Here is a 144179-nt window from a genome sequence, read left to right on the forward strand (position 1 = left end):
CTCTCGGCCTCGATTGCAGACCGGCCCTTTTCACCGGCCGTGGTCGAGTTCTCCGCCCTTTTTCCTCCGTTTTCCCTCCCCCACTCCACAGTCAACGCGGCCGACTTTCTGCTCGTGTCGCTGATTGGCTTACCCACCACCATGGTAGAAGGGATGATCACTGCCTGTCGCTGATGGAGGGCTTCGTGGTCAGAATTTTTCTTTTTAACCCGGGTTCTCGATGCCTCCCGTGCGATGGTGCTCAGCAGGATGATGAGGGCGGATGCCTCTTCTCGACGCCCGTTCTGAGGACGAAGCTGCCTTGGATGTAAAACTGCCGCAGGGTAAGATCGGACTCGTCGCCACTGTTAAGTCTGTGTGTCCCAGTTATGCTTATTATAAATCACTGGACACAGACCACAAGAATAACTTTTAACAGGTCTTTACTATTCGGAGGTCAGGGCTGAACTGCCCAGCAAATCCCTACACAACGTTTATATACCGGTGTGGTCACCACCGGTATTACAGTATACAGCAGCCAAGAGAAAGTAGTACATCTCTTAAGGTAGTTCTCTTAAGGTGGAACAGGTTACATACACCACAGTAACCTCTTACCCATGTCTGGGAAAGTGTGTGAAAGAACAGTGAAGCTCAAGGAAGTATACCCAAGAATGTCTTTTCAATGACTGTCAATTTGCCTGTGTTTAATGATAAGAATGTGTTTCACAGCCTGGCTACTGCCCGTAACATTGCAACCACACAGGGAGATTCTAATCAAACACCTCCAGACCCTGTGCTTCTGATGTACAGCCTGGAAAGGCAGAAATGACTGAAACCTAATTTTTCGTGCTAAATGATTTGATGGAGATTTGCTAGACTAATGCTCCTCTGCTTTGTTTTATGAAACAGGCCTGTACTGGAAATACAGAATTAAAAGCTGACCTGGGAAACTCTCCCACAGCTGAATGGGAAAATATGTTGGCTACTTGGCTGCTAAGATATTTTTATTTACTGTTTCCAATTACAAGGACACTCGAGCGTTATTTCAAGCCAAGGGCACCATCTGCTGAGGTAAGTACAATAAAGTTCATGTAAAGTCTGGGAAACAGAGGGGAGTTTTGGCTAGAGCTGTCACATAGTAGTAATAAGGAAGGGTATAATAGGGAGAGAGTCCACACCTAGGCGGGGACTAGGCAAAGTCGCAGAGACAAAGAGACATCGGCTCCAAGGATACATATCTACTATTCTGAAAAGGTGAGGTTGCCCCATAGCAGCATGCACACCTGCTGTTACGGTCAACGTTGCTGCAATACATGGAGCCAGTCCTAATTATGTGCATGCGTGTCTGATTCGAGAAGCCTGAACTAAAATTTAAAGACCAGATCTTTCTTGAATAGATGTGGTGTATTTGGATTTTCAGAAGGCCTTCGATAAGGACCCACACAAGAGGTTGGTGAACAAAATTAGGGCACATGGAATTGGGGGTAATATACTAGCATGGATTGAGAATTGGTTAACAGACAGAAAACAAAGAGTAGGGATAAAAGGGTCTTTTTCAGGGTGGCAGGCTGTGACTAGTGGGGTACCTCAAGGATCGGTGCTTGGGCCCCAGCTATTCACAATCTATATCAATGATTTGGATGAGGCGACTAAATGTAACATTTCCAAATTTGCTGATGATACAAAGCTAGGTGGCAGTGTCAGTTGTGAAGAGGATGTGAAGAAGCTTCAGGGGGATTTTGACAGGCTCAGTGAGTGGGCGAGAACATGGCAGATGGAATATAATGTGGATAAATGTGAAGTTATCCACTTTGGTAGAAAAAACAGAAAGGCAGAGTATTTCCTAAATGGTGAAAGATTGGGGAAAGCAGATGCTCAAAGAGACCTGGGTGTCCTTGTACATGAGTCACTGAAAGTGAATGTGCAGGTGCAGCAAGCCATTAGGAAGGCAAATGGTATGCTGGCCTTCATTACAAAGGAATTGAGTACAGGAGTAAAGAAGTCTTACTCCAATTATATAGGGCCTTGGTGAGACCACACCCAGAGTACTGTGTAGAATTTTGGTCTCCTTACCTAAGGAAGGAGATACTTGCCATAGAGGGAGTGCAACGAAGGTTCACAAGATTAATTCCTGGGATGGCAGGACTGTCTTATGAGAAAAGATTGAGTAAACTAGGCCTGTATTCTCTTGAATTCAGAAGAATGAGAGGGGATCTCATTGAAGCACACAAAATTATTACAGGGCTTGATAGGGTGGATGCTGGGAGAATGTTTCCCTTGGCTGGGGAGTCTAGAACCAGGGGCCACAGCCTCAGGATAAAGGGTAGGCCATTCAGGACTGAGATGAGAAGAAATGGTGAATCTTTGAAATTCTCTACCCCAGAGGGCTGTGGAGGCTCAGTCATTGGGTATATTCAAAACAGAAGTCGATAGATTTCTGACGAGTAAGGGCATCAAGGGATATGGTGATAGGGTGAATGGAGTTGAGGCAGGAGATCAGCCATGATCTCATTGAATGGCAGAGCAGGCTCGAAGGGCCGAATGGCCTACTCCTGCTCCTATTCTTATGTTATGAATAGCGGGGTTACATTTGCTACCTTCCAATCTGCTGGGACCTTTCCTGAATCTAGGGAATTTTGGAAGATCGCAACCAGGAATTTTGGAACTGCTTCATCACTGGCCCTGATTTAGACATATGCAAATATAAGTGAGGACTCAGTGGGCATTTGTGGGAAGGCTCAAAAAGCACGCGGGAACTCGAGAAAGGCTTTTTAATGGAAGAAATCAGGCAGAAATAGCATCTACCTGATTTTTTTGCCTGAAAAATGATCTTGTCCCATTTCTGCACCAGATATATGGCAAAAATGGCTAGGAAATTCACCTCTAAACTTTTTAGTTCACAGCTACCCTTACAAGAATGACTTGCATACAACAGCTTGAAAATCCTTCCTCCAACTTTAATAGAGTGCTATCAGCAGAGCTCTGTCAGCTGTCTGACCTCTCAAATGCAAGCCTTCACCTAATGCACTCAATTTGTTCTCTGCATGTGGGCAATGTTGGCAAGGCTACATTTATTGCAGAACTTGTGATGGCGCTCCCACAATGGTGTTAGGTAGGGAATTCTAAGGTATTGACCCAGCTACTCTCAAGAACTCTGGCAATGATGTCCTAGGACTGTGATGACTGGCCCCCAACAATCACAACCATCTTCCTTTGTGTTAGTTATGACTCCACACCACACCAGTCACTGAAGGCTTTTCAGTTGACAAATGCTATCCCCTCTCATTTAAATATATTTCAATGAGCTGACTCCAACAGAACTCACATTTATTTTGTTCTACCTTACCCTTGATGCATTGGGAATGCAAATGATCGGTTTTCAGCCCATCTACAACATTGCACCTTCTTAGCATACCTTAAAATGAGCTCCAGGAAGCAGTGGCATGTGCATCGTCAGGAGGCCCCAGATCCAGCTGGAAATGGCACCGCAGCCATTATGGGGTGGAAATCCATCATAAACAAGATCTGCCCCAATTTATATGCCTCACAAAGTAGAAATGCCATTCCAATCCTAACAATGTACTGGAAATGGTGAATAAAGTCAAGGCTCCTATTTCAAAACTCCATTTCTTCTGCAATTCCATCACTGATTGGTGATGGCTTCGTTCAGCAGATTTTGCTCAAAAGAACTGCCAAAAATTTTACAGATAATTTTAACTGGAATATTGTAAACATAATGCACATTTTATTATGCAGAATACAAAAATATTTGACTAAAAATATAATCAATGCCAGACAGGATAATTGCTGTAATCAAAAGACATGGGAGATAAGAAAGTTTAAGACACAAAATGACAGTTAAGTTAGTCAACCACAGTAAACCTCTCTACGAGAGAATGATAAAAGTATATATGAACTACAAAGTATGATAATCAAGGAACTTACTTGTCATAAAGGGGAAGAATAGTAAAAAGAACAGCCTGCCCATCTCCACATTGTAACATCGTCCCTATGAACTTATCCACAGGCAGTATTGGAGTTGAACTATAAAATGTTCCACAATCTGCTGATCCATTTTCCTGGATTGATGACAATGGTGTGGCATAAAGACCACAGCAAAGACAGGCTATACTCAAAAACAATTTTGTCTGGAAATGTTGGTGTTTGGTGAGGTATACAAAGAATAGCTCTCTGTATCTAATTTATTTTAGACAACTGTAAAATTGTATGCTGGTTTCAGATTTCTATATAAATCTCACAGCAGCCTAAGTTCAAAAATATAACAGCAGCTGAGCTCTGTACTCTGTTATCTGTTTATAACTATTTCTATCTGTGCCAGGATTATTTCGTATCAACAAAGCTGTAAAATTGACTAAAACCTCTTAAGGCTGAATAAAAGTGAGAAAAGGCATTAGACAACATTTCTTTACGCAGAGGGTTGTTGGAGCATAGAATGTTTTGCCACAGAGAGTAGTTGAGGCAGAGACCATTGCATCCTTTAAGCAAACAGCAGATAAATATTTAAAACAAAAGATACAAGGCTATCGGGAGAGCATGGGACAATGGTATTTGGTATTAATTTCGGATCGCTTTAGCAAACAGCCAGCACAAAAGGTTCCAGATAGCTGCTTTTTTCCCCTCTAAATGCCTATGGTTTTATTTGTATATATCTTAAGCTACTAACCTCTTTTACTGATAGAGAATCTGTTCTTTTGGATAAAGCAACTCTAATTGTAAGACAGAGGCAACACCCAGGTTTGTATTGTGAGTTATGCAATCATGGAACCTTTATTCGGTCTTCAGTGACCATTGTGCTTTGAACTCTGCTCAGGATGTGTGTGACACTGGCAAGGCTACATTCATTGCCCATCACCAAGTGCCCCGAGAAAGTGGCAGTGGGCCTTCTCTTTGAGCTGCTGCAGTACTGTTCTGTAGTGTTTGTTTTACAATTGAGTGGTCACTTAAGAGGGCATTAAGAGACAATCACATATTGTAGCACTGGAGTCACACGTAGGCCAGACTGGGTAGGGATTGTAGGTTCCTGTCCCAAAAGGACATTAGTGAAACAGCTGGGGTTTTAATGACACTGACAGCTTTGAAAGAACAAACTTGCATTTATTTAACACCTTGTACAATCGCAGGGCACTCCAAAGCGCTTTATAGCCAATTAAGTACTTTTTGAAATGTAGTCACATGTAGGGAAATATGGCAGCCAATTTGTGCATAAGGTCTCACAAACAGCAATGAGATAAATGACCAGATAACCTTTTGTAGTGTCCGTGTGTTGATAAAGACACTGAAGACAGGAGTTGGTTCATAGGTATTTACTAAGCAAAGTCTGGGGAGGGGTTCTAACGGATATACACAATATAAAGGCTTATATAGCCCGAGTGGCAATTACCGGCATTACAGCACACCTGGGGCTCTTAAAGGCACATACACTACAATTCCTCTCCTTTTAGCTAACCAGTACATCATATTTTAAGTAATTATTAATTACATGTTATAAGCAAAATAATATACATTGCTGTAGTTAATTAATTATAAGTCAGTCTCTCAGGAGGCTTCCTGACTCGGTCCGGATAACGCCTCGGGGGTGTAGTAGTTTCTGGTGGTGTAGTAGGTTCTTTTGGCAAGGCTGATTCGGTTTGAATGCCAGTGTCGGGTTCATCGGGTTCCAGTATCACCAGATCGGAGGTAGATATGGGTATCTCTACTTCATCGTTAGACGTATAGAGTTGTGGTGTAGGTTGTCCCTTTTCGGATGACTTTATGATTTGGTCAGCATGGCGCCTTATTATGCTTTCTCCGATGTCCACGGTATACATCAGTGGTCCTAGTCGTGTGCAGATAGTTCCAGGCTGCCATTTCTCGGTACGGTAGTCCCGGGCCAAAACTTGTTGACCTATCTGGAAGGTTCTAGTTGGCCTTTCATTCATGCCTTGAAACTGCCGGTTCTCCACGTCCCTTCTGATGTTGGGCTTGACCAAATCCAAATCAAATCAAATCAAATCAACTTTTATTGTCATTGTTAGTGCACAAGTGCAGTACAACGAAATGTAGGCTCGCGGCTCCCGAGAGTGTACAATTTGGATTGGACACTTAAACATTTCAACATACATTTGTACATATATATTAGCATAAATATGACCATAATAAAGTGCATCGGCAGATGTGCAGGCTTTAGTGTTTATTTGTGGAGTTCAGTAGGATGACAGCCCTGGGAAAGAAGCTGTTCCTAAATCTGGTCGTACGGGTGCGAATGCATCTGTAGCATCTTCCAGATGGTAGGAGGGCGAACAGACTGTGGCTGGGGTGGGTAGGGTCTTTGATGATGGACCGTGCCCTCCGTAGGCAGCGTTTCTGATATATATGTTCTATGGTCGGTAGCCGGGTGCCGGTAATGCGTTGGGCAGTTTTGACTACCCGCTGCAGGGCTTTCCGGTCATGGGAGCTACAGCTGCCGTACCATACCGTGATACAGTTTGTCAGGATGCTCTCTATAGTGCAGCGGTAGAAGTTAGAGAGGATCGGGGGTGACAGATTACATCCCTTCAGCCTCCTCAAGAAATATTGGCGCTGCTGGGCCTTCTTCACCAGAGAGGAGGTGTTGAGGGACCAGGAGAGGTCCTCCGTGATGTGGACTCCGAGGAACTTAAAGCTGGCTACCCTTTCCACCTCCGCCCCATTGATGTGGATGGGGGTGTGACTTCCGCCTTTGGACTTCCTGAAGTCCACGATTATTTCCTTTGTTTTCTTGGTGTTAAGGGCCAGGTTGTTGTCGGCGCACCACTTCACGAGATGCTGGACCTCCTCCCTGTAGGCTGACTCATCGTTGTTGGTGATCTGGCCTACTACTGTGGTGTCATCTGCAAACTTGATGATGGTGTTGGAACCATTAACAGCCACACAGTCATGGGTGAAGAGGGAGTAGAGGAGGGGGCTCAGCACACATCCTTGTGGGGCCCCCGTGTTCAGGGTCGGGGGGGGGGGGGGGAGGTGTGGTTGCCTAATTTGACAGACTGGGGTCTGTTTGTTAGGAAGTCTAGGGTCCAGTTGCAGAGGGAAGTGTTCAGGCCAAGAGTTTGGAGTTTGGTGGCCAGCTTGTTGGGGACGATAGTGTTGAATGCTGAGCTGTAGTCTATAAACAACATTCTGATGTAGGTCTCCTTACCATCTAGGTGGTTCAGTGCCGAGTGTAGAGCAGTAGTGATTGCATCCTCCGTTGATCTGTTTGCCCGATAGGCAAACTGGTGTTGGTCAAGGGAGGCAGGAACACTGGCTTTGATGTGGGCTAAGACCAGTCTCTCGAAACACTTCATTATGATGGGTGCGAGTGCGACAGGTCGATAGTCGTTCAGACACGTCACAGCCGCTTGTTTAGGCACAGGAATGATGGTGGCGGTCTTGAAGCATGTAGGGACTACTGCCTGGGCCAATGACAGGTTGAAGATGGCGGTGAAGACATCAGCCAGCTGATCAGCACATTCCTTGAGTACCCGTCCAGGGATGCTATCCGGTCCAGTAGCCTTTCGTGTGTTCACTCTGCGTAAAGCGCCCCTTACGTCGGAGGTCGACAGAGTGAGCACCTGGTCTTCCGGGGGTGGCAAGGCTTTGGTAGCTGGCTCCTTGTTGTCCCTGTCGAAGCGAGCGTAGAAGTTGTTAAGCTCCTCCGGAAGGGAGGCGTCGCTGACCGGGGGACTGGTGTTTTTGCCCTTGTAGTCAGTGATGGCCTGGATGCCTTGCCACATTCGCCAGGGGTCCGAGTTGTTGCGGAAGTGATCCTCTATCCGCAGTGTCTGTTTCCATTTGGCAGTCCTGATACCCTTTTTTAGGTTGGTCCTAGCTGCTCTGTAAGCCGCCGCGTCGCCAGATTTAAATGCTGCGTCGCGTGCTTTCAACAGTGAGCGGACCTCTCCGTTCATCCAGGGTTTCTGGTTGGGGTATCCAGCCGGCATCTTAGGTTTCTATTGAAGAACATCATGGCGGGAGTTTGGTTGGTAACCATATGTGTTGCATTCCTGTATGCGAATAAGAAGTTATCCACCTTGTGCTGAAGTTTTATGTCTTCATTACCCATGGCCTTTATGGCCTTCTTGAAGGTCTGGACAAACCTTTCAGCCAATCCATTGGTGGCGGGATGGTATGGGGCGGACGTGTAGTGCTTAACCCCATTGTTTTTTAAGAACTTTCTGAATTCTTCGGACACAAATTGCGGTCCATTATCAGAACAGATCTGTTCCGGCAGCCCATTCCTGGCAAATATGGTCCTTAATACTGTGATGGTTTTTTCCATGGTGGTGGAGGACACCTTTATTACCTCCGGCCACTTGGAGTGTGCATCAACCGCGATTAAGAACATTGAGTTCATAAATGGACCAGCAAAGTCAATGTGTACCCTTTGCCAGGGAGATGAGGGCCATTCCCATGGATGTAGAGGGGCTTGTGGTGGAGCGTTTTGGACCGTCTGGCATCCTAGGCAGCTCTTGGTCATTTCTTCGATGTCTCCATCGATACCTGGCCACCATACAAACGCCCTGGCTAGGTTCTTCATTTTCACTCCACCCAGATGCCCCTCGTGAAGCTCCTTTAGCACTTTATCCTGGAGTTTGGGTGGAATCACCACTCTGGATCCACACATCAAGGTTCCTCGGCACACTGACAGCTGTTCTCTTCTTTGCGAGAATGCTGGCAACAGTGGTTCGCCATGTGCTGGCCATCCCTTCACTGTTAAATCGTAGACCCGTGAAAGAGTCGGGTCATTTCTCGTTTCCCTTTCAATGGCAGAATTTGTTACTGGTAGACATTCCACTATGGTAGAGTGGAACATCTCCATTGGGTCTACTGTAGGTGCCTCTTCTACCGTTGGCAACGGTAGGCGCGACAAACCATCAGCATTCCCATGCTGTTTTGACCCTTTGTATTCTATGTTGTATTGGTGTGCCCCTAGAAAAAGGGACCACCTCTGTAGCCTTTGCGCTGTCATAATGGGAACACCCTTTTTAGGGTTGAATATGGAGATGAGGGGTTGATGGTCAGTCAACAAGGTAAATTTTTGTCCGTGTAGGTAATGGTTGAATTTCTTTACTCCCCATACCAGGCTGAGTGCTTCCCTGTCGATTTGGGCATAGTTACGCTCAGCTGAGTTCAATGAGCGTGACGCAAAAGCTATCGGCCGTTCCGAGCCATCAGGGAATTTATGCGATAATACTGCTCCTATGCCGTAAGGGGATGCATCGCACGCCAGTCTGATTGGCAGTGATGGGTTGTAATGAGCCAAAACTTCTTTGGATGTGATTAAGTCTTTGCATTTATGGAAGGCACGTTTGCAGTCTTCGTTCCATTTCCAAATTACTCCTGTTTGTAGCAGTTCATTAAGAGGGTGTAGAAGAGTTGATAAGTTCGGTAAAAATTTATGATAGTAATTTATTAATCCCAGGAACGACCTTAATTGTGAAACATTTTCAGGTGCTGGGGCTTTTATGACCGCTTCAATTTTTTCAGGTGACTTATGCAACCCTTCCTTATTTATTATGTGGCCACAATATATTTGATTTCGGAAAAATTCGCACATGGGGCGATTTGCTCGTAGGCCCCGTTCTCTCAGCCTAGTGAGCACCTGCTCTAAATTGGCAAGGTGCTTGTTGTCGTTTTCTCCTGTTACAAGGATGTCGTCTAGGTAGCATTGAGTCCCCAGAATCCCTTGGAGGACTTGCTCCATAGCTCTTTGCCAGATAGCTGGAGCGGATGCTACTCCGAAAACCAGTCGATTGTACTGGTACAGACATTTGTGTGTATTTATCGTGAGATATTTTTTAGAGGCCTCTTCAACCTCCATCTGTAGATATGCCTGTGCCAAGTCAATTTTGGTGAAACGTTTCCCTCCGGATAGTGAGGCGAAAATATCTTCTATCCTCGGAAGAGGATACTGTACCGTGTGAAGGACCGGGTTTACAGTCACCTTGAAGTCTCCACAGATGCGAATTTTTCTCTGTTCTTCAGATTTATCATTCTTCAATGCTTTCTTCATGACTGGAACGATGGGTGTTGCCCACTCGCTCCAATCTATTTTAGATAATACGCCTGCCTTTTCCAAATTCTCCAGCTCTGCCTCGACTGCTGGACGAATTGCGTATGGCACCGGTCTTGCCTTAAAAAACTTGGGAATTGCTGCATCTTCCACTTTTATTGAGGCGGTGATGCCTTTCAAGGTTCCTAGTTTCTCTTGAAACACTTCCTTGGCGTTGGCCAAGATGTCTTTTAATCGTTCAGGTATGACGTCATCATCATTTTTTTCCTTACTGGTCACCGTCAGTGCCTGAATGGAGTGCCAGTCTAAACGTATTTTTCTGATCCATTCACGTCCCAACAGCGGTGGACCACCATCTTGTAGAACGTATAAATACAACTTCTGTATTTCCTTGCCGTTGTATACAACAGGCACCCTTATTTTTCCTTTGGGGTATACTTTCTGCCCCGTATATGTTTTCAAGATAATGGATGTGTCTTTTAAAGGTATATGCGGAAATAGCCGCTCGTAATCCCGTTGATTTATGACGGTCAGAGCTGATCCTGTATCTAGCTCCATTTTAACTGGGGACCCTGCTATTGTGAGGGTAACCCAGATGGTCTGGTAATCTTCTTTGGCAATTACATTATGTAATTTGAGAGAGCTTAGTCTCTTGTTCCCGGAGTCGCTATCGCTCTTCTGGTCTTCGGAGCTACTGTCCGTCATCATTTGTGCCTTTCTGTGCTTTTCCTTATTGATTCTTTTCCTGTTAGTGGATTTTTTGTCTTCAGATCGACACACACGTGGAATGTGTCCCATCTTTCCGCATTGTCTGCATGCTTTGTCCTTGAACCAGCAGTCCCTCTGGTCATGGGTGGATCTGCCGCAGCGATAACATCTCTCGAAACCCCTGTCATTTCATGGGTGCCGAAGTCCTGTGACCTTTGCTGTATCTCTGCAGCTCCTATTGCACTGAAAGCCTTGTCCAGTGTTAAATTTTTCTCAGAAAATAGCTTTTTTTGTGTTTCTACACTTAGGGGATCGCAGACGAATTTGTCTCGCAGAGAGTCTGCCAGTCCTGCCTCGAATTGGCAGTGTAGGGTAGCAACAATCTCCTTAAAATTCTTGTCCATCGGTTCGGCTGGAGTGATTAAGTTTCGTAACAGCTTGTATGTCTTTGCGCCCATTAGATCCAGAAGTACTGAAGCTTTTTTCTCATCTTCTATTCCATTTGCGGTGCAATATACCTCCACTCTTTCCACATATGTGGTCCAATCCTCTATCTTGTTATCAAAAGCATCAATATTGCCAGAATTAGGCATCTTAGAAAAGATATGGCGCTTCCCGCGCTTTTCTTTCTTTTCTGTAGAAAAGATATGGTGCTTCCCGCGCTTTCCCGCCGCTGCTGCCGATGACAACGCTGTTTACTGCGGTTTCCGTTCTTTTTTTTTTAAATTTACTGTTGGAGACTCGTTCCCGCCGGAGTTTCTCTCCAGGTCTGAACGCTGACCTGCTTGCCGCGCCGGCCGTCTCCCGAGTGCTCCCTCCCAGTCCGTTATTGCTTGCCTCCGATTTCGCTGCCTGTCTCAGCTGTAGAGCCAGCCGCTGGAGCCCCAGCCTGACGCCCAGGAAGGATTAGCGCAGTACCTGCCACCAGCTTGGCCAGCTGGTGAAACCACAGCTTCTCTCACTTCCTTGAGTCTTCAGGACGCCCGAGGAATCGATGTCCTTGAGGTGCTGCCGAATTGCAGGTAAGTCTGTTTCCACTTCGTCGCCACTGTAGTGTCCGTGTGTTGATAAAGACACTGAAGACAGGAGTTGGTTCATAGGTATTTACTAAGCAAAGTCTGGGGAGGGGTTCTAACAGATATACACAATATACAGGCTTATATAGCCCGAGTGGCAATTACCGGCATTACAGCACACCTGGTGCTCTTAAAGGCACATACACTACACCTTTGATAATTTTTCCTGGTGCTAGCCCACAAATTACCAGATTGAGTTCAAATTTCACAACTCATCATGGTGGGATTTAAACTATATGCATATGCTTATGCCCTCTGAAACCATTGCTTTGCGGCCAGCTGGTTGGCCGAATAAAGTTCCATGATTGTTTCATTGTTGCCCCATGATTACTTTTAACATGTTTCTGCATGTTCCTTTCTCCCTGCAAGATTTGTAGGTCATTTATCCTCTTTCAGTTCTGATTTCTTGGTTATTCCAATTAAGAGTATGCCTGGTTTAGTTTGAATTTACTGATTCAAGATGTGTATCCATCTTGCATGCTCAAGATTATGCTTTTCAAAGGTGTTCTACTGAAGTGTTGAACAACATCCCCCAAACCCAATTTCTTTAAATTTAGCCCCTTTTAAAGTAATATAACTGGCTCCTGATCTTTGGTATATCTGAATTCATGTTGAACTTCAACAATCTGTGGTTAGTATCTCTGAAGAATGCCATGGCTTCCATTTCTCGCACAGATTCTGGGTCATTTACGAATACTAGGTCCACATGAGCACTGCTTCCCTGATGCTCTGTCATGAATTACATTCATCAAAACTACAACAAAAGCAAAATACTGCAGATGCTGGAAATCAGAAATAAAAATAGAAAATGCTGGAAACCCTCAGCCGGTCAGGCAGCATCCGTGGAGAGAGAAACCAAGTTAATGTTTCAGATCGATTACCTTTCCTCAGAACTGGAAGATGTCAGAGATTAACAGCTTTTAAGCAAGTACAGAGCCAGGTAAATGGGAGGGGGGGCAGGAAAAGAACAAAGTGATAGGTCCGGCCTCTATGTGGAAAAAGTCTAACTCAAATACTTGAGTTTCCCAATTTATATATTTGGGTTGATTAAGTCATCCATTATAATTTCCTGTTTTCTCACCCACCCTTTGTATCTCTTCGTGGAGCAAAATATTTTCCTTATGCTTATTGAGTGCTAGTTGAGGAAATCATGATTTTGTTTTTGTTTAAAGTGGGACACCCAATGGCCAAATGCTACATGCAAGATTGTCCAGCACACATTTTGTTGATCCTGCGATAATTCCGGTCAGTTTTGGTGTATATATGCCAATTTCTTGCAATGGATTTTGTTCACGAAACAACAAATCATAACTGATGCACCCTATCTAATTAGTAGCAAACAGAAATTAAAATCATTTTAAAAAACAAATTAAAAATGAGCAGTTAGCAATAGCTGACAGAAACTGAGCCAAATTGCTATTGGTTTGAACCACCATTTTGAACTTCTCTCCCAACATAAAAGTTTACAATAGGCTGACATATGTCCCTGGATTAGGTACTGGGTCCCTGGGCAAACAACCTCCCCGGAAGAGTCCCCGGTTCAGGAAACTCAACTCCCAATAGAGCCACATTCATTGATCCACTGATGGGCAGGAGTTGGATTTTAACTTTATTTTTGGATAAACTGGAAAAATTCAATGTTCGTTTTTTTAAAACATGAATGTACAAATACCCCAGGGGTAGCTTCTCGTCGCACTTGTGCCTGGTTTGAGCTCAGGAACGGATTCCAAGAGCCAGTTGAACAAAGGCAACGATGGTGGTCCCACCTTCCCATAATGCAGCGCAGTGGAGAAACAGCCCTATTGATAGTTTGGGCCGCACTGCAAGCTGGGCGGTTGAGTCACCTGACCCAGTGTTTCAGCCAATAGTGACTGGCCGGAGGGCGCAACCTTTAAAATGTGCGGGAGAAGCCGAAGACGCAGTGAGAGCTGGTGGGTGAGTGGATTTACTTTACCTCAGAGGACAGTATAGTCCATCGTGTTTTTTTTAATGAATAAGGCAAGCTCTAAATTCTCCCACAGGGAAGAGGTTTCTGAAACCTTCTGAGACAGAGGGTGTTTCACACCCTATGTGGAAAATCTCAGTCGGTTTGGAACAGATCTAAAATTTGAGAAATTAAAAGTTAGGGTATTCGGGGAGGAGTATAGATGGTACTATTGCCAGAACATGCGCAAGATTTGAGATTCGGTGTGAAGTGAAAATGGCATCGTCTCTACGCGTATTCCACTAGCAGAAGCAACAAAGTTGTTATGCTGGTTTTCTTGAAACACGTCCTGGCTACTTTGCTGTGCTTCCAGCCTGTCTGTACCTAGATTCAGTTTAGAAAATATCATTACCCTAATTTACTAGTAAAAAATCAATTGTAGCACAAGAACCCCCCAAACTAAATACAATGCTTATTTTGATTCTTGCCAGTTGCTTGTATGGAAACTTTTTCTCAGTGAGGCCGACTCCTTTCTCAATTTGGAATACTTACCTGAAACTTAAATTATTGGTTTTGCTAACTTTTTGTAAATGGCCCGATTTCTCCTGATTGGCTTCTCTCCATATCAACGGCAAAGCCCCTCCTTCATTTTGACTCCAGTGTGCAAATTTCATTGCCGTTTGTGGGGCCTTGCTGTGTGCAAATTAGCTGCCCCGTTTCCTACATTACAACAGTAACTACAGTTCAAAACTACTTCATTGACTGTTCTTTCTTCTCTCAAGTTCTTTCTTCTTTTCAAGGTTTGCAACTGACAATCCTTGCAGGAAGAAAACTCCAGAAATTTAGCACAGGTACATGCACCTCATACTGATTTGGCAACTAGTTACCCACTATTTTAAAGAGAAAAGTCAAGGCAATGGAGCAGTGTAGCAATTTGGGTAAAGGTAAGCAGCATGTGACAGGAAGGCACGGAGTTTAAAGGTAATCGTGCATCAGCAAATAAGATGAAACATCGAAAAATAGGAGTAGGCCATTCGGCCCTTCAAGCCTGCGCCGCCATTTAAGATGATCATGGCTGATCCTTTATCTCAATACCATATTCCCGCTCTCTCCCCATACCCCTTGATGCCTTTTGTTTCTAGAAATCTATCTCCTTCTTAAATATATTGGCCCAGAAATTCGGGTCTCCACGGGCGAGTACGCACAGGGTACTCACCCGTAGGCCCAATGGAAGTGCCAGTTTTGTGCATGCACTGCGCATGCGCGGGAAACCAGAACTTCCGTTCCCTTGAAAGAAGGGGTTCAGAGGTGGAAAGCGTGCGCCGGAGAGGCAGCGCGTGCGTATTAAACTTACGTGTTTTTTTTCCCCAGGTTTTTCCGGGAGGTTAAGTCTCCAGGAGTTACACATATAAAAAGCAGGTGCAAGGCCTGCTTTTAACAAGGTAAGTGGTGAATTAATTAAAATTAGAACATTTTTTCCACAGGTTTATTATTTTTAAATACTTTAAAGAAAGGGAAGTTTAATTTTAGCCCCGTTAGAAAATGTAATTAATTTTTTCAAAAATTTAAATTGTTTAACAGTTATTTTATATAATTTATAGTTATTTTAAAAATGTGATAAAAAAAAATTCTTTGAAGTTTTAGTGATGTTTTGGGGCTTAGTATTTATGGTTTTGATAGCTCTTCCTGTCAATTTTATGAATGGGCATTCCCTGCTACCATTGGCTCTCAATGGCCCACGTGATCCCAAGGGACGCATCGAACTAACTGCGCCCCTAGGATACGCAAGTACTGCGCGCCGGCAGTTGGAGGCGGCCCAGGATCGCAATCCCACACGGGCCCACAGCTCAACGGCCGGCATGCATCTGCCACTTACTGCCCACTCGCTTAACCTGTCTATACCCCTTTGCAGACTCTTTGCATCGTCCTCACATCTTACTTTTCCACCTAACTTTGTATCATCCGCAAACTTGGATACATTGCACTCTGTCCCTTCATCTAAGTCATTAATAATAGATTGTAAATAGCTGAGGCCCAAGTACTCGATCCTTGCAGCACCCCACTAGTTACAGCCTGCCAATCTGAATTGGCAAGGGTAGTCTGGAGGACAAGTTCATGGAATGTATTCAATAGTTTCCTAGAACAATAGAAAGACTTGCATTTATATAGCACCTTTCACGACCACCAGACGTCTCAAAGTGCTTTATGGCCAATGAAGTACTTTTGAAGTGGAGTCACTGGTGTAATGTGGGAAAAATGTCATGGAACCAACCAGGGAACAGGCTACTTTAGAACTTGTTGTGTGTAATCAGGCAGGGTTAATTAATAAACTTACAGTAAAGGATCCTCTAGGAAAAAGTGATCATATGATAAGAATGTCACTTTCAAATGCAATGTGAAATTCTAAGTCCAACACTAGAGTCTTAAACTTAAACAAAGCCAATTACATAGGTATGAGGGGCGAGTTGGCTAGGTTAGATTGGGAAATTAGATTAAAAGGTATGACAGTAGAAAAGCAGTGAATCATTTAAAGAAATATTCCAAAATTCTCAACGAATATACATTCCATTGAGAAATAAAAACTCCATGGGAAAAGTGAACCATCCGTGGCTAACTAAAGTTAAGGATAGTATTAAATTAAAAGAGGCTTATAATGTTGCAAAGAATAGTAGTAAGCCTGAGGATTAGGAGAGCTTTAGAAACCAGCAAAGGGATGACCAAAAAAATTGATAAAAAGGGAGAAAATAGAATGTGTAAATTAGCAAGAAATATAAAAAGAGATTGTAAGAGCTTCTACAAGTATATAAAAAGAGTAGCAAAAGTAAGCATTGGGTCCCTTAGAGGCTGAGACAGGAGAAATTATATTGGGGAACAAGGAAATGGCAGAGGCTTTAAACAAATATTTTGTATCTGTCTTCACAGTAGAAGACACAAAAAGCATACCAAAAATAGTGGGGAACCAAGGGGCTAAAGAGAGTGAGGAAACTTAAAGTAAGTAGTATCAGTAGAGAAAAAGTACTCGAGAAACTAATGGGACTAAAAGCCGACAAATCCCCTGGACCTGATGGCCTACATCCTAAGGTTCTAAAAGAGGTGGCTGTAGAGATAGTGGATGCATTGGTTGTGATCTTCCAAAATTCCCTAGATTCAGGAATGGTACCAGTAGGTTGCAAATGTAACCCCGCTATTCAAGAAAGGAGAAAACCAGGAACTACATGTCAGTTAGCCGGACATCAGCCATTGGGAAATTGCTGGAATCCATTAAGGAAGTGGTAATAGGGTACTTAGAAAATCATGACTAGGTAGAGTCAATATGGTTTTATGAAAGGTAAATAGCGTTTGACAAATAGTTTTTTTGAGGATGCAACTAGTAGGATAAAGGGGATGTAGTATATTTGGATTTCCAAAAGGCATTCGATAAGGTGTCACATAAAAGGTTAGAAATCACACAACACCAGGTTATAGTCCAACAGCTTTATTTGAAATCACAAGCTTTCGGAGCGCTGCTCCTTCGTAAGGTGAAGTGGAGAGATGCATAAAAACACAGCTTATATAGTCAGAGAATAATGTCAGATGTTTACAGGTAATCTTTCTAACTGCCATTTATCACACCTCGGCAGAGAGATAATCACAGCAATCAAAGGTGTAAATGTCATCGGCAGCAGCGGCGGGGAAGCGCGGGAATCGCCATATCTTTTCTGCAGAAAAGAAAGAAAAGCGCGGGAAGCGCCATTTTATTTCTAGGATGCCTAAGTCTGGCAATATTGATGCTTTTGATAACGAGATAGAGGATTGGACCACATATGTGGAAAGAGTGGAGGTATATTGCACCGCAAATGGAATAGAAGATGAAAAAAAAGCTTCAGTACTGCTAAATCTAACGGGCGCAAAGACATACGGGCTGTTACGAAATTTAATCACTCCAGCCAAACCAAAGGACAAGAATTTTAAAGAAATTGTTGATACCCCCAGGAGCACTTAAACCCAACACCGTTGCTGATAGCGGAACGATTCAAATTCTTCAAGCGGAATCAACACAAGAATGAAAGTAGCGCTGATTACCTCACCGAATTAAGAAAGCTATCAAAACACTGCCAATTCGGGGCAGGACTAGCAGATTATCTTCGAGACAAATTCATCTGCTGTTTCTTAAGTGAAGGAACACAGAAAAGGCTGCTTTCTGAAAAAGACTTAACACTGGACAAGGCTTTCAGTATGACTGTATCATACGAAGCAGCCGCAAGAGGAGCTGCAGAGATACAACAAAAGACACAGGACTTCGGCACCCATGAAATGACACAGGGTTTCGAGAGATGTTATCGCTGCGGCAGATCCATCCATGACCAGAGGGACTGCTGGTTCAAGGACAAAGCATGCAGGCAATGCGGAAAGATTGGACACATTGCACGGGTATGCCGATCTGGACAAAAAAAATCAAAAAAAAGTACAGAAAGGTACAAATGATGACGGACAGTAGCTCCGAAGACCAGAAGAGCGATAGCGACTCCGAAAACAAGAGACTAAGCTGTCTCAAATTACATAATGTAATTGCCAAAGACGATTACCAGACCATTTGGGTTACCCTCATGATAGCAGGGTCCCCAGTTAAAATGGAGCTAGATACAGGATCAGCTCTGACCGTCATAAATCAATGGGATTACGAGAGGCTATTTCCGCATATACCTTTAAAAGACACATCCATTATCTTGAAAACATATACGGGGCAGAAAGTATACCCCAAAGGAAAAATAAGGGTGCCTGTTGTATACAATGGCAAGGAAATACAAAAGTTGTATTTATACATTCTACAAGATGGTGGTCCACCGCTGTTGGGACGTGAATGGATCAGGAAAATACGTTTAGACTGGCACTCCATTCAGGCACTGACGGTGACCAGTAAGAAAAAAAACGATGACAACGTCATACCTGAACGATTAATCGAGTCTGTACCGGCTCTCTGCAGAGCAATCCAGTCAGTCCCATTCCCCCGCTCTATCCCCATAGTCCAGCAAGTTTATTTCCCTCAAGTGCCTATCCCGTCTCCCCTTGAAAATATTGAGTGTCTCCATTTCCACCGCTTCCGTCGGCAGCGAATTCCAGGTCATCACCACACTGTAATAAAGTTTTTCCTCACATCCCCCCTGTATCTCTTGCCCATCAACTAGTGGGAACAGCCTTTCCCCATCTAGCCTATCCAACCCCGTCATTATCTTGTACACCTCTATCAAATCACCCCTCAACCACCTTTGCTCTAATGAAAACAAATCCAGCTTCTCCAACCTGTCCTTGTACATGAAACTCTTGTTTAAACGGCACCTAAATATCCGGAATTCTCTATTAACCGGCAAAATTCATACTCCGAAAACACCACCTCAATAACCGGAAATGTTGCCGAGTCCGAGTCTCCCGTGGTGGCCGAGTTAGTCAGTGGGGGTAGTTCTCCAAACTGCCACTACTCAGCTTCTTGGCGCTGTCAGAAGTCCGAACACCTCAATAACAGGAGTCTGACTCTCCTGCGCTGCCGGTAGTCTCTTCCGATCTGCCATTTTTCTGTTTACTGTATAAGTTTTGTTTTACTGTTAAGTAACTAGAGTTATGGATTACCCTCAACTGGCAGTACTGTACTTAATCAAGCATCTTCCACCATCCATTTAACAACATTCTGTAGGTGAGTACCCAATTACTGTATACTGCACATTTCTTGATTTTTTAATTTCTGTTTGTTAAAAATAGCCTCGGTAGATAACCCTCTCCGTCATCCGGAATTTTTAATCAACCGGCACCATCCCTGTCCCGTCGGTGCCAGATACCAAAGAGTTTCCTGTAGCTAAGATTCCCCATCCCTCAAACCATTCTGGTAAATCTCTTCTGCAGCCTCTCAAGGGCCTTCACATCCTTCCTAAAGTGTGGTGACCAGAACTGGACGCAATACTCCAGTTGTGGCCTAACCAGCGCTTTATAAAGGTTCAGCATAACTTCTCTACTTTTGTACTCAATACCTCTATTTATGGATCCCATATGCTTTGCTAACCACTCTCTCAATATGTTCGGTCACCTTCAGGGACCTATGCACATTAACTCCCAGGTCCCTCTGTCCCTGCACACTCTTTAAAACTGTGCCATTAAGTGTATATTGCCTCTCCCTCTTCCTTCAGCCAAAATGCATCACCTCACACTTCTCTATATTAAATTCCATCTGCCACTTGTCTGCCCATTCTGCTGGCCTTTCTATGTCCTGTTGCAGTCGATTGGTATCATCACTGTTTGTCACACCCCCAAGTTTGGTGTCATCGGCAAATTTAGAAATTCTACTCTGTATTCCAACATCCAGGTCATTTATATATATCAAAAAAAGCAGTGGCCCCAGCACTGACCCTTGGGGAACACCACTGTCTAACATCCTCCAGTCTGAAAAACAGCCATTTACCACAACTCGCTGTTTTCTGTCCTTAAGCCAATTCCTTATCCAAGCTGCCACTGACCCATCTATTCCACGAGCCTTCCATGTGGTACTTTGTCAAACGCCTTCTGAAAATCCATGTAGACAACATCCATTGCATTCCCTTCATCAATCCTCTGTTACTTCATCAAAAAATTCAATTAGATTAGTCAAACACGATCTGCCTTTTACAAATCCGCGTTGGCTATCCTTAATTAGCTTAAACCTCTCCAAATGCCCGTTAATTTTTTTCTTGATTATTGTTTCTAAAGCTTTACCCACCACTGGTATTAAACTAACTGACCTGTAGTTACTAGGATTGTCCTTACACCCTTTCTTGAACAATGGTGTCACATTTGCCACTTTCCAATCCTCAGGCACCTACCCCGCATCTAGGGAAGATTGGAAAATTATGGCAAGCCTGTTAAGTCTGTGGGTTGTATTATAAATAATCACAGACTCCACTGTTAACAAAATAAAACACGTCTTTACTATTCAGAGGCTCGGGCGATTCTGCCCTAGTTAACGTATCACAACCCTTATATACTGGTGTGGTCACTATCGGTATTACAGTATACATGAGCCAACAAATAGTGCCACACCGAAAGTAGTGCTCTTAAAGGCGAACGATTACATTCTATAGTTCCCTTAAAGGTAAACGGTTACATACACAACACTCCTCCCTTTTTAGCTTATTACTTACAGAATCCCCTTTAAACATACAATCTTCAACTTCATATAACAGTTTACAGATATACTCTCGATGGAGTCAACGTCATATAACAGTTTACATGTTTAGTCTCTGGAGGTTTCCGGATCCTCTCTGGATAACGCCGAAGTGGTGTCGTCATTCCTAGCGGCCCAGTAGGGGTGCCTGGCAAAATCGATTCAGCTGGAACAACAGTGTCAGGTTCATCTGAATCCAATGTTACTAGATCAGCAGTAGGTGTTCTAGGTATTTCAGTTTCAACATTACTCGGGTCAGGTGGTGAAGTCGAGTGCTCATTTGTGGCGGAATCTATGAGCTGGTCAACATGGCGCCTTATTACATTGTCCCCAATGTTCACCGTGTACATCAACGGGCCTAGCCTTTTTTTAATAGTTCCAGGCTGCCATTTTTCTGTACGATAGTCCCGGGCCAAAACTTGTTGCCCCATCTTGAAAGACCTAGTTGCCCTGTCATTGATGTTCTGGAATTGCCGGTTCTCCACGTCCCTTCTGACATTGGGTTTAAGTAGATCCAGCCGGCATCTTAAGCGTCTGTTAAAAAACATCATTGCGGGAGTTTGATTTGTGACCGCATGTGTTGCATTTCGGTATGCCAACAAAAAACTGTCTACCTTATGTTGTAGACTTATGTCTTCATTACTCATGGCCTTTACGGCCTTCTTGAAGGTCTGGACGAACCTTTCAGCCAACCCATTGGAGGCGGGATGGTATGGGGCTGATGTGTAATGTTTAACCCCATTGCTCTTTAGGAATTTCTTGAATTCCTCGGACACAAATTGTGGTCCGTTATCGGAACAGATCTGTTCCGGCAGGCCATTCCGAGCAAACATGGTTCTTAACACTGTGATGGTTTTCTCCGTCGTGGTGGTGATTTTAATTACTTCCGGCCACTTGGAGTGGGCATCTACCGCTATCAGGAACATCGAGTCCATAAATGGACCAGCAAAGTCGATGTGTACTCTTTGCCAAGGAGATGAGGGCCACTCCCATGGGTGCAGAGGAGCCGGTGGTGGTGCGTTCTGAACCCTCTGACATCCTAGGCAATTCTTGGTGATCTCCTCTATGTTCCCGTCGATGCCTGGCCACCACACAAATGCTCTCGCTAAATTCTTCATCTTTACTCCACCCAGATGTCCTTCGTGCAGCTCCTTGAGTACTTTCTTTTGGAGTTTGGGCGGAATCACCACTCTCGACCCACACATTAGGGTTCCCCGGCACACCGACAGTTGTTCTTTCCTCTGTGAGAATGCCTGCAGTGTTGGTTCGCTCTGTGCTGGCCATCCCTTCACCGTTAAGTCATAGACTCGTGAAAGAGTCGGGTCATTCCTTGTCTCCTTCTCAATCATTGAGTTTGTTATCGGCAGACATTCCACAATGGACGAGTGGAACAACTCCACTGGGTCCCCTGTACTCGCTTCTTCTACTGTCGGCAATGGTAAGCGTGATAACCCATCGGCATTTCCGTGTTTTGTTGACCTTTTGTACTCAATGTCATACTGGTGTGCCCCAAGTAAGACTGACCATCTTTGTAGCCTTTGTGCTGTCATGTTGGACACGGCCTTGTTCGGGTTAAATATGGACACCAACGGCTGGTGGTCTGTCAGCAATGTGAACCTCTTACATTGCAAGTAATGGTTGAATTTCTTCACGCCCCACACAAGACTGAGGGCCTCCCTGTCTATCTGGGCGTAATTTCGCTCCGCGGTTGTCAAAGATCGGGACGCGAAAGCCACTGGCCTTTCCGAGCCATTTGGAAGCCTGTGCGAAAGTACTGCTCCAATTCCGTACGGTGAAGCATCACACGCCAGCCGAAGGGGTAATGCTGGGTTGAAATGAGCCAACACTTCCTCGGAGGTAATCAACTCCTTGCTTCTGCGAAAAGCCTTTTTGCACTCCTCACTCCACTTCCATGGTGTCTCCTTTCGCAACAGCTCATTCAGTGGATGCAGCACCGTGGACAAATTTGGTAGGAACTTGTGGTAGTAATTGATCAACCCCAAGAATGATCTTAACTGACACGTTCCCTGGAGCGGGAGCCTTCACGACCGCTTCTATCTTCTCCGGTGATTTATGTAGTCCCTCGCGGTCAATGATATGACCGCAGTATGAGATTCGTTTTTGGAAAAACTCACACTTATTGCGGTTAACCCTAAGGCCATACTCCTTTAACCTGGTGAGTACCAGTTTCAAATTCGTGAGGTGTTCCTCTTCATCCATTCCCGTGATTAGGATATCATCCAAATAGCACTGCGTGCTTGGAATTCCTTGTAACACCTGTTCCATGGCCCTCTGCCAAATTGCTGGTGCCGAAGCCACTCCAAAGACCAGTCTGTTATAACGGTACAAACCTCTGTGGGTATTGATAGTTAGGTATTGGCGTGACTCTTCCTCAACCTCCATCTGCAAATATGCCTGAGCTAGGTCTATCTTCGTGAAGTGTTTTCCTCCAGCCAACGAAGCGAAAATATCTTCAATCCTTGGCAGCGGGTATTGCACCGAATGAAGCACTGGGTTCACTGTGATCTTGAAATCCCCGCAGATACGGACCTTCCCCGGTCCCCCTGGCTTACTACTTGGTGAGGATTTCATGACGGGTACAATGGGCGTGGCCCACTCACTGTAGTCTACTTTTGACAGAACCCCTGATCGTTCAAGTTCTTCTAGTTCTGCCTCCACTGCTGGTCGTATTGCATACGGTACCGACCTGGCCTTACAAAACTTTGGGCTTGCATGTTCTGCAATCTTAACCCTTGCTTTAATACCTCGCAGCTTACCCAGCCCTTGTTGGAATACTACTTTCGCTTCATCTAATATTCGGGACAACCGTTCAGATTTGACGTCCTCTTTCTCGTGCTCCACCGACATGGCATTTAGCTCATGCCAATCCATCTTTATTTTTCGGATCCACTCCCGTCCTAGAAGTGGTGGACCTCCCTCAGGCAGTACATACAGATCCAGACGGCGGTAATTTTTGTCTTTGTATCGCACATTAACTCCTGCCTTCCCAATAGGGAATACTTTGTGTCCCGTGTATGTCTGTAGTACTAATTCTGTATTCCGTAGTGGAATATGTTTGAAAAACTTTTTATAGTCATGCTTATTCATGACCGTCAATGCCGATCCCGTGTCTACTTCCATTTTGACTTTGGCCTTTTCAATCCGCAGCGTCATCCAAATGGTTTGTCTGTCAGCTTCGTTGTTCACGTTGTGAATTTTTAGACTGTCCAGTCCCTTGTATTTGAAGTGTGAGTCGGACTTTTGTTCCCTTGGACTCTTCTTGTACCCTTTTTTTGCGGACTCCCTCTTGTTGTCCGTCATTCTTGACCGGCATACTTTTGCTATGTGCCCGATCCTGCCACATTTCCTACATTCTTGGTTCTTAAACCAGCACTGATTCTGGTCGTGCGTTGTCTTTCCACAACGGTAGCATTTGGAAGTGCTTGCAGTAATTTGATCCTTCAGCACTGCTACGATCTCTTCGAAGGTCTGGTCCACTGGTTTAACTGGTGCTATTAGATGTTTCAAGAGCCCGTATGTTTTTGCTCCCATCGAATTTAACAAAGTTATTGCCTTGGCGTATATGGCTACACAATATATTCCTATGCGTTCCCCATACGTGGCCCTGTCTTCTATTTCAGCATTAAAATCATTAATATTTCCTCGCTTAGGCATCTTCTTCTCTTTCCGAGAACAGCACAAGTATTTCTTTACTTATTATTAATTTTCTTCTCTTCTTGAGAACACCACAAGTATTGCTTTACTTATTTCTTGTTTCTGAAAATTCTAATTAATTTTCTAAGATGGCGGTTTCCCGCTTCTGCCTTCTTCCCCAGCGGTTTTCCCGCGAAAAATGGCGGCTTTCCCGCGCTTCTCGCTCTCCCCGCCCACTTCAATGGCGGTTTTCCCGCGCTTGACGGTCTTCACCCGTCCCCCGACGCTGTCTTTCAGCCCGAGTGCGGCCCTTATCAGCGGATGCGATCGATGGCCCGGCTGCGCCTCGCACTTGAAAGCGGCCCCCGGCCTCTGGCTCACCCGCTCGCGCGGCTCTTGCTCGCTCCCTCCCGGGCTCTGGCTTACCCGCTCGCGCGTTTCACCGCGGCTCTTATCAGGGATTGCGATCGCCCTTATCTCCCGATCGGTGGCCCTGTCTTTGCAGCCAACGCTGCGGCTTACCCACGAGGTTATGGAGGCTTCAGGGTCCTAATGCCTGTCGCTTCCAGCCTGTCGGTTCCAGACTGGTGAGGATTGAAACCTCTCTTCAACGTCCTGTCTTCGGACGAAGCCGCCGTGGAACAACTGCCGCAGGGTTCGAATCCTGACTCGTCGCCAATGTTAAGTCTGTGGGTTGTATTATAAATAATCACAGACTCCACTGTTAACAAAATAAAACACGTCTTTACTATTCAGAGGCTCGGGCGATTCTGCCCTAGTTAACGTATCACAACCCTTATATACTGGTGTGGTCACTATCGGTATTACAGTATACATGAGCCAACAAATAGTGCCACACCGAAAGTAGTGCTCTTAAAGGCGAACGGTTACATTCTATAGTTCCCTTAAAGGTAAACGGTTACATACACAACAAAGCCCTTCTGCTATCTCCTCCCCCAATTCCCTTAGCAATCTGGGATGCAAGCCATCTGGACCAGGCGACTTATCCACTCTAAGCATACCCAGCCTTTCTAGTACATCCTGTCTATCAATTTTCACCCCTTCCATTGCTTCTACCTTTTCCACTTCTACCAATATTTTGTCAGCATCCACCGATATAAAGTACTCATCGAGTATTCCAGCCTTGCCCTGTGCCTCTAAGCATATATCACCTTCTTTGTCTCCAATAGGCCCCACCCCGCCTCTTACTACCCGCTTACTGTTTACATGCCAGATGATGATTTTTAGGTTCCCTTTTATGTTAACCGCCATTCTACTCTCATATTCTCTCTTTGCCAATCTTATTTTCATCTTCACTTGCCCTCTCAACTTACTATATTTGGTCTAGTTCTCCCTTGAAGAATTCACCTGACATTCATCATACACCCTCTTTTTGTTTCATCATCTTCTCTATCTCCCTCGTCATCCAAGGAGCCCTTGCTTTGGTTCCCTTATCCTTCCCTCTTGTTGGAATGTACCTAGCCTGTACTTGGAACATCTTCTCCTTAAAGATCATCCATTGTTCCATTACAGTTGTTCCCATCGGTCCTTCTGTGCCGTTATGACTCTGACTCTAAAAGACATCTTGGCCAACGCCAAAGAAGTGTTTCAAGAGAAACTAGGAACCTTGAAAGGCATCACCGCCTCAATAAAAGTGGAAGATGCAGCAATTCCCAAGTTTTTTAAGGCAAGACCGGTGCCATACGCAATTCGTCCAGCAGTCGAGGCAGAGCTGGAGAATTTGGAAAAGGCAGGCGTATTATCCAAAATAGATTGGAGCGAGTGGGCAACACCCATCGTTCCAGTCATGAAGAAAGCATTAAATAATGATAAATCTGAAGAACAGAAAAATTCGCATCTGTGGAGACTTCAAGGTGACTGTAAACCCGGTCCTTCACACGGTACAGTATCCTCTTCCGAGGATAGAAGATATTTTCGCCTCACTATCCGGAGGGAAACGTTTCACCAAAATTGACTTGGCACAGGCATATCTACAGATAGAGGTTGAAGAGGCCTCTAAAAAATCTCACGATAAATACACACAAAGGTCTGTACCAGTACAATCGACTGGTTTTCGGAGTAGCATCCGCTCCAGCTATCTGGCAAAGAGCTATGGAGCAAGTCCTCCAAGGGATTCCGGGGACTCAATGCTACCTAGATGACATCCTTGTAACAGGAGAAAACGACAACGAGCACCTTGCCAATTTGGAGCAGGTGCTCACTAGGCTGAGAGAATGGGGCCTACGAGCAAATCAGCCCAAGTGCGAATTTTTCCAAAATCAAATATCATATTGTGGCCACATAATTAATAAGGAAGGGTTGCATAAGTCACCTGAAAAAATTGAAGCGGTCATGAAAGCCCCAGCACCTGAAAATGTTTCACAATTAAGGTCGTTCCTGGGATTAATAAATTACTATCATAAATTTTTACCAAACTTATCAGCTCTTCTACACCCTCTTAATGAACTGCTACAAACAGGAGTAATTTGGAAATGGAGCGAAGACTGTAAACTTGCCTTCCATAAATGCAAAGACTTAATCACGTCCTAAGAAGTTTTGGCTCATTACAACCCATCACTGCCAATCAGACTGGTGTGCGATGCATCCCCTTACGGCGTAGGAGCAGTATTATCGCATAGATTCCCTGATGGCTCGGAATGGCCGATAGCTTTTGCGTCACGCTCATTGAACGCAGCTGAGCGTAACTATGCCCAAATCGACAGGGAAGCACTCAGCCTGGTATGGGGAGTGAAGAAATTCAACCATTACCTACACGGACAAAAATTTACCTTGTTGACTGACCATCAACCCCTCATCTCCATATTCAACCCTAAAAAGGGTGTTCCCATTATGACAGCGCAAAGGCTACAGAGGTGGTCCCTTTTTCTAGGGGCACACCAATACAACATAGAATACAAAGGATCAAAACAGCATGGGAATGCTGACGGGTTATCGCGCCTACCGTTGCCAACGGTAGAAGAAGCACCTACCGTAGACCCAGTGGAGATTTTCCACTCTACCATAGTGGAATGTCTACCAGTAACAAATTCTGCCATTGAAAGGGAAGCTAGAAATGACCCGACTCTCTCACGAGTCTACGATTTAACAGTGAAGGGATGGCCAGCACATGGCGAACCACTGTTGCCAGCATTCGCGCAAAGAAGGGAACAGCTGTCAGTGTGCCGAGGAACCTTGATGTGTGGATCCAGAGTGGTGGTTCCACCCAAACTCCAGGATAAAGTGCTAAAAGGAGCTTCACGAGAGGCATCTGGGTGGAGTGAAAATGAAGAACCTAGCCAGGGTGTTTGTATGGTGGCCAGGTATCGATGGAGACATCGAAGAAATGATCAAGAGCTGCCTAGGATGCCAGAAGGTCCAAAACGCTCCCCCACAAGCCCCTCTACATCCATGGGAGTGGCCCTCATCTCCCTGGCAAAGGGTACACATCGACTTTGCTGGTCCATTTATGGACTCAATGTTCTTAATCGCGGTTGATGCACACTCCAAGTGGCCGGAGGTAATAAAAGATGTCCTCCACCACCACGGAAAAAACCATCACAGTATTCAGGATCATATTTGCCAGGAATGGGCTGCCGGAACAGATCTGTTCTGATAATGGACCGCAATTTGTGTCCGAAGAATTCAGGAAGTTCTTAAAAAACAATGGGGTTAAGCACTACACGTCCGCCCCATACCATCCCGCCACCAATGGATTGGCTGAAAGGTTTATCCAGACCTTCAAGAAGGCCATGGGTAATGAAGACATAAAACTTCAGCACAAGCTGGATAACCTCTTGTTCGCATACAGGAATGCAACACACATGGTTACAAACCAAACTCCCGCCATGATGTTCTTCAATAGAAGCCTAAGATGGCGGCTGGATTTGATCAAGCCCAACATCAGAAGGGACGTGGAGAACCGGCAATTTCAAGGCATGAATGAAAGGCCAACTAGAACCTTCCAGATAGGTCAACAAGTTTTGGCCCGGGACTACCGTACCGAGAAATGGCAGCCTGGAACTATCTGCACACGACTAGGACCGCTGATGTATACCGTGGACATCGGAGAAAGCATAATAAGGCGCCATGCTGACCAAATCATAGAGTCATCCGAAAAGGGACAACCTACACCACAACTCTATACGCCTAATGATGAAGTAGAGATACCCATATCTACCTCCGATCTGGTGATACTGGAACCCGATGAACCCGACACTGGCATTCAAGCCGAATCAGCCTTGCCAAAAGAACCTACTACACCACCAGAAACTACGACACCACCGAGGCGTTATCCGGACCGAGTCAGGAAGCCTCCAGAGAGACTGACTTATAATTAATTAACTGCAGCAATGTGTAGATTATTTTTCTTGTAACATGTAATTAATAATTACTTAAAATATTATGTACTGGTTAGCTAAAAGGGGAGGAATTGTAGTGTATGTGCCTTTAAGAGCCCCATGTGTACTGTAATGCCGGTAATGGCCACTCGGGCTATATAAGCCTGTATATTGTGTTTATCAGTTAGTTCCCCTCCAGACTTTGTTTAGTAAACACCTATGAAACCAACTCCTGTCTTCAGTGTCTCTATCAACACACAGACACAACAGTGTCCAAACAGGTCAGTCAGGAAAACATTACATCAAAGAGCAATGAGGTGGGGTCACAAGGGGTCAAATGTTGCAGATGCTGGGGTCTGTATGAAAAACAAAAAAAAAGACAAAAAAACATTTTTTTTGCTGGAAATCACAGCAGGTCCGGCCGCATCTGTGTGGAGAGAACAAGCCAACGACGACTCGAGTCTGGATGACCCTATGTCAGGTGGGGTTACATGTAGCGTGACATGAACCCAAGATCCCGGTTCAGGCCGTCCTCATGGGTGCGGAACTTGGCTACCAGTTTCTGCTCGATGATTTTGCGTTGTGTGTCTCGAAGGCCGCCTTGGAGAATGCTTACCCGAAGATTGGAGGCTGAATGTCCTTGACTGCTGAAGTGTTCCCCGACTGGGAGGGAACACTCCTGCCTGGCGATTGTTGCGCGGTGTCCGTTCATCCGTTGTCGCAGTGTCTGCATGGTCTCGCCGATGTACCATGCTCCGGGGCATCCTTTCCTGCAACGTATGAGGTAGACAACGTTGGCCGAGTCACATGAGTATGTACCATGTACCTGGTGGGTGGTGTCCTCACGTGTGATGATGGTATCTGTGTTGATGATCTGGCATGTCTTGGGAGGTTGCTGTGGCAGGGTTGTGTGGTGTCGTGGTCGCTGCTCTCCTGAAAGCTGGGTAATTTGCTGCGAACGATGGTCTGTTTGAGGTTAGGCGGCTGTTTGAAGGCGAGTAGTGGAGGTGTGGGGATGGCCTTAGCGAGGTGTTCGTCATCATCGATGACATGTTGAAGGCTGCGAAGAACATGGCATAGTTTCTCCACTCCGGGGAAGTACTGGACGATGAAGGGTACTCTGCTGGTTGTGTCCCGTGTTTGTCTTCTGAGGAGGTCTATGCGATTTTTCGCTGTGGCCCGTCGGAACTGTCGATCGATGAGTCGAGCGTCATATCCCGTTCTTACGAGGGCATCTTTCAGCGTCTGTAGGTGTCCATCGCGTTCCTCCTCGTCTGAGCAGATCCTGTGTATTCGCAGGGCTTGTCCATAGGGGATGGCTTCTTTAACGTGGTTAGGATGGAAGCTGGAGAAGTGGAGCATTGTGAGGTTGTCCGTGGGCTTGCGGTAGAGTGAAGTACTGAGGTGTCTGTCTTTGATGGAGATTCGTGTGTCCAAGAATGAAACCGATTCCGAGGAGTAGTCCAGACACTGCGACAACGGATGAACGGACACCGCGCAACATTCGCCAGGCAGGAGTGTTCCCTCCCAGTTGGGGAACACTTCAGCAGTCAAGGACATTCAGCCTCCGATCTTCGGGTAAGCATTCTCCAAGGCGGCCTTCGAGACACACAACGCAAAATCATCGAGCAGAAACTGATAGCCAAGTTCTGCACCCATGAGGACGGCCTGAACCGGGATCTTGGGTTCATGTCACGCTACATGTAACCCCACCTGACGTAGGGTCATCCAGACTCGAGTCGTCGTTGGCTTGTTCTCTCCACACAGATGCGGCCGGACCTGCTGTGATTTCCAGCAAAAAAAAAGTTTTTTGTGTTTTTCATACAGACCCCAACATCTGCAACATTTGACCCCTTGTGACCCCACCTCATTGCTCTTTGATGTAATGTTTTCCTGACTGACCTGTTTGGACACCATTTACACCTTTGATTGCTGTGATTATCTCTCTGTCGAGTGTGATAAGTGGCAGTTAGAAAGATTACCTGTAAACATCTGACATTATTCTCTGACTATATAAGCTGTGTTTTTATGCATCTCTCCACTTCACCTTACGAAGGAGCAGCGCTCCAAAAGCTTGTGATTTCAAATAAAGCTGTTGGACTATAACCTGGTGTTGTGTGATTTCTTACATTTGTCCACCCCAGTCCAACACCGGCATCTCCACACCACATAAAAGGCTGTTAAGCAAGATAAGGGCACATGGGGTTGGGGGTAATATAATAGCATGGATAAAGGATTGGTTAACAGACAGAAAACCGAGTTGGGATGAACGCGTCATTTTCAGATTGGCAGGCTGTAACTAGTGGGGTGCCGCAAGGATCGAGTACTTGGGCCTCAGCTATTTAGATGAAGGGACAGAGTGCAATGTATCCAAGTTTGCGGACGATACAGTTAGGTGGAAAAGTAAGATGTGAGGATGATGCAAAGAGTCTGCAAAGGGGTATAGAAAGGTTAAGCGAGTGGGCAGTAAGTGGCAGATGCAGTATAAAATGTGATGTTATTCATTTTGGTAGGAAGAATAGAAAAACAGTGGCCCAGAAATTCGGGTCGGAGGCATCCCGCGGGTGCAAGCCTTCGACCTGCACTTACCTAGCGCGCCGGCCGTTGTGTGGACGCGCGTGGGATTCCGATCCTGGGCCTGCTCCAACTGCCGGCGCGCAGTGCTTGCGTATCCCAGGGGCGCAGTTCGTTCGATGCGTCCCCTGGGATCACGTGGGCCATGGAGAGCCAATGGCAGCAGGGAATGCTTCATTCATAAAATTGGAAGAGCTCACAGAACTCACAGAAACCCCACAGTGCAGATAGAGGCCATTTCGGCCCATCGAGCCTGCACCGACACATATCCCACCCGATCCCCGTAACCCCTACACCAACACATATCCCACCCTATCCCCGTAACCCCACGTATTTAATCCCCCTAACACTAAGGGTCAATTTATCATAGCCAATCAAAACATAGCTGTCAAAACTATAAATACTATAAGCCCCAAAACATCACTAAAACTTCAAATAAATTTTAAAAATCACATTTTTAAAATAACTATAAATTACATAAAGTAACTTTTAATCAAAAATTTAAATTTTTGGAAAAAATTACATTTTCTAACGGGGCTAAAAATAAAAACTTTCTTTAAAGTATTTAAAAATAATAAACCTGTGGAAAAAATGTTTAAATTTTAATTAATTCACCACTTACCTTGTTAAAAACAGGCCTTGCGCCTGCTTTTTACATGTGTAACTCCTGGAGACTTACCCTTCTGGAGAAAGCTGGGATAAAAACAAATTCCATGCGCATGCGCTGCCTCTCCGGCGCACACGTTCGACCTCTGAACCCCTTCCTTTAAGGGAACGGAAGTTCCGGTTTCCCGCGCATGTGCAGTGCATGCACGAAACCGGCACTTCCGTTGGGCCTACGGGTGAGTACACAGTGCGTACTCACCCGTGGAGACCCGAATTTCTGGGCCAGTATTTTTTAAATGGCTAGAAACTATTAAATGTTGGTGTTCCGAGATTTGGGTGTCCCACTACAAGAAACACAGAGTTAGCATACAGGCATAGCAAGCAATTAGGAAGGCAAATGGCATGTTGGCCTTTATTGCTAGAGGATTAGAGTACAAGAGTAAGGATGTCTCGCTACAATTGCACAGGGCTCTGGTGAGGCCACACCTTGAATACTGGTCTGCAGAGTTTTGGTCTCCTTATTTAGGAAAGGATATACTTGCCTTAGAGATGGTGCAACAAAGGTTCACTAGATTGATCCCTGGGATGAGAGGGTTGTCCTTTGAGGCAAGATTGAGCCTATACTCTCTGGAGTTTAGAAGAATGAGAGGTGATCTAATTGAAACAGAAGATTCTGAGGGAGATTGACAGGGTAGATGCAGAGATTGGCTCAAGAGTCCAGAACTAGGAAGAATAGTCTCAGGCTAAGGGACTGACCATTTAAGACTGAAATGAGGAGGAATTGCTTCACTCAGATGGTTGTGAATCTTTGGAATTCTCTGCCCCAAAGAGCTGTGGATGCTCAGTCGTTGAGTATATTCAAGGTTGAGATTGATAGATTTTTAGACACGAGGAATTAAGGGATATGGGGATAGGGCAGGAAAGTAGAGTTGAGGTCAAAGATTAGCCATGATCTTATTAAATGGTGGAGCAGGTTCGAGAGGCCACATGGCCTACTCCTGCTCCTAATTCTTATGTTCTTATCCTTTAAGCTAGGGATGGTGTATTGAGAGATGTAGAGGAAGTATAATAGATAATGTATCTTTAATTCGACATGATTAACTCTGCATTTTTTCCTTTAAATGCTGCATCATACAAGATACTCACATTTCACATATTCAATGTAGTGGTGGTGCTGGACCATGCAAAATCCAACATGAAAAATGTAAGCAACACAAAACATGAAAACATTATATCCTCCAAGTTTTATTGTGGTGGTAAGAATTGACAAAGTATACACCAGGGGTACAGTTCAACCTCAATTACAACAGAACTGTTCAACATGTCAACAGCATACAAGCTTATAATTACTAAATATTTAAACGATATAAAACAAACTACACATCATCCTTACCACTGAAAACAAAACCAAAAAAAACATGAAAACGGTTAGTTTTATAAAACACAAACCTCCAAGGCTATAGCTCAGTCATGCAAGCAGATTTACTAGGAATGAATGTAAAAGCACTGCATTAAAATTACTGGCAAGCCCATACAAAGAACTGCTTTTTTTTGCTGATGCACAGCTAACAATGAACTAACTTTAGATAAACAGAAGAAACCAATTCTTATTCACATTCATCTTTATACTTGACAGACAAGTCACACGTTCTGCAAAAGCATATGTATTTAGTTGAGTATTGAGTTCAGAGTCCTTAGAAATACTGTCATCTATAATATATCGTAGAATCTACATGACCTTCCACCCCACTATTATTGTTCTAAACCAGATGCAAGTTGAAGAAAGCAATATCTGTTTACATTAACATCTAAGTTATAAAATTGGTTTAGTGCTAACAATTAAACAATAGAAAGAGAAAGGGTGTATAGTTTAGTAGTTCTGTATAAGTGTCACAAATGGGACCATTAACAATTGGTTTGTTTAATATGTCTAGACAACATGCCACTTGAGTGTAAAGCAGGTGAGTACTTTATTTACATTTAACAATTATATTTAAAATAAAATTGGAACACATAAAACAGACATTGCTTTCTGTTAAGTCCACAGAAAGTCAACATTGTATTAACAATCTGGGGTACTATGCATAATGATTTAAAATTCTCCACTGTCAAAATCTTTTTTATCCTTCTTCCCCTCTGCTTCCAATCCATCAGTGCCATCACTGTTGTCCCTCCTCCTCTTTCTGTTACGAACATTGAAACGTGGATTCATCTGAGGTAATGGATCCATTCCCAGGACTTTGTGAATCTGACGGAATGCTACTAATCTCAATGCAAACTGTAGAGTGGAGCAAAAAACAACAAATTATAGCTTCATCTACTCAAAATATATGTAAAGTTTTATACCTATTCTGAAAGACACGTGTCGTACAAGATATGAATTTAACAACTTGCATTTATAAGTGCCTTTAATGTAGAAAACCATCCCAAGATGCTTCACGGAAGCATAGGACAACAAAAATTAAGAGCAAGCCAAAGGAGGAGATATTAGGAGGGATGAAATTCATGAAACACATATTACAAACTTGTTTAAAATCCAAAATGATTTCAACATTTTGTTGGGCAGAGAAATGGCATGTCAGCAAAGCAACTTGGAGCAGCAGGAATGCAGGTTCAACCACACTCCACTGAACTCAATCTTACTGGTCTGCAGAAAGAACGGAGCAGAAGTCATGCACTTTCTCACTAGGAAGAATGTGGATAAGACACACACGAGGTGTTCTGGTCTGGTCTTATTCACCTAACTAGCAAGCAGGCCATCAGGCCTGTGCCTTCTCAAACACAGCTGGTGCAGAAGATTCAGAAATCAGAGGGACATCAGCGAGTATACATAACAGCTTCTAAAGTATCAGTTGTCTTTTGGGCAATGTCTTGTAAGTTGCTTACCATCCACCCATTGTAATATACAAAAATCTGTAGATTTCACCAAATCATCAGTGAAAAATTCTAGATTTTAAAGTTTGAGGTTTTTTGTTCTGATTGCAGCTTTGGACCATCAGATTTCATGCAATTCTTTTTCCAGACCACAGATTGAACAAACACAGAAACCTAGAGAATTCAATCTTTTAGAATATTTAAATTCCACTCTCCCATTCTCTTGCCCCACGTCAACAATAATCCAGAAGTAATTCAGTTATGCAGCTGAGAAATCCACAAGCTGCACAAAACATTCACTTTTCCATGACCAGCAGTTACCTGATATGCTCAGACATCATGGAGAACATTGAACTTATACTTTGAGAAATCAAGATGGAAGGACCAAAGCCATACTAGACATTTCCAAGTTTAAAAAGAAAGGAAGATGGGGTAAATCAAGAAGTAATGGAGAGCTGACAAAATTTGAATTTCACAAACCTGAAGACTGTGGGGGCAGGGGATGAATAACTTGCATTTAAGTTACACCTTTAACAAAGGACAACATCCCAAAGCATTACAGAAGGGCAAGAAAAATAATGGATGCCTAAGCCAAAAGACAAGGTATTGAGTGGTGTCCAAAAACTTGGTCAAGAGAAAAAGGCAAGAGAGAGAGATCCCCCAAAGGCGGAGCAAAAGGGGGTCGGGTAGAGGGTTGCAGTGCTGGAGGTTACAGAGATAAGGAGGGGCAAGGCCACAGAAAGATTTAAACATAAGGTTGAGAATTTCAAAATTGAAGCATTGAAAGACAGAAGCAAGTGCAAAAGTGATGGGCGAGCAGAACTTGGTGCGGGTTAGGATACAGGCAACAGAATTTTGAAGGAGCTGAAGTTTACAGAGGGTGGAGGATGGTGTCCAGAACATGGGTCGGGAGGTGACAAAGTCATTGATCAGGGTTTCAGTAACAGACAGGCTGAGGTAGTGACAGAAGGAGTGCAGTTTTTGTGATGGAGAGGATATGGAGTCGGAAGCTCAGTTGCGGATTGGAAAGAAGGCAGAGATTGTGAACAACGGTACGATAGCAAAATACTGCGGATGTTGGAAATCCGAAATAACAACAGAAAATGCTGGAAAAACTCAGCAGGTCAGGCAACATCCGTGGACAGAAATTTGAGTTGACGTTTCGGGTCGAACCCTTCTTCAAAACTGGAAAGAAAAGATAGATCGGAGGCAGGGCTGCGATCGGACAAAAGAATAAAAGAAACAAAAGAAGTAAAAAAGAGACAATAAAAGGTGTTAGAAGCTAGACGAGATGGTAATAGGCTGAGATTGGGTGTAAAGTGTACTGGCAGGGCAAGGGATAGCTGCCAGGTGTGAGAGCGAAACAAAAAGGGGGGGGGGGGTGGAAAGGAGTGGAAAAATTACAAGATAAAATGAAATAGGGGCCGAGGTTATGAACCGTTGGATTCAGCCCATAGCAGTGGTCACGGAGGGAGATAAAGTCAGTGGCGATGGACAAAGATGATTGCTTTGGTTTTTCCAATGTTTAGCCGAAGGAAAAAGGACTTTTTTTTGGTAGCCTGTTCAGATGTTAGACGTCTTCCCAAATATGGGAACAGTATTCAACTCAGACTTGGGCCTAGAAATTCGGTGGGCTGCGCCACCAGTTAGCACCCAAAGAGGGCACTTAGTGGGTTTAGCGCCACTGGCCACGCCTCCCGTGAAATTTAGCGGGGCACTAATGGCGGCGCTAACCGTTAGCGCTGCGCCGCCACCGATGACATCATCGGTGTGCGCAGCGCCCCGCTACCGCCCGCGAGATTTGTTAGCGCCCCCTGCTGTAACGCCAGTTGCAATTTGCGACCGGTTCAGGGGGGCCTACCTGCAGCGGTAGAGGCGCCGAGGTGCGGGGCGGCCAATTTTTTTTGCTGGCCGCCTGCCAGCACCTCCTCGTGCAGCCGTCCCCGGCCTCCTGAGCGCCCCCCCCCCCCCCCCCCCCCGCGTTGTGCCGGCTGTCTCCCAAGAGCCCGGCACTTCTCCTTGGTGCCGGGCTCTTTTGCCGGCACTCGCGATCTTAGATCGCGCTGCAGCAGGCCCCTCCCCTTTAAGAAGGGGAGGGAGGCCTGCAGTACCACAGCGGCATGCTGCGCTGCGAACTTCAGTTGCAGCGCCCCGAGACGGATGCGGGGCGCCTCGAGTAGCGCCGCGCTTCTGTTTGGGGCGCTCAAACTGAATTTCCGGCGGGTGCTCGCGACTCCTTCCGGGGCGGTACTTCCGGCGCCCTGGCGAGACTGGCGCCCCGCCGAATTTCTAGGCCTTGGGCTTTAGACAGTTAAAATAAAAGTGTTCCAGAGGAAATTGAACTTTTTCTTTAAGATGGAAAAGTGGGAATTCCATTTAAGCTCAAAAAGACAGTGAGACTAATGATAATAGATGAAGAATTTAAGTACAAAACCAAATGGTAAGAAGTGCTTATTTTTAGTCAAGACTTGAGAGATATGGAGAAATTGTGCTTTAAGATGGAAAAACAAGATATTCACTACTTCACTGAACAGCATGGAGGAAAATCATGATGCAGTGATTCAGTCACTGCACTGTAAAAATAAAAATCTGTTCACTGAAGGCATGCAAAGGAAGTTTATCAATCCAAAATTAAATCAACAACAAAGAGTAGGCAGGTTTGGATGAATGGAGGAGGGAATTGATATGAAGAATGAACAGAGTGGAAGACAACCCTGCAGAATCAGTTAAATGGAAAACAAGTCCAAGGATGACCCATCAACTATAGTACAGACAGAACAACTGGAGTGCAAATTAGATAGATAGTCATTAACATAGCTTTAGCGGAGACAAAACATTGCTCATTGGGATTACCTATTCTTGTCAGTAACCTTTATTAGATGAGTTTGTAATGAGAGTTGCAGCTCACACTCATGTATATAGAAAAAGATGTAGCACTCAATTATCTCCATTGATGATGTGTCTCATGTTGGGGCCAAGCACTGCTGTCCTTTGTACAAAATTAAAATTTAGTAAAGAACATTTTTCAGTGAGGACACGTTGCCAGATTATGGCAATAGCTGCCTTTTACTACAATTTCTCTGTCCAGAGACACAATGCTCTCTAGGGACATCAACATGAGGTTTAGTTGCAACAGTTTCATAAGACTCTTGCAGTACTCATCTCAAGAACAGCTGGCACCATCAAGTTCAGCAGCGTCAGCTGTGACTCAGTTGGTAGCACCCACGCCTCAGAGTCAGAAGGTTGTGGGTTCAAGTCCCACTCCAGAGACTAGAGCACAAAAAAAAAAAATCTAGGCTGACATTCTAGTGCAGTACTGAGGGAGTGCTGCACTATCAGAGGTGCGGTCTTTCGGATGAGACGCTAAATCAAGGCCCCGTCTGCTCTCTCAGATGGACATATAAAAGATCCCATGGCTGCTATTTTGAAGAATAGCAGCCGAGTTATCCCTGGCCAATATTTATCCCTCAATCAACATCGCTAAAACAGATTATCTGGTCATTATCACATTGCTGTTTGTAGGAGCTTGCTACATTATAACAGTGTCTATGTTAAGTGCTTTGGGATGTCCAGTGGTCGTGAAAGGTGCTATATAAATGCAAGTCTTTTTTAAAAAAAGGCTTCAATCCTGCACTGTTTAGGACAGTACATTTGAGCAGCACAACTGTAAAGTGACTGTTAAAATTGCCCAGAACTGTTTAGAATAGAGCAACTACAAAGGACAGATCCTGTTCTGGTTCCAGGAATCCACCTTCTCCAAAATAATCAGATCTCTTGGACTATATTTACATAGTATTTTGAAAGGAAGCGTGCACCAATTATTCATCCAGTTGGAAGCCACAATGTAATCTGAAGGCAGCTACCATTAATGGTGCGCAAACTGAGCACAGATGTCAAACTGAATGATACTTTATGCTGGTAGACTGCGCTTTCTACAGGCAAGTATATGTCTGAGCTCTGCAACTGCTAGCCCGAAGAATTGAAAATGGCATTACAGTTGAACATGTCCAAGGATAAAGTTGCCAAGACACCGGGGCTCAAATTCTAAAATCTCCAGCTCTCTTATTGTAAAGTAAGAGGGCAAGTACAAGCACAATGAACTAACAGTTTTTCCAACCCACAAAAACCCTCTGAGCTTCTTTACTGCTAAAGCCAAATCACTTCTGGTAGGGAGTATTCTGACCGTCCATAGAAAGTGATTCCCATGAAATAAAAAGGACTTCCATAAAAATCGAAGTACAGGTTGAGCGTCCTGAATCCGGCAACCTCGGGACCGAGGCCAAGCCGGTTTTCGTGTTTTTCCGGACTTCGGAACCTATTTCTGATGCCAGAAGTCCGGAAATATCGCAACCTGGGCTCAGGCGTTTCCGGAGTTCGGACATCAGATACACCTTCCGAGTCCGGAAATGCCTGGGCCTGGCTGGCGGCGGAAACAGTGTGTCCGGATTCCGGAACATTTTACGGATTCCAGACAACCCTGCCACCAATCGTCCTGGAGTCCGGATTCTGGAACATTCCGGATTTTGGAGCACCAGCCTCGCCAAGGCGCTAAAAGTAGCGCCCCGGAAACATTCGCGCCCGCCCACCAGAAATTGAGTGGTTGCGCCCCAAAGGGAAGCACGGCACTACTGGAGGCGCCCCGCATCCCTCTTGGGGCGCTGCGACTGAATATCGTGGCGCAACATGCCGCAGCGTCGCGCTGCGGTATTGCAGGCCTTCCTCCCCTTCTTAAAGGGGAGGGGCCTCGTGCAGCGCGATCTGGGGCCCAGCTGGGCCCCCGAGGATCGGGAGTGCAGGCAAAAGAGCCCGGCACCGAAGAGAAGTGCCGGGCTCTTGGAACGCAGCCTGCACTCCTCCGGGGGGGGGGGGGGGGGGGGGGGGGGCGGTTCAGGAGGCCGGGGACCGGAGTGCAGGCAGGCGGCCAACAACAAAAATGGCCGCCCCGCACCTCACCTTTAATTTGTGCCTCCCCGGCCGAAGGTGGGCCCCCCTGAACCGGTCGGACATAGCGATGACGTCATCGGCAGCGATGCAGCGCTAACGGTTAGCGCCACCACTAACGTCCCGCGGAATTTAGCAGGAGGCGTGGGCAGTGCCGCACCCGGGCGCCAGTTGGCTTGCGACCCACTTAGCGCCCTCTTAAGGCGCTAACGGGTGGCGCAACCTACTGAATTTCTCCCCCCTTTACTCGTACACTCAAATCCTCTTGTAATAAAGGCCAACATACCATTTGCTTTCCTAATTACTTGCTGTACCTGCATGTTATCTTTCAGTGATTCGTGCACGAGGACACTCAGGTCCCTCTAAATACCAACATTTCCCAGTCTCTCTCCCCATTTAAAAAATACTCTTTTCTATTTTTTGTACCAAACTGGATAACTTCACATTTCTCCACATTACAGGAAACTTTCTGGTATCCGGCACGGACGGGACCGACCTAGTGCCGGTCCATCAACAATGCCAGATAACCGAACGTTATATAGTTAAAAGATACGGAGCTCTGAGCTCCGTCTAAAGCAACAAACCCTGTTGCTTAGCGTCAAAACAATCGGCACAACTTTCAAGCGTCTCTGTAGCTTAGCAACAGCTTCAGCTACACGCTTGCACAACCACAAATGGAGAAAAAAAGTAACTAAAAGTAAAAAAAGTTATCTGAACCGACTCCTGAATTTTGCCGGTGGATAGAGCGTTCCGGTTATTTAGTGGCCGGTTAATCGAAAGTTTCCTGTATATTCCATTTGCCATGTTGTTGCCCACTCACTTAGCCTGTCTATATCCCCTTGAAGCCTCCTCATAACTTACATTCCCACCCAGCTTTGTATCATCAGCAAGCGTGCATACATTACATTTGGTCCCCTCTTCCAAATCATTGATGTAGATTGTGAATAGCTGAGGCCCAAGCACTGAGCCTTGCGGTACCCCACTAGTTACAGCCTGCCAACCCGAACTTGACCCGTTTATTCCTACTCTGTTTTCTGTCCATTAACCTATCCTTAATCCATGCTGGTATATTACCCCCAATCCCATGAGCCCTAATTTTGTTTAATAACCTCTTGTGGCACCTTATCGAATGCCTTCTGAAAATACAAATACACCACATCCACGGGTTCCCCCTTATCTATTCTGCTAGTTACAACCTCAAAAAACTCCCAACAGATTTGTCAAACACAATTTCCCTTTCATAAATCAGCATTGACTCTGCCCAATCCTATTATTATTTTTAAGTGCCCTGTTACCACGTTCTTAATAATAGATTCTAGCATTTTCCTTACTACTGATGTCAGGCTAACTGGTCTGTAGTTCCCCGTTTTCTTTCTCCCTCCTTTCTTAAATAGTGGGGTTACATTTGCTACTTTCCAATCCACGGGAACCGTTCCAGAAACTATAGAATTTTGGAAAATGACAACCAATGCATCCACTATCTCTATAGCCACCTCTTTCAAAACCCTAGGATGTCAGCCATCAGGTCCAGGGGATTTATCGGCTTTCAGTCCCGTTCATTTCTCCAGTACTATTTTTTAACCAATACTAATTTCTTTCAGTTCCTCATTCTTGCTAGAGCCTTGGTTCTCCACTATTTCCGGGAAGTTTTTTGCATCTTCTTCCGTGAAGACAGACACAAAGTATTTGTTTAATTGCTCTGCCATTTCCTTATTCACCATTATAATTTCTCCTGTCTCAGCCTGTAAAGGACCCACATTTACTTTTGCTAGTCTTCCTTTTTACATATCTATAGAAGCTTTTACAGTCTGTTTTTATGTCTCTCGCTAGTTTACTCTCATATTCTATTTTCCCTTTATCAATTTCTTGGTCCTCCTTTGCTGAATTCTAAAATCCTCCCAATCCTCAGGCTTACTACTCTTTTTGGCAACATTATAAGCCTTTTTCTTTAATCTAATACTATCTTTAACTTCTCTTGTTAGCCACGGTTGGACCACTTTTCTTGTGGGGTTTTTGTGCCTTAAAAGGAATGTATATTTGTTGTAAATGATGTATTAATTCTTTAAATGCTGGCCATTGCTTGATTCTTGGACTGAAAGTTGCACTTTGAAAATCAACAGGACTCCATGGGTAATGAACAGAACACTAGGATTAATCAATACTATTCTTTCTTGCAGAATCATTTCCTAGCAGTTCAATTGTTCCCAGAAACCTTTCTTTGAAGTTGTTGTCTGCATCAGGCTGAATACCCAAAATTGTTAAATTAAGGTATCTCAAGCACCAATCACAGAGGCTAGTCACCTTAAATAATTGGCAAAGATGTTAAAATCTGACCAGTGATATCAGCTGGTGCCAACATTGAGTCCACTGCTGAGACTTCAATTAAAGCAATGATTCATCTCTCAGTGGACTGAAAACAAGTCACATTCCCCAAGCTTAGTATCAATGATGAAATAATGAAAAAGGTTATGATCGCTCACTAATTAAACAGTATTACATGCAAAAAATCTATTGAAATGAAGTTGTTAGCAGTAAGTCACAAAACTGGAAAAGCTGCTTTTTGGTGTGTGGCTACGTTAGGGACTACTATCAGCAGAGGAAGTTAAAAACGTGCAAATCCACATGGCTAAGGAGGTCACATGGTTTGGATGACTACCATTTAGTCCTGTATGAAGGTGGGACAAATGAGAAAAAAATGTTTAACACTGAAAGAACTTCCTTCCAGTAAAGTCTCCATTAAAAGGCATAAAGTATGTGACCATGTAAGTTAGAAACACACTTTAAAAAAAATCAATTGTAGGACAGACAAAGCAAATATCCTCACCACATGGGAGCGGACAAGAATACACAATTTAATTACTCTGGGTATGTACCGTCAAGAAAAGGCTTTCATAAATATTTACAGCAATTTATTATAAATAAAACACACATACAACATAACTGGCCTACCTGATTATTGGTACCATACCTGTGCACTAGCCGTGATATCTTCCCGTTGTTGTCCAGTCACAGAATTCAGTGTATCACTAGGGTTCTTTTCACAAGGATCATATAGGCCAGGACCACCTAGAAGACAAAGTTAAGAAAACTGGCATCCTTCTACCATTTAGAACTATTCCCAAATATCCTTTACAGCCTCATCACTTCATAGGATAGCCATTTTCTTAATGGCATTTACACAACTGAATCAAAACTAGCACAATGCGAGACAACAAGCACAGTTGTGGCAGAAATGAATGAAAGCTGCTACACCCTATTAAAAACATTTATGTTTTAAGGTTAATGAGCAAAACTACAGCACATGGTGCAACATAACTCTTACGAGGCAGCTTGTAGCCCCATGTAAGACTGACAATCTGGTGTCATCAACTGCAGGTTGTCACTCACGCCTGAAGAATTGATTTAAGCCTGCCCAAACATTTCATTTAAAAGTCACATTCCCGGAGCTTAGTATCAATGCTGAAATAATGAAAAAGCCACATGGGAGACTGTGGAAGCAGGTAGTGTTGATTCATTTAAAGGAAAATTAGATAGATTTCTTTCAGAAAATAATAATATTTTGGGATAAAGCAAAGCCCTCCACCACTGAGATATTCCTCACCTCATGTCTGGTTCTGTTGTAGACTAATTGATGAGATTTATTGCCATGATTAGGCAACTCTTATTGTTGGATCATATGACTACCAGGATGGTAAAAGGCAAACTAGATGGACCTTGGGTCTTTATGTCTAGCAAATCCTAGATATCTAGAATCCTCAAAGGCAGAGAGAAGAAAGATTGAGCCAATTTAAATCTGGGTTCCATGAAATAATTCAAACTCCATAAGATTGTTTCCACAGTTAAGATGAAGACTTATGAAAATTGTGCATTGTTGCATTTGGTCATAAGAACATAAGTAGCAGGAGCAGGAGTAGGCCATACAGCTGATCTTCGACCTCCACTCCATTTTCCTGCCCTATCCCCATATCCCTCGATTCCTCTGGAGTCCAAAAATCTATCTATCTATCTCAGCCTTGAATATACTCAACGACTAAGCAGCCACAGCCCTTTGGGGCAGAGAATTCCAAAGATTCACAACCTTCCGAGTGAAGGAATTCCTCCTCATAAATGGCCGACCCCTTAGCCTGAGACTATGCCCCCGAGTTCTAGACTCTCCAGCCAAGGGAAATAATCTCTCAGCATCTATCCTGACAATCCCCCTCAGAATCTTATATGTTTCAATGAGATCATCTCTCATTCTTCTAAATTCCAGAGAGTATAGGCACAATCTACTCAAATCTCTCCACCCTCTCATCCCAGGAATCAATCCAGTGAACCTTTCTTGCACCGCCTCTAAAGGCAAGTATATCCTTCCTTAGATAAGGAGACCAAAACTGTGCACAGTACTCCAGGTGTGGTCTCACCAATGCCCTGTACAATTGTAGTAAGACTTTGTTACTCTTGTACTCTAACCCCCTAGCAATAAAGACCAACATGCAATTTGCCTTCCTAATTGCTTGCTGTACCTGCATGCTTACTCTGTCTTTCTTGCACGAGGACAGCTAAATCTCTCTGAACGCCAACATTTAACAGTTTCTCGCCATTTAAAAAGTATTCTGATTTTCTATTCTTCCGACCAATGTGAATAACCTCACATTTCCCCACATTATACTCCATCTGCCACCTTATTGCCCACTCACTTAACCTGTCTATATCCCTTTGCAGGCTCTTTGCATCCTACTCACAGCTTACTTAGATGAAGGGACCGAGTGCAATGTATCCAAGTCATTAATATAGATTGTAAAAATAGCCGAGGCCCAAACACTGATCCTTGCGGCACCCCACTAGTTACAGCCTGCCAATCTGAAAATGACCCGTTTATCCCTACTCTCCATTTTCTGTCCGTTAAACAATCCTCTATCAATCCTAATACATTACCCCTAATGCCATGTGCCCTTATCTTGCATAACAACCTTTTATGTGGTACCTTATCTATTGCCTTTTGGGAATTCAAATATACTACATCCACTGGTTCCCCTTTATCTACCCTGCTAATTACAACCTCAAAAAACTCTAATAAATTTGTACACAAATTTTTCTTTTTAATATTCGTTTACAGGATGCAGGCGTCACTGGCAAGGCCAGCATTTATTGTCTATCCATAACTGCCCTTGAGGTGGTGGTGGTGAGCCGCCTTCTTGAACCGCTGCAGTCCATGTGGTGAAGGTACTCCCACAGTGCTGTTAGTTAGGGAGTTCCAGGATTTTGAACCGGTGACAATGAAGGATCGGCGATATACTTCTAAATCAGGATGGTGTGTGACTTGGAGGGGAACTTGGAGGTGGTGGTGTTCCCATGCGTCTGCTGCCTTCTAGGTGGAAGAGGTCGCAGGTTTGGGAGGTGCTGCCGAAGAAGCCTTGGCGAGTTGCTGCAGTGCATTTTGTAGATGGTACACACTGCAGCCACGGTACGCCGGTGGTGGAGGGAGTGAATGTTTAAGCTGGTGGATGGGGTGCCAATCAAGCGGGCTGCTTTGTTCTGGATGGTGTCGAGCTTCTTGAGTGTTGTTGGAGCTGCACTCATCCAGGCAAGTGGAGAGTATTCCATCACACTCCTTACTTGTGCCTTGTAGATGCTGGAAAGGCTTTGGGGAGTCAGGAAATGAGACACTCGCCACAGAATACCTAGCCTCTGACCTGCTCTCGTTACCACAGTATTTATATGGCTGGTCCAGTTAAGTTTCTGGTCAATGGTGACCCCCAGGATGTTGATGGAAGGGGATTCGGTGATGGTAATGCCGTTGAATGTCAAGGGGCAGTGGTTAGACTCTCGCTTGTTGGAGATAGTCATTGCCTGTCACTTTTGTGGTGCGAACGTTACCTGCCACTTATCAGACCAAGCCTGAATGTCACCCAGGTCTTGTTGCATGCGGGCATGGACTGCTTCATTATCTGAGGTGTTGTGAATGACGTTGAACACTGTGCAATCATCAGCGAACATCCCCATTTCTGATCTTATGTTGGAGGGAAGGTCATTGATGAAGCAGCTGAAGATGATTGAGCCTAGGACACTGCCTTGAGGAACTCCTGCAGCGATGTCCTGGGGCTGTGATGATTGGCCTCCAACCACCACAACCATCTTCCTTTGTGCTAGGTATGACTCCAGCCTGTGGAGAGTTTCCCCCCACCGATTCCCATTGACTTCAGTTTTACTAGGGATCCTTGATGCCACACTCGGTCAAATGCTGCCTTGATGTCAAGGGCAGTCACTCTCATCTCACCTCTGGAATTCAGCTCCGTTGTCCATGTTTGGACCAAGGCTGTAATGAGGTCGGGAGCAGAGTGGCTTTGGCGGAATCCAAACTGGGCATCAGTGAGCAGGTTATTGGTGAGTAAGTGCTGCTTGATAGCACTGTCGATGACACCTTCCATCACTTTGCTGATGATTGAGAGTAGACTGATTAGGCGGTAATTGGTTGGATTGGATCTGTCCTGCTTTTTGTGGACACCGGGCAGTTTTCCACATTGTTGGATAGATGCCAGTGTTGTAGCTGTACTGGAACAGCTTGGCTAGAGGAGCGGCTAGTTCTGGAGCACAAGTCTTCACCACGATAGCCGGGATGTTGTCGGGGCCCATAGCCTTTGCTGTATCCAGTGCGCTCAGCCGTTTCTTGATATCACGTGGAGTGAATCGAATTGGCTGACGACTGGCTTCTGTGATGGTGGGGACCTCGGGAGTAGGCCGATATGGATAATTCACTCTGCACTTTCCCTTTCATAAAACCATGTTGACTCTGCCTACTAAATGCCCTGTTACCACTTCCTTCATAATGGATTCCAGCATTTTCCCGACAACTGATGTCAGGTTAACTGGCTTATAGTTTTCGGTTTTCTCTCTCAACTCCTTTCTTGGATAGCGGTGTTACATTTGCTACCTTCTATGTAGGCCATCAGGTCCATGAGATTGGTCGGCTTTTAGTCCCATTAGTTTCTCATCGGCTTTTTGTCCCATTGGTCATGTGGTCAAGCTATGAAACTAGTTTAAATTAAATTCATTTTGTTCATTTCAGTATTATGATATCGCCCCAGCTCCAAACAGATGATAGGGTACTGTTAATAGGTTTGTAAAAAGCAAGAATTAAACGTTAATGATTTAACTGTCTTTATTCAGAAGGTCGTTAAGGTTATGGAATGTTAGGTCACAGGAAGTGGTTAGGCTGAACCCACTACAACTTGTAAGAAAAAGATAAATGTATGTAGATAAAGATTGAGGGCTATAGGAAGAGGGCAGGGCGATGAGATTAGTGGTTGGCACAGACATGATGGGCCGAATTACTTCCTTCTATAGTTCGAATAACGAACTCTAGTATTTGGGGCTAATGTCTAAAGTTTGATTTAAAAATAAGGGGAACCACACAAAACTCACCTGGCAAGAGTATTCCAGAAGAGACACATTCAAAAACTCTCCTCATGGCATCACCAGGACTAAGTGGTCCAGAAGCACTGCTGATTACTTTTTCCACCAGCAACTCCATGGCCTATGTAAATTGCATAAGGATTAACAGAGAACAGCACAAACAACCAATTCATATTGGGCTACTCGCATAAAAGAACGTCTCAGAGCATTTTACAAAGCGGGGTGGGGGCTGTGGAGGAAGAGATAGGATAGGCTTAAGCATGAAGCAAAAGAATTGGGAGGGGAAAGAAAAAAGAGATCAAAGGTGTAGTTGAAGAGTTGGGTTTTTAAAGAGGGTCCGAAGAGATAGCAAGGCACAATGCTTTTAAAATAGTGAGTTCCATAGGAAACCAATAGCTGCAAGAACAGCCTCAGACAACAGTGAAGGGGACTCAGAGGAACGGAGGGTGCAGGATGGGGCCATACAGCTGGAGAAGATTTCTCAATAGGATAGGGCAAGGCTTTGAAGGGATCTGAAAATAAGAATCAGAATCTTAAAGGCAATTCACTAGGGCATAGTAATGGGTGTATGGGATTTGTACAGGAAAGGACACACTCCACAGATTAAATGGACTTGATAAAGGGCATAGGCAAGATGATCAATGAGGAGAGAAGAGAAATTGATATTTGAGATTCAGGAAGTATGGTTAGAAGTTTCAACAGCATCACAGGTGGCACACTAGTAGGATACACTCCTTTCACAATTCAAAGTCACACTCAATTGAGAATACCATTTCACAACATTCTACACCATCTAGGGTTAAGGGAGAGAAACACACCCCACTTCTTCAGGGTCCCCTCTCAAAATACAATGACTCTTTAGGTGACCTGGTTCCAGGCCTCTGCCCCAAAGTTGGATGTTGGAAGGTACATATTAACAACATAGACCAACAACCCTTCAGATCCCTCCTCTCTGCAAGCAAGATCTTTCCACAAAGTATGCAGCTAGTTATAGTCATCTTGAACAAAACTAATTCTGACTATGTCTGAGTAAGACTGAAGAAGTTTATGGCACTTCATGCTTAGAATTGGAGTGGTTCTAAAGACCAGCTCATTAAATATCCTATTGCCACTATTTGAAAAGGACCTCTGCATATGTGTTAAGGCGTTTGTAAGCTGCTAAGAAACTTTTAGCTTAATTAGGTCACATTTAGATTTACAAAAACGTTACAACTTCCAGCTAAGTATTCATACCATATTAGGATAAGCAATCATGGCATCAAAGAAGTTAAGCTACCAGGTTGTTTTTGACAAGTATCTTATGGTCTACTTTTATTGCTACATCACAAACAGATGTGATTCTGTGCTATTATAATTTCCCCCTATACCCTGACTGATAGTCAGCCTTGGTCCTCCTTAAATAGTTTTTACATATCTAAGCAAATGATAGCTGCACTCACCCAGCTTGGCAATACTCCCCAGGTTGGTACACGTTGGCAGAGATCACGAAGGATGCGAATAATAATCACACAAGATTGCAAACCATTGGCTCTAGCCTACAGCAGAAACAAAAATTTAAGTCATGTGGACGTCAACAAGTCTCAAAGCTAGAGACGAGATAATGGGAAAAACACTGCTGCTTCAAAACAAAAGCTTGTAAAGATGGTGGATTCATTGAAAAATATATCCAGCACTTTACTCACGAGCCTACTGTCTACAGCAGAATTTTTCTATTCTGTGGACGAAATGGGGGGGTCAAAGAACACAGCAGAAACAGGAAGAAGCTGGCCTAGCTTATCTTCCTGGCCTCTTGAGAACTTCTTGTCCCCCATGTTCTTCCTTTGTAGTATATTTAAAGAACATAGAATTTATACTGAAAAGTCCACAATTAACACAGAAGTAAAATTAAAAGGGAAATATAAAGCACGGAACACAGAGTAGACTGCCTTTTCTTACTGCATGTTTGCCACACTGCAAAGTCACAGTAAGTTAGAGCAACTTCTCCATCTCCCGCTCCAAGACACAAACATTAAATCCCAAAATAAAAATATAAATGGAGCAGGTGAAGAAAAGTTTACAAAAGCTGAGCACAAAGCATTACAAACGCTCTTTTAAAAGGAGGTTAAACTGCAGCCTTATGGAACAATTACATCAACACAATACTGATAAAGTGCAAACGTTATGTAAAGCGACACAAGGATGCCTCATGCTACAGTCAATGACCAGAAAAAAAAGTTAATGCAAAATTTAAAAGTTTTAAACAATGGAAAAAGAAATATAAAACTGAAAACAGTATTATCAAAAATATTTTTCCTGGTCACTTTTAGGCAAAGGCACGATCAATGTAGGCAGCCTTGGGAATATTAGGTTTACTATGTAATAGCTCATTTTCATGGAAAAGTCATAAACTCAATCATCTCTCATAAGGCTACAAGAAGAAAGTAAAATGATGTTCCGAACCTGGAACCACTTAGCGTGGCGGAGAGCAGCCAGAGCGTCAAGGCATTTTTGCCTGTCCAAGACGTCCGGTGGGTCTTTCACCATAACCGAGGTTACATCTAAAATGGATCGAATTAGCAAAGTGCAGTGAGGAATGGGTGTTTGACCAGGTAGGCATGTCATTTCAGAAACATAGCCATACTGCCACACGTACTACCCAAAACTGACATTTCATAAGGGAATTATAAATAAAACATTTTTTTTTGAAGTACCCAATAACTTCCAATTAAACACATTATTATACTTGAGCTTTTTGGCATCTCAAGTAATTCAATGAGCAATGAAGTTTTGTTTTTAAAAAGACACACATTTAAGAACGCCCAGTGTAAACGTACAAATAAAGACACTGCTCCAAATATTAGCTTGCCCTAAAGTACAAAGGAGGACTAGTAGCCACACTTCACCAGCCAATTCAGAACATATAATAGAAGGGCCTCCAGAAATCCATGTAGAGAATTAAGAATGGAAGAATCTTGTAAACTTGAAATGGTCAATTGACAAGGTGCACATTTTAATTAGTTCACTAGTATTTCATCTTTATTGCTTTGCTGGAAATAATTTACTTTTCAAGCCACTGTATATATAAATGTTTAAGATTTCACCTAAACTGGAGTTTCCGTTCAATGCCAGTTACCATATATTACAATAATCATGCAGTACATGGTAAACTATAAAAAGTACTAGGTACATTTCAAAACAAAACAAAAATCCCAAAAGGAAAAAAGTTTTACAGTCAGCCTCGTCAGTTCCCTTAAATTTACACTTCAAAAAATTCCCTAAAAGCACTCTAGAATATCCTGTATTCAGAGAAAAGTGAAGTATAAACATTAGGGAAGTTTTAAACTACACTCAAATAAACAGCACTTGACCTACTGTCATTACAGGATATAATGCAGAGAGGCCTCCCATATTAAATCTTGAATGTTGTTAAAACACCGGCATTGGAAGAGAACAACCTACCAAGCCAGCATGACTTCAAGTTCCTAAACTAATTATCTTTATGACTTATGGCCTCAGATCCAAGAGTTAACAAGATTTTTTTTTTTGCCAGCAGCTTTGAAAATTAGCTTGAGCCTCTTCAGACTTCAGTTTGCTGACAGTTTTAGTTTAATTCGTGTACCTAGTAGAGCCATAAAGTCATCAATAGAGTTTGTTAGCCCTCTAGGTAACTTGCAAAGCAAACATTTTATATGGCATCATTTACCACATTTAAACATACATTACTTGAATGACTTAAAAAAAAGGTACGAATCTCCAAAGTCTGCAATTTGGAAGAGTGATGGAGCGATTGTGTTGGAATTAACTTTATATGCCTACTATTGTAAAAAAAAACACACACATCTGGCACAAAATTCACTAATTAGCAGGCAAACAATTTAAGCAAAAATTGCTAATGAACAATATACTGAAAATCTGGATCAATAATTAAGGGCCCTTAAAGCCCACAGAGAAAGATCATGGTGGTTTTATGCTAACTGGAGATGAATTTGATCCTTGGTTCAAAAGAATAAATAGACAGTGATTTTACCCCACTGCTATCCGTGTGCTCCGTAAATATGTTTTATAGGCAAACTCATGTTATGTTTCGATTCAAATAGTTTACTGCCAATTAATATTTTAAATTTTTGTTCATGCTCTTGGGCAAGGAGAGGGGAGTAGTACTCTCAGTTACAGATGTTACAATCCAGTATTTGGAAACAGTGGAATTGAAATTTTAGCGGCAGGAAAGGATTGGTGATCACTGGACTTTTTTTTTAATGAATTTTTGTGGCCCTGCTAAAGTTTCATAGAAACAGTCATCACTTTTATTTCAGCAGCGTCAAACTAAGTCAAAGAAAGCAGGAAAGGAAATGGAATTCTGCAAGAAACACTTAAGAGATAGACCGATACCACATATCTGGCAGTATATGTAATGCTGGCATAACATACCAGATATTTCCTTATAAACAAACCACCCTAAAAATAATTTGGATGCTTTTAGTTTGAAAACTACACAATTATAGAATTGAATTCTTAAATTAGAACTACAATTAAATGCAATTTTGCAGAAACGGGCATCATGAAAGCAATTTACTTAATTTTAAAGAAAAAGTATCTGATACCAACACTAAGTGGCATTGTTCGATCTCTAGATACATTTTATATATATAAGCAAGGCTGGAGTGGCCCCAGTCCATCCAACAACTGTGTGGCAGGTGTGGCTAAGCTCTTACAAAAACCTTGGTCAAAAATCCTTCCGATGACGTGGCAGCAGCCCCTGAGAGGATTCGATTCTTGCTGTTGATGCTAGAAGGCTTTGGACTGAATCCATGAGCTATGGATAGATAAAAACAACCATCTTGCAGGAAATCTACATCCCAACAAAAGGTCACAAGTAGGTTATTGCAGAGTCAACAGCAGCAAAACACGCAGACTCAGTAAACTGGCGGCAGTCTAACAATTAAGAGAATTTTTTCATGACACCCTTGTCCCTCATCCATCAGAGATTCCTCTCGCAAAGCCTTCATTAGTAGTAGTTTAGTAACTCCCCCAAGGATATTCTGAAAGCCTAAAATGAAATCTGGCATTTTACATCACCAGGGCTCTAAAATTCGATAAAACTCAAGAATCTTGTGCTGTCCCTCAAGTTAGAAGTTAAAAAAAATATTAAATTGCTTAAGTGTTCTTACTTATAAAAGGCATATGATGACTTTGGTGCCTGGGTTTTACCTTTTCCAAATTTCTTGCATCATATTAAATATTTTTTAAAGTGTATCCATTACTGTTAAAGCTTTAGCCTCTTTTTTTAAAGAAAAAAAATCAGCTTTAAAGTTGTATGTAGGTCATCAACTCAAAAACAATAGGGCGTTCCAGCAGATAATTATTAAAGAGGTAATTAGCATTCCACAGGCCATTTACCAGTTATTCCACATTTTGGTTTTAACTTTGCAGGATACTAAATGTCACAGACACTTTATAAAAGAGTTTCCAGACAACAAACCTGAATTTAAGAGCCCTGTTCTGCCATAAGGAATCCCTTGAATTATATCAAAAATGTGTAAAAATATGAACACCAGCACACATGTAAATTACATTACAAAAATATTCTCAAGAATACAGGGTTCAGCTTGCACTCAGGGGAGCTATATGTCAAATACCAAGGGACCTCAGAATAGTGAGTTCTACAACACTTTCCTTTGCTATCACACAGGCGACTTCACATTCTGCACACACTAACATGCTTTGAACTCCACTTTCTTTCAAGTCTCTTATATACTGAAAAGTGTCATAGAGTAACTCCTAGGGCCCATTGGCATCTGAAGATAGCAGGAAGTAAACAGAAGAGAGAAGCAGACAAGTAAAGAATCTTAGACTTCCAACCTCCATCCCTCATGTTCTCCTCTCTAATGACTGGGGATGTAAGTGTGATGGTGACTTGCATTTTTGGTTCCGTATAAGAAGAAAGAATTATGGCCGAGTCAGGGACACAGCACTTCACTTCATATTTCTCAGGAGTGGTTACCTGTAATTAGATTTTTTTAAAATATTAGGTAGGAAACGCTACACAATCATACAGTACAGCATTAGAGCTCAAAACAAAAATAGAAAATGCTGGAAATACACATCAGTCAGCACCTGTAAAGAGAAAACAAGCTAATGTTTTTCCTCTTTACAGATGCGGAGAGATTTGCGTATTCCCAGGAAATTTCTGTTCGATATTTCCTAGCATTTGTAATTTTTCCATCCTCTCTTTTTATATATAAAAAATAGAAAACAAGAGCTACCAAGCATTTGTAGGAGTGGCACTTTCTAACTTCAGTTGAAAATTAGCACTTTTCCATGCCCCAATCCGCAAAAATATAGACTAAAGTTAGTCTCATTTGCTGTGCTCAAAATCCTGTCAGTAAGCCACAGCTGACTGCCAATTTAATAGCGAAAAATTTGTTATCTGCTAATCTAACCCAGTCCAGGTGCTTCAATGTTTAGGATTCAAAATTATGCTAAAGACATTTTTTTTTAAATAGGCAATGAGCAATCAGATTTCTATTTTGAGTAAAAGTACCATACCGCAAGCTGCTTTGGCAAGTTCTCTGCAATGCGATTTAGCAGTGCTCCAGTTGGTTTCTCTGCGCAGAGCAGGACAAGGTTCACATTTTTGTCCCCACGTAACAGCAACCCTTTAGCAAGTACACCAACTCGCATTACACCCTTCAAAGCTCTCTGGCTATCGTCTCTTCTGTAACGTGTGGGTGGGAAAGAGAAAAAAAATCCAAATCAAGTCACTATACCTCATAGGTCACTAGTAACTTAGCAAAAGTAATAGTGGAATTCAAGAGTAAATGCCAAATGGTACTTTTCCTGCCGGTTGTATAATTTTCCCCCCCTCATTGTTCCTCCCTCCTCAAAGTTTCTCTCTAGCAATTAATCGCCACCTTTTCCAACAATGCCTGGTAATAAATGCAGGATGCCGATTTTCTGATGAGACCACAAACTTTGTTCCTATAAAGCTATCCGGTTCAGTTTGTTGTGAATCATAGAAACATAGAAGATAGGAGGAGGAGTAGGCCATTCGGCCCCTCTAGCCTGCTCCACTATTCAATGCGATTATGGCTGATCATCCAAGTTCAGTACCCGGTCCCTGCTTTCTCCCCATATCCCTTGATCCCTTTAGCCTTAAGAAATATATCCAACTCCTTCTTGAATATATTTAATGAATTGGCCTCTACTGCCTTCTGTGGTAGAGAATTCCACAGGTTCACCACTCTCTGGGTGAACAAATTCCTCCTCATTTCTGTCCTAAAAGGCTTATCCTTAAGACTGTGACCCCTGGTTCTGGATTACCTGACCATCGGGAACATTCTCCCTGCATCTAGTCTGTCCAGTCCTGCCAGAATTTTATAAGTTTCAATGAGATCCCCTCTCATTCTTCTAAACTCCAGCGAGTACAAACCCAATCGACCCAATCTCTCCTCATACGTCATCCCTGCCATCCCAGGTATCAGTTTACATTTATATGCAGTGGATTCATTTTGACTTGCAAAGAACATCATTTAAAGAAAAACTATATTCTCCCTTGCACCATTTAGCATAGAAATTAATTGCAAACCACTAATTTTCAAAGATGGTTATAATAAAAATTGATTTTGCCTTCTGTTCCACTGTGAGCAAGAGCCAGTTTGCTTCCATAGAGCACACCAATTGTCACGTAATCAGATCAAAGAGCATGTAGTCTTCCATAAGGGTAAGTAATTGCAGAAAAGCCAGGTGGTCACAATTTAAAAAAAAAGTTTAATGTCAAGTAATTCTGAATCAGAATATAAAGTAATAAATAAGGGTAAATAAAGTTCTATTGCAATCCTTGATATATTAAACTATTCCCTAAACACTATTCCTTTGGTGCATTAAAAATGAACACCCTTAGTTTAAGATAGAGTAACTCAAAATAAATCTGGCAGCCAACTGTTCATTATCTTATATTTGGAAAACATCACTCCTACTCTAATGGCTAGTAAACTAGATATAAAAGTACAGTCTGCATACATTTAACTGGTCACAAAATTCTCACATTGTCTAAAGAGATGTGCAGACATCAGAACCTGCAACTATAAAGTGCCATACCTATCTTTGATTGCATCTTTCTTTTCATCCTCTTTGTTCTTTGGTTTATCTTGCTCCGTGATGCAGTCAGACACTAGTTTAAGAGCACGTTCAGTGTGTGAGACTATCTTCTGGACGGCCTGCAGCTCCTCCTCAGTTGGGTAGATAGCAGCATGCTTTGTCATAACGTAGCGATCATCTGATGAGTCTGGACGTCTAGGAGGCTAAGCAGAGGTTTCAAGTTAGCACCAAAATAATGCATTTCCTATGCTGCTTGCTTCAGTTTTTTTACATATATTCTACTACAAACATGGAAGGAAAGCTGCTTGCCGCCAGATTATACCAGCTAGTAATTGAAAAATATACATCTACATTTAAGTTTCTCCCTCTGAAGTATCTAAACCACAAACTATCTTTACCAAAAACAATTACTACAGGTAAATCAATGAGCAAAAGGTGAAAAAGTAACTGATCTTTCTTCACCTCAGTGGGAAAGTATGTGGGAGCTCAAAACTTGCATGTAATAGCAGGGAGGGCCTGTTTCAAATCAGTTAATATTTGGAGAAATAGTCCCAAATTATTCAGAGATTAAGGAATCACTACTTCCAATTCAGAGAAATCTCATTTCCGTCCTCAACATGAAATGTTTTCTATCTAGGCTTATGTACCAAATTAGCTTAAACTTCATGAAAAACAACATACCAGTGGCCCCTGGGGTTGCATCATTCCAGGTCGAACGCCAAGTAGGCCTGGTGGATATCCATCAGCCATTCTGCGGCGGTCATCCCAGTAATGGTGTTCCTCTTCCATCCTCCTCCAGTAGATGTCCTCCTCGTACCGTCTGAAGAACACAAAATCCTTGCATTTTAGTCACCTTTCACAAAAAATACAACTCTAACTATGGTCAACATTTATCATCTCAAATGTTCCATTAGGATAAACTAATTTTAATGAGGATATCTTTAACAAAAGCCAGTTAACATGCTACATCATAAATCTGAGAATAAGTGCTTCATGAAGGAATACACCCAAAGTATTAACCCCTAAATTTAAAAATTGAAGTCAAACCACGATGAGCATTTTAGTATATAATGAAACAAAGGAACACATTTGTGCCATCCTGGAATTTTAATAGGTTTGCGAGATTACATAATAGTTAGGCATGCCGAGTGCCTTAATTCTGGATTATAAACGTAGAAATTCATGGTGGGAGATGAATCAAATCTCTTTCAAATAAACTCAAATGATCATTTGATTACCTCATTTCCATACGCCAGCGCTCCTCTTCCTCTCTCCGTCTCCAGTATTCTTCCTTCTGCATTTGTTTTCTCATTTTTTCTTCTTGGATTTTTCTTGCTCTAATGCTCGGCTTTACTTCAACTTGTAATTCAGGATTTACTTTTTTCTTTAATTAGAAGGGAGAGAGAAATATTTCACACCATTTGTGAAATATAATTGATAACTAATCATTTTTATTGGCTCAACACTCACCTTATACTGCAGTCTGTGTCTTCTTCCTTTCAAATGCATTTCCTTTGCATTAGGGTCATTGAAACTACACTCACACAACTTACAGTGGAAACGAATCACTTTGCCTTCATCATTTCGAACCTTGTAAGAGAGGGGAAATTTACATCAAACATTAATTCATGAAAAAAATAAGCATTTTTGCCATAAGGTGTTCTGTGGCTATAGGAAGCTCAAGGTTCCTGCATGAAAGTACACATCGCAAGTGTCCAAGCTGTCATCAGCAAGGAACAACCTACCGTTAGAAAACAGATTACCAGCCATTTTATGCACATATTAAATATGGTGAAGCCAGTATTAAATGGAAGTATACATACTGAAACAGTACACATTTTCTAATACTTTATGAAGTTTTAACAATGCATAAATCCCATTATTCCTAAATTAGCCCAGGTATTTTTTGGGTGGGAGGACATAGGAGTTGGTTATATAACAAACAACATCTGTACACAAGATTTGCCAACAATTAGCAATTTTACCCTCCTAGAGTAACGATGCAATTAACTTTAATCCACGTGTGCAACATTTTAAAGGGGGATTGCACTCCCCATCGCAACACCTTGGAGAAGCACATCATAAAATACCTCTCAGGATGTTTTTAATCCATTGAAACATGGTGGCAGAAGGACACCCGTTAAGTGCAGAGAGAATCAGAAGGTCATGGGTTTAAGTCCTACGACAGAACTTAAGCACATATTCTAGGTTGACACTTCAGTGCAGTACTGAGGGAGGTGTCTTCTTTTGGATGAGACACTAAACTGGGGCCCTGTTTGCCTGTTCAGGTGGCACTAATTGAAGAGGAGCTCGGAGTTCACATGCTATTTTAAACATTACATTTGAAAAGCCAAAGGTCAAGACCACAGGCAGAGGTTTTCAGTCCTCGTATGATCACATGGATCTCTGTTCAGTCTAGATACAAGAAAAATAACTTTATGGTTCACCTGTACACATACCCCTTCGAAGTTCAAAATCCAAATAACTATGAATTGCAATTTATACTCCAGATTTTGTAATATCATTTAGGCTGGCAGATTTCTGAAGAACTTTTTTTTGAAGAAAATGGAAGCGAGGGGGAAAACTGGGCCATGTAATCTTAGTGTTTCTAAAAAAGGCAAATTTCTTATCCCCCCTTACCAATTTTGTCTCCTCCTCCCCCTACCCTGAGGTGCTGAATCTTCCCTGCAATATAGTTCCATTGATGCCAAGTATGCTCTGGTACCTCACCCAGAATGAGTGTAAGCGAGAGCACAAGAGCAAGAGAGACAGATATGTACGGTTAGGTCCCAAAAACAGTAAATGAAAAAGATGTCTAGCTAATCTTGGGTACGGGATGAATGGTGGGGAAAATACTGGAGGAACTCCCTGCTGTTCTTTGAAAATGCCAAGGGCTCTTTGACATCCAACAACAACATCCACCTGAACATGGACTTGGTTTTAGGTCATATCGAAAAATGGCATCTCATCATCATCAACAACAACTTGTATTTATATAGCGCCTTTAACATAGCAAAACGTTCCAAGGTGCTTCACAGGAGGTTATAAAACAAAATTTGGCATCAAGCCACATAAGGAGATATTAGGGAAGATGAGAGATAGGTTTTAAGGAGCGTTTTAAAGGAGGAAAGAGAGATAGGGAGGCGGAGTGGTTTAGGGAGGGAATTCCAGAGCTAGGGCCTTGGCAGCTGAAGGCACGGCCACCAATGGTTGAGTGATTAAAAACAGGGATGCTCAAGAGGGCAGAATTAGAGGAGTGCAGATACCTCGGGGGAGTTGTGGGGCTGGAGCAGATTACAGAGATAGGGAGTGGCGAGGCCATGGAGGGATTTGAAAACAAGGATGAGAATTTTAAAAATCGAGGCATTGCTTAACTGGGAGCCAATGTAGGTTGGGGGTGATGGGTGAACAGGGCTTGGTGCGAGTTAGGACACATGGAAGAGAGTTTTGGATGACCTCAAGTTTACATAGGGTAGGAGTGCGTTGGAAGAGTCAAATCTAGAGGTAACAAAGGCATGGATGAGGGTTTCAGCAGCAGATGAGCTGAGGCAGGGGCGGAGACAGGCGATGTTACGAAGGTGGAAATAGGCGGTCTTAGTTATGGCGCGGATGTGTGGTCGGAAGCTCATTTCCGGGTCAAATATGACACCAAGGTTGCGAACAGTCTGGTTCAGCATCAGACAAATGTTATGGAGAGGGATGGAGTCGGTGGCTAGGGAACGGAGTTTGCGGCAGGGACCGAAGGCAATGGCTGTAGTTTTCCCAATAGTCAGCTGAAGGAAATTTCTGCTCATCCAGTACTGATGTCAGACAAGCAGTTTGACAATTTAGAGACAGTGGAGGGGTTGAGAGAAGTGGTGGTGAGGTAGAGCTGGGTGTTGTCAGCGTACATGTGGAAACTGACGCTGTGTTTTCGGATAATGTCGCCAAGAGGCAGCATGTAGATGAGAAATAGGAGGGGCCAAGGATAGATCCTTGGGGACACCAGAGGAAACGATGCGGGAGCGGGAAGAGAAGCCATTGCAGGTGATTCTCTGGCTACAATTAGATAGATAAGACTGGAATCAGGCGAGTGCAGTCCCACCCAGCTGGACGACGGTGGAGAGATGTTGGAGGAGGATCAAGTGGTCAACCATGTCAAAGGCTGCAGACAGGTGGAGAAGGATGAGGAGGGATAGTTTTCCTTTGTCAGTCATGTAGGATGTCATTTGTGACTTTGATAAGAGCTCAGACAATGTATCAGTAAAGTGTCTGCTTAGAATATGTGCTCAAGTCCAGGAGTGAGATTTGAACCCACAACTTTGACTCAAGGGTGTGTGTGCCAGCACTCCGTCACGATAATCACATTACTCGTGTAGCAGATTTGACAGAGTGTTGGCAGGCTATTTGACAGCATGAAGCATCACAGTGAAATGCAATCCTGTTCATACTTAATGCCTATACTTGCACACTTCCAGCATGGATCGTGAACTTGGGGCAGCGAAGCTGAATGTAACATCCCTACCCCTGCCCCAGTTCACAGAAATCACAGAAACCCCACAGTGCAGATAGAGGCCATTTCGGCCCATCGAGCCTGCACCGACACATATCCCACCCGATCCCCGTAACCCCACATATTTTAATCCCCCTAACACTAAGGGTCAATTTATCATAGCCAATCAACCTAACCCGCACATCTTTGGACTGTGGGAGGAAACCGGAGAAAACCCACGCAAACACGGGGAGAATGTGCAAACTCCACACAGTCACCCAAGGCCGGATTCGAACCCGGGTCCCTGGCGCTGTGAGGCAACAGTGCTAACCACTATGCCACCGTTAAGATCAGCTAATTCTTCAGAGGATCAATCATAGTCTGTACAGCTCAGCTACTCAATAGAAAAACTAAATGCATCAAAAGGAGCCAATTTTCCTTTACAAGGGGTGCACAAGAAAACAAATTCAGCATCTCAGAAATATAGGTTTGATATTCCGCAATGCACCATGTTCACTTTGAACTGGATTCATAACACGTGAATTTTAACTCATGGCAAATTGAGGGGGGAGGGGCGGTGGAGGGTAAAAGGGACAAAGAGGAGGATTTCACCAATACTATTTTTTGGTGAAGCAAAGCAATTCAATCAAGATTGAGGATCTGATATTGTAGAGCATTGAAAACTAGCAAACGGTTACCTTTAACAACTATAGTACTTCTAGTTTCAGGTGTGAAACAAGGTAGTACAAGCAGAGCACACAGATGATCTGGGTGGAGTTCAGGGATCAGACATCCTAATAAATCACGGTCAGCTTTGCACACCAACTTAAAAATAACTTTTTTTCCCTAATCCAGAGTCCAAAAACGGGAAAGAGGTGCAAGCAGGATTTTGAGGGTGTAACTGGTAGAACAGATAAGGGAGAACCAGTGGATGTGGTATATTTGGACTTTCAGAAGGCTTTCGATAAGGTCCCGCATAAGTTAAAGCACACGGGATTGGGGGTAAGGTACTGTCTTGGATAGAGAACTGGCTGGCAGACAGGAAGCAAAGAGTTAGAATAAACGGGTCTTCTTCCGAGTGGCAGGCAGTGACTAGTGGGGTACCGCAGGGATCGGAGCTAGGACCCCAGCTATTCACAATTATATATATATATATATAAATAAATGATCTAGAGGAGGGAACTACATGTAACTACAGCACGGTGGCATAGTGGTTAGCACTGTTGCCTTACAGCGCCAGGGACCCGGGTTCGAATCCGGCCTCGGGTGACTGTCTGTGTGGAGTTTGCACATTCTCCCCGTGTTTGCATGGGTTTCCTCCGGGTGCTCCGGTTTCCTCCCACAGTCCAAAGATGTGCGGGTTAGGTTGATTGGCTATGATAAATTGACCCTTAGTGTTAGGGGGATTAAATACGTGGGGTTACGGGGATCGGGTGGGATATGTGTCGGTGCAGGCTCGATGGGCCGAAATGGCCTCTATCTGCACTGTGGGGTTTCTGTGATTCTGTGAATATCTCCAAGTTTGCAGATGAAACAAAGCTGGATGGGCGTGTGTGCTGTGAGGAGGGTGCAGAGAAACTCCAGTATGATTTGGACAGGTTGGGTGATTGTACTGCATTTGCCATGCATCTGCCCAATGTGGATAAATGCGAGGTTAGCCACTTCGGTGGCAAAAATAGGAAGACAGATTATTATCTGAACGGCAATAGATTGTGAAAAGGGGAAGTGCAACAAGACCTGGGTGTCCTTGTGCACCAGTCACTGAAGGTAATCATGCAGGTGCAGCAGGCGGTTAAGAAGGCAAATTGTATGCTAGCCTTCATAGCAACAGGATTCAACTACACGAACAAGCACGTCTTGCTGCAGTTCTACAGGGCCTTGGTGAGACCACACCTTGAGTATTGTGTGCAGTTTTGGTCGCCTTATCTGAGGAAGGATGTTCTTGCCATGGAGAGAGTGCAGCGAAGATTCACCAGGCTGATACCTGGGATGGCAGGAATGACGTACGAGGAGAGATTGGGTCGATTAGATTTATATTCGCTAGAGTTTAGAAGAATGAGAAGGGATCTCATTGAAACTTATAAAATTCTAACAGGACTAGACAGACTAGATGCAGGAAGGATGTTCCCGATGGCGGGATAGTCCAGAACCAGGGGTCACAGTCTAAGGATAAGGGGTAAGCCATTTAGGACTGAGATGAGGAAGAATTTCTTCACCGAGAGTGGTGAACCTGTGGAATTCTCTACCACACAAGGCAATTGAGGCCAATTCATTAAATATATTCAAGGAGGAGTTAGATATATTTCTTAAGGCTAAAGGGATCAAGGGATATGGGGAGAAAGCAGGGACAGGTTACTGAATTTGGATGATCAGCCATAAACTCATTAAATGGTGGAACAGGCTCGAGGGGCCGAATGGCCTACTCCTGCTCCTATCTTCTATGTTTCTAGGAACAGGAACAACAGAAAAACTTGTATTTATATAGCACCTTTAACATAGTAAAAAGTCCCAAGGCGCTTCACAGGAGTGTTATCAAACAAAATTTGACACCAAACCACTTAAGGAGAAATTAGGGCAGATGACCAAAAGTTTGGTCAAAGAGGTAGGTATTAATGAGAGTCTTAAGGAGGAAAGAGGTAGAGAGGCGGAGAGGTTTAGGGAGGGAATTCCAGAGCTTAGGTCCTTGGCCACTGAAGACACGATCACACCAATGGTTGAGCAGCTAAAATTAGGGATGCTCAAGAGGAGCGCAGATATCTCGGAGGGTTGCGTGGCTGGAGAAGATTACAGAGATAGGGAGGGGCGAGTCCATGGAGAGATTGGAAAACAAGGATGAGAATTTTTAAAATTGAGGCGTTGCTTAACCGGGAACCAATGTAGGTCAGCGAGCACCAGAGTGATGGGCGAACGGGATTTGGTGCGAGTTAGGTCAAGGGCAGCAGAGTTTTGGATGACCTCAAGTTTACGTAGGGTAGAACGTAGGAGGCCAGCCAGGAGCGCTTTAGAATAGTCAAATCTAGAGGTAACAAAGGCATGGATGAGGGTTTCAGCAGCAGATCAGAGGGGGCAGGGACAGAGTCAGGCAATGTTACAGAGGTAGAAATAAGAGGTCTTAGTTATGCTGTGGATATGTGGTCAGAAGCTCATTTCAGGGTCAGGTATGACACCAACAGTCTGGTTCAGCCTCAGACAGATGCTAGGGAGAGGGATGGAGTCGGTGACTAAGGAACGGAGACAATGGCTTCGGTCTTTCCAATGTTTATAAAAAAAAGGCTCCATAATACTGAAACATACAAATGTTCAAATTAAAATGCATATACATTAAATAACCAAAGTCATTGCAGAAATACTGAAGATAACAGGTAGATCTGGAAAGGATCTCCTTCCTGGTATCAAATAGAATCAGAAATCTGCTAGTTCAGATCGCGACGATTCATGCATAAAGTATTACAAAAAATTGCTTTCAATACAAATTTTAGATAAATAATTCAAATGTTCATATTGCAGTATATGGAAGAGTTTCATTATTCTGCATAAAATTGATAGGATCCTACAATTTTCCCCCTACTTTTAGAAGCACCCCATATCCTCATAACGGTAGTAAATGCCAAAGTGTCCAAATGGGAACCAACATCATCAACAGGTCTCCATAAAATTACCTCTTCCACATAATCATGACCAACAGGCTGAACATCACTTTGCAATGCAGCAAGTGCTGTCATTGGCTCCACCACTGCCTCTGATTTGGTCTCTTGAACAGGTGGTGTTGCCACTTTTACTTCAGGTGTTTTGACTTCCTCAATTATAGTTCCTGTGGTCTGCAACTTGTTACCACCTAGAGAACAATTCAATACTTCAACCACCATAATCGAGCAACTTATACATGAAGTTATTTTACATTACAAATGGGATTCATTTAAATGCATGACACTTGAAATAAAATTTAACAGCTATTACATCAACACCACAGGTGTTTGATCACCATGACCTTTTTCAGTCCAGATTTACCCAAGTAAACTCAGAGCAATGACATTTAGTACAATCGACTTCGCCATCACTAATGACTTTAAGCATTGATTTTTACTGTTTGTCAAAAATTTTATAGTAATTATGATTATTCTCTCTGTTCTTTCCTTCCATTCTCTTCAACCTCAAATGCAACAACTGGACAGTCAGATACCATTCTTCGGGTACTCAACAAGTTAACAAATAGGAGCTGTAGTTGCAGCAGAGCCAGCTTGTTAAGAACATAAGAAATAGGAGCAGGGTAGGCCATTTGGCCTTTCGAGCCTGCTCCACCATTCAATGAGATCATGGCTGATCTTCTGCCTCAACTCCATTCACCGGCCTTATCGCCATATCCCTTGATGCCCTTACTAGTCAGAAATCTATCGACTTCTGTTTTGAATATACCCAATGACTGAGCCTTCACAGCCCTGTGGGGTAGAGAATTCCAAAGATTCACCACCCTCTGTGTGAAGAAATTCCTTCTCATCTCAGTCCTGAATGGCCTACCCTTTATCCTGAGGCTGTGGCCCCTGGTTCTAGACTCCCCAGCCAAGGAAAATATTCTCCCAGCATCCACCCTATCAAGCGCTGTAATAATTTTGTATGCTTCAATGAGATCCCCTCTCATTCTTCCGAATTCAAGAGAATATAGGCCCAGTTTACTCAATCTCTTTTCATACGACAGTCCCGCCATCCCAGGAATCAATCTCATGAACCTTCGTTGCACTCCCTCTATGGCAGTTATATCCTTCCTTAGGTAAGACCAAAATTGTACACAGTACTCCAGGTGTGGTCTCACCAAGGCCCTATATAATTGGAGTAAGACTTCTTTACTCCTGTACTCAATTCCTTTGTAATGAAGGCCAGCATACCATTTGCCTTCCTAATGGCTTGCTGCACCTGCACATTCACTTTCAGTGACTCATGTACAAGGACACCCAGGTCCCTTTGAGCATCTGCATTCCTCAATCGTTCACCATTTAGGAAACACTCTGCCTTTGTTTTTTCTACCAAAGTGGATAACTTCACATTTATCCACATTATATTCCATCTGCCATGTTCTCGCCCACTCGCTGAGCCTGTCGAGATCCCCTTGAAGCCTCTTCACATCCTCTTCGCAACTGACACTGCCACCTAGCTTTGTCTCATCAACAAATTTGGAAATGTTACATTTAGTCCCCTCATCCAAATCATTGATATAGATTGTGAATAGCTGGGGCCCAAGCACCGATCCTTGCGGTACCCCACTAGTCACAGCCTGCCATCCTGAAAAAGACCCGTTTATCCCTACTCTTTGTTTTCTGTCTGTTAACCAATTCTCAATCCATGCTAGTATATTACCCCCAATTCCACGTGCCCTAATTTTGTTCATCAACCTCTTGTGTGGGACCTTATCGAAGGCCTTCTGAAGTTCCAAATACATCACATCTACCAGTTCCCTTTTGTCTATTCCACTAGTTACATCCTCAAAGAACTCCAATAGGTTTGTCAAACAGGATTTCCCTTTCATAAATCCATGCTGACTCTGCCCAATCTTACTATTAGTTTCTAAGTGCCCAGTTATTGCATCCTTTATAATAGATTCCAGCATTTTCCCAACTACTGATGTGAGGCTAACAGGTCTGTAGTTCCCCATTTTCTCTCTCCCTCCTTTCTTAAATAGCAGGGTTACATTTGCTATCCTCCAATTGTTGATTTAAAAACAAACATAGAAGTAATTTAATAAATTCTAGTACTTGCCTACAAAAGTTATCTTCGGGGTTGGTGCTTTTTTTGCAGTAAGCAGCTTGTTAGCAACATTATTGACAGATACAGCAGCAACTGGATTAGGCTTTACAGCAGTAGAGACAGTAGCAGTCGCAGCAGCCATACCACTGCTGGATCCTGTGGGTGGGTTTGGAGTAGCTGGCTTGGCCAAGGTCCCAGCTGTAGTTGTCGTCGTCGTCTGGCTGACCATGCTAGGTTCTGTCGATGGAATGGGCTTGCCAAGCTTGGTATGTAACTTGACTACCTAGATGATATCAAGAAAAGTAAATTTGCTGTTCAACAGTGGCAATAAAATTACTTTGTAAATCGACCAATTTGGTGAAACAATTGTGTTTTAAAGAATTAATGTTAATTATGAAACACAAGATACCATTTGCTTAAATAAAACAGAAGTTAGTTTTAAAATCAGAAATATTTAAAAACTCTAAGCCAATATACCACAAATCTTATGTCTCATAATCTCACCATCTTGTTTGTTCTAATTTATTGGCTTCAGTTTGAAGCATTCACTAAAATGCAACCTTGACTCTCCTGCTCTTCTTTGAAATGATGCCATAGGATCTTTTATGTCCACCTGAGAGAGCAGACAGGGCCTCGGTTTAACGTCTCATCCGAAAGACGGCACCTCCAACAGTGCAGCACTCCCTCAGCACCACACTGGAGTGTCAGCCTAGTTTTATGTGCTCAAGTCCCAGGAGTGAGACGTGAACCCACAACCTTCTAACTCAGAGGCGAGTGTGCGACCAACTGAGCCATAGCTGACACTTAGACCCTTGGTTCCCCACAATTTTTGGTCTGCTTTGTGTGTCTTCTACTGTGAAGACAGATACAAAATATTTGTTTAATGTTTCTGCCATTTCTTTATCCCCAATAATAATTTCTCCTGTCTCAGCCTCTAAGGAACCAACGTTTATTTTTGCTACTCTCTTCCTTTTTACATACCTGTAGAAGCTCTTACAATCTGTTTTTATATTTCTTGCTAGTTTTCTCATTCTATTTTTTCCCTTTGTATCAATTTTTTGGTCATCCTTTGCTGGTTTCTGAAACTCTTCCAATCCTCAGGCTTACTACTATTCTTCGCAACATTATAAGCTTCTTCTTTCAATCTAATGCTATCCATAACTTCTTTAGTTAGCCACGGATGGATCACTTTTCCCGTTTTGTTTCTCAATGGGATGTATTTTTGTTGAGAATTATGAAATATTTCTTTAAATGCTAGCCACTGCTTATCTAACGCCATACCTTTTAATCTATTTTTCCAATCTACCTTAGCCAACTCGCCCCTCATACCTATGTACAGGAAACTCTTTGGTATCCGGCACTGACGGGACCGGGATGGTGCCAGCTGATTAAAAATTCCGGATGACGGAGGGGGTTATCTACCTAAGCTATTTTTAAAAAACAAAAATTTTAAAAAATCAAGAAATGTGCAGTATACAGTAATTGGGTACTCCCCTACAGAATGTTGTGTTAAATGGATGGTGGAAGATGCTCGATTAAGTACAGTACTGCCAGTTGAGGGTAATCCATAACTCTTTAATGACTTCCGACAGCGTCAAGAAGCCGAGTAGTGGCAGTCTGGAGAACTACCCCCACTGACTAACTCGGCCACAGCAACATTTCAGGTGTTGTTTTCGGAGTATGAATTTTGCCGGTTAATAGAGAATTCCGGATATTTAGGTGCCGTTTAAACGAGTTTCCTGTAATTGGCTTTATTTAAGTTTAAGACTCTAGTTTTGGACTGAGGCAAGTCACTCTCAAAATTAATGTAAAAAAGCGCCAGGGACCCGGGTTCAAATCCGGCCTCGGGTGACTGTCTGTGTGGAGTCTGCACATTCTCCCCGTGTTTGCATGGGTTTCCTCCGGGTGCTCCGGTTTCCTCCCACAGTCCAAAGATGTGCGGGTTAGGTTGATTGGCTATGATAAATTGACCCTTAGTGTTAGGGGGATTAAATGCGTGGGGTTACGGGGATAGGGTGGGATATGTGGGGGTTATGGGGATCGGGTGGGATATGTGTCGGTGCAGGCTCGATGGGCCAAAATGGCCTCTATCTGCACTGTGGGGTTTCTGTGATCACTCGGCCCCAGAAGATCCTTTACTACGAGACTGCTAATTAACCCTGTCTCATTACACAATATAAGATCTAAAATAGTCTGTTCCCTGGTTGGTTCCATGACGTATTGTTCCAGGAAACTGTCCCGAATGCATTCCATGAACTTGTCTTCCAGACTACCTTTGCCAATTTTATTTGTCCAGTCTATAAGAAGATTAAAGTCTCCCAAGATTATTGCATTACCTTTGTTACAAGCTCCAAGCTCCTACCATTTCTTAATTAATATTCTGTCCAATGGTATAGCTACTATTAGGGGGCCTATATACTACTCCCACCAGTGTTTTCTGCTCCTTGTTATTCCTCATCTCCACCCATACTGATTTTACTTCCTGATCTTCCGAGCCGAGATCCTTTCTCTCTACTGTCCTTATGTCATCCTTTATTATCAGGGCTACCCCCACTCCTTTTCCATTCTGCCTGTCTTTTCGAAACATCAAGTACCCTGGAACATTTAGTTCCCAACCTTGGTCACCTTGCAACCACGTCTCTGTAATGGCTATTAGATCAAACTCATTTATCTCCATTTGTGCCACTAGTTCGTCTATCCTGTTACGAATGCTTTGTGCATTCAGATAAAGCATCTTTAATTTTTTTTTTTAACCATTATTCCCTGCTTTGACCTTATTCTCTGCTGCACTGCTACCGTTAAACTCTCTCTCCTTTCCCGTCAGTCTGCTTATTTTTACCCAAATCGCTGCACTGCTCTATTGCCTTGACCTTGCTCTTTTGATTTCTAAATTTCCCCTCACCTGACCCCTTCCCCATCCCCCCTTTTTTAGTTTAAAGCCCCGTCAGCCTTGGTTTCCCTCACATGCTAGGTAAGTTTTCTCCAAATCTGGACAACTACCTCAGGCTCAACCAATAAGTTATATTGAATAAATACTTCACACTTTGCTCACCAGATTTGAAAATATTAAAACAAAGAAGTACTTAGTTATAAAACTGAAAACAATACATTTACCTTCTGATGCTTTGCTCCACGAATATGTGCTGCATAAGCATCGGCTCCAGTGCAAGAAACATCACAGAGCTCACAACGCAGCTGATTTTGAATGCCACGAGCTGTTCCAGTATTGCTGCTTTGGTTAGTAGTTTTCAGAGCAGCTTCCTTCTTCTTGTGTTTCTGTCCTTCCAAATGTTCCCTGTAAGTCTGGTAAAGCAGAAACAGATTTTTTCCCCTAAATGTTCAACCTCTCCAATACCGGCGAAAGTAAATCTGGGGTCTTATTAAACTCGGCATCAAGGATGCTATCTGTGCTCAGCATAGGACCATAGAAATTTACAGCACAAATGGCGACTGTTTGGCTTTTCGAGGCTGTGTCGGCTCTTCGCTAATCTCTATCCCACAACCATCCCCCATAGCTCTGCATCTTCCTCTGCCTCAAATACTTATCCAATTTTACCTTAAAATATGCAATGGTCTCTGCCTCAACCACTCCCCATGGCAAAGCTCTAACAAACCTCTGCATAAAGAAATTTCTACGAACCTCTCATTTTAACAATTTTCAATTGAAGATCCCTCATCAAATACTCCCCAACCAGAGGAAATGGTCTTCCCTCCCCAACCAGAGGAAATGGTCTTCCCTCTTCACCCTATCAAACCCCTTTTCAATCTTTAAAAACCTCTTAAATCTCCCCTTCGCCTTCTTTGCTCTACTGAAAATAGTTCCAGTATCTGAAGTCTCTTCTCATGATTACAGTTCCTCATCCTTGGTATCATCCTGGTGAACCTAGTCATGGTTATAATGCCCTTTATAACCAAACCTATACACAGGAAAAAGATAATGAAAGATCAGAAAGATAAGGGTGCCTGACTGGAAAAACACAATGTTCAGTGAGGTGATGAGGGATTTGGCCCAAATTAAGTGGGCAAATAGTTAACAGGATGAAAGATCATTAATGATGACATTATCAAATATGAGATATACCACAAAATAGATATACTCCCACAAGGTGAAAAAGACTGCAAAGGATAATGCTCTGTGGAAAAACAAAAACACATTTTAAAAAGGAGACATACAAGAGGATCATAGGAACAGGAGTAGGCCATACAGGCCCTTGATCCTGTTCTGGCATTCTAATACATCATGGATGATATGTAGCTCAACTCCATTTGCTATCATCTGCTCGATATCCCCTGATACCCATATATCTATTGATCTCAGTCTTGAAAGCTTCAATTGACCCAGCATCCACAGATCTTTTTTTTTCCGGGGGGGGGGGGGGGGGGAAAAGAGCAGGGAAGAGACAGGAAAAGAGTTCCAGACTTCTATTAGTAGACTAGGCCGATATTCTCCAGAGTTTAGAGGATTGAAAGGTGATCTCACTGAAACATAAAAAATTCTTACAGGGCTTGACAGGGTAGATGCAGGGAGGATGTTTCCCCTGGCTGGGGAGTCTAGAACCAGGGGTCTCAGTCTCAGAATAAGGGGTCGGCCATTTAAGACTGAGATTAAGTGAAATTTCTTCACTCAGAGGGTGGTGAATCTTTGGAATTCTCTACCCCAGAAGGCTGTGGAGTCTCAGTCGTTGAGTATATTCAAGACAGAGATCGATAGATTTTTCAATATTAAGGGAATCAAGGGATATGGGGGATGAGGTAGAAGATCAGCCATGATCTTATTGAATGGCAGAGCAGGCTCGAAGGGCCAAATAGCTTACTCCTGCTCCTATTGCTTATGTTCTTTGTGTCAAAGTGTTTCCTGATTTTTAAGATTATGTCCACTTTGTTCTGGATTCACCCATCTGGGGGAAATAGTTTCTCTGCATCTGTTCTTTCAAATCCCTTTATCATTTTAAAACCTCAAAATTAGATCACCGTTCTACCTTCAAAACCTAAGGGAATATAAACTAAGTTTGTCCTCATAAATTTAACCCATTAAGCCCTGGTATCATTCTGGCAAATCTATGCTGGAACCCCTCCACGGCCAATATATCTTTCCTGAGGTGGTGCCCAAAACTGATGGGCTCTGACCAAGGCTCTGTAGAACGAAAGCATAGAAACAGAGAAGCTAGGAGCAGGAGTAGGCCATTCGGCCCCTCGAGCCCGCTCCGCCATTTAATGAGATCATAGCTGATCATCCAAACTCAGTAGCCTGTCCCTGCTTTCTCCCCATATCCCTTGATCCCTTTAGCCTTAAGAAATATATCCAACTCCTTCTTGAATATATTTAATGAATTGGCCTCAACTGCCCTGTGTGGCAGAGAATTCCACAGGTTCACCATGCTCTGGGTGAAGAAATTCCTCCTCATCTCTGTCCTAAATGGCTTACCCCTTATCCTTAGGCTGTGACCCCCGGTTCTGGACTCCCCCGCCATCGGGAACATCCTTCCTGCATCTAGTTTGTCTAGTCCTGTTAGAATTTTATAAGTTTCAATGAAATCCCCTCTCATTCTTCTAAACTCTAGCGAATAGAAGACGTCTAATCGACCCAATCTCTCCTCATACATCATTCCTGCCATCCCAGGTATCAGTCTGGTGAATCTTCGCTGCACTCTCTCCATGGCAAGAACATCCTTCCTCAGATAAGGTGACCAAAATTGCACACAATACTCAAGGTGTGGTCTCACCAAGGCCCTGTACAACTGCAGCAAGACATCCTTGCTCCTGTACGCAAATCCTCTCGCTATGAAGGCCAACATACCATTTGCCTTCTTAATTGCCTGCTGCACCTGCATGCTTACCTTCAGCAACTGGTGCACAAGGACACCCAGGTCTAGTTGCACTTCCCCTTTTTCCAATCTATTGCCGTTCAGATAATATAAATCGGTCTTCCTGTTTTTGCCACCGAAGTGGATAACCTCACATTTATCCACATTATACTGAATTTGCCATGCATCTGCCCAATCACCCAACCTGTCCAAATCGTACTGGAGTTTCTCTGCATCCTCTTCACAGCACACACGCCCACCCAGCTTTGTGTCGTCTGCAAACTTGGAGATATTACATCTAGTTCTCTCGTCTAGATCATTTATATATATTGTGAATAGCTGGGGTCCTAGCACCGATCCCTGTGGTACCCCACTAATCACTGCCTGCCACTCGGAAAAAGACCAGTTTATTCCAAGCATAACTTCCTCACTTTTGTATTGTGCACCATGCTGACCCTCATGATCAGCTCATGGTTGTCTAAGTGCTCAGCGACTTAGTCCCCGATGATAGATTTCAGTAACTTCCCCGCTATTGATGTTAAACTAATAGGTCGTTACCTGGTTTCTTCCTCCCTCTCTTCTTACATAATGGGAGGGACAGTCACAATTTACCAATCCAAAAGGCACAATTCCCAAATCTAGAGAGCTTGCCTATTTTAAGTCTCCATTTTATGTTCTCCATTACCTTTTTTAAAAAACACTTCTATTAAATCCACAAAGTTCCTCACCTTGACCTATTTTTAGGTTCCCTTGTACTGCTGGTATTTTGTCCTCTTCCTCCACTGAAAATATTAATTTGACAAATCTGCCATTTCTTTACTATACATTATAGTCTCACCTGCAGTGGTCTTTAATGGGTTCATATTTCCCTTTACCACACTATTTCTCGTAATACATTTATACAAAGTTTTGCTGTTAGCTTTAATATTTCTTGCAAGTCCAATTCATTTCATATTCCTTCAAATATTTCTTACTTAAATTTAAAACCGTGGTTTGTGACTGTCCCTTCTCTCTGTCAAACCTAAAATTAAATTCAAATCATATGTTCACTATTCACAAGATGTTCCCTTACCATCAGATTGTTAACTAATTCTGGTTCTTTACTCATTGCTAAATCTAGCATGGCCTGTTCCATTGTCAGTTTTAAAACATATTGTTCTAGAAAACCATTGCCTTTACTGCTTCAGCTATTCCGCTTCTCCCACTCTATATGAAAAATATAATCTCATTATAACCACATTGCTTTTGCTACATGCTTCCCTGATCCCCATATTTATACTACATCACTGCTATCAGGAAGTCTGCAGACAACTTTTAACAGAGTCTTGCATCCTTTGCTGGTCCTTAACTACACCCAGTGTTTTCACTGCCCGACTAAAATCCCTTCTTTATACTGCTGTAGTTGTGTCTATCAATACTGCTACACCCAGGCTTTCCCAATGTCTCCATCCTTTCTAAAAATCCTACAACCTGGAATATTTAGCTGCCAATCATCCTCAGCTTGTAGCCAGATCTCTGTAATGGCTGCTACATCATATCCTTTAAGCTGAATTTTGTGCTCCAAGCTCACTTGTTGCATTTCATATACAGTATGATTACTAAATATTCTTGGGCACCATAAGCAATGTAACACAATATTGCTTGGTGGAGAGAGGGTGGGGATTAATTCATGTTGGAAATGTAACTTTCAAAATCCATTGATCCAGATATGTCCAGTGCTATAAAATTGGAAAGTAAACTGCAACAGTGAACTGTAAACTAATCAAAAGTTGGTATGTTTACAATCCAATACATTCTTACCTGTGGCCCAGCACAACTGATCTTGCAAACATCACAGTAATGGATCTGAGGTTGTTTAGGTGGCTGCTTTGGTTTCTGTTTATTCTGGAATGGCACTTTCTTGGTGAAAGTGTTCCCAGCCCAAGCTGCTGCTTGTTTCTGTTGTTGCTGCTGTTGCTGTTGCTGCTGTTGGTAGTAGGAAGATGCAGCAGAATACACTGCAGCTTCATATCCAGCATACGTAGCTCCTAGGAAATAAAAAGATTGAAAAAAATTACTGTCCATTTTTATAAATAAATCCACCATAACCAAGTTGCCATTTCCTCAGAGAAGCTCAAACTATTATTTTTACTCCAGGTGCATTTCCATTTTGGGAGGAGGATTATAAACATGTGAAAGATAGACAGGAAAAGACCAGCTGGCCAGTCAAGCCTGCCCCAAATAGCCATGATGATCTAAGAATTACAATTTACAACACCCACCAGCAACCATGTGATCTCCTGGGAGAGGCAAAATAAAAAACCTATGGCCAAGGGAGAAAACCTGGAAAATTCCTCTCCGACCCAGGTGTAACTTCCGCCCCCCCCCCATAAGATACATAGATAAGGTACAGCATGCAACTAATCCTAGCTCATCCATACAGAAACTCCCCCCCCCTCCCCCCACAGAATCCAATTGTTTAAAATGATTGCGAGGTTTTTGCTTCCACTATCCAGAAGACTCTTCCATATGTTGATCACTATATGCAGAACTTCCTGAGGTCAGTCTTAAATTTGTCATTTAGTAGTTTGACCTTTGTCCTATGGTCAACAGTTTAGCTTGAAGTAGTGTTCCAGATTTGCTTTTTCTATACTGTTTAAAGAAAGGACTTGCATTTACGCTATATCACATCCTCAGGACTTCCAAAAGCATTTACAACCAACAAAAAAGTCATGGTTATGTAGACAAAAAGCAGCAGCTACTAGTTAATCTGGTTTTTGGTATCGATGGTTGAGAAAGGAATGTTGGCCAGGATAGCAGGAGAATCCCTGCTCTTGGTCAAATAGCACCGTGCAATCTTTTATATCCACCTGAGCAAGCAGATGGGAGGAAGCTCCGCTTCTGTGCAGTTTAATTCTATGCAATTTTGACACCACTCCTTCCCACTTTTACACATGCGAGCACACGCACACTTCCAATTCAGCCACACAAGCATCTTCTGGGGGGGGGGGGGGGGGGGGGTTCTCATATCTTCTTCCTGTCTTTTTTGTGAATATAAAGTTGTTTGTTAGTTAGAGCTACAGCCATGCTTTTTCCACATTTCTCTTTCATCTGACCACCCTTTTAACATGCTTCTACGCATACTCAGTGAACCCCTTCGCCTGCCGCCATGCCGGATTTGTGGAAGTAATTTCTCATTTCATTTATCCATTTGGAGTCTAGTGTACACTGCATAATCGAATTAACTACTCATCCCTCATACTCGACATTATGCCTTTTAAAATGTTCTACTTGTCTGCTATCAAAGCATTGAACCAACTTCCCCAATCATTTTGCTTTACCCACTTTATACAGGACTGTAAGAGTATTTAAGGCATGCCTTAATATTTGCACTAATTGCTCATCTTCAAGACAAAAAAAGCACCATACTGAGCCACCAGAAATGTTAGGACAGAGATAATCAATACCCTCAATTCTCAAGCACATTCAAAGAGGCATGGAGAGGGCCTACCTGTCTTCCCCTTTAGTTAGGAAAAATCGAAATTAAATAATTGTATTGGAGGGCCACAAAAGGAAATAAAGGCTACCCAATAAATCAAAAATAGTACAGCCACATGAGCACCATACCTGAAATCACTGGCACCAGTGAACCCAATTGTTACACCAAGAGTTTTTGGCAGCGGAAACTGCTGGAATTAACTGAAGACCTACTGATTATTTTTCAAACTGTTAATCTTTGTCAGATATTCCTGACTACAATGGAGGATATAGTTTGCCCCACCTGTGACAGAGACTGTAGGTCCCGCATTGGACTAATCAGTCACCAGCAAACTCATTTTTAATGTGGAAGCAAGTCATCCTCGGTTCCGAGGGACTGCCCAAGAAGAAAAGTTCAAGTCCAGGAGCACAGGGTATTAGAGTCACCATTTACTGATCCATGAGTCTGAAAGAATATTTAGATCAAGCTACAGGAAACAGTTCAAATTAAATCCCATTTTCACATCCTGCATGCATCAAAATTAATTTCTCTCACCATTTTAATTGATTCACAGATATATATAAACCCAAAAGCTTGAAATCTGTTCAATTCTAATTTGATTTCCAACATAAAGTAAACATAACATTTGTTTCTATGTGGCAGACATAAGATTCAATGTGATTTACAAATTTCCCTAACCCTAAAGGCTAGAGCTACAATCAGCTATACTTTATAGACTGACACACACAAGCTACATAGCCTTTGCACCAGTCAGCAGCAAACACTCAAGTGGACAAGTGAGAATATGTCTCCCGAATTCATCACAAAGTCACCAAACACGAGGTTCAAACCATATCACAACCTGCGTATTTAACTGAACTACTGCAAAATTGAAGCCTGTTATTTCAATCTCAGACTTCAGAAAACTACTGAATACTGACTTTTACATAAATGAAAGCAAATTGGACCCAAATTTCCAGGAGACGCAGACTTAGTAGTCAAAAACAGTATTTGATTTTTTAAAATAAAGATGGCACAATGGAAGATGATACAGGTTGAATCTGCCACAGCACTGTGGTCCCAATTTCAGCCACACTGCTGTGAGAAACCAATGTGCGGAGGTCAGGAGCTCTCCAAATTTTGTACGGGGCATAAGTGTGAATTAACAAATTCCAAATCTCATCTCCATACCATTCCTTTATGCCCCCTGCCAGCTGGCTCAGATTTCCATCAGCAGAGGCCTGGGAGCAGGTCACATGCAGGTGGCAGAGAGAAAAACAACTCTTCAGAAGGTACTTTGTGTGTATGTTGCCCAAATGAAAAGCACAAACTAATATAGAAACATGGGGGGAAAAGATGTAACCACAACAGGAAAAAAGTAGAGTAAAAAGCTTTCAAGAAGATTTGTATTAAAAATCCAAGATCTATACAAGAATCTGAAATACTTTACTCCTTACCAGTATAAGTCACAGCAGTCGAGCTGTATGTACCACTTTGAGTATAGGACGGAACCACGGTGGCAGCTGCCGCAGCAGCCGGTTGCACAGTTGTGGACACTGGGTAAACAGTAAAGGTAGTAGTTGGGTTTGGTGTAGCTGGCTTTATCGCCGTCACTTGTCGAGTCGGTTGAGCTTGTGTGTATTGCGTTGCAGCTTGACTATATCCTGCCTTGGCAGCTGGAACAAAAATATTATTTATTAACTTTTGAGAACAGATTTAAAAGAATGCTAGCAGGAGGGGACTTGTCATTGTTCTCTCGAAACTTTTAAGTATCATGATGTGTTTTAAATACACACAGAGCCTAATTCTATTGCTCCACCTCAACCACAGTAGCCTGTCACTCAATACACTTCAGAGGATACAATGCTTAAAAATTCTGCACCATATTTTTACCTCTTTAGTCATCTTATCGTGGATTAGCAATTGGGGCAGTCCTGAAGTCTGCTCTCCCAGCTGAAGGCATCAGGAGAGCGCAAGTTACCCAAACATGACAGCAAAATGAGCCTTTGGAATCAGCAAGTGCGGTTCACTCAACAACTTCCTCATGTTAAGTGGCAAGTCTCATTTTGGGGGTGGGTGGGAGGAAGAGGGTTGGTCAGGGGAGAAAGAAAAAACAAAGGGCCAGTGTTCCATCTCTTCCATACAGGAGTATTCCCGCTGTGGGAATTCCCAGCTTCACGGCGCTGTAAGAATAGCTGACGTGTCCCTACAGGGAGTAAGCATTCCATTGTAATTGTACTAGTACTGGTTACATATGGCAAATAAAATTGAATTGATATCCAATTATGATGCTCACCTTTGTACCATGTCTTACTCTATTCATATAGAATGGGAAACACATTGGCATGTTCAAAACTACAAGGAAAGAGCACCTAAAAGGCATACCATAGCAACAAGAATACCATTCTAATCCAGTCAGATAAATATTTGCATTATCAAACAGATCAACACTGTGCTTTTCTTTTATAAAAGTAGCTCAGTAGTGTAGTCCACCTTTCTGTTGTCACTCTTGAGAACAGTTAGTAATTTAGATGTCACATCAGTACACAGAATGCATAGACAAGCCCTACACTCAATAGTATTGCTATTTGTGATTTACAGAGCACACCATAATTTACTGATTACTATTTCCTTAACAGTATTAGACTCACCAGCTTGATAGTAGGCTTCTGCGACAGTGGGTTGTGGCTGAGCTGCAGCAGCAGGCTGTTGATAGTATTGTTTGCTGTCGTAGGCTATAGCTGGTGCGGTGGAACGCACATATGTGTAGGTGTCCTAAATTGAAAAGATTCAATTGAAACGGTTGGATAGGTTACCAAGTCATTGTTCGGATATTTTTTTTTTTTTTTTTTTTTTTTAAAACATGTGAAGTGGAAGGCATGTCTTTAAAAGAAATTTAGGTCTATTACTTTTAATGTGGGTGATGTGCCCCACCATCAAGATCCATATTACTGGTCAATTTTGGTTGCATCAATACAGAACACAATACACAAGATCAAATTAACTGTTCAAAAAGACATCAAGCTTAGCAAAAGGCATACACAACTGACATTCATTAAAACTCTGCTCAAATCTTAGTTACAAAAATGACATGACAAATCATCTGCATGGTCCACTGAAGACTACTGTTTATAAGTTCATAATAATAACTGAATGGATGCTAGACGCTAGTTTTGAACCGAGTACACGAAATAGTTATAACCCAGAAAGCAAATATAATTCCATTAACGAGATTAAAAAAATAAAAAAAAATACTGGGAGCATTAGAATCATTAAAAATTACAGCACAGGGAGTAATTTGGCCCAACCTAACGGTGCCAGCTCTACATCTGTAGTTATCTTCTCTCCCTGCTCTTTCCTCATATCCTTTTATATTTTTCCCTTTTGAAATATTTAGCCAATTCTCTTAGAATGCTATAGTCTTGGTCTCAGCCACTTGTGCTAAACCATTCCTCTGTGCAAAATTATCTTTTCAGCTCCTCATTCATTCTGATGAATTTATATAGAAACATAGAAGATAGGAGCAGGAGTAGGCCATTCGGCCCCTCGAGCCTGTTCCGCCATTTAATGAGATCATGGCTGATCATCCAAATTCATTACCCTGTCCCGGCTTTCTTCCCTTGATCCCTTTAGCCGTAAGAAATATATCTAACTCCTTCTTGAATATATTTAATGAATTGGCCTCAACTGCCTTCTGTGGTAGAGAATTCCACAGGTTCACCACTCTCTGGGTGAAGAAATTCCTCCTCATCTCAGTCCTAAATGGCTTACCCCTTATTCTTAGACTGTGACCCCTGGTTCTGGACTCTCCCACCATCAGGAACATCCTTCCTGCATCTAGTCTGTCTAGTCCTGTTAGAATTTTACAAGTTTCAATGAGATCCCCTCTCATTCTTCTAAACTCTAGCAAATATAAGCCTAATCAACCCAATCTCTCCTCATATGTCATTCCTGCCATCCCAGGTATCAGTCTGGTGAATCTTCGCTGCACTCTCTCCATGGCAAGAACATCCTTCCTCAGATAAGGCGACCAAAACTGCACACAATACTCAAGGTGTGGTCTCACTAAGGTCCTGTACAACTGCAGCAAGGCATCCTTGCTCCTGTACTCGAATCCTCTCGCTATGAAGGCCAACATACCATTTGCCGCCTTAACCGCCTACTGCACCTGCATGCTTACCTTCAGCGACTGGTGCACAAGGACACCCAGGTCTTGTTGCACTTCCCCTTTTCCCAATCTATTGCCGTTCAGATAATAATCTGTCTTCCTGTTTTTGCCACCGAAGTGGATAACCTCACATTTATCCACATTATACTGCATGTGCCATGCATCTGCCCAATCACCCAACCTGTCCGAATCATACTGGAGTTTCTCTGCATCCTCCTCACAGCACACACGCCCACCCAGCATTGTCGTCGTCTGCAAACTTGGAGATATTACATCTAGTTCCCTCGCCTAGATCATTTATATATATTCTGAATAGCTGGGGTCCTAGCACCGATCCCTGTGGTACCCCACTAGTCACTGCCTGCCACTCGGAAAAAGACCCGTTTATTCCAACTCTTTGCTTCCTGTCTGCCCACCAGTTCTCTATCCAAGACAGTACCTTACCCCCAATCCCGTGTGCTTTAACTTTGCACGCTAATCTCTTATGCAGGACCTTATCGAAAGCCTTCTGAAAGACCAAATACACCACATCCACTGGTTCTCCCTTATCTATTCTACCAGTTACATCCTCAAAAAATTCCAGTAGATGAGTCAAGCATGATTTACCTTCTTCAACCAACGCCAATTTATTTACCCTCTCAAAATCTTTCAATTTTAAAACCTCTATTAGATTCCCCCTTAACTTTCTCTGTCCCACCCTTGATCGTGATGTTTCTGTATCCTTGTGGCGGAACATTTGGTACGTAATTTGGCAGTCTCACGATGCAATGCATCAACACATAACGGTTTGGATTTATACAAACCCACAAGGTATTTCATTACATGAAAAATGCTACAAAACAGGTAGCGACTACTGCTCATCACTGCTTTTCCAACTTTGTGTTGCTTCATTTTTTTTTCTGGGGGTGTAGGAATGAAGAGTAGAAAGAGGGAAGTATCTCTGGCAGAAACAGAAATACTGTTCTGAACAATGATCGACACGAGATCAACAACAATTAATACTTTGATATTTAAGTCGTACCTGATAATTTTGCGAAGTGACTGGTGGAGGTGGTGGAGGGGCTTCTTGTTGCCGCTGTGTGTATCCATAGTCTGCTGCAGTATGTGCTGTTTGGTATCCTCCATAGGCTGCTGTGGCGGCAGCTGCTGCTGCTGCAGCAGCAGCAGCAGGAGGAACAGGTCTGGCTGCTGTAGCAGCAGCTGCTGGAGCATAGGCTGCAGTCACAGCATGAGCAGCTACTGGGGCCTGATGGACTGTGTAGCTGCCAGCTGTGGTTGGATGGGAGTATGCAATGCCAGTGGCCGGCTGTTGGCTAGTCAAAAATACAAAAACATTTTCAATATTTAGAAAATTCAAAAACCTTCAAATAGCAGTGATGCCACAAGTTCGTAACAAAGTCACAATAGTTTTTTTTAGAAATGCAAGTATAGATGGGGATAATGATGTTTTAAGTGCAGAAAATTATTTTAATTGGTTTCGGAAGACTTAAGTTTTCAATTTATTGGTCCAAAATTTGCGGTTGGAGGCTTCCCGTGGGCAGATGCCTCCGACCTGTAAAAAATCTACAAATTTACCTGGTGGTCCGGGAGGTATGGAGGCTCGCACTCCTGGGCCTCTCTGGGTATGCGCGGGTAGAGGCTCACGTATCCCAGGGGCGCAGCCGGTTCGCAAGCGCTCCTGGGGTCACGTGGGCTGGCCTAACCAATAAAAGAAAGGAATCCCCATTCATACTTATGGGAGTTCCGTACTTACGGAATCCCCGTAAGTATGAATGGAGATCACTTAAAAAATACACAAACACATGAAATAAAACATTTAACATATTTAAAATGCCACTTAATTAAATATTTTATAATTATTTGAAAAGGAAAGTATGTTTTAACACAGCTAAAAATCAACTTACCTTATTGGACAGGGTTTTTAATGTTTAAATGAGTAATAACATTTTATTTTTCTATTTTTTAAAACTCTTATGCTGGTAAAAGCAGGCCTTACGCCTGTTTTTACCAGGCGTAAGAATTTCACGGGCATTCAGCGGGCGGAGGTTGAGCAAATAGCGCGTCTCTCCGCCTGCAGTGGCCCTTTTCCCAGGGATGCGGATAATCTGTCAAGAGAATTCTTGACAGATCACAAGTTCCGGGTTTTTAGGCATGCAATTCGCATGCCTAAACCTGGAACTTGCGCGGCCCTTACGGGCACATGCGCACCTCGCATGCACCCGTAGGGGGTTGCAAAATACAGCCCTATGTATTTAGCTGAAGTACTTTGCTTAGTAGTTGTATTCTGTAAGTTTCTGGGTTCCATTGCACTTCAGATTTTTAACTGGGAGGAGGGGGGGGGGGGGTTGGGGGGGCACCACTGTCCCCAGAACTGTAGTCTGCATAAAGCACTGCCATCAAGAGTGGCAAGGAGAAGAAAAAAGGTACTTTTATGGGAAAATAGTTACACTTCATTTGTTTGTTTATTAGTTTTTCCATTTTAACATTGGGAGGGGTGGGGGAAGAGGAAGAGATGTGATGAGTGTCTGATACACAAGAAATCCATCATCATATTGCAGTCTACAAACCAAGCTAAGAAATCCATGCACGCAGAATTTGTTTGTCTGATATGGGCTGCACATTCTCCCTCTGGGGCCACATCCCACTTCTGCAAATGCAAAGAGCTATGGTGTAGGGTGGCAGAGCCAAAGTTGCATGGTTATCGGGGGCAGAGTGTGAAGAATTTCAGTCCAGTGGATCTACGCCTCCAGGTTACATTAGTAAGCCAAGCTGGCTAGTCTAACATGAACAGTGCCTAAACTGCAGACCTATATGGTTCAGATTTCAGATTACCAAGTCAACCAGAGAGTTCACCCTGTTCCAAACTTTGATTGCTAGGCCACATCAACCCTGCTTACTTCCTTGTCACATACGTGCCCCCCACCACCCCAGGAAGATGGACATTATTTAGTCAGACAATTGACGAGCAAGGGTTTGAACACCAACGTGGCAGACAGTATACGTCAGGAGCTCTTCATAACATTACGATGAGCAGCACAACTCGGCACAAAAAGTGAGAACACACTGCCACCACCCCCCTGACCACAACGTGGACTTGCACTTGACATCATCCAACATTTGTAGTGCACAACTTCAGCAGTATCTGCTTGTTTCTCCTCAACCTAATCATGATGGGCACCAAACCCTGAATGTATACGAGCCAATGTTTTCACACCAGACCTCCAGCTGACATCTTTCAACAGCTGTTGTCCCAAACCTCAGTTTCCTAATCAGCTGCACAACAAACACCTGCTTTCAGCTTAGTGCACAAGGCAACTCAACATGTCAGCCCCCTTGATGTTCTTGACATTAAAATCTAATGCCACATACCAGACTTACTTGTTGCGAACTGCTTAACTCAGATCCTCATAGGAGGGGCTTTGACAAAGATGTGCCTACTGATGCCTGGCTTCCCTCCAGGGCACTCACTGATGAGGCTCCCACATGAGCCTCTGTATATTGGAGCCCTCCCTGAAACTATATTCTCGTGTATGCGTATAAACAGATGAGACACATGACTGATGCATATGAAAATACAGGTTTTATATTTTTGTACAATTTTTTTTTTATTGCTAATGTAAACCCTGAAATTGGATCTTTCTCCATTAGGTCATATCTTCACTAAACAGTAGGGGTCTCCCTCTGTCCTCCCTCATGCCAATTATTCCCTCACCCCTCCCCCATGTCTCCCACCCACTCAATCTCGGCACCCCATGTTTCTCACGCATCTCTTTCCTGCCTTCTCAAAGCTCATTTTGCCTACGAGTCACTTCTTGTTCCCTCAATCCACCCTCAAGTGCCCTTTCTTGCCCCCAAGCTATCTGGCAACACCAATGGGTTACATTCTTCAAGCATGTTTCTCCTTTAAAACCCTGCCTTAAAAAACCCACCTTCAACCCATCTCCAAATATTGTTACATCTCGAACATTCCTTTCCAAAATCTTTGAACACAGTGTCATCTCCCAACATTGTAAGAAGTCACACAACACCAGGTTATAGTCTAACAGCTTTATTTGAAATCACAAGCTTTCGGAGCGCTGCTCCTTCATCAGGTGAAGTGGAGAAATGCATAAAGACACAGCTTATATAGTCAGAGAATAATGTCAGATGTTTACAGGTAATCTTTCTAACTGCCATTTATCACACCTCGGCAGAGAGATAATCACAGCAATCAAAGGTGTGAATGGTGTCCAAACAGGTTAGTCAGGAAAACATTACATCAAAGAACAATGAGGTGGGGTCACAAGGGGTCAAATGTTGCAGATGCTGGGGTCTGTATGAAAAACAAAGACAAAATGCGGCCGGACCTGCTGTGATTTCCAGCAAAAAAAATGTTGTGTCTTTTTTTGTTTTTCATACAGACCCCAGCATCTGCAACATTTGACCCCTTGTGACCCCACCTTGTTGTTCTTTGATGTAATGTTTTCCTGACTGACCTGTTTGGACACCATTCACACCTTTGATTGCTGTCATTATCTCTCTGCCGAGGTGTGATAAATGGCAGTTAGAAAGATTACCTGTAAATATCTGACATTATTCTCTGACTATATAAGCTGTGTCTTTATGCATTTCTCCACTTCACCTGACGAAGGAGCAGCGCTCCGAAAGCTTGTGATTTCAAATAAAGCTGTTGGACTATAACCTGGTGTTGTGTGACTTCTTACATTTGTCCACCCCAGTCCAACACCGGCATCTCCACACCATCCCAACATTTGTGACTGCCTTTACCAAAATTCTCCATTCAAATCCCTCCGGTCTAATTTCCATAGCCAAAGTCACAAATTACGTTGACTGCGACTGTGACCATGGTACCTTATCCCTCCTCATCCTCTTCCCCTTTGATACAGGTGACCAGGCTATCCTCCTCCTTCATCCAGCTCCCTGGGACTGCCCTTGCATTGTTGGATTCCTACCAATTCAAACGCAGCCAGTATATCTACAGCAATGGCTTCTCTTCTCTCGCCTGCATCATTGTTCATCATAGAATAGTACAGCAGGAGGCCATTCAGCCCATCAAATCTACGCCAGCTCTTTTGAAGAGCAATCCAGTTAATCCCACTCCCCGGCTCTTTCCCCATATCCCTGCAATGTTTTCTCCTTCAAGTATTTATCCAATTCCCTTTTGAAGGCTACTATTGAAACTGCATCCACCATTCTATCAGGCAGTGCATTCTAAATCCTAACCACTCGTTGCATTAAAAAAAGCGCTATTCCTCGTGTTGCCTCTGGTTCTCTTGCCAATCACCTTAAATCTGTGCCCTCTGGTTATCGATCCTTCAGCCATTGGAAACAGGTTATATTTATTTACTTGATCTAAATCCTTCATGATTTTAAACACCTCTATCAGATCTCCTCTTAGCCTTCTCTCCTCCAAGGAGAACAATCCCAGCTTCTCCAGTCTATCCATGTAACTGTAATCCCTCATCCCTGGAACGATTCTAGTAAATCTCTTCTGTCTCCTCGCCAAAGCCTTCACGTTCTTTCTAAAGTGTGGTGCCCAGAATTGGATATAATACTCCAGCTGAGGTCAAACTAATGTTTTATATAGTGTTCCAAGGTCTCCTCCTCCTCCTCTTCTACATCTACATATTACCTTCCAGCATCCCCAAGTAAGGGGTCAGCTTTCACATAGTGACGATACTTAGCTCCATCTCTCCACCACTTCTCTCAATTGAGTCCATGCTGTCACACTGTCTATCCAAAGTCAAGCCACCAGCTGATGATGAGCTTCCCATGGTCAATACTGCATCGTACAAGCCTGGAAAATGGCAGGGTTTATTTCTAAATGTGCCAATTCAGACAAAGTTGCAGTATTAGTGCCTGGGCGTTCTCAGGCACGGACACCAAAGTTTCAACTCTGATCACTATTTTGCAACCTTTATTGAACATGTCCGTTTGGATACAGCAAGGATACCTGCTTCCAAACCCATCCACACTCACATAGCCCATAACTCACTATTCATGCCTAGTCAAAGTAGTCACTTGGGTAAAATACTGGAGAGTTGCCACCACCTATAGAAATGCATTCCAGCATAACTAAGCACATTTTAGCAGTGAAACAGTGAACCCAGAGCAACAGGATCTGGGTTCACTGCCACAATTTCCTATATTGCAGATTTCTGACATTAACTATATCACACTGTACCATGGGAGGCACTAAGGACCAAGTAGGGTTTTGGAGTAGGGACAGGGAAGCCAATTAGGCTGCTCCTGCACACCTCCTTTCCCAGCTCCAATGCAGAAAGTTTCCATGGGCATCCTTTTCACCCAGGGTAAGGCAAGGCACAAAATACTATATAACAAAAAGAGTGGGAAAAACGGAGGAAAAATTATTACAAAAAACAGTTTTATTCCTACTGAAAACATCGCAGAATTTGAAGACATGCTCTGGATATTATTACTGCCCACAGTATTTCAATAATCCTCGTAATAGTAATAAATTTGCACCATATTCACATTGTTACTCCTAGTATTCAAATATCACACCAGCGTAGAAATTTTTAGGAACATAGGAACAGGAGTAGGCCATTCAGTCACTCGAGCCTGATCAATTAGATCATGGCTGATCTGTAGCTTAACTCCTTCCACCTGCCTTGGTTCCGTAATCCTTAATAACCTTGCCTAATAAAACAAAAAAAAAATCAATCTCAGATTTGAAATTTTCAATTTACCCAATAGTTTTTTTTTGGGTGGGGGGGGGGGGGGCAGACAGAGAGTTCCAGAACGCCAATACCCTTTGTGTGTGTGTGTGACGAAGTGCTTTCTGACATTACCCCTGAACGGCCTAGCTCTAATTTTAAGGTCATGCCCCCTTGTTCTGGACTCTACCATCAGAGAAAATAGTTTCTCTCTATCTACCCCATCAGATTCTTTAATCATCTTCAACACATCAATTATCTGCGGACCTTGAAATCTGTTCAGCAACAGCTTACTTTCTATTTTCATAGAACTATGTTTTATTTTCATTCATGGAGATCTATGATGTGATGCAGACAATAATAGAAATGGAGACTCTGCTTTGGGTACAGAGAGAAGAAAGCAGGTTTCTGATGACCAAAACTGCATAAGTGTGAAATTCTTCATCTGAATGCTCATGATCCACAAATATTTCTGAGAGGGAAATGAAAAGCTCCAAGTCTGCACTGTCAATAAACAAGGACTACCCAGATTCAATTTGCACAGATCTGCAAGAACAAACACAATTCTTGGTAGGAATCCAGGAGTACCTATGTTAAAAATATGGGAACTGAGTTTAGATGAAGAAACAACAGACTGTGAACCCTAGGTTTGCAAAAAAAAAAGCCTGGCGTGAGCAGGAATAAAGAAAGTAAAGGAAGATAAAGCTCAGAACATGTTTGCTACAGTGCATAGAGTGAATTTTCAGTAGTCAAAATGAATAATACTAGACACTGATTGAAATGGAGTGTTCCAATGGCCCACGTGATGCTACTTAACATTCAACAGCATTTTTGCAGACAAAGTTTAAAAATCAAAAGGAATCTATATCTAGCATTTAAACAGATTTTTTTTTGACAGAAGTTACTAAACATACTTTAAATGCTGTAGAGGAAGTTTAGCAATCAAAAGGATTAGTTGTTAAATACTGAAAGATCCTTTATAATAGTCAACAATGAACAGGAAGAAGCCGTTACAGCGTCATTTTCTCTTTTGTATGTGATACAGTGCTACTAGCCAAAATAAATTGAATCGGCTAGTTGGAGTGCTGCTCGTTACCACAGTTACAATTTAATGTAGCAAACTTGTTCCCCTCGCTCCAGCAACATCATGCAGGGCTAGTGATCTAGTTTGCCGATGAGTACCTGCCTAGTACTTTACACTATAAAACCTGACTAAAGAAATCTTTTTACAATTCTGCCATTAACAAGCTTCTAATGAGAATTAAAGAAGTGGTGGAGGAGAGGGAGGGTAATTAAGTACTTCTCTCCATTCCCAATACAAGTAATGTTAATTAAAAAATCTGCTACCTCTTAAGAGGTACCATTATTACTAACTTTCCTACCTATGATATTCCACCAACTCAGCTGCCCCTCTGCAAGGAATCGCTCAGATTTCAGGTATCCCGACAGTAGCGAGATCTATGGGGAACCCCATAAGAAGCTTTTATATGATTAGTGTTACCAACTCCCAAAATACAGGCCCTTTTCAACTGGTATGACTGCTTAAAATAAAATATGCCTCCCTTTGAAAATGTGGCAGCACTGGCAACCTAATTCTGCTCAATCAACAGGTTTCTGGAGTTCCCAAAACTGACCACTAAACATGCCAAGTCAGATTCAGCATGTCAGAATGCAAATCCCCAGACATTACAGATATCCAGACACCGATGTCAGTCGTGGCTCAGTGGTAGCACTCCCGCCTCAGAGTCAGAAGGTTATGGGTTCACATCCTACTCTAGAAACTCGAGCACAAAATCCAGACTCCCATTCCAGTGCAGTACTGAGGGAGTGCTGAACTGTCAGAGAGTGCTAACTTTCAGATAAGATGTTAAACCGAGGCACCGTCTGCCCTCTCAGGTGGACGTAAAAATCCCATGGCACTATTTCGAAGAGGAGTATAGGAGTATAGTGTCCTGGCCAATATTTATCCCTGAGCCAACATCACAAACAGGTTATCTGATCATCACTTTGCTGTTGGTGTGACTTTGCTGTATGCAAACTGGCTGCTGTATTTCCTACATTACAACAGTGACTACACTTCAAAAATACTTAATTGGCTGTAAAGCACTTTGGGACGTCCTACGGTCATGAAAGTCAAGTTCTTTCTATCTATCACTGACCACTGCACTTCCATAAAACAGTGACACAGCCACTCATGCATGCACAGATTCATTGGATTTTTGATGCAGGAGTGTTTGATCCATGGAAACTGGTTCTGCATGTATACAAACGCAGGACAGTGGCACACTTGAGTTGCTTTGCTGTGACCTGGAGTATAGGTCAACATCCAAGCCATTGTGTGTGTGTCAACTGACTCTTTCAAGTTTAGTAGCAGCTCAAAACACAAAGGAACCAACTCAAATGTAGCAACAGCAGAACTAGTCCAAATGTAGCAGCAGCTAGATACACAGTAGAATCAGCCCAAATGTCAACATACTGTAAATGGTGTTCATGTTTCCCACATGACACTACCATCCTGAAAAATCAGCAGCCCATCTCCTTGTAGAGACAGAACCAAAATGGCAAGTTTGCAGAGAAAACAAATTAGAATAAGGGTAATTGCCCAAGGTTTTCATGTAATTTAACAATGCGTGTAGAATGGGCAGGTCAAGAGCACTCCTTCAAAATCTGATTTAAAAGCAACATGAGCAGTAATCAGTTTAGAAAAATGTTACATGAAATCATGCAGTCCAAAATTATGCAGTCCAAAAATAAGAAAATGTGTATTCAATGGTAAACTAAAATGTGTTTCTTAAAGCTACAGTATATTTTGTATTACAGAATATTCAAAATATTCCAGTTTTGAAGAAGGGTTCAACCCGAAACGTCAACTCAAATTTCTCTCCACGGATGTTGCCTGACCTGCTGAGTTTTTCCAGCATTTTCTGTTGTTATTTCGGATTTCCAACATCTGCAGTATTTTGCTATAGTATATTTTGTTCAATGCTTCTATGCATTTTTGAAACATGAATTTTGCACTTGGCCAAAGTTAACTTCTGGCATAACCCCAAAGCAGGAATTTGTATAAAGTTCTTATAATGCAACATTTTAAATTGAACAGTGGAGAGAGGCAACTAAGTTATACTTTCATGCGAAGTGCATAAAACACATATGTAATTACTAGTTCATTGATTTGAAAAAGGTTTGATGAATACTTCTCAATTTAATGCAACACTTAATGTTCAAACCCACAAATGGATCTCATCATGCCAGTTTGAAAATAATCCAGAAAACAGCTATGCAGTGGCAAAATGCTAAGATGCAGGTTCACATCCATTATTCTACTTGAAGAAATGGGGAGGGAAGGGGGGGGGGGCGCAAGAATACCTGAAGCCACTTTTGTGCATGTAACATCTTATTACAGAACAACATTGGCAAAAACCTGAAGCCAGGGTCCCTGTCTGTCCTGCCAGACAGTACATGCCATGGAAAGATCCAAGAAATTAAAAACGGATTTTTTTTTTAAAAGCCAAAATCATTGCTAGTTATAAAAAGATTACTTGGAAGTAACCTTATTACATACAGATACATGAGCATAACAGGCAGTCTGGGCATGTCTAATTTCATAAGGAATCTAGTATTTTAAGTGAGGTTGGTATTTTAAGTTTGGATACATTTTGAAATTCATTGAGTTGAGTTAGCAAGAAAACCTTCATGTACATACAGTACAAGTTTTACTACATATTATGGTGGCTACAACTCAGCTAGTGAAAGATAAAACTACCACCTTCCAAATAACAGCATTTGTGCTGTATAAAGGGTTGTATATTAAGGAAAGTTAAACGTTTCCACACTTGGCAGGAGTTGAAAGGAAAAAACTAGAATCAGGAATTACTTAGAAACTACCTTGGAATAAAATTACTGAAACTAATAATTTGAGCTCAGCACAAAAAAAAAGTTTGTCCGCGCTGCTTTATCAACTGACTTAAAACCAATGCCTAAAGGCTGAATGTATTAAAATGATTAAGAAGCTTCATTTAGGAATTAAGTTACAAATTCAAAAGACTGCACATAATAGAAAAAGTAGGCAAGGGTCATGTAGATGATGGAATATACAGGAAACTTTGTGTTATCCGGAGGCTAAATGTCCGGCAAGCTTGAGCCACCGGCAAAAATCAGGAGCCGTTTTGTTAGGTTTTTTTTCTTCTTGTGGCTTTTTTTCCCCCAAGAGTCAGGCTCTGCAAAGTCTCTGTAGCTTAGCAACAGCTTCAGAGACGTTTCCAAGGTACGGGCCGACTGTTTAAAGCTGTTGCTAAGCAACAGTGTTTGTTGTCAGATACGGAGATGAAAAGCTCCGCATGCTTCAACATTAACGCAGGTGTGTCCGGCAGTTTTGAGGGAACAGCAACAGCTCGGTCCCGTCGGTGCCGGATAGCACAAAGTTTCCTGTATTTGGATTTTCAAAAAGCCTTCGATAAGGTAGACTCATGACTAAGGTCAGAGCACGTGGAGTCATAGGACAGGTAGCAGAATGGATAGCAAGCTGGCTACAAAACAGAAAGCAGGGAGTAGGGGGTAAGGGTTGCTACTCAGATTGGCAAAAGGTGGGAAGTTGTGTTCCACAAGGTTCGGTATAGGAACCACTGTTGTTCACAATTTACATTATGATTTGGACTCTGGAATCGCAAGTACAATTTAAGAAATTGTGGACGACACCAATTTGAGGAGTGTAGTTAATACAAAAGGAAGAATGCAACAAAATACAGGAAGACATTAGTAAACTTGCAGCATGGTCATGCAATTGGGAAATGAGTTTCAATATAGACAAGTGTGAGGTGGTACATTTACTGCTTGGATAATAAGAGTCTAAATGGGATAGAGGAGCAAAGGGATCTAGGGGTACAGATTCACAAATCACAAAGTCTAAGGTCATAAAAAAAAAGCAAACCAAGCACTGAGGTTCATTTCTAGAGGGATAGAAATAAAAAGCAGAGAAGTTGTGCTAAGCTTGTACAGAACCTTGGTTAGACCACACTTGTGCACAGTTCTAGTCTCCATACTTTAAAAAAGGATATAGAGGCAATGGAGAAGGTGCAAAAAATATTCACATGGATGATGCCAGAACTGAGAAGATATATTTATCAGGAAAGGTTTAACAGGCTGGGGCTCTTCTCTCTAGAAGTGAAGGAAGGCCGAGGGGTGACCTGATAGAGGTCTTTAAGATAATGAAAGGTTTGATAGGGTAGACGTAGAGAAAATGTTTCCACAAAGCTAGAGGTCACAAATATAAGATAGTCACTAATAAATCCAATAGGGAATTCAGGAGAAACTTCTGTACCCAAAGAGTGGCAAGAATGTGGAACACGCTATCACAGGGAGTAGTTGAGGCAAATAGCATAGATGCATTTAAGAGGAAGCTAGATAAACTTTGAAGGAGAAAGGAATAGAAGGATATGCTAATAGGGTTAGATGAAGTCAGGTGGGAGGAGGCTCTGTGGAGCAGAAACACTGGCATAGACCAGTTGCGCCAAATGTTCTGTGCTGTACACGCAATGTAACTTGATGTACGGTTATAAACATTTTGTTTCTTTAATACGACTGTTGGAAATGCTATTTACCTCAGCTGTCAACCAAGAAAGATCTCAACTATAAACAGCTTTTAAATAACAAAAAATTCAGGCCTTTGCATTTATTTGAGAGATGACATAACATTACTGACTTTAATTAAAGCATGCATAAAGATCACTTGAATTTTTCAGTTGAGGATTGCAGTACCTAGTCTGCATGAAAACTAGACATTATTTATTTAAAATATATAGTATCTAGAGGCAATAAAAGTTATTTGACTCTACTTCAAGCAGTAACCCATGGGGTACATCAATTCCAACCCTTATTCAATTTCAGCAACACCCATTTACCCTAACACCATCCAATTATCCCAATTCTGTTTTTTGTACAACTAACTCTATCCATGCTGCTATCATTCCTCTTGTGCCATACACCTAAATTTTTCTTACAAATACTTTTCTGAAAATCTATATATACACAGCTACTGCATCGGTTTCATCTATCCAGTAGTCACTTCTTCAAAAAAAAAAAATTACATTTTGTCCAACATGACTTGCCTTTAACAAATCAGTGCTGGCTGTCAATTAACCCATAAATTTCTATATGCTTACTAATTTTATCTCAAATTATAGATTCTAGGAGTTTGCCCATAACTGACATTGAAGTAACTAGTTTATCCTCACCTCGCTTCTTGAACAAGGATGTACCACTGGCTACTCTCCAGCCTCAGCACAATTTGCATATTTCAGGATTGAAAAATTATCAGAGCCTCGGATATTTCCTCACCAATTTCTTTCAACTGTCTAGGATACATATCATCAGTAATAAAAACAGAAAATGCTGGAGAAACTCAGCAGATCAGGCAGCATCTGTGAAGAGAGAAACAGAGTTAACATTTCAGGTCGATGACCTTTCGTCAGAACTGGAAAAAAGCAGGAAATGGAACAGGTTTTTAAGCAAGTGAAGAGGCTGGGAAAGGGGGGAGGGGATGAAAGAACAAAAGGGAAGGTCTGTGATGGGATGGAAGGCGGAAGAGATCAAGAGATATTCAAGGCAAAGGGAGATGGTAATGGAACAGGTTAAGAACAAAGGATGGCTCTAGATGAAGTGTAAATTGTACTGGCAGAATGAAAGACAGCTGCCATGTGGGAGAGAAGAAAAAACAGACAAAAAGTGTGGATAAAATTTTTATTTATTATGTAATATATATATATTTATGATCTGAAATTGTTGAACTCTATGTTGAGGCCGGAAGGCTGTAAAGTGCCTAACTGAAAGATGAGGTGCTGTTCCTCGAGATTACGCTGAGCTTCCATGGAACAATGCAAGAGGCCGAGGACGGTGAGGTCCGAGTGGGAATGGGGCGGTGAATTAAAATGACAGGCGACCAGAAGCTCGGGGTCACCCTTATGGACCGAACGGAGGTGTTCCGCAAAGCGGTCACCCAAACTGCGTTTGGTCTCCCCAATGTAGAGGAGACCACATCGTGAACAGCGAATACAGTATACTAAATTGCAAGAAGTACAAGTAAATCGCTGTTTCACCTGAAAGGGGCGTTTTGGGCCCTGGACAGTGGAAAGGGCAGAGGTATAAGGGCATGTGTTGCATCTCCTGCGCTTGCACAGGAAGGTGCCGGGCGAAGGGGAAAGGGTGTTGGGGGCGATAGTGGAGTGGACAAGGGTGTCGTGGAGGGAGCGGTCTCTACGGAATGCTGAAAAAAGGGAGGGGAGGGGGAAGATGCGTTTGGTGGTGGGATCACACTGGAGGTGGCGGAAATGGCGGAGGATATGATCCGTTGAATGTGGAGGCTGGTGGGGTGAAAGGCGAGGACAAGGGGAACTCTGTCGTGGTTCCGGGAGGGAGGGGCAGGGGTGAGGGCAGAAGTGTGGGAAATAGAACGGCCACGGTCAAGGGCCGTGTCAACCACTGTAGAGGGGAATCCTCGGTTGAGGAAAAAGGAAGACATGTCAGAAGCACTGGTATGGAAGGTGGCATCGTCAGAGCAGATGCAGTGGAGATGGAGAAACTGGGAGAATGGAAGAGGGTCTTTACAGGAGGCGGGGTGGGAGGAAGTGTAGTCCAGGTAGCTATGGGAGTCAGTGGACCATGTGAAGGTGAGGGAAGGGTGGAAATTGGAAGCAAAGTGAATGAAATTATCCCCTCACCTCCCCTTTCAGCATTCCGTAGGGACCGCTCCCTCCACGACACCCTTGTCCACTCCGCTATCACCCCCAACACCCCTTCACCCGGCACCTTCCCGTGCAAGCGCAGGAGATGCAACACATGCCCTTATACCTCCCCCCTTCCCAGTGTCCAGGGCCCAAAACACCCCTTCCAGGTGAAACAGTGATTTACTTGTACTGCTCGCAATTTAGTATACTGTATTCGCTGCACACGATGTGGTTTCTTCTACATTGGGGAGACCAAACGCAATTGGGTGACCGCTTTGCGGAACACCTCCGTTCAGTCCGCAAGGGGGGCCCCCCCCCGAGCTTCCGGTCACCTGTCATTTTAATTCATCGCTCCATTCCCACTCAGACCTCACCGTCCTCTGCCTCTTGCATTGTTCCACGGAAGCTCAGCATAAACTCGAAGAACAGCACCTCATCTTTCGATTAGGCACTTTACAGCCTTCCGGACTCAACATAGAGTTCAACAATTTCAGATCATAACCTCGGCCCCTATCATATATATATATTTATATTTTTTTTTTATCCACACTTTTTGTCTGTTTTTTCTTCTCTCCCACATAGCGGCTGTCTTCCATTCTGCCAGCACAATCTACACTTCATCTAGAGCCATCCTTTGTTTCTTAACCTGTTCCACTACCATCTCCTTTTGCCTTGAATATCTCTTAATCTCTCCCGCCTTCCATCCCATCACAGACCTTCCCTTTTGTTCTTTCATCCCCTCCCCCCTTTCCCAGCCTCTTCACTTGCTTAAAAATCTGTTCCATTTTCTGCTTTTTTCCAGTTCTGACGAAAGGTCATCGACCTAAAATGTTAACTGTTTCTCTCTTCACAGATGCTGCCTGACCTGCTGAGTTTCTCCAGCATTTTTTTGTTTTTATTTCAGATTTCCAGCATCTGCAGTATTTTCCTTTTGTATATCATCAGGTTCTGTTTCTATTTTTCAGAATCAATTCCTTTTCTACTGTTAACTCAATACATTGTTCTGCAGCCTCTTCTCATATACCCATGTTCTCACTTCCAACATCATTTGTAAAAAAAATGCAAAATATTTAATACTTCCATCAGACTCCCTCCTTCATTTGTGAGCAGATCTACCCTCTCTAATTATTCTTTATTAAAAAGCCAGACATATTTTCTTCTGTATGATCCGCTAGCCTTTTTACAGGTTCTTACGCTCCTTCTAATCTCCACTTTCACCTCCCCACTACACTTTCTATACTCATAATTAGCTTTAGTATTGTTAGCCCAAGTTTCATGCCTCCTTACATTTTAAGTTTAGTTTTAATCTATTTATCCACATACACTATCCTTTGATGCACCAGCTTTTCAACTTGTAGGAATACTTTGTAGGTATTGTGTACTCTCCACCTAATGTGAAGACTCCCCAATGCTAATCCATTTTTCTGTTTACTAACTTTTCCGCCCAGTTAATTTGGGTCAGATTATTTCTTAGCCCTTCCAATCTCTTCTTTCACTTCCCTACTACACTTTCTATATTCCTCACAGATCTTTAGTATTGTTATCTGTAATGTTATCATATACCTCCCTTTTAAACTTAGCTTCATTTTAATCTATTTATTTATCCATAGAACTCTGTACTTTGATCTACCCAGTTTTTAAAGTTTGTACAGGAAACTTTCTGGTATCCGGCACTGACGGGACCGAGCTGGTGCCATACCATCAAAACTGCCGTAGAAACCAGCGCTAATGTTAAAACATACAGAGCTTTTGAGCTCCGTGTGAATCAACAAACCCTGTTGTTTAGCAACAGCTTCAAAACAGTCGGCCGCAGCTTAAAAGCGTCTCTGTAGCTAAGCAACAGCTTCAGCTAGACCTTGCAGAGCCTGACTGGAAAAAAAAAGCAACGAGAAGTAAAAAAAACTTATAGGAAACGGCTCCTGAATTTTGCCGGTAGATAGAGCTTTCCGGACATTTAACCTCCAGTTAAATAAAAGTTTCCTGTACCTGGTATGGAGTAGGGAAAGAAAATATTTATGTGATTAAAAACTTTTGGTAAGAACTTTGACCAGACCCAGTCTTCACAGAATCCCCACAGTGCAGATAGAGGCCATTTCGGCCCATCGAGCCTGCACCGACATATCCCACCCGATCCCCGTAACCCGTACACCAACACATAACCCCACTTATTTAATCCCCCTAACACTAAGGGTCAATTTTTATCATAGCCAATCAACCTAACCCGCACATCTTTGGACTGTGGGAGGAAACCGGAGCACCCGGAGGAAACCCACGCAAACACAGGGAGAATGTGCAAACTCCACACAGACAGTCACCCGAGGCCGGATTCGAACCCGGGTCCCTGGCGCTGTGAGGCAACAGTGCTAACCACTATGCCACCGTGCTGCCCAGTCTTCTTGAATTTAGTAGCATAACCATATACTTGCAGACTCAGAAGATTCAGCGATGTCTGAATTCTGCTAACAATGTGAAGCAACCTACTTCAGCATAACAACTTGCATTTATATAGTGCCTTTAACTTAGTAAAATGTGCCAAGGTGCTTCACAGGAGCGTTAACAAAATTTGACACGAGGCACAAAAGGAGATATTTGGATCGATGACCAAAAGCTTGGTTAATGAGGTAGGTTTTAAGGAGTGTCTTAAAAGGAGGAGAGGTAGAGAGGCAGAGAGTTTTAGGGAGGGAATTCCAGAGCTTAGGCCACCAATGGTGGAGCGATGAAAATCGGTGATGCACAAGAGGCCAGAATTGAAGGAATGCAGAGATTTCGGTGGGTTGTAGGGCTAGAGGATTCTTGGGATGTGTGAAATCATGGGCAGAGAATGTGTACAAATTATACAGGAAACTTTGGTTTATCTGGAGGTTAACTGTCCGGAATGCTTGAGCCATCTGCAAAATTCAGGAGTCGGTTCAGTAAGTTTTTTTTTCTTTTCGTTGCTTTTTTTTCCCCCACCAGTCAGGCTCTGCAAGGTCTAGCTAAAGCTGTTGCTTAGCTACAGAGACGCTTGCAAACTACGGCCGACTGTTTAGAAGCTGTTGCAACAGGGTTTGTTGCTAGATACGGAGCTCAAAAGCTTCCATATGTTTTAACATTAGCGCTGGTTTGTCTGGCAGTTTTGATGGGACGGCAACAGCTCGGTCCCGGATATCAAAGTTTCCTGTACAATAGTTTATATTTATTAAATGCTATTCAATGTGTTGTTTTTTAACAAACAAGCTACATACATAAGTCTGTATTAAACAAGCTCAATTCAACAGGGATCAGAATGGCTTTTGATTATCGATGTACCAATTTTATGAACCGTCAGGAGCTCCATCTGACCCATCATGGCTCTTACAACATTCCATTCTGTGGCCCAGTCGAGAAGCCATTCTCACCAATCCCGAGAGAAATAGGAATCATATATTCGGTATTGCCCTCCCAAGCGAAAAGAGACAGCTGAAAGTACTTGTGCAGTCCAGTTACAATATCTACCTCTAGCTAATCTCTTTTCTGGAAGAGATGCGCAATGGCATATTCTTTTTTATAATCAAAAAACTTTCTCCTCATTCTCAGATGTTACTATAGGAACTGTACTTCTTCAAAAATAAAATTGCTGTCATGTTATGTCACAATATCATGAGTATTTTGGAAAACAAGATATCAGACAATGGATTTTGTTGGGATTAATATGTAGTACCACCTTATGAACTGCTGGAGCAACAAAGTGATCACAAACTTCAACTGTCATAAGCAGTCCAGTAGTAAGGAGACTGCACCACCCGATTTTGTCACTCCACGCAAATCAGGAGGTCTTGAGAAAACATTCAAATTTACAAATAATGTCAATCCACCCATTCGTAGCCAGCTAAGTGATTGTGGGAACTGCGTAACTGTCAAATCTCATTGGTCCTGGCAATCTCATTTCATTAGTCAATGATCCCTGGTAACATCTTCTCATTGATGCCTGCTAAGACTGTACCTGTCAATCCAAGTTAGTTTTGATCTCGCACATAGCAGCAGCCACATACTGCACAACCAGATCTCAATCTAGGACCTGGCCTGCACCCTACACTCTCATCTGACTCTGCCCCACTGGACAAAAGCCCTGGCCCTATTCTCCAGACAAAATATCAGCTACTTTACAGAACTGTTGGACTTCCATGTTTAAAAATCTGCGTAATAAGATTACAACACTGAGGGGGGGGGGGGGAAAAATACAATAATATAGGTATTTGGGAGCAATACTTAAAAAAATACAAATTGACGAGTTTGGTACTGCTTACTGTGGCTACAATAACCACTGGTACGTATGCTACAATTTTACTTTTGGAGTTGTATAAACCAGGATGATGATTATTTGAGTGACATAGTAGGCATTGTTATATTATGTGGATGTGCAAGTGTCTGGAGTTCTGTCAGTCGTTTCTAAAAAGCATAATCTGGAATTGAAATAGCAATGCTTCCAACAGGAGGCAATAAGGGTAAAATTTACAACAACTTCTTGTATTTATAGTGCCTTTAACATAGTAAAATGACCCATGGCGCGTCACAGAAGGAGACAAAAAATTTACACCAAGCCATATAAGGGGAAATTTGGGCAGAGCTTGGTCAAAGAGGTAAGTTTTAAGGAGTGTCTTAAAGAAGGAAAGAGTGGTGGAGAGGTTTAGGGAGGGTATTCCAGAGCTTAGGGCCGAGACAACAGAAGGCACGGCCACCAATGGTTGAGTGATTATAATCAGGGATGTTCAAGAGAACAGAATTAGAGGAGCGCAGATATCTCGGGGGGGGGGGGGGGGGGGGGGGGGTTGTGGAGCTGGAGACGATTACACAGATAGGGAGGGGCGAGGCCATGGAGGAATTTGAAAACAAGGATGAGAATTTTGAAATTGAGGCGGTGCTTAACCGGGAGCCAATGTAGGTCAGCGAGCACAGGGGTGATGGGTGAACGGGACTTGGTGCAAGTTAGGACACGGGCAGCCGAGTTTTGGATGACCTCAAGTTTACATAGGGTAGAACATGGGAGGCCAGCCAGGAGTGCATTGGAATAGTCACGTCTAGAGGTAACAAAGGCAGGGATGAGGGTTTCAGCAGCAGATGAGCTGAGGCAAGGGCGGAGACAGGCGATGTTACGGAGGTGGAAATAGGCGCTCTTACAGTCATGCTGTGGATATGTGGTTGGAAGCTCATTTCGGGGTCAAATATGACACCAAGGTTGTGAACAGTGTGGTTCAGCCTCAAAGAGATATTAGGGAGAGGGATGGAGTCAGGGATAGAGTGTTTGTGGCAGGGACCGAAAACAATGGCTTCAGTCTTCCCAATATTTAACTGGAGAAAATTTCTGTTCATCCAGAACTGGATGTCTGACAAGCAGTTTGACAATTTAGAGACCGTGGAGGGGTTGAGAGAAGTGGTGAGGTAGAACTGGGTGTCATCAGCGTACATGTGGAAACTGACGCTGTGTTTTCGGATGATGTCCCCAAGAGGCAGCATGTAGATGAGAAATAGGAGGGGGCCAAGGATAGATCCTTGGGGGACACCAGAGGAAACGATGCAGGAAGAGAAGCCATTGCAGGTGATTCTCTGGCTATGATTAGATAAGAATGCAACCAGGTGAGTGCAGTCCCGCCCAGCTAGATGACGGTGGAGAAGCGTTGGAGGAGGATGGAGTGGTCAACCGTGTCAAAGGCTGCAGACAAGAAAAGGACGAGGAGGGATAGTTTATCTTTGTCACAGTCACGTAGGATGTCATTTGTGACTTCGATGAGAGCCGTTTCGGTACATTTGGCAGAATCCTGATTGGAGGGATTCAAACATGGAGTTGTAGGTAAGATGGGCACAGATTTGGGAGGCAACAACAGGTTCAAGGACTTGAGAGAAAAAGGAGGTTGGAGATGGGGCGGTAATTTGCAAGGAGTGAGGGGGGTCAAGGGTTGGTTTTTTGAGGAGCTGGGTGATGACGGCAGATTTGAGGGCGAGGGGGACAGTACCTGAGGAGAGAGTACCGTTAACAATGTCAGCTAACATGGGAGCCAGAGAAGGAAGTTGGATGGTCAGCAGTTGGGTGGGAAATAGGGTCGAGGGAGCAGGAAGTGGGTCTCATGGACAAGATGAGCGCAGAGAGGTCATGAGGGGAGATTGGAGAGAAACTGGAAAAATGTGAGTGTTCAGGGCTAGGGCAGGGGGAATCTTAAGAGGAAGTTTGGCTCGGTGGGCTAGGGGAAGAAAGGGAAGTGGCAGAGGCAGCTGAACGGATGGTCTCAATCAGAGACAGAGAAGTCCATGAGCTCCTCACACTTGTAATTGGAGGGGAGGGTGGAGGAGAAAGTGGAGAGGGGTTTAAGAAGACGGTTAGCAGTAGAGAATAGAAGCCAGGATTTATCTTTGCATTCCAGAATAATTCTGGAATAGTGAGCAAGACCCGATAATGCTTTATGTGGTCCAGCCAGATCTGGTGGTTAATGGCTAAACCAGTTGTCCGCCATATCCGTTCAAGTTTGCATCCCTTGGACTTAAGAGAGTGAAGGCGAGGGCCGTACCAGGGGGAACGGCCAGGGTGAGAGCAATTGTTTTAAATAGGTACTATGACATCAAAAGTGGTGGTGAGGGTGTGGCTGAGCAGATCGGTACCTGCAGAAATGCTGTGGTGAATGGAGGGCTAATGGCTGGACAGTTAGGATTTTGTAAGAGAATTGGGAGTTCTTTTTTTCCAGGGGCGGACACAGAAGGAAGTAGGGTTGTGGGATGTGGGTGGAGAGTGATGAGGAAGTGGTCAGAGATGGCCTTATCTACAATTGACATGATGGGAGTAGCGAGGTCGAGGGTGTGGCCGTGAATATGGGTTGGGGTGTTTACATGGAGGGAGAGATTAAGAGAGGATGGGAGGTTAGTGAGCTCAGAGGAGAGAGCGCGTGATGAATTGAGATGGAGTTTGAAATCACCAAAGACGAGAAGTTGCTCGGTGCAGAAGCTGAGGAAGGAAAGCAGTGAAGATATCCCGGTAATAAAATTTTTATGGTACTTGGGTGAGTGGTGGAGAACGAGAATTTTTAATGAGAAGTCAGAGGGGTGGAATAAGTTGTGTAATTTAGTGCTCCAATTCAATTCTGACATGTAACTTCCATGAATAGGTTTATTTCAAGACCAATTCCATGTTCATCTTCCCAGCTGCTTTTACTTCCAAATATATTTCAGACACAAGCATACTTAAATGATGCCAAAATGCAACAAAATTCAAATCACATTCTTACATCAGCAGGCAATGCCACAACATCTAATGGAGAAATCCTACTGCAGGTCAGTGAAATAGATGGGAGGGCTTTAATGAATTTGACACTGTAGGTGACTTGGTTTTGAACTGAGGCAGTAGAGCTTGGTATAAAACAAGACATTATATACAGATTCATTTCCCTCCTCCTTAAAAATCTTATATTCAGTGTGCCAGAACATTAATTCTGTTTTCTGGGGAGATTACAAGTCTGATTTGTAATTCATTTTACTCATTTATACTGGGAAAAACTTGACATAATAATCTAGTACCACACGGTGACATCACGTATCAGATCGCACCCTCTGCGTGAATACTTTAAAACCTGTCCCTCTACTGATAATAGTGGAAATGCTGGTAAAACTCGAACAGGGGGAGAAGATCCAAACACGAAATTAAATATTAGTTTGACCCATTAAATCAATAAACATCGTCACTAATGGCACATCCGAAGTGCTGAATATGGGCTAACTTTTGTTTAAATGCCAATAGCAACACTGTGTAAAATTTTCTCAACGTAACTAAAAGTGAGAAAGGGGTTCGCTGGTCCTGAGCTCTTGCCCTCTTTGTTGCACCAAGGGCTCAGACCCAGATCCCAGTCACACCTGTTTGATGATCCATGAAGATCCTCTGCAAGGACCATTACAAACCTACGCGATTTTTAAAAAAATCAGAAGGGAGGTCGAAACAGAAGAGATGAATGGACTCGAAGGGGAAAAAAAAGCACAGAATTTTTTTAAGTTTAATTTCAATCAAAATAAAAATCCGCTGACAAAGTACCCACCCGCATTATTAGAAACCACACACCGTGTCGCCATTTTGTGACTACAATTCGAAAGGGAGTTTTAATTTATACACAGCGGAGGAAGAGCAGTAAAAAAAAAAGGCCGCGCGGTCACGTTTCTTTTCTAAAATTACCAATGTGTGGGGAATATGTATTTTCTTTTTTGCCCCCTTCAATTAAATTGAGAAAAATGAAAAAAAATCAGCGAATTGCGGAGGAGGAGGGTGGGGGGAGGGGAGCTGCCGATTTGAATGAAAGTGTGAAAGGCCGCGGAATGTGTGCGGTAATAACGTACCTGTACTGCGCAGCACCACCATGGGTAAATCCAAAGTAGTTACTGGTAGCCATTTTGGCATCTTCGCCGAGCCGGCCGGGCACTGGGCACCACGCGAAGCGCCCAAACAAACAAGAGGGAGAAGGGAGAGACCAGTAAAACATCATCAGAGCTCACACATCACATCGTTCAGCTTCAGCTAACAGGAAAAAAATCTCTTTAACAACGTCTTTAGCATTCTCCACAAACCGAAAGCAGCGCCATTTCTTTTACTCTTTAAAAAAAAGGATTTTTCTTTTAAATCGCCAATTCTACTTACCGTACGTGAAAGAAACAACTGGGCATATAGGAATCATGGGGGTTTCTTTGAGCGACCAACTGCGACCTTTCACCTTTCAAGTGTGCAACCTGTGGAGAAATACGTCAGCTGTCAGGAGGGGGCGCAGTGCGCACGCGTCGCTCCACCAATGCTTTCTGGAGATTGTAGTCTTTTATTTTACAAATAACAACTTGCATTTTAATTTTTTTAAACACATAAATAAGGAAGGGCCGACAGCAAATAAAAGGGGAGTATTTATGCACTTTTTCATACCCAAACAAGTCACAAAAATATAAGAATTACCGACATATTAAAATATTTTGTAAAGAAAATCCAAACCTTATATCCAGTCCACAGAGAGAGAGGGAAGGTTGGTGCAGCCGTCAGATCCCCCATTCGATGTTCTGCTCTATCTGATTCCCTTCCCCCACCAGAGCAGAGATTTGAGAAAATCCACTCACCGTTTTTTTGTATGATATCTATCTCTATCTATAAAAAAATAAGGATCCACTTGTTTCTGTGCGTCTGGCTATAAGAACAGAAACACGTTACAGCTGCTCTCTTCATTTCAATAGATTTACATTCTGCTTCACGGCTTTTTCTCATCTGGTCTGTGCTGGCACTGGTCTGACCTTGGCAAGTATGCAACCTACAATCTTAATCCAGCCCTGTCAAATCTAATGCATGAGGCTCACACGTTTACAGCTCTTCTTACATACTCGTGTTAAGAAGACGGGACACCCTGTTCCTGTCCCAGTTTTGCTGGCAGCATTACAGTGAGACAATAAATTATTTTGCAGCAGTTTAGTGACCGGTTTTTCCTTACCCTACAGGGCTATCAGATATCCCATGAATTCTACTCTGCACAGGAAAACACAGCTTAAAATGTGCTCTGCACGAGGCCCACACCACCACCACCACATTGAGTTAATCTTATTTCAGCAATGCCAACATTGCAACACGGGAGTAGTTATTAATGCATATACCCTGGAAGGGTGGTGATTTTGAGAATAAATTCAGCTGAATAAAAACTAGTTATAACATTTTTTGAGAAAAATATATAAATCCGGAGGTATCATAATTGTTACCTTCATGATTGCATTACTGCCACTGCTTCATGAGACTGGATTCACCGTACTTGCCACTCCTGCCTGTGGCTGTGGACCCCACTTGAATCCTGCCTGCCCAGTGCCATTACCATACCACCATCTCAGGTGAGTGGAATCAAGCCATCAAAGGAGAGGCCAGTCAGACTGTGCAAGAAAGAATGGTCCTATGCTTTCACTTAAAAGGACATTCACAGTAAATTCTAGGTTACCTTGGGGTTTTGTAAATGTTCATCCTATGTGCCATTACTGGTTGTCATTCCAGACCCAAGCTCCCTGCTTTGTCAGCAACCTTTCAGTTCTTCCCATTTCCTGTCGCTCCCTTCTTGGTCTGTTCCCCTACTTCCTTCACCCCACCATTGGCAGCCATGCCATCATCCATCAAGGCCTTAAACACTGGAATTCCCTCCCAAAACTCTTCTCCTCGCTACCTCTCCTCCTTTAAGACGCTGCTTAAAACCTACCAAATGTTTGGTCACCTGTCCTAATGTCTCCTTCATAAAAATGTCAATTTATGTCTTATGCTCCTTTGAAGAGCCTTGGGACATTTTACTACGTTAAAGGCGCAATATAAATGCAAGCTGTTGTTATTCATACTGCTCCGCCCTCCTTTCTGCGCCACATCCCTCTCAACCCTCTACTTCAACCTGCACATAAACTTCCTCCTACCTTACCCTTTTTTACTTTCCCACAATCACCTATCATGGCATCACCCCAGGATTGAGTGTCTCCTTGACTAGCACAAATCTTTACTCCATCCTCCACCCTGCTGGTGGCTGACCAGAGCAGCCAGGCAAATCTCCTTATTCCTCAGGGTATAAACTTCTCTAACTTTCTCTTGCCTACTTTTCTGACACTTTCTGCGGCTGTCCTGCTACCGATGGACTCTATCATTTTCAAAATACTTGTTCCCTCACAAAAAAGGTTCTCCCTATCCACAATCTAATCCTGTACACAGCAACAGCCAAGGCATAATGGAAATCTGGTTCACTAACAATGATTCCTTCATATTCACTGAGGCCACCACACCCTGCCCAGCTACACATTCCACTATGTACCTCTGATGGTAGTGTGGCACTCATCCCAGATCCTGCCTCCTTACTTCTTTGACACTTTCCCCTCATTTGAGTACATCACCATCTACCACTCCTCCCATTTCTCTTTTATGGTCCTCCAGCTACTTCCTCACCAAAATCCCATTCCTATAATATTTAGTCTCAGCACCAAGCCAACAGTTCACCCTCAGCGACTTCAACCTGCAATTCTCCTGCCCGTCTCCATTTTCTCTGCTGTTCCATCCTCACACAATCTCACACTTTCCTTCCCTCATCTGCAACTACCTCTCAATCATGTATCACATGAGGTCACAACACTGCAAAGTCTTAACCACCTGACATGACATGACCATCTTCGTTGCGCTGCTCAACAGCTTTCCCTCCTCCACCTTTAGTGCCCTCCAGATCCTTCACAGTGTTTCATTCCTGTAATTCTAACTGATAATACAGCCACATTCAGGACCTCAAAACTAAGGACTCCAGGCTTTGGAAGACCTGGAATGAGACTGGCCTGGGTGTCCAGCACCATATATGGTTCGAACATTTTAAGCAGTATTGATTCTCCCTACAGCCAAATCCTATGATTATTCAGGACCATTCTGGAGGGCAAGGACACCCCAAACTTCTCGACTGCCCCATTAACTGCCTCCATTGGCCTCTCTCTCCATCTCTTCTGATGCCAGTATGAAGAGCTGATCAATTGCTTTTTATTCAAAATTGAGACTATCTAGTCCCCTGCCTTTGCCCTCTCTTCATGCATGCTCACACGCATAATAACAGACAATTTCTTCCTCATCCTCCTCACTCTCCTAGCTGTCACCATTTTTCATGATGTCCACATCTATCTCCCTCTCTTTCCATCCCCATTTCTATCTAATGCATAACTCCCTCCACTTCTCTGCTATACCTGTTTTGCCCGGCATATTTCTTCCTTTTTCCCCCCACCATCTCCGTCAGCATATCTTATTTCCCCATTCCTCCCTCTTCCTCCTCTATTATATCTCTCTTGAATCATTCTTCCCAATCTATCTCTCCCCTTTGTCTCTTCATTTCCATTTTTGTCTCTTATTCCCTGTAAGAATATCGATATGTTTTTACATTACTTTTATTTCGAACAAAGACGGAACAGGAATGTAGACAGAATCGGTTTAAATCATGCTCTCGAAAAGCCTATCTTTTCCCCTCAATAATGTTGATAACATTGGAGTAGGCTGAATTTCAGGACTAAGGACATTATACTCGAACAAGAATGACCAGGAGATCTAGGAGCTAATAAGCCGCAAGCGCAAGGCATTCCTGATCTGGAAACGGCAACAGAACTCGAGAGCAAGAAAGCAGCTCTACAGACGCCTGAAGGCCGAGGTCCAACAAAAAACTCGCGACCTAAAGAACAGATGTTGGGTGGAGAAAGCGCAGGAGATCCAGCAGCTAGCCAACAACCACGACATGCGTGGATTCTTTAGCGCAGTCAAGACCACCTACGGCCCAAGCACCCAAGGTCCTACCCCACTGCGGGCGAACAACGGAGACGTACTCATCAAGGACAGAGAGGCAGTCAGTGCCCGCTGGAAGGAGCGCTTCGAAGATCTCCTTAACAGAGACTCTGTCTTCGACGCGAGTGTGCTCAACTCCATCCCGCAGCATGCCACCTGCTACCACCTCAGCACAACCCCAGCCCGGCATGAGGTTGAAAAGGCCATCCGACAACTTTTTTAAAAAATGTATTTGTTTTTATGGGATCTGGGTGTCGCTGGCAATGCCAGCATTTATTGCCCATCCCTAGTTGCCCTCAAGAAGGTGGTGGTGAGTCGCCTTCTTGAACCGCTGCAGTCCTTGTGGTGAAGGTACTCCCACAATGCTGTTAGGTAGGGAGTTCCAGGATTTTGACCCAGCAACGACGAATGATCGGCAATATACTTTGAAGTCAGGATGGTGTGTGACTTGGAGGGGAACTTGGAGGTGGTGATGTTCCCATGCGCCTGCTGCCGTTGTCCTTCTAGGTGGAAGAGGTCGAGGGTTTGGGAGGTGCTGCCAAAAAAGCCTTGGCGAGTTGTTGCAGTGAATCTTGTAGATGGTACACACTGCAGCCACGGTACGCCGGTGGTGGAGGAAGTGAATGTTTAAGGTGGTGGGTGGGGTGCCAATCAAGCGGGCTGTTTTGTCCTGGATGGTGTTGAGCTCCTTGAGTGTTGTTGGAGCTGCACTCATCCAGGCAAGTGGAGAGTATTCCATCACACTCCTTACTTGTGCCTTGTAGATGGTGGAAAGGCTTTGGGGAGTCAGGAGGTGAGACACTTGCTGCAGAATACCTAGCCTCTGACCTGCTCTTGTTGCCACAGTATTTGTGTGGCTGGTCCAGTTAAGTTTCTGGTCAATGGTGACCCCCAGGATGTTAATAGTGGGGGATTCGGTGATGGTAATGCCATTGAATGTCAAGGGGAGGTGGTTAGACTCTTGCTTGTTGGAGATAGTCATTGCCTGGCACTTATGTGGCATGAATGTTACTTGCCACTTATCAGCCCAAGCCTGAACGTCGTCCAGGTTTTGTTACATGCGGTCATGGACTGCATTATCTGTGGAGTTGTGAATGGCGCTGAACACTGCAGTCATCAACGAACATCCCGATTTCTGACCTTATGTTGAAGGGAAGGTCATTGATGAAGCAGCTGAAGATGGTTGGGCCTAGTACACTGCCCTAAGGAACTCCTGTAGCGATGTCCTGGGGCTGTGAGGATTGACCTTCAACCACCACGACCATCTTCCTTTGTGCTAGGTAGGACTCCAGCCAGTGGAGCGTTTCCCCCCTGATTCCCATTGACTTCAGTTTTACTAGGGCTCCTTGATGCCAGACTCGGTCAAATGCTGCCTTGATGTCAAGGGCAGTCACTCTCACCTCACCTCTGGAATTCGGCTCCTTTGTCCATGTTTGGACCAAGGCTGTAATGAGGTCGGGAGCCGAGTGGTCTTGGTGCCCAGTTTGTTGGACTCACGTGCTGGGCTCCACTATCATTGAGGATGGGGATATTCTTGGAGCCTCCTCCTCCCTCCTTTAGTTGTTTAATGGTCATCAGTGAGCAGGTTATTGGTAAGTAAGTGCCGCTTGATAGCACTGTCGATGACACCTTCCATCACTTTGCTGATGATTGAGAGTAGACTGATGGGGCGGTAATTGACCAGGTTGGTTTTGTTGTGTATGTACCTTTAAGGGAATAACTGGTCTCAGACTGCAGTACCGGCAGTGACCACCCCTGTATAAAAGGCCCTAGCAGGCTTCTGTAGTTTCAGTTTCCAGGTTGTCTCCATTCAGTAAAGACTTGTTATAATCAACTCCTGCAGTCCGTGTCTCAATTATACACAGACATAATACTGGCGACGTGTAAGAAACGAATTTACCTGCAACTCGGCAGCACCTCAGACGACGTTATTGAAGGTCGAAGCCAGAAGAAAAAAAAATAATCCAAAGAAACTCGAGAAACGGGCGTCGACCGTGGGCAACCACCCTCCAAATCATCGAATTGAAAAGTGCAGGAGAGACTGTCGAGAGCCAGGCTTGGTCTCCAGTCTGTGGTTTCCCAGCTAATCGGGCTAGTGGCAGGTAGTGCACTGATCCTTCCTGGGCTGCGGTGGGCTAGAGCTCGATCGGGTGGCTCTGCAACGGGGCCGGGCAGCGAGTCGGGAAGCAAAGAGAGAGAGAGAGAGAGAGAGAGAGAGAGGGTGGAGCACACAGGGCGCGGCCGGTGCGTCGCAGCCGGGCAGCGTTCGGACCTAAGAGGGAGGGAAGTGTCCCAGAGGGTCCGCTCCGCGACGGGAACGGTTCTTCAATTAACGGAGCAAATATTGAAGCGCGATAGAAAAATAAAAATACCGCGGAGAGCGGCGTTGGCAGCAGCGATCGGGGAGGCGCGAAGACCATAGGGCGTCGCCATTACAGGATAGTAAAATAAATAATCGCCAGCAACAGCGTTGGCAGCAGCGGCGGGAAAGCGCGGGAGGCGCCATCTTAACTCGGCGGGGAAGAAGGAAAAGCGCAGGAGGCGCCATCTTAGATTTTCAAGATTCCAAAGACTGGCGATATCACTGCCTTCGATAATGCAACAGAAGACTGGACCACGTATGTGGAAAGAGTCGAGGTATATTGCGAGGCAAACGAAATAGCCGATGAGAAAAAGGCATCGGTATTGCTAAATTTAATGGGCGCAAGAACGTACGGCCTATTGCGGGACCTGATTACTCCAGCCAAACCGAAGGCGAAGAGTTTTTAACGAAATTGTTGCTATCCTACAGGAACACCTAAATCCTACACCGCTGCCGATAGCAGAAAGATTTAAATTCCACAGGAGAAATCAGCATAAAAATGAGAGCAATGCTGATTACCTTACGGAACTACGCAAGCTATCAAAGCACTGCCAGTTCGGAGCAGGACTGGCAGATACCTTACGGGACAAATTTGTCTGTGGACTCCTGAGTGAAGGAACCCAGAAGAGGTTACTCTCAGAGAAAGAGCTGACGCTAGATAAGGCTTTCAGCGTGGCAGTATCGTACGAAGCAGCAGCAAGGGGAGCTGCGGAAATACAAGAAAAGCCACAGGAATACGGCACCCACGAAATGACACGTGGATTTGCAAAATGTTATCGCTGCGGCAGAACAAACCATGACCAGAAGGACTGCTGGTCCAAGGACAAAATATGCAGGCAATGCGGAAAGATGGGACACATTGCACGAGTTTGCAGGTCTGAGAAGAAGACCAACGACAACAAAAAGGTTACTAAGGAACCATACAGGAAAGTACAAAAGATGACGGACAGTAGTTCCGAAGACCAGATGAGCGATAGTGAATCCTGGAACAAGAGACTAAGCTGTCTCAAACTTCACAACGTAATCGCAAAAGAGGATCACCGAACCATTTGGGTCACCCTCACGATAGCAGGGTCCCAAGTCAAAATGGAATTGGATACAGGATCAGCTCTAACCGTCATGAATCGACGAGACTACGAGTGGCTATTCTCACACATACCCTTGAGAGACATCCATTGTCTTGAGGACGTATACGGGGCAAAAAGTATACCCCAGAGGAAAAATAAGGGTGCCTGTCGAATACAACGGCAAGAAAATACAGAAATTGTATCTCTACATTCTGCAAGATGGTGGACCACCGTTATTGGGACGTGAATGGATCAGAAAGATAAGTTTAGACTGGCACTCCATTCAGGCACTGACGGTGGCTGGTAAAAAGGATGACAACGTCACTCCTGGACGATTGTCAACAATCTTAGCTGACGCCAAAGAGGTATTTCAACAAGAACTGGGCACTCTTAAAGGCGTAACCGCCTCGATAAAAATAGAGGAGAATGCAATTCCCAAGTTTTTCAAAGCAAGACCGGTACCGTATGCAATTCGCCCAGCCGTCGAGGCAGAGCTGGAGAATCTGGAGAATGCAGGCGTGTTATCTAAGGTAGACTGGAGCGAGTGGGCGACACCCATCGTTCCTGTCATGAAGAAAACGTTAAACAATAAGTCTGAGGAGCCAAGGAAGGTTCGCATCTGTGGGGACTTCAAGGTGACTGTGAACCCAGTCCTTCACACAGTACAGTATCCTCTCCCGAGGATAGAAGATATTTTCGCCTCACTATCTGGAGGGAAGCGTTTTACACAAATTGACCTAGCACAAGCATATTTGCAGATGGAGGTTGAGAATCCTCTAGGAAGTATCTCACGATAAGCACTCACAAAGGTCTTTACCAGTATAATCGACTGGTATTCGGAGTAGCATCAGCTCCGGCGATATGGCAAAGAGCGGTGGAACAAGTCCTGCAAGGGATTCCGGGGACTCAGTGTTACTTGGACGACATCCTAGTGTCAGGTGAAGATGACAGTGAACACCTTGCCAACCTAGAGCAGGTGCTCACTAGACTAAGAGAACATGGGCTACGAGCCAATCGCCCCAAGTGCGAGTTTTTTAAGAAACAGATATCGTATTGTGGCCACGTGATTGATGAAGAGGGGTTACATAAGTCCCCTGACAAAATTGAAGCGGTAGTTAAGGCTCCAGCGCCTGAAAAGGTGTCGCAACTGAGGTCATTCCTCGGATTGGTGAATTACTACTGATGTGCCTTCAATAACCACAAAACTAGAAGTGATAAACTTTAACAAGTTGGCTTTTAATCACTAAGATCAGAGCTAACATCTCAACACACTGACTGGCTCGCAGGAATGAGTGATAAAGATCCTGGGATCTTTATGCAAGAGAAGTCAGGGGTGGAGCCAAGAGCCAAGACCTGGAACATTCCAGGTTAGTCAGGAAAGAGGAAGTGAAACTATACACCGTGTGGGGGAGGGTAATATACACGAGTGCAAAACGAATACAGGCAAGCCAAACACATTTCATTACATTCACCCCTTCTTTAGATTTAGTCCATCAGGGTGATGTTTCTTAAAAGTTGGTATAAGTGAGCCTGTCAGGAGGTTTTGCGGTTCTCAGTGATCGGCGCAAAGCCGGTTGGGGTGCCTCTAGGGGAGTGGATTCTGGTTCCTCCGCTGTCCGGGCCTCCGCAGTGTCTTCCAGGTTATCTGCAGTGTCCTCCAGGTTAAAGTTGGGTATTGATACCTCTGGGCGTCCTGTCTCTTTTTGGTGTAGGTCTTCCTCGGGTAGTCTCTCATCGTTCTCTCCGCTCCCCGAGGGAGCGAGGTCTTTTATGGAAACAGTGTCCTCTCGCCCGTCAGAGTATTCGATATAGGCGTACTGAGGGTTTGCATGGAGGAGCTGTACCTTTTCCACAAGGGGGTCCATTTTATGGCCTCTCACGTGCTTCCGCAATAGTACTGTCCCCGGGGACGTCAGCCACGCGGGTAGAGATATGCCCGAGGTAGATTTCCGGGGGAAAATGAACATCTTTTCGTGAGGGGTAGCGTTAGTGGCAGTACATAACAGAGACCTTATGGAGTGGAGCACGTCTGGGAGGACTTCCTGCCAGCGGGAGGTCGGAAGGCCTTTTGACTTTAAGGCTAACGTGACAGCCTTCCAAACAGTAGCATTCTCCCTTTCCACTTGCCCATTACCCCGGGGGTTGTAGCTAGTGGTTCTGCTAGTGGCTATCCCCTTTGAGAGCAAGAACTGGCGCAGTTCGTCACTCATAAATGACGTCCCCCTATCGCTGTGTATGTAGTTCGGCATGCCAAACATGCAGAATAGATTACCGAGACACTTGATGACCGTGGCACTGGTTATGTCTGGGCAGGGAATGGCGAAGGGGAAGCAGGAATATTCATCGATGATATTGAGGAAGTATACGTTACGGTCGGCAGAGGGAAGGGGTCCCTTGAAGTCCAGACTTAGGTGCTCGAATGGCCGTGTGGCTTTGATAAGGTGTGCACGGTCAGGCCTGTAGAAACGAGGCTTGCATTCCGCACAGATGCGGCAGGCTCTGGTCATTGCCCTGACCTCCTCGATGGAGTGGGGCAGATTGCGGGACTTTATAAAATGGTATAGTCGGGTGACCCCTGGGTGACAGAGGTCGTTGTGGAGACCCTGTAATTTGTCCGTATGAATGCTGGCACACATTCCCCGCGATAGGGCGTCTGGGGGGTTCATTAAGGACTCCCGGCCTGTACATAATATCATAGTCGAACGTGGATAGTTCGATCCTCCACCTGAGTATTTTGTCATTCTTGATTTTCCCCCTTTGTTTGTTATTAAACATGAAAGCCACCGACCGCTGGTCGATGAGCAGGGTGAAACGTTTGCCGGCTAGGTAGTGTCTCCAGTGCCGCACTGCCTCCACTATAGCCTGTGCCTCCTTCTCGACAGAAGAGTGCCTGATTTCAGGTCCCTGAAAGGGTTCAGGAGAAGAAGGCCACAGGTCTCCCAGCCTGATTGAGGGTCGCAGCTAAAGCAAAGTCTGACGCATCGCTTTCGACTTGAAAGGGAATGCTTTCGTCCACTGCACACAGTGCAGCCCTTTCAATGTCCTGTTTGATACTGGTGAAAGCCTCCCGAGCTTCAGCTGATAGTGGGAAGGACGTCGATTTAATGAGGGGTCGGGCCTTATCAGAGTAATTGGGCACCCATTGGGCATAATACGAAAAAAATCCCAGGCACCTTTTTAAGGCTTTGGGATTGTGTGGCAGGGGCAGTTCCTTTAGGGGGCGTAATCGGTCAGGGTCCGGTCCAATTACCCCATCTTCCACCACACAGCCGAGGATACAGAGACGGGTTGTGTTGAAGACACATTTGTCTTCGTTGTAGGTTAGATTCAGCTTTAGGGCAGTTTTAAAAAATCTCGCAAGATTTAGATCGTGGTCTTGCTGGTTGTGCCCGCAGATAGTGACATTGTCCAGATAGGGGTAGGTAGCTTGTAGTTTATTCTCGTCAACCATGCGGTCCATCTCACGTTGGAAGACCGAGACCCCATTTGTTACCCCGAAGGGCACTCTGAGAAAATGGTAGAGGCGTCCGTTCGCCTCAAAGGCGGTGTATGGGCGGTCCTCCGTTCTAATGGGGAGCTGGTGATACGCGGATTTGAGGTCGATAGTCGAGAAGACTCGGTATTGCGCGATCTGGTTGACTATTTCTGATATGCGGGGTAAAGGGTAGGCGTCCAGCTGGGTATAAATATTAACAGTCTGGCTGTAGTCAATTACCATCCGTTTCTTTTCGCTATTTTTAACTATGACTACTTGGGCACGCCACGGACTGGTACTGCATTCAATAATGCCTTCCCGCAGGAGTCTGTTCACTTCCGCCTTGATAAAGTGTCTGTCTTCCAGACTGTACCGTCTACTTTTGGTCGCTATGGGCCTACAGTTCGGAGCGAGATTAGCGAATAAGGAGGGCGGGCTGATTTTTAAGGTTGATAGGCCACAGACTGTGAGTGGCGGCTGGGACCCGCCATATGCTAGCGTGACACTTTCGTGGTGGCACTGGAAGTCCAGGCCCAAGATTACATTAACACAGAGTTCTGGCATCACGAGGAGTTTAAAATCCTTGTCGTCCGTGCCTTTTACAGTCAGTGTTACCACACAGTAGCCCAAAATGTCCGAAGTGTGGGGCTTAGCAGCCATAGCAATTCTGCTCCGTGTAGGGGTTACCGTTAATGAGTGCCACCGTACCAGGCTAGGGTGGATAAAACTCTCGGTACTCCCAGAGTCAATTAAACATTTCGTTAAATTCCCATTTACCTGTATGTCCATCATGGATTTTGTCAACGGGTGTGGCCTGGATTGATCCACCATGATCGAAGCCACTGTTGGGCCCTGGGCGGCCGTTGAGTCGGGAAAAGATGGCGGATCCCAAGATGGCGGCCCGCACGGCATGCACGAGGCGGTGACGGAGTTGGAAATCGGATTCCCCCTGCAGACTTTGCTAAAATGCCCCTTTTTCTTACATTTGAAGCATGTAGCGTCCTTCGCTGGGCATCGTTGTCTGGGGTGCTTGGCCTGGCCGCAGAAGTAGCATTTCGGGCCTCGAGACATTGCCGCTGTAGTAGGACTCCTGGGTGAACTTCTGTGTGGGGACTCCGGCGGTGTAGAGCTGGTCTGAGACCTGGATGGGGAAGATGGCTGATTCCAAGATGGCGGCCCGCTCGAGGCGGTGAGGGCCGCATGGCCGGAAGAATAAGAGTCAGAGTTTTTCTGGGCCACGTCCAGTGGCCACTGCCTTTTTTAAGTCCAGGGCCTCCTTCTCCAGCAGTCTCTGCCAGATATAATTCAATTTGAGGCTCGTGATGAAGGAATCGCGGACCAATTCGTCAGAGTACGCGTTGGCCGTCACGGCCTTGCAGTTACAGTCCCGGACCAAGTCCTTTAGGCCCTGTAAGAAATCGTCCATTGATTCCTCAGGTCGCTGCCTGCGTGTAGCCAGCAGATGTCTGGCGTACACTTCGTTTACTGGCCTCTGGTATTGGGCCTTCAGGATAGTGATGGCCTCCGTGTAAGAGGTGGCGTCCCGGATGAACGAATAAATCCGATGATTAACGCGAGTAGTCAGTAGACTCAGTTTATCTACCTCGCTAGCGGATGAGGCCCTCGCGAAGAGTTCGAAGCATTTGAGCCAGTGTCCAAATTGATTTGATGCTTCAGCAGAATGTGGATCCAAGTCCAGACGCTCTGGTTTTAGGAGTCGATCCATCCTACTATTCTTTAGTGATTAAAATTGATGTGCCTTTAATAACCACAAAACTAGAAGTTATAAACTTTAACAAGTTGGCTTTTAATCACTAAGATCAGAGCTAACATCTCAACACACTGACTGGCTCGCAGGAATGAGTCATAAAGATCCTGGGATCTTTATGTAAGAGAAGTCAGGGGTGGAGCCAAGAGCCAAGACCTGGAACATTCCAGGTTAGTCAGGAAAGAGGAAGTGAAACTATACACCGTGTGGGGGAGGGTAATATACATGAGTGCAAAACGAATACAGGCAAGCCAAACACATTTCATTACAACTACCATAAGTTTTTGCCGAATTTGTCCACAATTCTGCATCCACTGAATGCCCTACTACGAACGGGAGTAGCATGGAAATGGAGCGATGAGTGTAAGCGGGCCTTTCAGAAGAGTAAGGACCTAATCACTTCAAGAGAAGTATTGGCTCACTACAACCCATCACTACCGATAAGACTGGCGTGTGATGCGTCTCCCTACGGCATTGGGGCGGTACGGCCACGTAAATTCCTTGATGGTTCAGAGAGGCCGATAGCTTTTGCGTCACGCTCGTTAACTTCAGCCGAGCGTAACTACGCCCAGATTGACAGAGAGGTCCTCAGGCTGGTGTGGGGGGTGAAGAAGTTCAATCACTACCTGCACGGTCAGAAATTTACTCTACTAACTGATCATCAACCTCTCGTCTCCATTTTCAACCCACAGAAGGGCGTACCGATAATGACGGCACAATGGCTACAGAGGTGGTCCCTTTTCCTAGGGGCACACCAATATGACATTGAGTACAAAGGAACTAACAGCATGGGAATGCTGATGGATTGTCGCGCCTACCATTGCCGACGGTGGAAGAAGAACTGACAGTGGATCCAGTGGAGTTATTCCACTCGACTATAGTCGAATGTCTCCCTGTGACGAATGCAAACATAGAAAAGGAAACACAAAATGACCCAACACTCTCCTGGGTCTATGATTTAACGGTGAAGGGATGGCCAGCACATGGCGAACCACTGCTGCCAGCATTCTCGCCGAGAAGAGAACAGCTGTCAGTGTGCAGAGGAACCTTGATGTGTGGATCCAGAGTAGTAATTCCACCCAAATTGAAGGATAGAGTGCTCAATGAGCTTCATGAGGGTCATCTGGGAGGGGTAAAAATGAAGAACTTAGCCAGAGCGTTTGTGTGGTGGCCGGGAATCGATGGAGAAATTGAAGAGATGACCAAGAGCTGTACAGGATGCCAGAAGGTCCAAAACGCCCCACCACAAGCCCCTCTACATCCATGAGAGTGGCAAAGGGTGCACATTGATTTTGCTGGTCCCTTTATGGACTCGATGTTTTTAATTGCGGTGGATGCACATTCAAAGTGGCCAGAGGTAATAAAAATGTCCTCAACCACCACAGAAAAAACTATCACAGTCTTACGAACCATATTCGCCAGGAATGGGCTGCCGGAACAGATTTGCTCTGACAATGGACCACAGTTTGTGTCTGAAGAGTTCCGAAGGTTCTTAAAGAACAATGGTGTTAAGCATTACACATCCGCCCCATATCATCCAGCCACTAATGGATTGGCCGAGAGGTTTGTTCAAACATTCAAGGCTACTATCAAGGCAATGTGTAATGAAGATATACCCCTACAACACAAGGTGGATAACGTCTTGTTTGCCTACCGGAATGCGACACATGCGGTTACCAACCAAACTCCAGCCATGATGTTCTTCAATCGAAGACTACGATGCCGCTTGGATTTGGTTAAGCCAAACATCAAAAGAGATGTGGAGAACAGGCAGTTTCAGAATATGAATGAAAGGCTGACCAGGAGTTTTAAGATAGGTCAACCAGTTTTGGCCCGGGACTACCGCACAGAGAAATGGCAGCCAGGAACGATCTGTACACAGCAAGGACCTCTAATGTATACCGTGGACGTTGGAGAGAGCATTGTAAGACGCCATGCTGACCAGATTCTAGAGTCACTGGAAAACGTCAACTCCACACCACGATCTGATACACCTGACGATGAAACCGAAGTACCAATTGCATCTATCGCAGAATCGGTGATATTGGAAGCAGACGAACCAAACGACATTGATCCCGACGCAACCTTGCCAGAAGAACCTGATATCCCAAAGAGGCGTTATCCAGACAGAATCAGGAAGCCTCCTCAAAGACTGAACTTATAATTGCTTAACTTCAACCAATGTATCTAGCAACCGTAATTGTAATTGTAATTAGTTATTATTTAGTTGTTAAATGAATGTTATGTACTGTTTATCTAAAAGGGGAGGAATTATTGTGTATGTACCTTTAAGGGAATAACTGGTCTCAGACTGCAGTACCGGCAGTGACCACCCCTGTATAAAAGGCCCTAGCAGGCTTCTGTAGTTTCAGTTTCCAGGTTGTCTCCATTCAGTAAAGACTTGTTATAATCAACTCCTGCAGTCCGTGTCTCAATTATACATGGACATAATAGGTTTTGTCCTGCTTTTTGTGGACAGGACATACCTGGGCAGTTTTCCACATTGTCAGATAGATGCCAGTGTTGTAGCTGTACTGGAACAGCTTGGCTCGAGGTGCAGCTAGTTCTGGAACACGTCTTCAGCATGACAGCCGGGATGTTGTCAGGGCCCATAGCCTTTGCTGTATCCAGTGCGCTCAGCCGTTTCTTGATATCACGTGGAGTGAATTGAATTGGATATCACGTGGAGTGAATTGAATTGAGTTAAGTGGCTTCTGTGATGGTGGGGTCCTCGGGAGTAGGCCGATATGGATCATCCACTCGGCACTTCTGGCTGAAGTTGGTTGCAAACGCTTCAGCCTTGGCTTTTGCACTCACGTGCTGGGCTCCACTATCATTGAGGATGGGGATATTCTTGGAGTCTCCTCCTCCCCCCGTTAGTTGTTTAATGGTCAACAAGGGCAGACATCGATGACGAAGTCCAACACCGCCTTCAATGTGCCAGTGCAGCCTTCGGTCGCCTGAGGATGAGAGTGTTTGAAGACCAGAACCTCAAACCCAGCACCAAGCTCATGGTCTACAGAGCAGTAGTGATATCCGCCCTGCTGTATGCTTCAGAGATATGGACCATGTACAGCAGGCACCTCAAAGCACTGGAGAGGTATCACCAATGCTGCCTCCGCAAGATCCTGCAAATCCATTGGCAGGATAGGCGCACCAACGTCAGTGTTCTCGCTCAGGCCAACATCCCCAGCATCGCTTTGACCACGCTTCATCAGTTCTGATGGACGGGTCACATCGTCCGCATGCCCGATACGCAACTCCCAAAACAAGCGCACTACTCAGAGCTCCGACACGGCAAGAGAGCCCCAGGTGGGCAGAGGAAACGCTTCAAGGACACCCTTAAAGCCTCCTTGAAAAAGTGCAACATCCTCACCGACACCTGGGAATCCCTGGCCCAAGACCGCACAAAGTGGAGGAGAAGCATCCGGGAAGACGTCGAACACCTCAAGTCTCTTTGCCGGGAGCAAGCGGAAGCCAAGCGCAGACAGCGGAAGGAGTGCACGTCAACCCAAGCACCCCAACTACCCGCCCTTTCAACTACCATCTGCCCCACCTGTGACAGAGACTGTAGGTCCTGCATTGGACTCATCAGTCACCTGAGAACTCATTTTTAGTGTGGAAGCAAGTCATCCTCAGTTCCGAGGGACTGCCTAAGAAAAGGATGAATTTCAGGACTGAGGACATTATACTGTAAAGATAGGCACATATAAATAAATAAGCTAGGTGGATGATATTGAGCTTAAAGAATTAGTAGGATTGAAATACATAGGCTTTTAAAACACAGGCTTTTGATCACAGCAGGGGGTAGTGGAAGAGAATGAGATTGCTGCAATATAAAAGGCAATATGCTGCTATGAGAGCATGCATCAGAGGTTGTTTACAAAGAGCTATAGCTCGGCGAAAGCACTGATAGGAAGTAACAGTATGGTGGGAAAGGCATGCGGCCTCTCATCTCTGTATGGCAATTAGTTCGAGCAACTGGCTGGTCATAAAATATTAGATGGTGTTGCATCCAATGGCATCCCCACTGCTCGGGAATCACATCAGGTAAGGAGGTCGGGTGTTGTGTTAGCGTGGGATGACTTACTAACTTGACAGCTGAAAATGGTCTATAAAAGCTCCCATTTCATAGGTCTTCACTTTCCACTTGCTAGCTGCATAAAGCTCAATCTGTCTTCCAAATGCAGTAAGCAACAGCTTCTAACCTTGGAAAATGAAGATCTATGAAATGGGAGCTTTAAAGACCATTTGCAGCTGCCAAGTTAGTAAATCATCCCATGTTAACAACACCCGACCTCCTTAACGAACGTGATCCCCGAGCAGCGGGGATACTGTTGGCGAACTCTAAAAATCTAAAGGCAAGCTTAAAATAAGACTCAATTGCCTCTTAATGCATTTAATGATCTAAACTGTCTCCCCCGCCAGGGTTCCGTTCAACGCTGACACTTCACTTTCCAAGGTTAGAAGCTCTTGCTTACTGCATTTGGAAGACAGATTGAGCTTTATGCAGGTTGCAAGTGTTTGGAGCAAGCTCTCTATCCAGTGTCACCTTATTGGAACAACCTCTCTCAAATTCAAATTGCTTTATTGGCATGATAAGTTACATCTTATGTTGCCAAAGCATCAAAATACATTTATGGTTGAGCACATAAACGCAGTTCTATTCATACAGTGTATAAACAGGTATATCCCTGAGTGTATAAATATACATTCGCATTGTTTATATATATCACCATTGACAGATTGCTTCTGTCATCTCAACTTCACCTGCCATCTATTCCATCTGCATCGGTGCCCTTGAAAAAATCTCACCTTGGTCCTCAGGATCCCACCACACTCAGCCCCAACACCAGCAGCACCAGGCCCACCAACATCAACCTTCTCCACAATCAACTGATGCTGCACAGGACACAAGGCATCAGCACCAGACCACACTGCTGCCCGGGACACCAGGGATGGCCTCATCATAGCCAGATTTACTTCACTGGACGCTGCACACCCTGGCTGCCACATGATGCGCCAGGTTGGCACCACCCTACACCAACACCATAAAGTATCCCTACAATACCCAAGCCATTCCTTTCACACTCATCACCATTGTTGGGGGGGGGGGGGTACCGTTATGTCTCACCATTCACTGCAACTCACTAAGCCACTTCCAGAGGTGTGCACAAATCTGTCCAGAAACACAGTGTTGAAAATAAAGAATTCAATGTTTGACAGCACATTACCAGAAACTTCACATGAACATTGGCTAAACCACCCAATTGCCTATCCTTGTGTGTTGTTAGTTGGTATGCTTGCAGTAGAATGAGGGCGAGTGTGAGGGTGGCTAGTGAGATGGGGAAGTGATAATATTGATAGAGAGGGATGGGTGGAGGTGCAAGGTAAGTTGGTGTGAGTAAAGATGTGCAGGAGTACGGTAGGGAAGGCAGAGTGATGGGGATGTGATGAATGGCACAGCAGGATGAGGTTGAGTGTGGCTTAGCAGTAACATTTCGTGATCTACTGAGATCATTGAAAGGTTTACGCCACTGCAGCCCGGTCCTCCTGACGACATCCCTGCTTGTGCCCTCCTGTGCAATGTGCAACCAGGCTGTGTTGGTCTCCTGGGGAAGGTGTCTTCCACCCATTGGAAGGGAAGGGAACCTCCCTGTGTGCTGTGACTCCCTCCATAAGTATATGGAGAGAGTCATGGGAGAGCCTGGATGCAGCCATGCACCTTTGTGCAGTGCTCGTCAGTGTTTGCAGCTCCTCATTGCTGTAGAACACCGGCAGCACAACTGTCAAAATCAATTTGGACGTGGCCCCTTTAAGGAAACCGGCTGATGACGCATCATCAAATGACATCATCAGACCTGCTTCAATGTAAAATCACTTGGAGAGAGTGGGCTGGAGCAGGCAGCGGGCTTGAACTGCACTACCAACCCCGGCCGCCCCGAACCTGCCTCAGTCGGCGAAATTGCAGCCAAAGTCTCCAACTACAATAAAATAAAAGATGGTCAGTTAAAAGTGCTGAATGGAATATTTCATACACTTCACCCAGTGCACAAGTTTAAATAATGGCCCAAAATTTGCTGTGGCCGGGCAACGAACAGCATCCGCTGTTAGATAGACTTGTCCATGCCCGTTTAATGTTGACAGTATTTTGCCTTGCAAGTTGCTGGAAGTACGAGATGGAAACAGCGCAGTACCGTCTACAGAGAGCATCTGAGAACTGAGTGAACAGGGCAAGAAACTGTGTATGTCCTTAATCAATCAATCAGATTGAAGTATTGTGAAATTAACAGAGCAAGGACTGACAAAGAAATGTAAATTAGAATTGGTGAATTCAATGTGAAATCAGGTAGAGAAAGATAAATAACAAGAGGGAAAGAAGAATTGGATTGAGAGAAAAAAAAGTCAAAAAAATTAATTTTAATTTAAAAAAATCTCCCAACAATTAAAACCTGAAGGAATGAGACACCACACTTGTAATAGTTAATTTTCAGTATCAGAGGCTGACTGCAATAATTAACACTTATCACATTGTTAAAAGGGTACTTAGCCTTGAAATGGCTTGACTTTTCTATGGTGGGTTTACTTCGATTCTACCATGCAAGTACAGGAACTTCACACCACTCAATGCATTTGAATGGAGAGCCAGACAGCGAGATGCCATTTTTGTGAAGCTAAAGGAGGAGCGGCGCATCTAAGATAGCATCATTTGGATTTCCATGTTTAATCGCGCATCTGCCCTCGCCTGAAGTTGCTGTGAAATTTGCACATAAATAACTAGCCTTGCTTTTATTTTGGTAGCAAATTTTGGGCTAATGTGTTTGATCTGTGCTGGAGTAAGATGTGGTCAACTCTGAATTGCATCTGTTTTAGCATTTGTTTATTTGTCTCCTTTAGGGATGTCAGCCATATTAACCACTAACTTGGAGTTGAGGGTAATAAAATATAAGTAGAAGATATGGTTTTTATTAAGATCAGGAGAACTCCTGCAGAATTTGCAGGCTTATATACTTACAGGCATTTTTATCTGTGGGAGACAGCAGGCAAGCGTTGATGTTGGGATGCATGAATATTCTACAGTTTTGGTTACCTTTGAGAGTCATAAATATTTAAGCAGAATATTCCCTTACAAATTTAAATGTGAGGTGAGCAGCAGGAGTCCATGACAAAATAGATTGTAAATGATCTCAGTGGGGATGGGAGTTATTGGAGCAAATTACTTGTTGTTATGCTCTTATGTGATTTTCTTCCTCCCGATCAGAAAAGTAGTTCCATTGTGTGCATTGAGAGACTACATTCCCCAAGCAGTATTACTGTGTTTCTATTATTTTTTTAAATATTTGTCTTTGAACATGTTACTTGGTTACTGATTAAATTAAATTAGCTAATAAAAAATTAAATAAAAAGAGTGTCAGGTACTAGATATTTGATGAGTGTTCCATCTATTAAATAATGAATACCTGGGAATGATTACAAGATAGTACAGTAATCTAATCAAGGGGTTCAAGAACAACAACACCAACAACTTGTATTTATATAGCGCCTTCAACGTAATAAAATGTCCCAAGGAGCTTCACGGGAGAGTTATAAAATAAAATGTGACACCGAGCCACATAAGGAGATATTAGGACAGATGACCAAAAACTTAGTCAAAGAGGTAGGTTTTAAGAAGCGTCTTAAAAGGAGGAAAGAGAGGTAGAGAGGCGGAGAGGTTTAGGGAGGAAATTCCAGAGCTTAGGGCCTTGGCAGCTGAAGGTACAGCCACCAATGGTTGAGCAATTAAATTCAGGGATGCTCAAGAGGGCAGAATTAGAGGAGTGCAGATATCTCGGAGGGTTGTGGGGCTGGAGGAGATTACAGAGATAGGGAGGGGTGAGGCCATGGAGGGATTTGAAAACCAGGATGAGAATTTTAAAATCGAGGCGTTGCTTAATGGAGAGCCAATGTAGGTCAGCAAGCATGGGGTGATGGGCAGACTTGGTGCAAGTTAGGACACAGGCAGCAGAGTTTTATTTGACCTCAAGTTTACAGAGGGTAGAACCTGAGAGGCCAACCAGGAGTGCATTGGAATAGTCAAGTCTAGAGGTAACAAAGGTCTGGATGAGGACGTCAGCAGCAGAAGAGCCGAGGCAGGGTTGGAGTCGGGCAATGTTCTGGAGGTCGAAATAGGTGGTCTTTGTGATGGCGCGGATATGTGGTCGGAAGCTCATTTCGGGGTCAAATATGACACCAAGGTTGCGAACAGTCTGGTTCAGCCTCACAGATGCTAGGGAGCGGGATGGAGTAGGTGGCTAAGGGATGGAATTTGTGGCGGGGACCAAAGACAGTGGCTTCGCTCTTCCAAATATTTAGTTGGAGGAAACCTCTGCTCATCCAGTACTGAATGTTGGACAAGCAGCATGACAATTCAGCTAGCTGATAAATCACTTGAGCTTTGCATTTGCAGTTTATAATTGTTATCTGAATCAGAGATTAGATTATTGGCTTGAAATTGCAGCAAGATAACTGGTTTTTTGTAATATAAACTGCTATTCTTGTCAGTAGGTTTTATTTTGTTTTATGCAGATGCTAAATGCAAGATACACCTGTTGATGGGATATGGCTACTTGAAGATAAATAATTGGGGCATAATTGTTGCAAATTTATGAAAAATAATTTGCAGTTGATTGACAAGTAATTCAATGAGCAGTAACCTTTCTTAAATGAAAATGTTACTTAGATCTTTTTTTGGAGAAGGATTTTACCCCTGCTGCCATAGTGTTAAATTGTGTTGTTATTGGGGTGGTACGAACACTATTTTTCAAAGTTTTTTTTAACCGTACAATTTTCTTCCCATCTCTCCTAAAGAGTCTGATTTATGCTGAGTGCAGTTTCACAGTCACCCTCTGATACCTCATCCATCATCTTGTGTGCACCTAGACAATACAAGACGTTGGCACGCAGTTCAATATGGGGGCCATCAAAACAAAGCCTTTCCTTTCCTGTGAAATCTACTCAATTCTAATAGAGGTCACTGGATAATAACCAGGAGCAGGAACCCAGGCCGATTTTTCCCTCTCTGAACCCATGTATGCCTAGTCCCTATTAACATCCTACCTGAAATCAGTTAACCCAGCACAGACTGTGAATCAAACTTTGGACTTTCTGGCCTGTTTGGTTCAGTTACACACTGAGTCAACATTATTTATTAAATGCATAATACAGAAACAATGCCCTCCTCATTAATAGTAACCATGGGTTTCAAGAAAAACTAGACAGGTTCTTGTCAACAAATGAGATTTAGAGTTTGACGTAAGAAAGCTACTAGACACTTGGTCTAAGTATTAAACAAGGCTTTAATCAACTGTTTTTCAACATGGAGATCTAGTTGTGTCCTTCACTAGTTCCTGCTAAAGTATGTCCTGAGCAAGCTGGGTCCATGCCTGAGTATTTATACTCTCCCTGGACAGCGCCACCAGCAGGCCGCCCAGTATCATTTCATAAGTCATTTCCACATGAATGACAAGATTCAAGTCAGAGTTATTAGAAATGCACCAAGGAATACTGTAGATAGTTGTACTGAAGGTCTTCTCCATCCTGAAATTGTTACTATGCATCAGAGTGATAAGTCCATATTGCTCAATAAGATCATGGCTGATCTAGGGCTCAAAGCCATTTCCCAGCCTGCTCCCCATAACCCTTCACTCCCTTATCTTGCAAAAATTTGTCAATCTCCACTTAAAATGTATTTAATGACCCAGTCTCCACAGCTCTCCGGGGCAGAGAATTCCACAAATTTACAACCCTCTGAGAGAAGAAGTTCCTCCTCATCTCAGTTCTAAAAGGGCGACCCTTTATTCGGAGACTGTGCCCCCCGAGTTCTAGATTTCCTTGAGGGGAAACATCCTCTCGGCATCTACCTTGTCGAGCCCCCTCAGCATCTTATATGTTTCAATAAAATCACCTCTCATTCTTCTAAATTCGAATGAGTATAGGCCTAGCCTGCTCAACCTTTCCTCATAAGTCAACCCCCTCACCTCTGGAATTAACCTAGTGAATCGTCTCTGAACTGCCTCCAATGCAAGTATATCCTTCCTTAAATAAGGAGACCAAAACTGTACACAGTACTTCAGGTGTGGTCTCACCAATACCTCGTACAGTTGTAGCAGGACTTCCCTGCTTTTATACTCCAACCCCTTTGAAATAAAGGCCAACATTCCATTTGCCTTTTTGATTACTTGCTGTACCTGCATGCTAACGTTTTGTGTTTCATGCACAAGGACCCCCAGGTCCCTCTGAACTGTAGCATTTTGTAATCTCTCTCCATTTAAATAATAGTTTGCTTTTTTATTTTCCTGCCAAAGTAGATAACCTCGCACTTTCCCACATTATACTCCATCTGCCAAATGTTTGCCCACTCACCTAGCCTGTCTATATCCCTTTGCAGATTCTTTGAGTCCTCTGCACAACTTGCTTTCCCACCCATCTTTGTATCATCCGCAAACTTGGCCACATTACACTCGATCCGTTCATCCAAGTCATTAACGTAGACTGTAAATAGTTGGGGCCCCAGCACCGATCCTTGTGGCACCCCACTAGTTACAGTTTGCCAACCAGAAAATGACCCATTTATCCCAACTCTCTGTTTTCTGTTAGTTAGCCAATTCTCTATCCATGCTAATATTACCCCCAACTCCGTGAGCTCTTATCTTATGCAGTAACCTTTTATGTGGCACCTTATCGAATGCCTTCTGGAAATCCAAATACACCACATCCACTGGCTCACCCTTGTCCACCCTGCTTGCTACATCCTCAACGAACTACAGCAAATTTATTAAACATGATTTCCCTTTCCTAAAACCATGCTGACTCGGTTTGACTGCAGTATGTTTTTCTAAATGCCCTGCCACTGCTTCCTTAATGAAGGACTCCAGCATTTTCCCAATGACAGATGTTAGGCTAACTGGTCTATAGTTTCCTGCTTTCTGTCTCCCTCCTTTCTTAAATAGGGGTGTTACATTAGCGGTTTTCCAATCCACTGGGACCTCTCCATAGTCCAGGGAATTTTGGTATATTGCAACCAATGCATCCACTATCTCTGCAGCCACTTCTTTTAAAACCCTGGGATACAGGCCATCTGGTCCAGGGGACTTGTCATCTTTTAGTCCCATTATTTTACCAAGTACTATTTCCTTAGTGATAGTGATTGTCTTTAGTTCCCCACTCCCTGTGGCCCCTTGATTATCCATTATTGGGATGTTGTTAGTCTTCTACAGTGAAGACAGATACAAAATATTTGTTCAGAGTCTCTGCCATTTCCCCATTATTAATTCCCCAGTCTCATCCTCTAAGGGACCAACGTTTACTTTAGCTACCCTCTTCCTTTTTATATACATGTAGAAGCTCTTACTATCTGTTTTAATGTTTCTTGCCAGCTTACTCTCATAATTCATCTTCTCTCTCTTTATTTTTTTAGTCATCCTTTGCTGGTTTAAAAAAAATTCCCAATCCTCTGGTCTCCCACCAATCTTGGCAACATTGTATGCCTTCATTTTCAATTTGATACCATCCTTTACTTCCTTAGTTAGCCATGGATGGTGCTCCCTTCTCTTAAAATCTTTCTTTCTTACTGGAATATATTTTTGTTGAGAGTTATGAAATATCTCCTTAAATATCCGCCACTGCATTTCAACTTTCTTACCCTTTAATTTGTTTTTCCAGTCCACTTTTGCCAGATCTGCCCTCATGCCATTATAATTGCCTTTGTTTAAGATCAGGACACTGGTTTGGGATACAACTTTCTCACCCTCCAACTGAATTTGAAATTCAACCATGCTATGATCTCGCTTTCCTAGAGGATCCTTTACTATGAGATCATTTATTAATTCTGCCTCATTACATAGTACCAGATCCAAGATAGCCTGCTCCCTGGTTGGTTCCATTACATACTGTTCTAGTAAACCATCCCGGATGCACTCTATGAACTCCTCCTTCAGGCTACCATGGCCAATTTGATTTGTCCAATCAATATGGAGATTAGAATCACCAATGATTATTACCGTACCTTTTTTACAGGCCTCCATTATTTGTTGATTTATACTCTGTCCAACAGCATTGCTACTGTTCGGGGGCCTGTAGACTACGCCCACCAGAGACTTTTTCCCCTTATTATTTTTTATCTCCACCCAAACCGATTCTACATCTTGATCTTCTGAGCCAATATCACTTCTCACCACTGCACTGATCCCATCTTTTACCAACAAAGCCACCCCACCTCCCTTTCCTTTCTTTCTATCGTTCCGAATTATCATATACCCTGGAATATTCAGTTGCCAGCCCTGGTCGCCTTGCAACCACGTCTCTGTAATGGCGATCAGATCATACCCATTTGTAACTATTTGTGCCGTCAACTCATTTATCTTGTTACTGGCTCCTTTGACAGTCCATTCCATACATTCACCACCGTCTGGATAATGTTATGGTGATTTTACAATTCAACATATCCACTTAAAGAGTAATACTTTCAGGTGTGCCTAATTAATGATGACGTGTAATTTAAAAAAAGTCCATCTTAATGACTGATGAGTTACAAACAATTTCATACTTAAAGGTATATTACTTGATTTTTCTAACTTGAATTAGATGTAAAGAGTCACAACTAACATTCCATCTAAGCTGCGTGGGCACACAGCCCGGGACTGGCTTTTCCAATGTGAAATTTTGCGCATGTGCGAAACTTTGAATGGGCCGCGCAGCCAGTTAAAGGGACCGCACACCCAAATTTAAAATTAAGGGGAAAATTGGTCACAACTAAACTCTGAACAGTAGCCTGGTGACAATTGAAATAAAACCATTTTCTACTGTAGATACCAATTTCTCTGCCCAGTTTAAGAATATTAGTGCATAACTATTTTAGCTACACAAACATTTATAGAATATTTATCGTGCTGCCAAATGCATAATCTTGTATGATGCCACTACTGAAAAAACAGACATTAAATTGGATTAAAATATGATCCACTCTCTAATACTCTTTCAATAGTTTTTTTGTTGTTGCTGATAACATGGAGTGAAATCAGTGTGATGGAATAGAACAGCTTTCCAATTTGGGCACCTTGAGGATGAAATTGCTCGTCGATAATTTTACTGAAAAAAATCAGCTTTGTTATTCATAACATTTTCAGTAACATTATAAACAGCTGTATAGACTGGTACATCCCATTAAAATTATCAGCAGGTGGAAGGTCATCTTATACTATCAGCATCAGCCACTCCAAGGCCAAATACCACACAACCAGGTACAGTGTTTGGAAGCTGCTTTGGAAAAGTACCTCCTACTGCACCAGTATGAATTGTTCCCAAAGCAGGAATTCTTGGGCCTAAACTGCACAGCGTCGGGGGAGTGGGGGGGGTTTAATTTAAACTGGCATTATTACTCTCCCACTCTGATCTCTCTGTCCTCAGCCTCTTATACTGTTCTAATAAAGATCAATGTAAGCTCAAGATCAACATAAGCTCGAGGAACAGCACTTCATCTTTCGATTAGGCATTTTACAGCCTTCTGGACTCAAATTCGAGTTCAACAATTTCAGGCTATAACCTCGGCCCCTATATATTTTTTCTTTCTTTTATTTTATTTTTCCCCTTTTTTTCCTCTCGTGGCAGCTGTTGATGATTCTGCCTTTGCCATTTACACCTCATCTTGAGTCATCTATTGTTTCTTAACTTGTCCCATTACCATCTCTTTTTGCCTTGCACCATCATCCCTTTTGTCTTTTAATCTCTCCTGCCTTCCATCCTATCACAGACCTACCCTTTGTTCTTTCCTCCCCTCTTTCATTTCCCTGCCCCGCACTTGCTTAAAAATCCGTTACATCTCTAACTTTTTCCAGTTCTGACGAAGGGTCATCTACCTGCAATGTTAACTCTGTTTCTCTCTCCATGATGCTGCCTGACCTGCTGAGTGTTTTCAGCATTTTCTGGTGTTATTATTACTATGCAATTTGGGGAGTTGTGTTTAATTTTTTGTTTTCAGTGTTTCTACTTCCTCTACATAATTCTACATCGACATCAGGAAGGTCACTGCAAAGTATCAATTTTTTTAGCTCGAGTAGCTGTGAAAAGCCAATTAGGGTCCATTTCTGCATTTTACAGATCTCTTTCTGATGCTTCATGCCCCATTAAAGGTGATGTTAGAAAACTGCTTGCAGTACAAACTATGAATGGAGCAGCAACAAAACTGCTCAGGTAGATTTGCTCTTGCACGTGCTACAGCGTGGGTATCACAGCAAGCCTCAATTTGATCATTTTGCTGGACGAAGAATCACAGGTGAGGAAAGCCTAAAAGCAAAGAGGATATTGGAGGAAAATGCACACCTCTATCTGAATATACTCCAGGTCCGTCATACTCACCAGAACTAAATTTGTCTCCCTGAGGGGCTGTGCCAGAGAAGACTCAGAGGAATTTTCCAATTCGGGACTTCCAACCAACCTTCCATATTCACCTACACCATGACACATTTCCCTGGGTCAGACCTCATTACGTATGCACAGTGGGCTCCCACCAAGTAAAGGGAGCCCACCAGTGCAAAGTAAGAAACTCCAGTGGGGATGGCGCTGCAGCATCAAAATATCCAGTGAGGGACCCTAAAGGGGCAGATGGTCCCATGACACTATTTTGAAAAAGAGCAGGCGTTATCCCCAGTGTCCTGGCCAATATTTATCCCTCAACCAACACCACTAAAAAAACAGATTATCTGGTCATTATCTCATTGCTGTTAGTGGGACCTGGCTGTGCGCAAATTGGCTGCTGCATTTCCTACATTACAACAGTGACTACACGTCAAAAAAGTACTTAATTGGCTGTATAGTGCTTTGGGATGTCCTGAGGACATGAAAGATGCTATATAAATGCAAGTCTTTCTTTTTTGTTATTTTGAAGATTGGAAACCAAGACCCACTGGAGGCCTCTGGAGACAGGGACCTTCAAACAGGCAAGTCACTGGGGACAGAATGGAAGGTGAGGAGGCTGCTACAAAACCTTTCCCTCTATTGAGGCATCTCAGGGCAGTTACTGCCACTTATCAGAGCATGCTGCCATCTTCCCCATAGTGACCCCAGGAAGCAGTTGCAACATGGGTGGAAAAAAGGAAAATCTGCCGGGGCTCTGATCCATCCCCGCCACCATTTGTATGTGGCAGGTGGGGGAAGGAGCAGGTAGCGGGAGTGGGCGGGGGGGGGGGGGGGGAAATCCCAGTTGGGATGATATGGGGCAATAGGCCTCACTGCCACATCTTACTGCAGCAATCCTGCCCGATTTCATACACAACTGTGGAGCAAAGTCCTCCTCTCAGACTCAACCGGAAGGCACTTACCATATGCAGTCAGATCTGAAGATGCATCAGGACTGCTGCTTCTTCATTTATTCATGGGATGTGGTCTACACTGGCAAGGCCACATTTTATTGCCCATCCCTAGTTGCCTTGAGAAGATGAGAAGATATATCCCTAACTGCTGCACATATAATTAATTACTTTGAAGTGCCATCACCTTTATTATGTAGATGAATAGCAGCAATGAAAGTGACAACTGTGTAGAATCTTTACGCCTCTGGATTCTTCCAGACATCTACAGGGGATAAAGTAAGTGTGAGTTAGTATGTTGTTCAACGTAAACATGAAATCACAAACACCCTCTTTTGATACTGAAAGGACAGTCAGTAGCAATAGGAGAAACATGCTCAAGTTGATGGCTGTAATAGCTTTCTCCAATTGCAAGACATATGTCGTCATATTAAACCAAAATAGAAAAAAATTTGACTCCATGAATATGCAGCTATTTTGGGCTGGATTTTCCTCCGCTATACTATCTGAAATTGGGTGGTCTAGATTAAGCAAGTGAAGGAAAATGGGGTGGATCACCAGCCTTACCGCCACCAACTTGGAGTTCCCTCCCTCCCCCATTGCAGGGAAGTAGGCCACCAGAGCACAGACCACTCCATCATATATAAATGACAGCAGGGAGGTGGGGCTTGGGTACTCGCTTGATTTCTGTTGCCACCACCGCCCCCAGGGACTGTCAGGTGAGGGTTGGTGGTGAACCATGTGATAGAAGTGGCAACAAATCCGCTCCAGAGAATTTTGGTGGGAGAAGGCCTAGTAATGGCCATCTTAAAAGCCCCTTGGCTCACCCCTTGGATGCCTCTTTGAAATTAAAAAATAAATTGTCAGAGCTCTTCTACTCCTTTAACGTGCCCCTTCCTCTTCTCTACTGTGGCAGTGCTAAATTTTGCTACCTGTTATCAGCAGGATCCTTCTTTGTGGCAGTAAGAGAATCAAGGGATGTGGGGATAGGGCAGGAAAGTGGAGTTGAATGGCGGAGCAGGCTCAAGGAGCTGTATGGCCTACTCCTGCTCCTATTTCTTATGCTCTTATTATGTAGATCCTGCTAGAAGCTCGCCCTAAATAGATAATCAGGCCCAACCCAGGAACATGATTTGGGGTCAAGACAGAGTCATAGCAGTGGGCGGTTGTCCTGCTCCAAGCCGCCTCTGGCGACAAAAATCATCCTAGAGTAAAATCCAGCCGTCTGTGTCAACCCCCTCAAAATCATACACATTGATACAGGCTTCTTTTGCAATACTCTCATTGCTGATATCTTGATGCAAAGTAGCATGCCGCAACACTATCAATGAAAGGACAGGTTGGAAGCCTGCCTCCTAGGGGACAATGGTTATTCACGGCATCCTTGGCTCTTGATACCTATACATCATTACTCCAGCAAAGAACACGCACAACACGATGCATGATGCAACCTTTGGGGTCTTGAAACAACTCAATGCTTAGATTTGTCAGGAGGTATCTCCCATTACATCCAAGAATGCATTAGCAGAAAAACAGTTGCATTGACAGGGTCTCATCATTAACTTCAAACAGGAGCAGCAGCAACAAGAGGAGGAAGATGAGGATATCAGGCTCTGACTGATGACTTTTTCAATTCATGCAAAAATAGGCTCTTTTTAACAGGAACCATCTAACAACAACAATTTGCATTTATATAGCTACTTTAGCATAGAAAAACATCCTTCATAAAAAATCCTTCAAGGGCTTCATAAAAGCGTAATCAGACAAGAATTGACACTGAGCAAAAGAAAGAGATATTGATTGGGGTGATTAAGAGCTTAGTCAAAGAGGTGGGTTTTATGGAGGGTCTTAAGGAAGGAGAGAGAGGTAGAGAAGTTTAGGGAGAGAATTCCAGAGTTTAGGACTTAGGCGGTTAAAGACATGGTGGGGCAAAATCAGTGGGGGGTGCACAAGGCCAGAGTTGGAAGAGTGTAGAGTTCTCGGAGGGTTGTAGGGCTGGAGAAGGTTACAGATATAGAGAGGGGCAAGGCCATGGAGCGATTTAAACACAAGGATGATGCTTTTAAATTTGAGGTCTTTGGAGACCAGAAGCCAATATAGGTCAGCAAGTACAGAGGAAATTGGTGAGCAGAACTTTGTGGGATAGGATATGGGCAGATAGGTTTTTGGATGAGAAGTTTGTGTAGGCTCTTTCAGAAGCAGATGGGCTGAGGCAGGGGCATAGATGGGCAATGTTACAGAGGTGGAAGTAGGCAGTCTTTGTGATGGAGAGGATATGGGGTTGGAAGCTCAGTTTGAGGTCAAATAGGATGCTGAGGTTGCATACAGTCTGGATCAACATCAGACATTGGCCAGGATGGGGAATTAAATTGGTGGCAAGAGTACAGAATTTCTGGCAGGGGCCAAAGACGATGGTTTTGGTCTTCCCAGTGCTTAACTGGAAGAAATTGCAGTTCATCCAGAGCTGGATGTTGGACAAGCAATCTGACAAAAACAGAGGCAGTGGGGTGGTTGAGAGAGCTGGTGGAAAGATACAGCTGATTGTCATTGCAGTTGTGGAACCTGACCCCATGTCTTCGAATGCTGTTGCCAAGAGACAGTAAGTAGATGAGGAAGAGGAAGGGGCCAAGGATAGATCCTTGGTGGATTCCAGAGGTAACGCTGTGGAGGCGGGAAGAGATGCCATTGCTGGAGATGCTCTGGGGACAATTGGATAGGTAAAAGTGGCACCAGATGAGGACAGTCCCACTGGGCTGAACAACAGGCGTTGGAGGAGGATGATGTGATCGACTGTGTCAAAGGCTGCAGAGAGGTCGATAAGGACGAGGGGGGATAGTACACCATGGTTGCAGTCACAGAGGATGTCAATTGTGACTTTGTTTAAGGTCGTTTAAGTGCTGTGGCACGGATAGAAACCTGATTGTAGAGAATTAAACGTGGTGGGAAAGATGGGCATGGATTTGGGGGCGACAGCATGTTCAAAGACTTGAGAGTAATGGCAGGTTGGTAACTTGCAAGGACAGAGGGGTTGAGGGTGGGTTTTGTAGTTGGCACCCTTTCCCTCTATACTGATGTTGCATGTCATCGTCATATTTTTCATTGTTACTTTTCTTGACTGTTGCATGTTTATTGTTAATGTTAATTGTTAACAATGTTAATTGCAAGAATAAAGTTAACTCAGTGCAAAGTATTAGCAATATCAGTGATACAATGTAATTGCACATATTATACACTTCACTGTGTCAAAACCACAGTCAAGTACTTTGTAAGACAATGACATTCCGGTGTCATGGCACCAAAGAACCTTCAATTTAGAACATAAAAAGATCCAACCAGGGAATTGCATTTTTGGTTCCAACATGTAGATTGGATATAAATGACCAGATGTTTATTCTACCCCTTCTGCGAGCTGATGTTGTTTTTGCAGTGTTTCCCAATGGATAAGAACATAAGAAATAGGAGCAGGAGTAGGCCAGTCGGCCCTTCGAGCCTGCTCCGCCATTCAATGAGATCATGGCTGATCTTTTGCCTCAACTCCATTCACCGGCCCCATCACCATATCCCTTGATGCCCATACTAGACAGAAATCTATCGACTTCTGTTTTGAATATACCCAATGACTGAGCCTCCACAGCCCTCTGGGGTAGAGAATTCTGAAGATTCACCACCCTCTGTGTGAAGAAATTTCTTCTCATCTCAGTCCTAAATGGCCTACCCTTTATCTTGAGGCTGTGGCCCCTGGTTCTAGACTCCCCAGTTAAGGAAAACATTCTCCCAGCATCCATCCTATCAAGCCCTGTAATAATTTTGTATGCTTCAATGAGATCCCCTCTCATTCTTCTGAATTCAAGCGAATACAGGCCTAGTTTACTCAATCTCTTCTCATACGACAGTCCCGCCATCCCAGGATTCAATCTCGTGAACCTTTGTTGCACTCCCTCTATGGCAAGTATATCGTTCCTTAGGTAAGGAGACCAAAATTGTACACAGTACTCCAGGTGTGGTCTCACCAAGGCCCTATATAATTGGAGTAAGACTTCCCTACTCCTGTACTCAAATCCTCTTGTAATGAAGGCCAGCATACCATTTGCCTTCCTAATGGCTTGCTGCACCTGCACATTCACTTTCAGTGACTCATGTACAAGGACACCCAGGTCCCTTTGAGCATCTGCATGCCCCAATCTTTCACATTTAGGAAATACTCTGCCTTTCTGTTTTTTCTACCAAAGTGGATAACTTCACATTTATCCACATTATCACAGAAATCACAGAAACCCCACAGTGCAGATAGAGGCCATTTCAGCCCATCGAGCCTGCACCGACACATGTCCCACCTGATCCCCGTAACCCCTACACCAACACATATCCCACCCTATCCCCGTAACCCCACGTATTTAATCCCCCTAACACTAAGGGTCAATTTATCATAGCCAATCAACCTAACCCGCACATCTTTGGACTGTGGGAGGAAACCGGAGCACCCGGAGGAAACCCACGCAAACACGGGGAGAATGTGCAAACTCCACACAGACAGTCACCCGAGGCCGGATTCGAACCCGGGTCCCTGGCGCTGTGAGGCAACAGTGCTAACCACTATGCCATCTTCCATCTTCCATGTTCTCGCCCACTCACTGAGCCTGTCGAGATAGAAGATAGGAGTAGGCCATTCGGCCCCTCGAGCCTGCTCCACCATTCAATGCGATCCCCTTGAAGCCTCTTCACATCCTCTTCGCAACTAACACTGCCACCTAGCTTTGTATCGTCAGCAAATTTGGAAATGTTACATTTAGTCCTCTCATCCAAATCATCGATATAGATTGTGAATAGCTGGGGCCCAAGCACCAATCCTTGCGGTACCCCACTAGTCATAGCCTTGCATCCTGAAAAAGACCCGTTTATCCCTACTCTGTTTTCTGTCTGTTAACCAATTCTCAATCCATGCTAGTATATTACCCCCAATTCCATGTGTCCTAATTTTGTTCACCAACCTCTTGTGTGGGACCTTAACGAAGGCCTTCTGGAATTCCAGATACACCACATCTACCACTTCCCCCTGTCTACTCCACTAGTTACATCGTCAAAGAACTCCAATAGGTTTGCCAAACAGGATTTCCCTTTCATAAATCCAGGTTGACTCTGTCCAATCTTCCTATCAGATTCTAAGTGCCCAGTTATTGCATCCATTATAATAGATTCAAGCATTTTCCCAACTACTGATATGAGGCGAACAGGTCTGTAGTTCCCTGTTTTCTCTCTCCCTCCTTTCGTAAATAGCGGGGTTACATTCGCTATCCTCCAATCTGCAAGAACTGTTCCACAATCTATAGAATTTTGGAAGATGACAACCAATGCGTCCACTATTCCAATGGCCACCTCTTTCAAAACCCTAGGATGTAGGTCATCCGGTCCTTGGGATTTATTGACTTTTAGTCCCATTAATTTTGCTAGTTCTGTTTTTTTACTAATAATAATTTCTTTAAGTTCCTCATTCTCGTCACACCCTTGGTTTTCTCCTATTTCTGGGAGGTTTTTTTGTCTTCCTCCATGAAGACAGAGACAAAGCATTTATTTAATTTCTCCGCCATTTCCTCATTCCCCATTATAAATTCTCCCGTCTCTGACTGTAAAGGACCTACATTTACCTTCACCAGTCTTTTCCTTTTCACAAACCTATAGAAGCTTTTACAATCCGTTTTTATATTTTTCACTAGTTTGTGCTCATATTCCATTTTCCCTTTTGTTCTGCCTTATAATTGCAGGGGTTACGTTTTGTTGCCGCCAGTAGGTGGCAGTAGATGGTAATGGTCAGTAGGGTCACTCAACAGGAACAGGAAGTAGTATAGTGATAAGCAAACAAAGAGGTCACACCAGCATGAAGTGTGCTGCAAGTTAATTTGCTGTAATCTTACATTGTTACGCCTTCGAAAGCATTGCCTGTGAGTTGAATGGTTTCATTACATATTCATGTTTAGATGTTAGTTATATCTCATGTATGTAACAAGGTGCATTTCTTTCTTTTTTCTTTCTCAGTTTTACTCCAACCCAATACCACTGATTTGTATTGTTTCATTGACCTCATGCAAGTGTGGCATCATTAAACACCGGAGCTTGGACGCTACATCCTGACTCCCATGTCGTTATTGAAAGGAGTTTGGCTGGCTGTCTAACTGCATACAGACACATACACGTAGGGAGGACGGTACACCTCTCTATCAATTTCTTGGTCCCCCTTTGCTGATTTCTAAAAAGATCCCAATCCTCAGGCTGACCGCTTTTTCTGGCAACTTTATAAGCTTCCTCCTTTGACTTAATACTAGCTTTAATTTCTTTTGTTAGCCATGGTTGGATCACTTTTCCTTTTGGGTTTTTATGCCCTAGAGGAATATATGTTTGTTGCAAATTATACATTATTTCCTTGAATGTTAGCCATTGTATGGCCACCTTCATACCTTTTAGTGTAGTCTCCCAATCTACCATGGCCAACTTGTCCCTCATACCCTTGTAGTTTCCTTTGTTTAGATTGAAGACCGTAGTTTCAGATTGGACTACATCACTCTCAAACTTAATGTAAAATTCAATCATATTATGGTCACTTGTCCCTAAAGGCCCCTTTACCACAAGATTATTGATGAGCCCTTTCTCATTACACAGTACCAGATCCAGAATAGCCTGTTCCCCGGTTGGTTCCTCCACATACTGATCCAGGAAACCATCTCGCATGCATTCCAAGAATTTGTCCTCCGCACGATTAGTGGTAATTTGATTTGCCCAGTTAATATGCAGATTAAAGTCCCCCATGATTACCGTATTGCCCTTGTTACATGCACTTCTAATCTCTTGATTGATACTGTGCCCTACACTACCATTACTGTTTGGTGGCCTATACAGAAATCCCACCAATGTTTTCTGCCCTTTGCTGTTTCTTAGCTCCACCCAAACTGATTCCAGTTCTACATCACGATCTGCCATGCCAAGATCTTTTATTTTTACCGTACCGATCTCATCCCTTATTAATAGCGCTACACCACCTCCTTTTCCTTTCTGTCTGTCCTTCCTAAATGTTGAGTATCCTGGAACATTCAGTTCCCAGCTTTGGTTACCCTGCAACCATGTCTCTGTAATGGCAATTACATCATACCCATTTACTTCTATTAGTGCCATTAATTCATCCACCTTGTTGCGAATGCTACGTGCATTTAGATAAAGTGCCTTCAACTTTGCCTGTTTAATATTTTTCTGCACTTTGACCCTCTTTACTGTTGGCCTTTGTTTCTGCTCTCTACTAGTTTTGTTGACTACTTTTCTAACTTGCACTTCCAGCTTTGTTTCCCTCCATTCTGGGCCCACACTTAGGTTCCCAGCCCCCTGACAAACTAGTTTAAATCCTTCCCAACAGCACTAGTAAACCCCCGTGAGGATGTTGGTCCCGTTTCTGCCAAGGTGTAACCCGTCCAGCTTGTACAGGTCTCACCTTCCCCAGAATCGGTACCAATGCCTCAGGAATTTAAATCCCTCCCTTCTACACCACGCATTCATCTGGTCTATTCTCCTATTTCTGCTCTCGCTAGCACGTGGCACTGGGAGTAATCCTGAGATTACTACCTTTGAGGTCCTGCTTTTTAATTTATTTCCTAGCTCCCTATATTCTGCTTGCAGGACCTCGTCCCTCTTTCTACCTATGTCATTGGTACCAATATGGACCACGACCTCTGGCTGTTCACCCTCCCCCTTCAGAATGTCCTGCAGCCGCTCAGTGACATCCTTGACCCTGGCACCAGGGAGGCAACATACCATCCTGGAGTCACATCTGTGGCCACAGAAACGTCTATCTGTTCCCCTTACGATACAATCCCCTATCACTATTGCTCTCCCACTCTTTTTCCTCCCCTCCTGTGCAGCTGAGCCACTCGTAGTGCCACGGACTTGGCTCTTGCTGCATTCCCCTGAGAAACCATCTCCCCCAGCAGTGTCCAAAATGGAAAATCTGTTGGAGATGGAGGTGGACCCAGGGAACTCCTGCACTACCTTCCTAGTTCTTTTACTCTGTCTGGCGGTCACCCATTCCCTTTCTGCCTGTGCACTCTACCTGTGGTGTGACCACCTCGTTAAACGTGCTATCCACGAAGATCTCAGCCTTGCGGATGCTCCACAGTGACTCCAGCCGCAGCTCCAGCTCTGAAACGTGGATTTTGAGTAGCTGCAGCTGGAGGCACTTCCTGCACACGTGTTCGCCCTGGACACCGACAAGTGTCCCAGACTTCCCACATAGCACAGGAGGAGCACTCCACGCTGCCGAGCTGCCCTGCCATGTCCTACCCTTAATTTACTCCCTTTACTATAGGATTAGTGGCTAAATGCACTGCCTAGTGTGATACTGAACCATACAGAACAGGATGATCATGGCTTCCTTGGCAGCAGGAATGGGTCAGAAAATTGGGTGTCCACGTAACCGGTTCATGCCACATGGGTGAACCGAGGCCAAAACTGAGACCGCACAATTGGTAGTTTGTCGGCCTAATTTAAATTAAGTAATTATTTAAGTTATATCCCTCATCGATTCTTCCAACTTTGGGCCCCACCCATATAAACTGGACACATTAGCAATCCTGGAGCCTGGCCTGCTACAGTAAGTTTTTGAAAGTTGGTTCATGTTACACAGTTTTTATGACGTGCAGGTCATTGTCGTGAACACCCATGTGAACACAGCGGGAGCCCAGGAGAGAGCGAGAGTTCAGAGCTACAAAAACAGCGGGAGCCCAGGAGAGAGCGAGAGTTCAGAGCTACAAAAACAGTGGGAGCCCAGGAAAGAGCGAGAGTTCAGAGCTACAAAAACAGCGGGAGCCCAGGAGAGAGCGAGAGTTCGGAGCTACAAAAACAGTGGGAGCCAAGGAGAGAGCAGCTACAGTGTAAAGAAGTAAAAAGTAATCGAAGTGTGACGTCACCAGAAAGCAGGTAAGTAATTGGTTGGTGAGTATTTCTATATTGCTTGCTTTTTTCCCCCAAATTTGGGCGTCTAAATTTAAGTGCCTTGGTGTTGATTAAAAGATATACGTGTTCCAAATTTTAAAACTAAATTAATTAATTGAGATGGGAGACCAGGCAATGTGTTGTTGTTGCATGTGGGAGCTGGTGGACACCATTGAGGTCCAAGGTGACCACATCTGCAGCAAATGTTGGCTGCTCGAGGAACTTCGGCTTAGAGTTGATGAGCTGGAGTCTGAAATTCAGACACTGCGACACATTAGGGAAGAGGAGCGTTACCTGGACACTAAGTTCCAGAAGGCAGTCACACCCACTAGAGTAATTACTTCCAATTTGGCCCATGGTCAGGGACAGGAGGGCGTGACTACAAGCGAGGCAGGTATTGGGATCCGGGAGGTAGTGATGAAGGAGCCTCAGCCCTTGGCCTTGTCCAACAGGTACGGGATTCTTGCTCCGTGTGGATGAGGGCAGGGACTACAGGGAGAATGAGCAATCTGATCACAGCACCGTGGTACAGGGAGCCATTCAAGTGGGGGGGGGGGGGGGGGGGAAAGTAAAAAGAAATGTTGTAGTGATAGGGAATAGTATAGTTAGGGGGATAGACACTGTTCTCTGCAGCCGAGAGCGTGAGTCCCGAAGGCTGTGTTGCCTGCCAGGGTTAAGGACATCTCCTCTGGGCTGGAGAGAAACTTGGAGTGGGAGGGGGAGGATCCAGTTGTCATGGTCCACGTAGGCACCAATGACATAGGTAGAACAAAGAAAGAGGTTCTTCTGAGAGAGTATGAGCAGCTAGGGGCTAAATTAAAAAGCAGAGCCACAAAAGGTAATAATCTCTGGATTATTACCTGAGCTACGAGCGAATTTGCATAGGATGAATAAGATCAGAGAAATGAATGAGTGGCTCAAAGATTGGTGTGGGAGAAATGGGTTTTGATTTGTGGGGCACTGGCACCAGTACCGGAATAAGAGGGAGCTGTTCCGTTTGGACGGACTTCACTTGAACCATGCTGGGGCTAGAGTCCTGGCAAATCGAATAACGAGGGCTGTAAAGAGGGCTTTAAACTAAATAGTGCGGGGGGGGGGGGGAAATGGGGGGAGGATCCAGGTGAGCGGGAATTTAAAAAGTCAATGAGAAAGCAATAGAGCAGGATAGAGATGGGGGAAATAATCACAAGAATGTGACAGGAAGGGACAGAGGCCTAGAAATTCAGTATAGCCACGTTCGGGGCGCTACAGTCGGGCGGCCGCTAAAGTTTGCGCCCGGCGCAAGTTCGCGCCACCTTCGCCGATATTCAGTCGCATCGCCCCAAGAGGTTGCTGCTGCGCTAAAACAGGCGATGCACGACTATCATTAGGCGCTAACCCGGCGGTCCGGGGCGATACCCCCGAGGGCGGGCGCAGCGCAGGTGCGGCGAGTTGCTGATTGACGGCAGACACTCTGGCGCCGGTCAGCTCTTAAAGGGGGTGGGTGGACTTGTCTGGCTGCCATGCCCTGCGCACTGCAGCCCTGAAGCAAGGCCTGACCAATGCTGGTTCATCAGTTCTACGCCCTGGACCACGGGGAAGCCCGCTATTCTTCCAAATCCCATTGTACGCTCTTGCGGCTTGTCCAGGGTCATGGGGAAGGAGATGTACTGACGTCTCCTTCTGAAAAGGGCATTGTTCACCTGTCGGATGCAGCAATGTACCGCGAACTGGGAGATGTTGGCAATGTCCCCAGTAGCGGATTGGAAGGAGCCGGTGGCATAGAAGTTGAGAGCCACCGTCACCTTCACTGCCACCGACAGAGACGTCCTGCTCCTCAGCTGTGGCTGCAGATCTCTGCGAAGCAGGTGGCAGATCTCAGTGACCACCTCCCTTCTGAATCGCAGCCTCCGAACACACTGCTCCTCAGACATGTTCAGATATGAGAACTGCTGGCGGTATACCCTGGGTGGGTAAGGCCTCCTGTGCCGACACCTGTTGGCCCTTCTCCGTCTGGCCATGACTGGCACTCTCTCACGGCGTCTCTGATCCCTTTGAATGCAATGCAGAAAGCCAACGTTTCCACCCATTGTAGCCCCCATTACAGTATATGTGGCGACTCAAGGCTATGGCACTGAAAGTGAAATCCAAGTGCAAAGCTCTGGCCTGAAGCCAGAAGTACCTGTGCGAGCGCTGAGTCAAAGCAGAAAGCTCTCTGCCTTTGTCTCTCACACAGGATTGGCACAAAATGGCTGTCACTTATAATGCAGGAGGAGTCCCCTTTAAATAGCGCCCCCCGCAGCGACTGGGAACCGTTCCCCTCTACCAGTCGCTGGGGGCGCCAGGCGCAAAGAAGGGCGGCGCCACTGAAGTTCCGGTTTGGGGCGCACAAAGGGCGTTGCACGATGAAATGACGCCAGGATCTGCGCGCACAGCTGAGCGCGCGCAAAGACTTTGCGCCGACGCTAAATCTCTAGTGAAGTTGGGGAGAGGCGCAGATCGCGCTGCGCCCAGCCGCTAGCCGCCTAGCGCCCAACATCTCCTCCTCCTAAGGCACTACCAGCTGGCGCAAGCAGCTGAATTTCTAGGCCAGAATGTTTAAAAATAAGAGTGCAACAGAAAATGGGGCCAAAACAAAGAGGAATGGTAAAAAGACAAAGTTAAAAAGCTCTATATATGAATGCACGTAGCACTTGTAACAAGATAGATGAGTTGATGGCACAAATAGGTACAAATGGGTATGATCTGATCGCCATTACAGAGATGTGGTTGCAAGGTGATCAGGGCTGTGAACTGAATATTCCAGGGTTTTTGACAATTCGGAAGGATAGACAGAAAGGAAAGGGAGGTGGGGTGGCTTTGTTGGTAAAGGATGGGATCAGTGCAGTGGTGGGAAGTGATATTGGCTCAGAAGATCAAGATGTGGAATCGGTTTGGGTGGAGATAAAAAATAATAAAAGGGAAAAAGTCTCTGGTGGGCGTAGTCTACAGGCTCCCGAACAGTAGCAATACTGTTGGACAGAGTATAAATCAACAAATAATAGAGACCTGTGAAAAAAGGTATGGTAATAATCATGGGTGATTCTAATCTCCATATTGATTGGACAAATCAAATTGTCCATGGTAGCTTTGAGGAGGAGTTCATAGCATGCATCCGGGATGGTTTCCTAGAACAGTATGTAATGGAACCAACCAGGGAGCAGGCTATGTAATGGGACAGAATTAATAAATGATCTCATAGTAAAGGATCCTCTACGATGGAGAACAGCATGGTTACATAGAAACATAGAAGATAGGAGCAGGAGTAGGCCATTCGGCCCCTCGAGCCTATTCCGCCATTTAATGAGATCATGGCTGATCATCCAAATTCAGTACCCTGTCCCTGCTTTCTCCCCATATCCCTTGATCCCTTTAGCCTTAAGAAATATATCTAACTCCTTCTTGAATATATTTAATGAATTGGCCTCAACTGCCTTCTGTGGTAGAGAATTCCACAGGTTCACCACTCTCTGGGTGAAGAAATTCCTCCTCATCTCAGTCCTAAATGGCTTACCCCTTATCCTTAGACTGTGATCCCTGGTTCTGGACTCCCCCGCCATCGGGAACATCCTTCCTGCATCTAGTCTGTCTAGTCCTGTTAGAATTTTATAAGTTTCAATGAGATCCCCTCTCATTCTTCTAAACTCTAGCGAATACAAGCCCAATCGCTCTTCATACATCATTCCTGCCATCCCAGGTATCAGTCTGGTGAATCTTCGCTGCACACCCTCCATGGCAAGAACATCCTTCCTCAGATAAGGCGACCAAAACTGCACACAATACTCAAGGTGTGGTCTCACCAAGGCCCTGTACAACTGCAGCAAGACACCCTTGCTCCTGTAGTCGAATCCTCGCGCTATGAAGGCCAACATACCATTTGCCTTCTTAACCACCTGCTGCACCTGCATGCTTACCTTCAGCGACTGGTGCACAAGGACACCCAGGTCTCGTTGGACTTCCCCTTCTCCCAATCTATTGCCGTTCAGATAATAACCTGCCTTCCTGTTTTTGCCACCAAAGTAGATAACCTCGCATTTATCCACATTATATTGCATCTGCCCAATCACCCAACCTGTCCAAATCATACTGGAGTTACTCGGCATCCTCCTCACAGCACACACACCCACCCAGCTTTGTCTCATCTGCAAGCTTGGAGATATTACATCTAGTTCCCTCGTCTAGATCATTAATATATATAGTGAATAACTGGTTGAATTTCAAATTCAGTTGGAGGATGAGAAAGTTGTATCCCAAACCAGTGTCCTGATCTTAAACAAAGGCAATTACAATGGCACGAGCACAGAACTGGCTAAAGTGGACTGGAAAAACAAATTAAAAGGGTAAGACAGTTGAAATGCAGTGGCGGACATTTAAGGAGATATTTCATAACTCTCAACAAAAATATATTCCAGTAAGAAAGAAAGATTTTAAGAGAAGGGAGCACCATCCGTGGCTAACTAAGGAAGTAAAGGATGGTATCAAATTGAAAACGAAGGCATACAATGTTGCCAAGATTGGTGGGAGACCAGAGGATTGGGAAATGTTTAAAAACCAGCAAAGGATGACATAAAAAATAAGAGAGAAGGTAAGTTATGAGAGAGTGAGCTGGCAAGAAACATTAAAACAGATAGTAACAGCTTCTACATGTATATAAAAAGGAAGAGGGTAGCTAAAGTAAACGTTGGTCCCTTAGAGGATAAGACTGGGGAATTAATAATGGGGAACGGGGAAATGGCAGAGACTCTGAACAAATATTTTGTATCTGTCTTCACTGTAGAAGACACTAACAACATCCCAATAATGGATAATCAAGGGGCCACAGGGAGGGGGAAACTAAAGACGATCACTATCACTAAGGAAATAGTACTCGGTAAAATAATGGGACTAAAAGATGACAAGTCCCCTGGACCAGATGGCCTGTATCCCAGGGTCTTAAAAGAAGTGGCTGCAGAAATAGTGGATGCATTGGTTGCAATATACCAAAATTCCCTGGACTCTGGAGAGGTCCCAGCGGATTGGAAAACCGCAAATGTAACACCCTTATTTAAGAAAGGTGGGAGACAGAAAGCAGGAAACTATAGACCAGTTAGCCTAACATCTGTCATTGGGAAAATGCTGGAGTCCTTCATTAAGGAAGCATTAGTAGAGCATTTGGAAAATCATAATGCAGTCAAGCAGAGTCAGCATGGTTTTAGGAAAGGTAAATCATGTTTAACAAACTTGCTGGAGTTCTTTGAGGAGGAAACGAGCAGGGTGGACAAAGGTGAACCAGTGGATGTGGTGCATTTAGATTTCCAGAAGGCATTCGATAAGGTGCCACATAAAAGGTTACTGCATAAGAGCTCATGGAATTGGAGGTAATATATTCGCATGGATAGAGAATTGGCTAACTAATAGAAAGCAGAGAGTCGGGATAAATGGGTCACTTTCCGGTTGGCAAACGGTAACTAGTGGGGTGCCACAGGGATCGGTGCTGGGGCCTCAACTATTTACAATCTACATTAATGACTTGGATGAAGGGACTGAGTGTAATG

General features: G+C 43.9%; 1 protein-coding gene and 1 non-coding gene across 3 annotated transcripts; both read right to left on the reverse strand.

Annotated features, from left to right (window-relative positions):
• Positions 1-33278: 33278 nt before the first annotated feature.
• Positions 33279-102713, reverse strand: zfr (zinc finger RNA binding protein). Of its 2 annotated transcripts, XM_085973722.1 has the most exons (21): positions 102333-102687; positions 101994-102082; positions 101696-101777; positions 79997-80288; positions 77459-77582; positions 76265-76483; positions 73151-73377; positions 68661-68849; positions 65559-65829; positions 63470-63645; positions 56810-56929; positions 56578-56723; positions 56021-56159; positions 55340-55542; positions 53789-53957; positions 53102-53243; positions 49703-49800; positions 48703-48798; positions 47273-47384; positions 42837-42934; positions 33279-34331 (listed from the first exon to the last, which is right to left on the reverse strand). In XM_085973722.1, exons 2-21 carry the CDS (start codon positions 102028-102030, stop codon positions 34146-34148), a joined length of 3126 nt encoding a protein of 1041 aa, XP_085829848.1. In that variant the 5' UTR covers positions 102031-102082; positions 102333-102687; the 3' UTR covers positions 33279-34145. The 2 variants fall into 2 exon arrangements, with proteins under 2 accessions (XP_085829848.1, XP_085829855.1); XM_085973729.1 differs by lacking the exons at positions 33279-34331; positions 42837-42934; positions 47273-47384; positions 49703-49800 and having other exon boundaries at positions 48702-48798; positions 102333-102713.
• Positions 86678-86826, reverse strand: LOC147123491 (small nucleolar RNA SNORA66). Its single transcript, XR_015075144.1, has one exon. It is a non-coding gene; the product is annotated as a small nucleolar RNA SNORA66 (small nucleolar RNA).
• Positions 102714-144179: the final 41466 nt, after the last annotated feature.

Source organism: Somniosus microcephalus, chromosome 2, assembly GCF_052327205.1.
Source record: "Somniosus microcephalus isolate GS21.2 chromosome 2, FLI_Smic_1.0, whole genome shotgun sequence".
NCBI classification, from domain to species: domain Eukaryota; kingdom Metazoa; phylum Chordata; class Chondrichthyes; order Squaliformes; family Somniosidae; genus Somniosus; species Somniosus microcephalus.

Bases quoted from the DNA above. Each gene is read 5' to 3' on its own strand.
- zfr (XM_085973722.1), bottom strand. From the start codon at position 102,030: ATGATTCCTATATGCCCAGTTGTTTCTTTCACGTACG. The intron at 76,484-77,458 runs GTGAGTCTAATA...TTTTTGTTCCAG, and splicing joins AGAAGCCTACTATCAAGCTG to CTGCCAAGGCAGGATATAGT. The intron at 65,830-68,660 runs GTAAATGTATTG...GATATCATCTAG, and splicing joins GTGGAGCAAAGCATCAGAAG to GTAGTCAAGTTACATACCAA.